The sequence below is a fragment of the Aythya fuligula genome, chromosome 3 (genome assembly GCF_009819795.1).
Source record: "Aythya fuligula isolate bAytFul2 chromosome 3, bAytFul2.pri, whole genome shotgun sequence".
Classification (NCBI taxonomy): Eukaryota; Metazoa; Chordata; class Aves; order Anseriformes; family Anatidae; genus Aythya; species Aythya fuligula.
Window position 1 is genome coordinate 69,056,215 of NC_045561.1, and position 144,179 is coordinate 69,200,393.

At 39.8% G+C, this 144,179-nt stretch overlaps 1 protein-coding gene across 1 annotated transcript; it reads right to left on the bottom strand.

Annotated features, from left to right (window-relative positions):
* Positions 1-10,863: 10,863 nt before the first annotated feature.
* Positions 10,864-110,589, bottom strand: PREP (prolyl endopeptidase). The gene is made up of 15 exons (XM_032184251.1): positions 110,421-110,589; positions 109,311-109,385; positions 102,516-102,649; positions 100,735-100,865; positions 99,180-99,389; positions 97,918-98,039; positions 88,367-88,472; positions 62,841-63,032; positions 52,408-52,605; positions 47,189-47,292; positions 26,657-26,793; positions 20,650-20,744; positions 18,172-18,303; positions 13,616-13,772; positions 10,864-11,325 (listed from the first exon to the last, which is right to left on the bottom strand). The coding sequence occupies exons 1-15, from the start codon at positions 110,463-110,465 to the stop codon at positions 11,031-11,033; spliced, it is 2,133 nt and encodes a 710-aa protein (XP_032040142.1). The 5' UTR covers positions 110,466-110,589; the 3' UTR covers positions 10,864-11,030.
* Positions 110,590-144,179: the final 33,590 nt, after the last annotated feature.

Consider the following 144,179-nt stretch of genomic DNA (forward strand, 5'->3'; position numbering starts at 1 on the left):
TAACAAGAGCTGGCTTCAGAAGCTTAGCTGTCTTGTTCAGAAAACAAAGAGCTCAGGAAACTTCTTGGCAGACCCTGCATAAATGCAAGTGGTGAGATAAGAGTAATGTGCAGGGATTTACATAGCCCTGTGCATGAAAACATCTTTGAGCATTTCACCTGTTCCTGCTTTTCACAACACTGATTTTCTTAATCTTCCCAAGTGCCTGCAAAGCTTCCACGGGCAATGAAGGAACACAAGGACTGAGCATAGAAGTGCAGGTCCTTTGGCTGACAAGTCTGATTGGTGAAGGGACATAACATTCAATGCAAAACTGGGGCTTACTCCTTATAATCTTAAACGTTAAGTGGCTTCAGTTGTGTTCTGTGATGGCCCTTTTATCCAGGAGAGATTACAAGGGCTAAAAAAGGGTTTTCAAAATCAAGCAAAACATTTCCCTCCTTTTCATAACCTCCTCACTTTTCTCACACCGTCTCTCCAACCTCACAATGCCTCGTGGAGACTTGAGAAAGCTCCTGTGTTTTTTCTTTTTCAACAGTAAATCAAAATAATCAAACAGCTCAGGGAATTCCCTGTGGTTACTTCCATGGATCCACGCAATGTGCCCTGCCTCCTGGGCTTTTCCTACAAAATCTGCAGATTTTTTCCCTAAGTTTCAGCTGTTACAAATGATTGTATATTTTTATTAGCATGTAACGTGTCTATTATTATTATTATTATTATTTTTTTAATCCTGCACTCAACCCCAATAACATTTCTGTGGCAGTGAGGGCTGCAGATTATGCACACATTGCATACTCTTTATCAAATTTCTGCCTCTTTAGCTTCTTTTAATGTCTTTTTGTTTCTACAGAAAGCCCAGTGAGGATGAGCAACAGGGAGCCAGCCTCCAGGTTTCCAACTCTGGGCCCTCCCTGTGCAGGGCTGGGGGAGCCGCTCTTTTGGGAAAGCCCATTGGACAAGTCACCATCTCGCCATCCTCCTCCCCAGGGCGCAGACCCTGCTCCTTCATCCCCAGTGACATTTGTATGAAAATTTACCTGATATTTTTGGGTCCAATCTGGATGTTCATTGCCTGAAAGGGAAGACTGGTGCTGGTTGTTGTGTTTTGTGTGAGGACTGCAGATAGTTTTTGGTTTCCAGTACCGAAAACCTGTGGTGGAGGGATAGCAGTGTGCTTTTGTTCTGCAGGGTTTTATTTCATTTAGACCTGTGTGGATTTGATTACTTGAAATGAGAACAGGGAAACATAAAACCAGACAAACATATTCTCTATGACAACACAAAGGATGGAATAATGAAGACTGCGTGGCGTTTATAGGAGAAGACCAAACTGTCTCCGGGGTCTGCGCATCCGAAACAATTACAGTGACAAGGATCTGCTGTGGAGGCGAAACCACTGCTGGAGCTGAAGCCCAGCGAGCTGCACGTTTGCCAGCCGGAGGAGCGAGTCATGCAAAGTGCTTTTGTTGGCAGCCCCAAGGAGTGAGAGGAAGGAGGCGATGCACAAGAGGAGGCTGCAGTCTGTAGGGGCAGCTTGCCCTGGTGCAATGAGGGAGGAGGGTGCAGCACGCCCCAGTGAGAGGAGCTGGTGAGAAAGGGCGCTGCTCAGAGCGGTGCTGCCAAGTGCTTGCTAACCAGGGACAGGCATTGCTCACAGAAACACCTGGGGAGAAGGTCTGCCAGAGCCAGGGCAGCTCAGAAAGTGCTCCTGCAAAAGATGACTGCTGGAATTAGCAGCAGATGGTGATGGTGAGGTGAAAGCAGGGATGAAAACCAGAGGGCTGAAGGGGGACCATAAGGCTGGTACCAAACGTTCCCGATGGGTGAGAGCCAGTCATTCATGGAAAACGAGCACGCTGCCTGGAGTCCCCGTTGTGTCCCAGAAATGAGATATAAGTGAAGCGCAGCTCTTTGGAGGACCACGTATGTGGGCGCCATATGTCACCCAATGGGAACAGCCAGTCTTCGGAAACTGGCTCGAGGGATCTCTGAATTTCTAACGAGTGATCAGGAACAGAGTAGAGAGAAAATTAAGCAAAGCCCCAAGGAAAGGTCTCTGGATGTGTGTGAGATCCTACAGCATGTTTGTTTTTGCCAAAAGCTTTATAGTAACTCCTGCATGCTGAAGCTTGATATAATTCAAGGAGTAGACAAGGCAAGACAGCAAGGAGGGTGGAGAATGAAAAATGAGCAGGCATAGAGTAATTAGGAATGATGAGAGCACCTTGTGGAGTTCAGAGGAGGTAAGGAAAACAAGGTATTCCTGCAATGTATAATACAGTGCAGAGAGAAGGGGATGGGAGAATGAGGAGGAGGACGAGGCTGCTGTCAGATACAGGCTCAGAGTCAACAGGAGGATTTATGAACCTGAAGCTGTGAGGCAGGCACTAGGTATTTAAGCCTGAACCTGTGATTCTGAAAGCCCTGGCAATTTACTGCTTCTCCCCCATGATGACTTCTGGGCAGGCCAGGAAGCTCCAGAGCTCTCCATTGCATGCAAGCCCTGGCCTGAGCTAGGCTGTGTAACTAAAGAGATGGACTGAACACCTGGCTGTGTTTATTCAGTGGCAGAGTCAGGCTCTACTCGCCTTGTCTCCTGCTACCCTTACTGTGCGGGTGACAGAGCACAGCCATGGGTTGCCCAGAGAGGCTGTGGGGTCTTCCCCTTTGGAGATCCTCAAAAGCCCCCTGGACTTGGTTGAAGTGGCATTTCCAACAAAATTCATGCTAGAGAGAAGGATGACATGAGCTCCCAAAAGGCTTGCACAGCCTTCTAGGGCTTGAACATGTGAGTGATTAGCTACTCTAGACATCTGTTGCCATTTGGAATAGTGGAGAAAACCCACAAATGAGATGAGTACATTTGGAAAAAAAAACAGCTTTGAGTGCAGGAGATGTTTATACTTAAAGGGAGAAAAAGGTTGCCCCTGCAATTTGGCAGCACTCAGGCCTTCTGCTGAGGAAGAGCAGGTGGTCCAAGAGACCTCATGCTCCAAACACATTTCCTGAGTTTCTGAAGAAGCTGAGACCACCGTCAAGCATTGGCACTGCTCTGGCACAGGCACAGAGCATGAAACACGCTGCCGGCAGCAGCAGCTCTCCTGCCAGCCCTGGCAGAGGGGCCGTGGTGCTGGCAGCCTTCCTCCCAGGAGTCCTCCTCCCAGGGCTCTGTGTCTGGGGGTCGGTGCGAGCCTCACACAGCGTTTTGCCCACCCAGGGCTTTGCTCACATGGTGCCACCACACTCTTGTGGGGCTGGGCACCTCTGGCCCTGCAAGACCCTCCTCAGTTTTACAGCATCAGCCAAGCAAAAATGATTACCACCCGACTTCTGCCTCAGGGCTGGCGTCAGCTGGAAGAATATCACATTTGGGGACACATGAGAGGAAGATTTTTTTATTTTTCCGCCAAGATGATTTATCACCAGCTGTTTGAATCTGACCAGATGTCTGCAGCGCTGAAAGCTGTCTTGAGGAAGAGGGATTTATTTATTTAAAGGGGTACAGAACGTTTCATGACAGGCCACATCAGGTAAAGATGGGCTCAAGGCAGGAGCTACAAACCACAACCTTCGTCCGCCTGGCTGGATGAGCAGAGCTATGTGTGTAGCAGATCCCCCTCCTTAACTGTCCTCAAGAAGCCTCTGGCCTGAGTGACCCTCGACTTTGCATTGGTTATTCACCTGGAAATGAGAGATCCCTGGAGTTTGCCTTAGCCCATGTTGGCATTTTGTATTTATATCATGGGATAAACAAGAGACACAGTTTTGGGTGCTGGTGCTGGAGCCTAGGACATGGCTGTGATCCCTGCAGCTGTACTCTTGTCTGTCCCTTGTCAACCAGGGAGGAGGCTCTGTACCACTCAGCTCCCTCCTCATCTGCAGCTGGGGACATGGCCCTCGCCAGGGGCCACTGCTGTGCTTGTGAAGGAAGGGAGGGGAAAGCTGTGTTTTGCAAGAGCTCTGCCCTGCTGGACTGTTTGGTAAATGTGCTCTGAAAGTGTCTGCTGAATCACATCACCCAGACACTAAGGCAGAGCAAATACCTCACACCTCAGCCACATGAGGTACAGTTACCTCAGCTGAGTCTACTGAGCCCAGGCAGAGGCTTCACTAAAAGCCTTCAAAGGATTTGAAAGTCAAGTGGAGATGCCTTGGGCTAACCAGCCCTTGGGTGCTGACTCCATGTTGAATGTGAGCCTGTGTGCTCCACTGCCTTTCTGCACCCATGCTGGGCACAACCTGTGGAAGATGGCAGCACACAGGACAGTAGGGGCTCCAGTGGTGATGTGCCTCCCTTCAGACAGCTGAGGCCTCTGCTCGCTGCCACGCAGGAAAGCTGGGCTGCCCTGAGGGAATCAGGGTCCCTGAGGGGAGACCACACCGCCTGGCATAGGTGAGCAGCTGCCAGGTAGGGCAGGCACAGAGCTGAGCTGCTTGTGCCTGGCCATTCACAGCACTTAGAGCTGTAAGGTTTTTTAGATGAGGAAAAAATGGCTTGTCCGGAGCCAGTGAGCTCTTCTGGGGCCTCCCTCCCACAGGAAGGGTGAGGTGTCCTGACCAAAACCTGCCCTCAGTGCTAATGCAGGCCGCCCCATGACAGCCCAGCCCTTGCATCCAGGCCACAGAGCAGGGTTAGGAGGCTGAGCAGTGAAATGATTCAGGCTAGCACATCCCCCCCTCAAGTCACTTGTACTCAGCTCCCAGAATAACAGCCCAATAGAGGACGTTCACGGTTCAGCGACCACAGCTAAGCACCAGTGCGATGGCTGGTGTGGGAGCTTGGGACGAGCTACAGCCAACACGTCCCAAGGCCAGCCTCTGACTGCTGGGAGAACAGCTTTTCCTTCAGCTCCAGAAGTATGAACTCCATAAGGCCGAAAACAAAGATATGCAGTTCTTGTCCCGGTCCCCACTGAGACGTGGCAATTTTAGATTTGGCTGGTGATTGTTCCCTGTGTTTCTGACAGGTCTTGCCGCAGTAACTCTTGCCCCGCGCCAGGGGTATGGCCGCTCTGAGGGGCAGAACAGGGTACAACACCCCTCCGCAGTTAATATTAAGGCTATTCCCTTGAAAAGAACCTGATTAGACAAGTACAGCAGAAATCAGTACAGTTTGTTGTTAAACCCTAGTGCACAGAAAGCATCTTTTCCAGAGTGCCTCTCCAGGTGATGCGTCCCATCACAGTCATTCTTCCTCTGACCCAACTTTGCTGGCCCCACTTGGCAGGACTGGCCGCCTGATTCTCACCAAAGGGAATCAGCATCAAAAACAACAAATGCTGTTCAAAACCTCTAATGAAATGGTCTCAACAGGGTTTCCAATTCATTAGCTGGAAGCAATTTTGCAGCTCTGATACCCCTCCCCCTCAATCTACTTCCTCTGGCAAGCGCGAAGGCTTTGGACGGCTCCACCAGGCAGGAAGAATGGGCAGCTGGCCCACGGCAGCAAACTGTTTAATGACTGGGTTGTTGTTGCAAGTGACTGTCATCTGTGAGAGGAGGATGTTTTCCAGTTTGTCCTTGGCAGCCAACGCTCTGCAAGCTAGTGCTGGAGGGTAACGACATTGCAAATGCAGGGAATTGCAAGAACGCTTATTTTGCTTTTAAGCGTTTTGAGCGATGGATGGTATTGCGAAGATCAGATGTGGATCAGCACTTACTGGAAGTTCAAGAAGGCCTGAGCATCTCTGATGAGGGAAAGTCATCCCTTTACTTTCAAAGTATAGCTGGAGGTTTGTTTATAGTCAACAATAGAGGCTTCCCAAATACCGCAATTTGCAGGCAGTGATCATGAAGTTTTATTACACTTTTTTGCAGTAATGCAAAGTTTTACTAATACCCATGCCTATGTAGTGAAATGCAAGACGAAAGGTAAACAATACATGAGGTGAAGCTTGGGTCCCTACGAGTGATTTTAGGTCTCCACTCTTATGTCGGTTGTAAAGAATTACATTAACTGGTGTGTAACTGATGAATAAATTCATCTGTTATTTACTGTGCTCACAGTTGTTCAATGGCTGCTAGACAGCAAAGCAAACATCAATTTTTTAGCTATTGCTCTTGCCTTCTGATGCTTTTAAGGTCCCACAGAAGAAGAGAATATATTTGATAGCATCACTAAAATGCAATATATCTTAATGTTCATCTGTTCTTCTACCGAGGAAATGTTAGAGGTTAAGTACTCCTTTTCACAGGGAAAGAAAAGCAGTGTGAAAATGATGGTGTTAAGAACTAAATAGAATTACCGCCTACGAGTCCAGGTGCCCTGATGAATTAAGGTATTTTGTACAGCTCAACCTATTGCTGGTGTGTAGCTTCGTGGTATGTGATCTTACATTTCTACTATAACCTTGTTTCCTAAAATCAGGAAATTCCCCTCCCTTTCTGGGGGAACACTGCAAACCAGGATGTTTATTTAGAACCCATAAAGTTAATGTCTGTCTAATCTCCTGAAGCATCAAAAGGATCAAAACAATATGGACACTAGAAGATTAAGACCTTTCTATTGCTTTTCATCTGATTACTTCCTCTATATTTTGACAGCAATGCTAAGATGAGAATTATAGATAATATTTTGGGCCTAATAGTGTACCGCTTATAGACAAATGTCTACTTTATTCTTCCATTTAGCACTATGAGATGCCTACCTAACATGCACGCTATTTAAAATAGCTTGCAACACCATCCCACACGTGTTTGAAGCAGTTCAAGAAGAACGTCTCCTTCCTTCTTGTACATAGATGCCTGATACGCATTGAAAGTAGTAATGCACAAATGGTTATCTTCTGAACAGTCTGCACCAGGCTAGAAACATCACATTTGCAGACATTGATCCATTGACTCTAGCTCTCATGTTGCATTTGCTGTGGAAGCTCAAAATCTTTAGTGGAAATCACCATGAAATGATTGACCCTTGCTCTTCAGACCTTCAGCACTAAACTTACCTTGCTGTGGGTAAGGATGCAGGCACCATGTTTGTTCCTTGACTCTGTTACTCCTGCTGTCAATGTAGAGGGCTGTCTGCAGAGCAGAGATTCTTACTGATACGTTACCACTTAGCTTTGGTTTTAAATGTTAAATTTTCAGTTAGTCTTCCTATGAAAAACAAAGAGAAATGGCCAAATCACAGTTCGTCTCCTAGTCCAGAATTTCAGTTTATTTCTGCAGATGCCAGTAGCTACTCTAGCTTCCACTCAGGGACTCCATCACTGAGATCTCTCTGCCATGAATAAACTGAAGACATGAGATTATTCAGAAACTGAGTGGAATTATTCAGGAATAACGTTATCTGAGAACACACCTTGGCTATCTTCACAGACACAAGTACTGGAAGACCTCCTCTTCCTTCAAGGGTAAAAAAAAAAAAAAAATCAGAGGAATGCTTTTTCTTTTCCTGGCAAGCAATAATAGTAAGGCAGAAATAATTAAAAGAACACATGGAGAAATGAAAAAAGTTGCCAAACCTGGTTGTTCAAACAGCATGGACTATCCAAACCCTGAGAGGTCTGCACAAAGAGGCAATTTCACAAAAGCTGTCTACTAAAGACTTTAAAAGTAGGAGAGCTTGGCAGAAAATTGGGTGGTTGTTAATTAGCCAGGCTTCCAAGTGCCTCCCTTGGCCCTTCCCCCTAAATTCTACTCAGCTTGGAAAAGCCCTTTCACAGGAGAGGCTGTCAGGAACAGTCTATAAGCAGATCTTTAGGCAACCCTGAGGGGCTACCTCAGGCTAAAAATAAATAAACGACCTGACATAACCTTTCAAACAGAGATGTTTGAAAGCTGTTGCTTGCCGTATCGAATCCAAAGTACTGCTGCTCATATTTCTGCCTTCCCACAGACAGACGGCAAAGCAGAGCCAAGTCAAGAAATCCTGGTGAAACAGGAGAAGCTCTGGGTGCCAGGAACAGCTGTCTCCAAAATCTATCTTGAGCGTCCCTTATTCTTGTATATCCATCAGTCAGCTGCCCTTCTTCTGCCCTTAAATGTTGGCAGTTATATGGCTGGGGAGGGTGCAGCACCTATCTAAATTCAGGATTTTTTATTTTTTTTCCAGACACCAAAATTTAAATCAACTCAAATATGAAGGAATTCAATTGTCTTTTTCTGTGAAGAATATGAAGACTAAACTTTTTAAAAACTTCCAACCCTTTTCACATATATTAACACTGATGCAAATGTATTCTCGTGGGGGCAAAGATGACTACAATATCTTTACATTAGCTGTGAAGAATATCAGAAGGGAACGGCATACAAAAAGTTCATTTATTTCCACTTAAAATCAGATTTTGGTTTATGTAATATAAGCCTCTTACAGGACTTTAAAGATTTTTCTAGTTTTGATCTTGGAGCAAAATGTTGGTATCTGTTTTTCTAAGAAACGAGACTTTGAAAATGTATTTAGTTGTGATGAGGTTACCACGCACTGCACCCATCTAGTGAATTTTGCTTCATGCACTGGAAATTAAAGGCACAGAATACGGAGCCCCTCCATGAAATAGCATTTCCACTGCATAGAGAAGCTACCCTTGAAAGCAGATTAACTGAGATTTCGTTATCGTTTTATACACCAGAAATGGTTTGGTTCCAGGTCTATTTAATCCAGATCTTAAAGGCTTAAATCCCACTGTATTACAAGCGTATTACTTGCTCAGAGTTAATTATGGATTGCATTTGGGGCCATAATCCTTTCTGTACTGAAAGAAGCAATGCAGCCAATAGGACACCCCTGCAACATCACTTTCTGGCACCTGAATCCTGTACTTGGCATACCTGATTAAGATCAATTAAAATATTGAAATTAAGACCTTATTAGGGAAACAAAGTGCCTCACTAATAGAGATACCAGCATTCTACAGCGGGTACTCTTGAACATTTATTTTTTGAGTGGTGTCTCCAGCAAGCTAAATCCACTTTCAATACTATTGATTGCTACTCAAAGAGCAATGATTTTTCCACCACCCCCATTACTGGTCATCTGGCGTGATACGGAGCCATTCAGGGAACTAAGCTTCAGCAGAAAGCTTTGGCAGGAAAATGAATGATTTTTATCCTGTGCCAGAAGTTTCGTGTTTGAGCAGCTGAGTAAAACAAAGACCCGAAGAGACGATTGAGGTAGCTGTGCCCAAGGCATTGCAATTCAAGGCACCAATACAATTCACCTCAATGTCCAAGGAATGTGCTTTTCTACACACCCTGTCCTGAAAAGTTCTTGTCTTGGAGAGAAAGTTCTGTCCTCTTAATGGTACTGTAACATTCAATAAGAGGCCAGATGCTGCAGCCCTTGGGCGTTACCACCAGAGATGGCACTGCTCATGTCCTTTGTTCCTGCCACTACAGTGCAGCTGTTAGAAATTCCACAATGATCTTAGAAAATAGTTCCCGTGCCTATGGGAAAAGGGTGGGGAAGAGGGGCTGAGCTGAACCTGAAGCCTCTTTTCACAACCTGGATGGAAAAAAAAATCCCTGACTGTTTGTCTGATTGTTTAATACAGTGCTGTGATCACAATACATCAGTCCACAATATATCTGGCAAAACTGTAATACCCACAAACAGGCCCCAGATGACATACAGGGTTTTGCAGTATGGTATTTCATAGGAGAGCAGACTTCTTTTTTTTTTCCCCCTCCATAAAATCAGATTATGTATTATAAAGGCCTTGGAGGCATGATCCTTCCCGGACTGCAGGGGGAATCAGGAGAATTCTGAGAGCGTGAGAGAAACAGCGTGAACCTGGTGCGAATAAACGGCAGCCTACTCCACTTTTAAATACCACTCCCTCTTCTTCCTGGGCTGAGACATCATTTGCTTAGAGATAAAACTCTTCAGTCCAGAGTTAAAGTACCTGCCTTAGGGTCCAAGCACGAATATGACAACAAGCATGATCCTGGAAGAGTATATTAGTTTATCCAAAACTGGAAAGTGGCAGTATTTTCTGGAGGGGCAACAAGACTAGTAATTGGTAGAATTCCTTTTTGCTCCCCCAGATCAAAACCTAATTTGCTGCAGTGCATCAGAATTTAGACAGCTAGCAGGAAACATCTACTTATATCTACTTAATCGCTCTATAGCCCAAATCAAAGTCAGGAAATGGCAGCTCAAATACTGTGTGTGTCAAACCATTAAGGCGTCTGCCTACGTGCTTTTGTTGTTCTGCAGCCAGGACTAGATTATATACGTATCTTCAGATTTTGGCTCCTTAGAAAATATTCTGTCAGATGCATCTGGAATACTTAAATTTGAACAATCTGAACAAATGAGTGTCTGGTCTACTGTTAAGAAATAGTTAAAGAGCTAACAGCTGACAGGGAACATTGTTAAGTGTGTACGCATACCTGGACTGAGCTTAGAATGAGAATCTAAGAATTCTTCAAGTTTTTCTCTTCTATGAGGAAATAAATGACAGAAGAGAAAATCAGTGACAGTTTGAAGTCTTTTTAGAAAGAAAAAACAATTTAGCAACACTGTTATCACAGACTGTAACACAGTTACAAAGAGCATGAAATATAAGGTTTTTAATAATATTTGGGTAATTAATTACCCAGATTACCATCTCTTCAGTATTTCATGATTATCAAAGAACACTTTCAATTTCCATTCTTAAATAAGTTACTGTGTAAATAAAGTATGCTCAGAGTTCTTGTATGTGGACAGTACTTACATTTAATTACAGTTGACCTGGATATGCTTATTGGTGCAAAATACATTGAAATTGTTTACATGAAATCAGCTCAGCTAGCACTAACTCTGGAATCTAAATGCTCACAATAGCACTGACAGTAGCTCAGCTATTTATTTGAACATGCTACTTAAAACGTACTCTGAAACGCAGTAGAAAAGAAATTCAAAGAAACTCTAAAAAAAAAAAAAAAAAGGGAAGCACAGAAGATCAAAATTCCATAGCAGGTTGGATCAATAAAATATTAAACTGCAGTTCTTAAATGTAAGTACTACACCAAGTAGTAGTCTGGTTGGTCTTAAATGGTGTTAAAGCCCTTTTTTCTAAAGGAGACAGTAATAAACATTTTGCCTATTCAATCCAATCAAGATTTAGGCATCGTGCTATAAAAGCAAACATATCGGACACTTCTTCTATAACTTTAGCAGTGGGCTTTCCTGCTCCATGCCCAGCTTTGGTGTCAACGTGGATGAGAAGTGGATTGGTTTGTTTACGGCTTCGGCCCACAACGTATTGCAGAGTAGCAATGAACTTCAGCGAATGTAGAGGGACCACACGATCATCGTGGTCTGCTGTGAGGAGCAGCGTGGAGGGATACTGGATGCCATCTTCTTCTGGTAGTTTGACATTGTGAAGTGGAGAATACCTGAAAAAAGCACACAAAATATTCAGGTATTTTTTCCTCAAGACCCAACAAGAAGGTCCTCTCCTACTGAAATTGTCACAGCGCTCATAATACTACAGTTCTCAGTTGCAAAGGTCAGAATTACACCCCTGGCAAATGATATGTCATAGATCTCTGGCTCGCAAATGTAAAGCAAGTACATTTCTTTAAATTCAATGAGGCATATGCATACACCGTACAGAAATATCAAAACATCACAAATGGGCAACAGGGAAACTTGAGCAAAAGCTGTAAAGTTCATTGCAGGATCCATCCTACTGGGAAACAAGAAAATCAAGACTTTTCCCCAGCACACGTGTAGTCCAGGTCTGTATGTGAATAGCTTTTTTCCATGCAAATTTGGAGACAGTTTCTGATAGTAAGCCACAAGTGCTGTAGGCTTATTAAATTTGCTTCCTCTAATATTTACACCACTTTTGAACATGCATTAGGGAATACTATGCAGGAAACTGAAAGGAAACTGTAGGTTTTCCTGCTTTCTATGGAAGACTGATTCCTATTTTTTGATCAAGGAATAATCCGACTTACAAAAACTTGTTTTCATTGCAGGAGAATTTACTTTTTTTTAAAAAAAAAAAAAAAACACAAAAAAACTACTGCAGCATAACATTAAAAATATATCTGCATATATCAACACAAGATACTCTCAGATGTTAGAAATGAAATGTAATAGTAAGTCACAAAGTATTCCACCTAACCATTTCACACTTCATTTAGACAAATCTACAGCTAGAAATAGCGTTACATTTCTTAAATCAAGAGTAGGGTAGTAGTTTTCTTTTTTTCCCCTATTTCATCACAGGAAATACAAAGATAATTTTGCTTTACTTTTGAATCAATTTCACATGTGGATAAGTATTCGTACAGTAAACCCAAATTATTTTTAAGAACACATGACAACACTTGAACATCTAACCCAACAGATTCCTAGCTTTATTTTTTAAGTGGAAACGAAGAAATCAGAGAATTTGGAGATGATTTGTTTTAAAAAAAAAAAAAAAAAAAAGCTAAATAATGGTCAGCACATAGCAGTCTATTTGCCTTAAATACTTTGACAGTTGAATGCGAAACAAAGCAGCTGAAGTTTTCCCATCAAGAAATAAGTATTTAATGTATTGTCATGGAAGATGTTTTTAAAATTATGCATTTAAATTTTGTGAGTTAAGTATAATGAATACAAGTAGGTACAGAATGACCTGCTTTCTACGTATGTGTTCCTCCTAATCACAGAATGAATTTAAAAACTTTGCTTCCACTTTACCTCTTCAGAGTATCTGAATTCACACATATTCAGGTGAATTTTATTCTTCAAAATAATGAAGAGTATCTGGATCATTTTAAATCTTGTTTTGAAAGCTACTAATAAGATGAATTATGAGACTTGTTAATTGCTTTGTGCACTATATTTACAAAAAAAGTGTTTGCCACTGAAGCCTTAAATGGAACAGCAGGAGGCCTTGAAACAAACTAATTACAATGGGCCCAACAGACTCTAGCATTTGGATATGCCTTTTTTTTTTTTTTTTCTAAACTAAAAAACGTATCTAAACACTATTGCATTTCAGACAAGCCAAATTGTTTAGTATGTCTGAGGCACTCTCCAGTAATGTCAATCTTCATTACTAAAGGTATACAAATACAATAACAGGAGATGAGGTGCCAGAAAAATATTTTAAAATGATGGCACTCTCGGTCATTATTTGCCATATAAATACGTAAACCATTTCTGTTCGCACACAGTGTCTCTTTGATTTTTTTTTCTTCTAAATAATCTTTCCAGACCTTCTCAGCAAGAGGCTGAGAACTGAATTAATATCCTGTTGTGGTCTACTGCCATTCAATTCCTACAAATAAACCCTATCCACACAGTATAATATAATTCATAATGGTGATAGTCTATCCCCCATCATAAAAATACAATTTATGTAGTGGTTCACTTGAGTAAATTCTGTTGTTACAGCCTACAGTAGTCATTATTCAGAAAGAGTATCTTATAAATCATTAAAGCTGATAGTAGAATATGGTCTTTGAAACTATGGCCAGTTGAATCAACAGGATTTTGAAGACAGTTGTTCAAGCAAAGCTGACTTGTAAGGCAATTCTGAACTCCCTAAAACCAGTGTGGGAAAGGAGGAAATAATTCTGTGCAAGGATGAAATAATTCTTCAAATAGCTATTGATCACGACAACCTGAAACTGTTGATTAGAGTCTGCATTTTCAAAAGCACAGAAATATTTAAAAGACACTTACTTGCACAGCCATTCAAACTGCTCTTTGCAGTCAGAGCAACCATAGTCAGTAGTCCAAGCGTGGCCAATGGTGTACTTGTGGAACTTGAGCATATCCATCACTCCCACTTGGGCAATAACACAACCAAAGAGGTCGGGGCGCTGATTAGCACAGGCAGCTTTGACAGGAAAACAACTCTGTTAGTATTCTTATCTTAAAGACACTGCCAACAAGTTCACATCAGAACAACTTCTGCAGAGCTGTCTTTTATAAATGTGCAGTTTCTTTTCAAAAGAAAATATAAAACATAGAACTGTTAAGTCAAAACAAGAAAAGAAATATAGGTTCCCATACAGTATCTGAAGCCAAAGAACTTGAATACAATATAAAATCAATTACATAGAGAAGCCTGCCAGTGTCTATGCAATCAAATAGTCTTTTAAGCAAAACAGAAAGCAAATATACAAATGGGTAAATACCTCCCAAAGATGGCATTTTCAAAAGCTACTTCCCTCCTCCAAACATACTGTTCTTAGAAAATTGCCTTCCAAAGACAACACGTACTTTTTAAATAAGTGAGCTTTCAGATTACTGAAATTGAAGTTTAGTAAACCATTCACTTTCTAAACTTCTAATAATAGTGTCAATAAAGAAAAGGACATTAAAGAGAAAAAACTCCATTTACTGATGAAAGTTTTCCTCTGTAATTACTATGTAAATCCATGTGAAAAGAGTTCTAATAAAAGCAAACTATTAAAAAGCAGAGGAACAACCTCATTTTAATAAAGCAAATTAGTTTTTTTTTTTTAAATTATTTCCATCTTCCTGCTACTGGAATGGTAATTTCTTTAAGAATAATGCTTGCCTCATATTATAAAAATAACCAGAGTACTTTTCCATCTAGCTTAGCATTCAATTTACAAGAGTGGCAACAGGCAGATGCTGTAGGAAAAGCTGTAAGAAATAAAGCAAATACTGAGAGATTTCCCTGTACATTACCAGCTTTTGCAATTAGTTGGTTAGGTTTACCCTCAGTTAAGAGATTATCTGCAAGCATCAAAACAAATATTCTCCATAAATACAACTTTTTCCTTTCTGAATGTTTATTTATCTAGTGTTGTGATAACCTGTAGCAATGAGTTCTTCAATCCAACTTCTGCTGCTTGATTTAAATCTATTGCCTAAGGATTTTACATATTCCCCTACTTATTTGTAGCATAAGAAATAATATCACTGAGATTTTCACCAAACTACAATGGATCTCAGAATACCTTTCTTAATTCAGAGCTAATCACCGTGCATCCACATCTAGGCACAGTCATTCCCAAATTCTTTATCTTCTCATTTTTGTCCATTGTGAAAATGGATCGACTCCCATTCTTTGCTTTCTGCTAAGCAGGCTATTGCCTGCTTGTATCATGACCTTCCTTCCAGCTCAACAAGAACCTTCTTGCATAGCCTTGTGCAAGGGACCTTGTCAAAAGCTTTTGAAAATCCAATAACTAGAACACTGTTATAAGCACCACGTGCTCCCTGACTCCTTCAAGTAGCTTTAAGATTTGCAAGCTGCAACTTCAGCCTCAAAAATTCTTCCCTAGGCATGTCAACTATTATTTATTGCTTTTAATTAGCTTGCCTGTTACAGAAGTCAGATTTACCGATCTGCAGTTTGTAGACTGCCACTTTAAAAACTGGCATTACACTCATCCCCTTCTGTTCCTCAGATATTCAGACTTAGTAGTCTGCAATTTCACACTGGAGTTCACTTCAGATCTTGTGTGCGCACCATCTGGTCCTGGCAAGACGCTGCTTTTCAGTTGATTGATTTATTCCAAAACCTCTTCTGCTGATGCTTCAGCTTGAGTCAGCTCCTCAGAGTATTCCCCACAAAGACAGACTCTGGTGCAGGGAACTCCCCGTGCTCCCCAGGAGGGAACATCAACATAAATGGAGCATTTAGTTGTGCTGCTCTGCCATTATCTTTCTTTAGTGCTCCTTTTATAGATCATGACCCCGCAGATTCTCTGGCCAGCCTCTTGCTTTGATCTGCACAGAAAGTTTTTATTGCCAATCTTTTTGTTGTTAGCAATTTGCTCATCAATCTCCTGTGCTCCATCAGTCCCTGTCAGTTCACCTCTATCCAATTTTCTTCATTTCCATGTGATTTCTGCTTTATGGAAGATGTTATTCTACTTCTGGTCATCTCTGACATAACCACATGACTCTTCCTGGGTCCTTTCTGAGCCTTTTCCATAAGGCATATATGGTGTCTTAAATAATTGCTGCCTAAGAGGTCTTCATCCTTTTATCTCAATCTACTGATCAAATCCCTCCTTTTAATGTTATTTCCTTTCTTGAACAGAAATGCTGTTATAATAGGGAAAAAAAAAAGCTGAAACACCTATCATAAGAATGAATTTTAGTACCCTTCATTGCAGAGTCTCTTGAAGCACCATGTGTTGCTTGGGACTGGATCAAAACTCCTGCTCCTAGCTCTCTGAATTGTTACTTCAGTAAGAAAACACTTCCGGAGACTCATCGGTTCCCACTGCACCCCTTTAATTAGCCATAATTACATGCATTGATGAACTGTTACCTCGAACCAGAATTTATTCATGAGTTTTACCCCGCTACACATTGAGCTTTAAAATTTGGTACTAAAATAAGATTTCAGAACCTCAGAACTGTTTGTCCAAGCAAACACAAGAGGTCGAACACTGCATTTGCATGAAGGAGGTTTGCAGCTCACAGCTGTGCTGTTCTGCTAAGCTTTGGGATGCCACTCTGCAGGACAAGGAAGTTTTGTTTTGCAGCTGAATGAGGCTGCACTCCTCAGAGGCATCTCTTGTTAGTTAAGCCTAAAAAGGAAACAGTATTTTGGAAGAATGACAGTACTCTTCCTTGTCATTTTTTTCCTCAATAAATGAAAATTAAGAAAATCTAGCACTGTGTCCTTGCACCTAAAATATCTGTTATGTTCTCTAGTGTTGCAGGAACAGCTACTGCAAAATTTAGGTTTGCTTTGATGAAAAAACACTTCCGAGTATTTCCTAAATTCATCTAATTTTACCCAGTCAAGAAAAATCCCCATCTAGCTCTGTAATAGCAAGAAAACTCAGCTAGATTGTAATCTGCCTGCAATTGCAACTGAAGGTTTCTAACGCTAGACTTTTCACAGCAGAGAGGTTTAGAGTCACAGCACCTGTCTCACACTGGCATGCTGTGCACTCTGCAGATGTCACTTGCTTCCCCTAACCAAAACAAGGAGCCCAGCTGACTTGTTCAGGCAAAAACACAGATTTTTTGATGACTAAAGCTGGGTAGGATGAATCCCATCCTGAGTGAAACTAAAGTCCAAGTAAGCTTCCGAAAATACTGTTTTAAACAACATGTTGCATAGCATAACTGAATTTTCAGATATTTGTGCTCACAAATATCTGTTAGAGAGGATACTAGTTTACTCAAAAACAAACAAAAAATCAACAGAGCCAGTATTGAGCAGCAGCAGATAAATAGGAAGGAGTATAAAAAGCAGAGCATGCAAAGGGTGGTCCTAATAAATCTGCTCATTTCCTACAAACCAGATGTTTATGAACTTGAAATATGCTTTTTTTCCTTCTTATGAGTAGCTTATCTTTGTCATACTGTCACATGTATTTCATGTTGTTTAAAGAAATCCAAACAAACCTCAACATTATTCCTTTGCACTTCCTTCTCCTTTCAAGACTGAATAAAAACATTTCTTTTTCTTCTGCCACTTTTAGACACCGGGATATATTCAGAAATAAATTCTGTAGCTCTTCAAATACTAGTTAGACTATGAGATTTTTGTGAAAGCTTTTCTGAGAAGGCTATTAATTTCCTTGAATTTAAGAACACGGTAGTAAATTATATGTGAACAAGATGCCTTTGTAACAATGGTATTACGTTTACATAGTTTGTCAAAAGATCTTGTCTTTTTCAAGTAACCGTACTTGTATTTTGCATTTCATTTTGCATGGTTTTATTTGTGGTCCTGTTTTAAATCTACACAATTAAAGTGCAGTCAACGTTTTTCTGTACAGAGACCATAAATGCAGAACTGTCATGTTTTCATTTTCCCTCTAAGAATTGGAATGCATGACCACAGAAGACTGAATGAGAAATTGATGAAGGACTGCAGAACATGGGATTCTGGTTTATGCAACGTACAAAGTTTCCTGATCCTACGTAACAGATTTTCTGTTTGTTCTGTTATTGATTCATACTAATTAGCCTTAAGAAATAAATTAAAATAACTAAGCTTTTTTTTTTAAAGCATTCTTACTCTCTGATTTTACCATAGGGTTAGCTCTAGCACAGAAGTAATCATAAGCTTGGCTTTTTAACAGTCAGCATTTGTTAGAGACTGCAGAATCCTAATGTTCTTTGGGAATGTCAAATGAAGTGGAACTGAAGTGGAATTTAATGCTTGGTATATGTCATTGCGCTGACATTCTGGCAATCCTTGAAGAAGAGGATCTGATACGTTTTAGTCTGATTACTTTGATAAAGCCCAGGAAAGTACCAAACCCAGGAAATATACAAGCAGTCCTTACCAACTAATAGGCCCCCATTTGAGCCTCCATTAATAGTCAACTTCTTTGGAGATGTGTAGCCTTCTTTGATGAGGTATTTGGCAGCACACTGAAAGTCATCAAAGCAATTTTGTTTGTTGGCCAAGATACCACCTAGCACACAAATAAAACAAATCAGTTGAATCCAATTCCATAAAATCCATTTAATACCATCTATTCAGAAAACATGTGTGCAAAAATACCTGGGAACAGTTCCAGTTTCATGAACATTTTAATAATTGATACAGGTCAGAAAGACAGCAAAAACGAAAGATTCTATCAACACAGAGTATAAAATGGTTCTGTCGATAACTCTAATGCTTTCAGAAACTCTGAATAATACATACCTATACTGTGGAGTGAGTGCCAGGTAACGTTTCAAACCAGAAAAATTAAAGCTAAAAGCTTTGTGTTGCAAAATATAAACAAAATGACCACATACAATCCACCTGAGGTTTGATTTAATGGGACTTTAACAGCATTAAACACAGTGGCAGTTTCTTAAGGGAATAAAACTTCCAATTTGCTCCTATATAATATAAGGACTTCTAATTTCCTGGGCATAGAATATGTGGCTGGCAATTTACCTTTTTTTTCTATTATGCTTTCAAATCAGATGATATATGGCTGTGGTCAAATAAGGACTTCACTCTAAAGTAAGTGGAACGAGCTATCATCTGGAGGTGTCTCTATCTCCATAGTCCATCCAATGATCCCACACACTCGGCTTACCCTGGATGCTTCATTTCTCTGTTGCAAAAAGTCAGGTAAGAAAACTCTAGCCTTTAGTCATAGAGATCTCCTTGTAGGATTGGAACCAGCAATTTATTTTCTTAAAACAAACATCATTCTCACATTAACATGACTGTTGAAGAGAGACATGTTGGGACAATGAAAAATTCTTCAAAAGTGTGGCAACGCGAGAGAAATAAATCTTACTACTCTGCTTGAAGTTCTGATCTGGTGTAAGGTCAGAAGCCTGTCTATACAGTTAAACAGTCTTCTGTAATTGCTTTTAGAGTTAACAAAGAACAGATGCATATCTAATTTCGCAACTGCAATAAAAGACTTGGGTCAAAATTAAGCAGGAAATAGGTGGACTAAAAAAAGCATTATCATATTAAGATAAATTTTATTAAAACCTATTACAAATCAATTGGCAAATTAAAATTAATGAAGGATACTTCACCTTTAGCAATAATATCCTGCATCTGCAAGCTTATATAGCTTCTATTTATAAAACCATTACATCTTTAACTCAATTGTGAGGAAATGACCCAGACAAAAAGATACCACAGATGAAACGAAAAGTGACAGATGCAATGATCTGGGAATACCATTTTGTTTGATACAAAGTTATTATGGATTACTCCCAGTGCAAACTGTTGCATCATAAATATCACTGTTTTGGTCCATTTGCCTGACAACATCTCCAGCAACTTATCCATCAAATTCTTGGGATATTAATAAGGCATCATCGCTGAATAATGACTGCGTATGTTATGCAGCTGAGTGGGACTTCCTTCAGCTTCTTCCTCTAGTGAAGGGATGCAGAAAATTGTCAACAATCAGACAAGTTGACAAAGGCACTAAAAGGATTTAAAACTGTACTGCAAAAACATTGAGTAATACATCAAAGGTACTAAGAAAAAGGGAAAGAGATTGACAGAGTTCTGTAGCGAGTGACCTGGCTTCCCTGCAGCACTGAAGGCAGCTTAAAAAATGCCTGTCTACAAGAAGCTGGACCTCCTAAGAGTACAGAGTGTGTGATATGCCACTGCACTTGTGGAGCTGACTGAAGTTTGTATGAAAACAATCTCATTCTCTAAATAAAAAATGAAACCTGGCCTATTCATAAATTGTGCAAAACCAATCTGGTGATGTCTGTTTTCTAACATGCAAAGCTGGAATAGATGCATTTTGAACTCCAAAGTTCACACCTTCTGTAGGGTTCTGCAAATGGCTAGCTTCTTTCTGGGATACCAAGAAAGACAAAGTAGCCAGCTGGTGCTGCCTTGGGGATCTAGAACATGTCATGTGCATCTACACATAATATAAGAGGTAGGTGAAAGTGAGGCAGATCTCTTGCAAAACAGACAGACATTTTTGGAAGATAGTTTAAGATAAATAGCTGGATTTCCAAATGCTATAAGTTTAGGAAATTAATCTTACTTTAAAAAAATTAAGATTTTTTTCAGAAAATATTGTTTTTGTACAAAAATATTGTAATGTAGGTTGCAAAAATTCACTGAAAATACACTGGAAATACTGTACAGATATATATATATATATATAAGAAAAAGTTTCTTTTATATATATATATATATAAGAAAAAAAAATACTTTTTGATGGAATAATTACAAGCCAAAAGGAGATATGAGTATGGAAGAGGGAAAGAAAGAATGCTGTCATCTTCACAGCTAAGCCTGCAGTTTTGTTTCCAGGCTTGGACTGATTTACCTTTGTGCCAGGTCTCTCCATATTCACCACCGCCCCTGATGTTTGCCACTGCTAGAACACCTCCTAGGTGTCGCACAAAAATAAGTCTTGACACACTGAAAAAGCAAACAAAGGATTATTTTCAGGCTTCCAACTGCTTACGTTCCTAACACTTTTACAAAAATACTTTTAGGAAAGGATCTCTCCCAAGATCAATGATGAAATCATGAGCAAAGTCCTGCCCTGGCAGCAAATCTGAGTAGGCAGGCTTTCTTCAATGGTTTTATATGGAAATGAAACACTCGGCAGCCTCTCAAAAGGAACCCGCACCGTTCCTTTATTTCTGCACTCTGGAGGAGAGCAGCCAGTGGTTCTGCTTCGAAGACAACCCTCCAAGACATGTCACCATTTTTTGATCATCTTTGAAGCCTTCAGTGTGGGGACAAAAACTGTCCAGTACCACCGGACCCCTGTGGCTTTCTACCTGTTCCTCCACGGTGGGCCCTTTGCTTTTTCAGGGTTTAGCCCAAATGAAGAAAGCAAACAATTAAGAGTTATGATCAGCATGTGAACTTTGCTTAAGGGCTGGTATTTTCAGCTTCTGCTTAACACTTTTTCTTTCACCTTTTTAAAATTGTGTTTGCAAATAAAAGTTCTGCTTCTGCCCTTGTTTTGTACCAGGTTCTGCAGTCGAGTTCTGGTTAATCCCCTTCCCTCATTATTTTCTACTTGCATTGTTAAATACATAACAAATAGTAAAAACTGAAATTACAAGTTCTGCCTTCCCTAATATCTTTCAAACCTGTTTATTTTTTAAAACAAATATTTATTTTTTTAATTTTTTTTTTAATGTTAAATTGCAAAAGTACCAAAGTTACTACTATATTTTTACAAGGGATTGAAGTAATTTAGATTATGTTCAACAATTAAGAAGAAAAATAGATCTCTGATCTGTTGAAGCAGTAGCTTAACATAGCAAAAGCTCCAGATGGCAAACCATGCATATGCCAAGGGGAACAGTAATATATTCAAACTTAATCCCAACAAATCATTTTTTTTTTTTCTAGTAGGTTAAAATTTATTATCTTCTTGAAATTTTTGCTCATGCAAGAAACCATTCCTGCAAAAATTAATCCTATTCAACAAGAGCAAGGGTTGGGCCTTCTTATTTTTAAGTCCCCCTAATGCTCATCAGAAATGTCCGGAAAGACAGTAGTCTTACAGCATCTCACACATGGATGTAGTATCAAAATAAGTAAATATTTCAAAGCAATTATCTATGTACCTGCATTGGTCTTGACAGTATATACTAAGGATTAAGAAAAAAAGAAAAGCAAAAGGATGACTGGTAAGAGATTTTTGTATTTCCATAACCCAAAGGAAAAATTTTCATCCTGGGCAGGTTATCTGTGGCCATCAGATGGCTCAGGAGGCATGAATTCTCTCTGCTTCTGTAAAGACCAATTCTTAAATCCATCACTGTGAATCATATTTTTCCTTACATCACTGGGACATGCTGATCAGATGTAAGATTTATATTCTTTAAGCATATTGTGCATAGGTCAGAGAGAATTATTCTGTCAAACTCCAGCATGCCTGATTTTTACAAGTTGATACATTGCTAATGTGGACGTGGAGTAGCCTGACGACAGTAGCCTAATCCATGAGATGATGGCTTCTTAATTTTTGGTATGTTAAACCTTCCAGAATATTCTGCACTGTTTTTCCTTGTTTCTGTCCCAAACAAAATTAATAGAAATTTTGGTCCAACTTACTTATCTTCTAGTAACTGAAATAATAGTAATTGAAGGTAAGCTATGAATTTACTACCCAAATATATTGCCTGAGAATATCTGAAAAACAAAACATGCCAGAACAGAGTCCATCCTTTCCCGTCTTCTGAAAGAAACCGTGCCTATCTGAGGAATCAGCACATTTATCCAACAAAGAGTCTGAGCAACGCAAAACTAAATTCTTGAGTGCATCCCATCCACAGAGACTCCTCTAGCAGAGATGCTAACTTGAAGGTAGTTTGCAGAGGGGCCTCAGTGACTTGTGATCTCTCTACTTAATTTCAGAAGAGCTCCTAATGAAGCCAGTCAGTCTTATTATAGGAACGTAGTCCCCATTTCCCTGAGCAAATGCTCCTTCTATCACACAGATCCTCAGTGGGATGAGTTCCAGGGTTTGGGAACAATTGTTATATTGCCAAAGTAAGGCTTAGTACATCTGTGTTCAATCTCAGCAATACTACTGAGATTTAGGCACTTCTGATATTACTGCCATACCCCCCAACATACATATCTGCTAACATCATTGCAAATAACAATTAATACCCCCTTGGGGATAGTTAGTGGTAAAGTGAGTTGGGAGTCTTAACTTGACCAATACTTTGAGGTGGGTGTGCCTAGAGTTTATAATAAGCTTTCTCAAAGCAGCTTTTAAATTCAAGGAATCAGGTTTTATTAGTATATAATCTGGACTCATTAACTTTTAAGAAAGTGAAAATCCAAAACAATCAGCACAAAATAATTTTGAACCTAACCCTGCTATTGCCTCCTAGGTTATTCCAGGTAGGTTCTTGCTTCCAGATACAATTTCAAGTGAACTTGCTGCTTGAGTCGCAGCAAACTGCCCAGTAGCCCTGGATGTCCAGAAAATGCCTCGTTACATGGCTCCCTGTCCTTCCTAACAGCCTCTATAGCCTTCTTCTCATCAGCCCTGTTTGTCTTCTCCTGGAAGCAGGGTAAAGAAAAAGTGAAGGAAAGATTGACAAGGTCAGTGGAGGGAGGAGAGGGTAGTTCTTTCTCTGGAGAGTTCTTTCCTATGCCTATTACTCTTTTTTAAAAAGCCTAACAAAAAAAATACTTTTTGCAGTACAGAACAACATGAGGAGCTGTGCTTCAAGGAACAGGAATGCTTTCCCAGAATTAATGATGTGCTGTTGGGTATTGCAGCTGATTGCTGCAGATTTCTTCTTTGGAGGAATGCAGGCTGATGCATTGGTGGTAGGGAAAATATCCTGTGTCACTTGACTTTGTTGCTTTCTTGGCTTTTGTGAAGCTGGAGGGAGTGGTAACAGAGGAGTTATCTTGCACTCTGCACTGGTCTATGCTGTGTTGCTTGACCTTTTTGTGGGCTTACGGACTTGCCCTGCACTCTTTCCTTAAAAGCTTGCTCAAATCTGGCCCTGTAGCAGTGAAATAAAATTTCAGTCGGCTTCATGATCAGTTGTATTTCTGGATGTATTAGAAATTGCTACTGCACCTACAGAGGTACACAGAACAACACAGCAAAACATGTTGATTCCTGCAGTGTAATTAGCAGAACCTGTGGCATTATTGGTGGGCTTGCAACACCATTTCCACAGCAGCTCTGCGAAGCCACAGGTGCCGACTCCATCAGTTTTAAATTGCGCTTGCCGTGCAAGCTGTATAATTAATGACAGTGCTCTAGTGTGCACCGTATTAGAAATGCTACCAAATACAGCTCTTCAGTCCAGAGGAACATAAAAGATGCATGCTTGTATTCAAAAATAAAACACTGCGTAACTGACTTAATGACTTTAGCCTCATAGTTATTTCTGGATCCTCTAACTTGTTGATTTGTTTCTCTTACTTTCAGGGGAAAAAAAATGTGTGTGTGTGTGTTAGAGAATAAGTGAAAAGCAGTATCTGCTTCTGAATAGAGCAAAAATGAGTTTTCCAAGCTCAAGAGCTGGCTGATGTTAATGGGTGTGTTTTGTAAAAAGTTACAAGAAGCCTTAAGTTCAAATAAAAATCAGGAATATTTACCCAGAAACAGTGTTTTATTGTTGGTGGTGTCTGACAAGCAAGCTGTTATTCAGTTGCATTTCCATAACTATCTTGGCTCAGCATCAGATGAACTCTGTGGCAGGCCTTGGCCTTGACCATATTGTGGCTTTTTTCTAGCACTTGTGCCTGAGTTCATCTACAAAAAAAGACTGTGGGGCTGTGGTGGGAACAGCTCTTCAGACTGGGAACTACTCCTGAATAGTGCAGTATATAGAAACATGGACATAGTCACGTTACTTGAATCCCCCAAGTAAATGGGGAGCTAGAAAGAAGTCTGACCTTTCCAGCATAGGTTCTCTATTACAATTTCTTTTTCTGATCTTGTCTGCTTAGTTTTGGAACATGCTTCCTCATCAAGTATGCAATTCTGAGTTTATTAAAGGTAAAGATGCATTCCAAGGCTTTGGCTTATTTTTCTTTTAGAAAGAGAAATGTTGAGAAGGGATGTGTTGCTGTTACAGGGGAGAGAATGAGGAGGGAGGTGCAGCACACCTGTGTTTCCTTTACAGTGTTAGTGGAATACTGGATGTTGATCTGGAGGTGACTGATAGTTCACTGTGCGTTTACTTTTAAGGAACTGTTACAGGTTCATATTCTTATTTAATCAATCGTATAATAGGAGCATAGTTTCATGGGGCTCAGGAAGATCTAGATCACTGCTCCCTTCTCTCCCTTCCTCCTCTCTTCTGTCAGCTACAGCCTCCTGCTGCCTGCTCATGTTTGCTGGACTCCTGTAAGTCAATTCTTAACTTGCCATTTGGTGGAAAACCACCCATTCTTTTTGCTAGGAGTGTTTTCTGCCATCCTTGTGAGGGAAACGAGCAAAGGTTCCAGCAAGCATCAGGGCTAACGGGAGACAGAGCAAGGTAGTTTGAGATACTTCCTCCTGCTTTTCCCAGCAACCAGCTCATGTCTGCTCTGCAGTATGTGAAATTGTAACCCAGATCAATAAATACATTATATTTACTTTAGAAAAGAAAACATGGTAGGTTTTATCACAGTTTTCAGCATCTACAATAAACTGTAATAAATCAATGCTCCAGTCTAATCTAAAAAGGAATTTAAAACCTATTCTGGTTATATAATTGTGTCTCACAAGAACTACAGGAAATTAAAAATGTAGTTTTACAAGGCATATAAAAAACTTTCAAACAATCACAGACTACAGGATGTGAGGTCCATTCTTAGACAAGGTATTTGCTATAGAGGACCAGAATTTGTAAATGCTGTTCAGAAATACAGTCACAGTGACCTGGAAGAGCAAGCAGTACACAGGATTTCTTGAAATGTGCTGACTCTAAAGCAAGACTGGTAGCACACAAATTTAATAGGACAGTTTAATAATACATTACTTTTGTGTTAGTGAGATGCTCTTCTGCTGTCTGAAAAACTGCTCTCCATTCAGTCCTTTGCATTTCTGTTTGCCTCTTACCTTGGAACACTTGTTATGTATTAAAGCCCTAAGACAATCAGTGCCACTTTTACTAAATCTATTCAAATTCTCTAACTGAGGAAACAAGAATTTTCTTTAAAGAGATGATCTATTCAATAAAGCTTATGGCTTTTGAGGGCTACAAATCCTGTTTTGCAAACGGCATTTTTGGTTTACAATGCATTGCTTTGCACATGCAGAGCCTGTATCATACAAGCCTCAAGAAAGAACCATCTTCTCTCTTTCCTGATTACAAAGGAACACAGTATGATTTTGCTTCTGACAACTTCATTGAAAGTATAATAGGAAAATACAACTATTTTCATGATTTACATTAAATACATTTTCTTTAATATTTAGTCGTGATTGTATAAATTGATAAAAAGGAAAAATCCTATGTTATTAGTTCAGCAGAAGCTCCATTCTTGTGACAATTAAACAAAAAACTTGTTTAATTCATTATGTCCATATGCTTTTCCGTTAGTGACAAAGCAGGAAGAGGTTAAGCTATAATCGAAAGAGTAGGGTGCCCACTGTAAACCTCTGAAAAGCATGGCACTTCTCTAGTCTGACACAAATTTCTTCTGTGACCCTGAGCAATTCCCTTGAATTCAGAACCAGCAAAGCAGATAAACGCTGCCTGTACAGTCCTTGTGGCCCCATCTTACTTCTCAAGGACCTGAAATCCTTAACTCTATCAGATCCGTAATCCATCCACAGACCTGTCTGACAGTCGTTAACATCAGATACTTTAGAAAAAGGCATAAATTATCCTGCTTACCTGTAGCTTGGTGTAATTGATATGTTGAAGCCTCCGTATCCGTACAAGAAGGCAGGATGAGAACCATCCAATTTAATTCCTTTCTTGTGAATAATAAACATTGGGATCTTAGTACCATCTTTACTAGGGTAGAAAACCTAAAACAAGAGAAGAAGAAATGTGAAATGCTGTTATTGTTCTAACTCTATGTAACTACTGTAAATGAGAAGTAGAGGTTATCCCTTCCATGCTGCACATTGGGTAAAACTTCCTCAGCAATCTGCACAAATTGCTACAGCCTTTTCCTTATACTCAGCCTGGTCAGGTCAAATAGTGGCCATCACCAGCTTGGTTGTTTAATAGCTCTAAAAAACATCAAAATGAGACAATGCAAGGGGTACGGCTGTATCATTTTTACACGTCCTATACCCTGACTGAGCTGGCAAGGAGAATGAACAGAATTAAAATGAGATTTTTAACCTAAAATTTTAATTTCTAAATTTTTTTCATTTTTAAAAATTCAAAATTTCTGACACTAGAGAATAGTGTACAGAGAAGAAACAGCTCATGGTAGGGCAGTGACTCAGTGAGGCCCAACTAAACATTACACTGCTTTGGATAACAAAGAGCTAGAGAATTATTTTATTGCAGTCGATGCAGTGGTCCTTGCTTGTAAAAATATAAATTTAATCACAAGCAGAAGGCAATCCAGCAAACATGGATCAAGCACTGGCCAGTCTTTCCAAGCTGTCTCAACAACCACTTTACCTCATCACGGTGGTAGCACAACCCATGGCAGATACTTCTGTAATATTTGGTGTATTTTCAGGCATTTCCCAGCAGCTAGAACCAGGAGTGCTAGCTCTGCAGAGCCCCCAAAACCACACAGCGAGGCAACACAGCTATCTGCTGGTTTTCAGGAAACCAACTCCCCAAATACCAAGCATCCACACACAGCATATGCTTTCACATATGCCTTTCTACTACTGTCAAAGCACTGTAGTAAGATAAAAGCTCAATTCCACATACAGAAATATCCACTGCAATTGCTTAGCATAATTCCCATGTCTTGTTGTTTTGATGCATGTATCTGCGTGCATGTTCTAATTTAGGATCCAGCACATCTCATTTTGACAATCAACAAAATGTGGGTGTGAATGGAGCTCACTGCTCATCCTCAAGTTCTGGTTGACTTCTTCTCATTGCTTTCATTTTGGTATCAGTATTTGCAGCTTCTAGTTTAAGAACCAGAAGTAACAGAGGATTACATTCTTTCTTCATTGCAAATTTACAACCTCTGTGCTTTTAAAGAAAATAGACCTATCGTATTTTATAAAGCATACATGATCAACGGGATCTATTTTTGTAACTAACAAACCCCAACAGTAATATGATAGTAATATGATCCTGTGCAACACGTTTATTCTGAGCACTGCCTGTAATGTGAAACACGGAAATCCACATGGCTTGGCCAAAAAAAAAAAAGCACATTTGACTTTAATTTGATCGTGGCTAAGGAAATGTGAGAAATTTCAAATGAAACTATTTCTATGTCTGAAGGCTTCACCAAATCATGTAGGATTATTCTAGGTAAAATTCAGTATTTTAGTCCTCATTAGATGGAAACGTTTAGAACAAAAGGCTGAAGGCATTTTCACACAGATTTCCAGCTACTGCCACAAACATATCTTTCCTAAAGTGGTCACCAGAACTCACTACAGGAGAATTCAAGTATTTAGCTGGATGCTACAAACAAACTGAACACTATAACCAAATAAAACAGCTGACGGACAAGAGAACTGCTGAGGCAGAGATGAGGCATCCCGGAAAGACTCCTCTCTGAAATGCTATCCATCAGCTCCAGTCCTTGCTGGCAATTTACACAAAGTGAGCACCTGGCCCTCCTGTGTTTCCAGTAACGCTCACTGTTGCTGGCCAGTCATTGCCTGATGATTAAAGGATACCACTAATTTTCCTGTTTCTCTCTGACCAAGAGACTTTTTTTTTTCCTTTAAACAACTCTGAAAACTGACTTCAGTAGGGCTTTTATCATCAGCAGCTAAGGTTAAATAACATACCATTAAATGAAAACTCAACAAAAAAGATGCATGTCAAGGTGACATTTGCAATTGAAGAGTTTTCATTCCTATCTTTGCTAAAATAATGATTACCTCTCTCGCCAAGATGAACAAATGGGAGGGGGAAAAAATCAATTCAGTGAGACACCGAGATATACGAAGCTATTTAAGCTTCTCCGAATAGACTATTTTCAACAACTGATTCAATCTCACCTTTAAATTAGGTGTTATCTCTGAAGCAAGTCCAATGGTTTATTCATGTACCCAATAAAGGGACGTGCTGCTATCTCAAAGATTAAGGTAAACTGGAAAGGGCAAGCCCTGAAGAATTTCCCATGATGACATTTCATGCCTAATTTTAGAAGATGACAGCTTTTACAAGAGTAAATGCTCATAAAAGGGTACTAGTGTATTCTGCTTTATCACAGTTAGAAGTGATCCACTTGTGCTAGCCACGTTATATTACTCATTGCTCACATATTTTCAAATAAAGATTCTCATTTCACTACAGCTATTAGCACATATAGAAAGCAAAGTGATGTACCTATCTGTCACATGGCAGAGGGGTCTCTGTGCCAGAAAGAATCACTCTCAATTCAGCAACTGGAACCAGAAGCATTAATTTAGAGCCCTTGTTCTTATTAGTATGATCCAGAGAGAAAGCAACGCTGCTTGCACAGCTACATCACTACAGAGTAAGTGAGGATTAAACTACAAACAAAAATCCTTGTCATTCTTCTTTAGTACATACATACATACATACATACATATATATATATATATAAAGATTTAAATAAACAAGCTTTAGCATTTGAAAACAATGTACGCACAATTTCCATCTAACAAAGACACTGGAAGTTTAGCTCTGCAGAGTAAGGTCTACAAGTAAATGCAGTTAACAGCTGTGTGATACGATTTGTAACTTTACTTGCTCGTTAAAGTAAGATAAAAAATGTTCTGAACCTTTACTCCTGTGAAGGTCTTTGCCCTCCTAACTATTGCTTGTTTTAAAATGCAGATTTTGTTATATGATCTTTACTTAGGAAATAGAAAAACCACCACCTAGCATCACAGTCACAGACCTAAATTCAGAAAGATGCTAAGATTATCAATTTCTGCTTCTGTATTGACAAGTGTCCTCTCCTTCACATAGCAGTTTTGCTTCTGAAAAGGTAGCAGGGTTTGAAAGAGACAGTTTGAAAACAAAGTTTTTCCTTTTATTTGTCTATTAAGATAATATAGCTAGCTATTGAGACTTACACACTGAATTAAAAATATTTTGGCAGCCATCCACTATGTGCTTATCCTGTGAGTAAATATGAAATCAGTAGCTTTTTACACTAAAGGAAGTGATATGATCATCACAACAAACAAAATGAATCTGTCCAAATACTCACACTGCATCACACAGCTAAAAGTACTTTAAGCTGCTGAAAATAAATACAAACTTCCACTTTTAAAAATAGAGTCAGCAATTTGCAAATATTCAGTTTCACTTCTCACTTTTAAAAATCTTTTCTCCATTTACAGAATAGAGAGATGGAAGGATGAATGTAATCACAGTTGTTCAAGGAAAAAAGGGCATGTACATCTGAAATCCCTTTGCTTTTATAAAACTGAAAATCATCCTAAGCAAAAAACATGCCCCTCAAACTTGTACAGATTTTAAATTAACCTTATAAAGGTAAGATTCAACACAGGTTTTGAAATATTGCTGTGAAATGCAAAATAATTTAAAAAAAATTATCCAAATAGGTCTAATGTGTATATTTTTAAACTGCAAACAATATCTGAATGTCTAGAAACATTTTAATTTTTTCTGACTCACTCATTAATAGCGAAGAGAATTAAAATCCAATTAAGAAGTGATTAGTTCGGCTATTCAGAAAGAATTATTCCTTGCATATACATGAATTTTACATATGAAAAGAAACTTTGACTTCTGGGATTTGCAAACACCCTTTAAATCACAGTAGGCCAATCATTCTTAGAAAGACACTAGTGATTCTAAAAACGTCTCTCCCAATCTCTCCTTCAAGATTAGTTGCCACATACCACAGATATCAATTCTTTCCATGTCTGTGTGTGCTTGATCCAAACCAGGTAAGATTTGTCACTGCACTGACATTCATTGTGCTAAAAGGCCAAAGAATTTTATAAAAACTAAGGCGGCATACAAATCATGAGTGAACAGTCCTTATTAAAAAAGCGTGCTCAGTAACTTAAATATGGGAATAACAAGATAAGACCTTCAAAATGACTTTTTTCCCATGTTTTCTACTACAGTTTTACTGAGATAATTCCTTTTCTTTTGAAACAAATACAGCACGTAGCAGTCTTGTGAAATTTAGCTGTTTTGTGCTGCTAGATAGGAACGTCTGCCCTTTCAGAGGGCTGCTGTGACTCCACTTGTGGCCACCACGAAGATGCACGCAGTGCTAGGGAATCCCAGGACTACACAGATGGTGGCATCAGGGTGTTTGAACCTGTATTTAGGTACACAGCACCCAAGGCTGAGTGATGCTGTGTAGCAACACCTCCCACTGGCAAACCCTAAGAGCTGCTACTCAGCCTTCAGGGAGGCAAGTCACAAAGACCCTGCATTCACATCAGCAGGTCTGAAAACATCAGCACTGGCAGGCAGGGTAAATCCTTTCCTCGCCTGAGATGTCAGGGCAGGAATCTCAGATTGTCACAGAACCAGTCTGCACCCCAGTCTGGACCCACACTTGAAGTCCAGTGGCCCAATGGACAGCTCTGGCAGCCAGCCAGCAGCAATCTGTACGAGAAGCTATTGCTAGCCACCATTTTGTGTTCTCACATAATCAGGATGAGCTAGAAGACAGGAGAATGAACAGGGAACTACTACCACTACACAGCAAATCCACAGCATCTGAGGCTTCCCTTCTTCAGAGGGGAATCCTCATCAATCTTCTTTAAGTCCCTTAAATTAGCTTTGAAGCAATTCTCTGTGCTGGTTGCAAAACTTGCTTAATACAGAACTGGACAGGGGCCAAAGTAACTCAGTACAGCCAGAATTAATGCAGGTAAAACCCAGGAAGAAGAGCACTCGCTGAAGACATTTGCAAAAGCACTATGAAAATAATCAAGAAACCTTTTAGGAGAAATTGTTTCACTACCCACCCGCTGGGACAAGAAGCAGCCCCATGCTGACAGAGGCGAAGTGCCAGGAGATGGTCTTTTAGAAGAAATGCCTTCTTGCTAAGTTCAGCTGCCTAGCTGCAAATGGCTGCAGGGAGGTAGCTCACAGGGTGGCGGTGGGGAAAGGCAAGAGAAAAATGCAGTCAAAAGTTCAGAAATCCTGCAGGGCAGGCATGGCAGAAAATATTTTTAAATCTCATTTTTCTTGATTAGTTCAGAGACAACATTCCTATTACATAAACACTTAGTGGTGAATTGGTTTCAAGGAATCCCCCCTACTCCACTTCTGCAACCTGACCGACTTGTTGGCTTCTCTTTCAATGTTAATCTTGCTCCTTTCACAGTGATCTCAGAGCTCCCTACAACAGAACAATTAGCATCTGCTATGTACAGCTACTCCTTTTCTTTCTCAATTTGCTGTAAAGAAAAATGAGCGTACAGTGTAGAGACATATTGGGTCGATACACTTTACCTTTTGAGTTAAATATATATGGCAGTCTCATTAAATAGAAAATCTTCCTACAGGCCTACGAAAATTATGGTATCTTTCCTTCATTACCTCTGTACTTAGGTATTCAAGAAATGTATTACTGTGTGAAGTAGTACAGCATGAAGTAAGTAAAAGGATGTCTCAGTGGAAGTAACACATAAATGTGTAAGCAACAGGCTGCAGGCTAGTGCAGTTTCTTTTATTAAATCAAGATTTATTTCATTGAGAAATCTGCTCTGACAGTAGACAATTCACTGTAACACTGTATAGGCATTTGAAAGCAAACATCATTTGTCTGTACCATGCTGGAAATTCAGGTTGTAATGATAAATACTTTTATTCTTCAAGTGTAGAGGCAACTTACCCTAGGGCAAGCAAAGGAGAGAACTTACGTTATGTAGGCTACTCCACAATAACTGTTCTGATTTATGGTTTTACACCTTGATAGAAACACACATCTATTTGGATGTGCTGAGAAAGAGGTACATGCACTCAAACAGTAACCAGCTAATTTAGCTTCTCCTGTTTCTATTTTGTTCAGAACTTGCTTGGTTCTCTCAAACACAGCTCTGCTGTTGATCTCTTGAAGGCTTCAAAAAGATAACCCAAACCTTGTTGTTTCTTCTTCCTAATGCAAAGGCATCTGGAGTATTCAAAGTATTCAAATTTTACCCATAAACTTGTTTACAGATGCTCTAGCACAGAACAAATTCAATCTTGACACTGGTGATGTCAAGTACCCAGCTTGTGTCAAAGCCCCCCAGAGGACCCTCACTTAAACTGGCAAGAAGCTTGATTTATGACTTCCAATAGCTGGACAATTTCAGTGATCTGCTCTTTCTTCCTTAGAAAATAATACCCTGTTTAGAGATGTCACTGGCTACCCAAAAGCAGAGGCACTGTAAATCACCACACACCTACAGAAGCTCTGCATGTGGCTAGTGCAGTACTGAAAAAATAGGTGATACTCTTCATTTCTACTCTTTAGTTTGAACAGGGAACACCTACACTGAACAATGCATGCTACAGAATCCTCAAGAACTTACAGAAAAACAGGTCACTTAAAAGTACAGTGAAACACTTCTATGTGAGGTTTCTCAAAGTATAGCTAAAAATTTAGTATCTGAGATTTAAACTTGAATTTAAAGTTCCCAGTTCATATTCCTACATGCTCAAATCAAACAAAAGGGCAGCAGAATGAAAAAACACCAACACTTGAAAATGGTCAAGGATAAATTAAAGTCCTAGAAAATACCTAGGACTTTAATTTATCCTTATAAATTAATTTATAAAATGTATAAATTATAATTAATGCCTGTTTAGAAGAAAATAATTCTAAGGATCAGATCCTGTTGATTTTAACAGTTGTGTGTTGGTGCCTGCATCCTCACTTGTGGAGATGGCAGGCTTCAGGCTCATCTATTGTTTTCAGATTTACAATACTCATTCTATGATGAAGAAAAAAATCACCCAGTGAGTAGCAGGAAGCAGAAAAGAATGATGAGAATGAGTTTGGGATATTGCTGTAACAACAGCAATAAAAAATAAAAAAAAATACACTAAAATTAGTATAACACAACCATGCAAAAATTTGACTTCATGATGCAACTTCCAGACAGACATCATAACAAGACTTTATGGTACTTCATAACAGGAACACTAAGAAGTCTGTTGATAGATCCCTATAATAACATTGGCACAAGGAGCAGAAATATGAGGAGAAAAGAGGAACACTTTTTTTATTTAAAGCCATAAAACAACTTCCAGCAATCTTTTCTTTCTTGGGCAAAATGTGAACAAAATGGTAAAATTCAACAAACTTGTATCAGTCGTAAAGAATTCGACTATTAGTAATAACACAGAACAGACCAAATGTTTAACCACTGCTGTGGTTAGTTAGTTGACTAACTTCAGTGAGTGCTAATAGTTCAAAAACACCAACAAATGGAAGGAAAGTGTTATGGATATTCCTACTGGTAAAAGATTCTCTGATTTCAGGTACTGTACTATTACATATTTTGAATCTTTTCTGTATGTTGTCTATTTTCAGGCATTATCTGTGATCACTGTGCATTAGTACTTTCAAAAGTAATTGATAAACTGGCTGAGAAAAGCAAGCAGGTATCATTCATCTGTACAGTTTGAAAACTAGTTGTTATGAATAATGATGATGCTTCTTCCCTTGTCCCATAAATTCTGGGACATGTCTCAAGGACAGAGCAGAAATAATTAATCTACGGAAAGATGATACTCTATTGGTACCTCCGGGCAGTGTTGATAAAATCAAATCAACTGCTAAATGAAGAGGCAAACTAGATTACCCTTAATAAAATCGTGCACTGATGAATTCGCACCAGATCATATGCAGACAAATACCCAAAGAAAAAAAACTCGTAACTAGTGACTGAGCTGTTTCTGGTTGGAAAGCAAAGTGCTACCTTCCTTCCCTTTCTTTGGGAAAAGCATTCTTTCAGAATATACCAAGATACTGTCATCTAAAGATTTTTCATGTGTCTGATCTTACACTGAGGATGGGTAAGAGAGAAGTCTCCTGAACAATCCCACGCAATATGAGTGCTCCACATACAGAAGCTGACAACTGCCTCAGATACTTATCAAAGCACTTTAATTTTGTCCCATCTTTTCATTAGCAAATGATAATTTAAGGAAAAAGAAAACCAACCAGCAGACCTCTCCAGATTGAAGAAAAAAACACACAGTATTGATGAAGAAGCTCTTTTAGCTCTGCCTTGCCTACAAGCACAAATTTTTTCTGTGCTTAGTAAAAAAAATGAAGACTATATTGTTGAAAGAGTCTAGGAACACCGACATAATATTAAGAGGCTTGATTGTGCCATTTTGATCTCTGCCAAAGAAAACACTGACAGAAGATAAACCCTGAAGTGGTTCTCCAAAAACTTCTCACTTCTATTTAGTAAGAATTGTTTTCTCAGCACAAACTGAACTGCTCATAACTATTATATGGCCATCTTCCTTAAATTGCATCCCTTACTAAGGTAATCACATACACAGTGGAAGCAAGAGTCATTGCTTCAGTTTACAAATATGCTACTATTTACTTCCCTTTTTCCTTTCAATTGCCAAGTCTGCTTTGAGCAGTAGTCGCAAAGCTTTGTTTACTTTCCAGAGGACTCCCTGGTTATGAACAACTTAGTTACACTGTTTGAAGCACGTCTATTTAAGATCTCTCCAACATTTGAAATTGTTATATTCACCATTCAGCTCTATCCATCTATCTTCTACCATGGTGATGAATTAACAACAATCACCTTAATCCACCATGCAGCTTCGGGCCTATGTTAAGAGCACGAGTAGAACTCTATCAGGCTGTTGTTATACATATATATAAAGTTTATGGGCATTTTTCATTACTTTTACATATTGCTAATTATAATTTTTGACACCTCTATGCAGTTAATACATAGTTAGCATATTAATCTTCCAGACACAACTTATTGCTCTGCCTTGCTTTCAAGCTGTGGTTGGTAAGGGCCCTGCTATGGCCTATGTTCATATAGCTCTTCAGCATGCTGCTAAACATGGTCCATGACTAAACCTCGAAAGTGCTACAATAAAACAAGTTGATAAAGAAGCAATAACCTCCTGGTTTGTTCTCTGTAGGCTGCTGTACTATGTTAAATGTCTTTGCATCAGTTGCGTCATGTCAAGCTTAATATATGACTGCATAAACTAGCTACTAACTTGTGTGTACTTAGAGGCCTGGAGCACTGAAACATAAACCTCCGAGCTCTGCCAGAGCCATTTCTGTTCTGAAAACACCCCAGTTCCTTGGTAGCCTGCAGGGACGTCATTCAGAAAGAGATTCATTCACTATTGAGGTATCTAAACAGAATATGAAACTGCAGGGAAGCTTCACTGCTAACAGAAAGCACCATGACTGCACCAAAGAGGGGACAAGGGAGTGCTTTTTGGATGGAGAAACAAACGTAAGACAAAATTACATGAAAAAATAAAATGCAATCCAGTAAAGCCATAAACGCAATACATTATGCTTTGACAGGTGCGATCACCTATAGGGTGGGGAACAACTGACAAAAAGCAATTCAGAGAAGCGTCTTGGAAATATTAAAACATATGAAACCGAACCTGAACAAACAATGATTTTTGAGAGAAGAGAGAAAACCCTCTACTGGCACACACAGGCAGAAGTCTCACCTGCAATATGAGTATGACATATGAAGCAATCCCTTCTGCTGTATTCAACATTTACAAAGCCTCAGCTATAGTACGGTGGTTCAATTTAAAACGTGGCATGTCACAAGCTGGCCATTTAAAGAGATTCTAGGGAAGGAAGAAGAGTGGTAAGAGTGATAGGAGGCCAGAAGACAATCCACTAGAAAAACTGAACAGACTGCAGTTTTTTCCTAGTCTAAAGAAAAAAATTGAAGGGACACATGGTGACAGTCTCTAAACATACAGAAGTTTGCTGTAACTAAGAAGAAAATTGCCTGTCTCCCATCTCTGTGAGGGACGCAAAGCAATGCATTCCAAGTGTAGTAAGGGAATTTAGGTGAGACCTACTGGTGGACACCTCACTTCCCTGTAACAGAAGCTTTTTTACAATAAATAGTGAGATGCTGGGACAGATTGTCTAGGGAAGCTTAAGTTTTTTATCCAAAAGTAGCTAAAAGCCAGTCTATAATGGTACAGGCAGAAGTGACCTGCCACAGATTCCAGCACACTAGCCTTGGAAGCCACGATGGCTAGCTCCAGTACATGGGTATATGACCATGTCGCTACCACGTGCCACGACACATTCAGGCATCGCAGGTTCTTCTCTTTCCCAGTTTTAATGTCCAATAGTTATTACAGCAGCTCTGCCACAGGCTTTTCTCTTCACAGCTGCAATATCACTTGTCAGGCAGTAACAGACGGCTCTTGCAAGAAAAGCCAGTATCTTACCTCTTGAACTTCAATGGATTCAATGATTTCTTGAGGTAATTGTTACTAACACTTTATATAATTTGAAGAAGCAAACTAGAGAATAGAACTAGAACAGAAGTGGAGAAAACAAGGCAATTGAAAGAGAGTAAGTGTCTACCTTCTGCTTTTCACAGAGCCATGATATAATAGTATCTTCAGGAAAAGTTGGTGAGAATAGAAGTTTAAAAATCCACCAACAGCATTGAAAATTAGTATTAGCTACATTACAGAGAGTCTTTTAAATAATTAAATGAAAATTGTAATGTTGTAAAACATCCCTATTCTTATTTTGCAGTTGCATAGACACCTATAAAAATGGAGTGCTCAATATTTTATTCACAAGTATCATGAGCTTCCCTTACAAGTAAACAACTGCAATTACCATCGTTCAGCAAATCTGCTCCAATTTCAAAATCATCCTGTGGCAGAAACAGATAAATATCTGTCCATACAACTTATTAAATATGAGTCCTCTTCTTTGGAAACCCAATGACTATTCAACAGACCTACGTGACACTACTAGTGCACTTAAAAAAAAATAAATAATAAAAAAATAGTATTTAACTTGCCAGCAGCCCTCTAAAGAGTCTAGCTGCCTCAGTGGCCTAGTAATGGAATTCAGTGTATTTCCCTGCTAGATCAATGGCCTGAATGCTCGCCCACATCAGTGAGGGCTGACAACTGCAATCATTTAATGACCTTCTGCCAGCTAAGTGAATAAAACCAGTAATTGTAGTCCCAGAGAGAACTGTCTTCAATGTAGCACTATCATCACCATTTAACACCCTACTGGGTAGGCTCAAGTAAGGCAAAGTACTGGGTGGGCAGGATGGATAAAAAAAATCCCACATTTGCAGAGGAGCGCTCTCGTTATGAACAATGTTGGCATGTCAACAATGTCCAACTTTTAGCCCCAAGAAAGGGATAGAGAAAGAAAACTGGCAGTTACCGCTACTTTCTTTCAGAGGCGGACTATACATGCAATCCCTAGTGTGGTAAAATTTTCCAGTTTTATGACTACTTGCATCCAAACAAGAACTGAAGAACAACAAACAAGCTTTGGGTGCAGTTTTTTTGTGGAAGTATCCCATGTGTTTGACCCTCCACCACATATGGAACATGACTCTTCAATCTGTACTATATACAACAAATACTACAGTAATCAAAAGATTTATTTTTTTTTTGTCATGATATAATACTGTTGGAGATATTGGGAGTTGTTTTTTGTTGTTGTTTTTAGTTGGTGTTAAAGGTCTCTGAACTGTTGTTTAAGACTAAAAACTTAACAGTTTTCTAACAAGATCTGAAAGGCCAGCTCAGGATCAGCAAAAAAGAGTAGCAGTGAACCACTGCCACTAGAATAGCAGACTGTACCCAAACATATCCCTAGCGCAACACCTCATCAGTGTGTAACCACGGACAAGTCTCATTCTGAACGCTTCTGCTCCTGTAAAATGAAGTTAATAATGCTCACTGCCTTTGAGAAATAACACTGATAGGCTTATACAAAGGGGAGAATAAAAGCTGAGAGAATATACCCACTGAGAATCATTAAAGAGAATTCTTTCTTATCTTGTAAGGAAGTTAATTAAAATAGTAATGTGTTCATGGTTAATTACTGGAGGTGAGATCAATCACAGCAGTGAATATGAAAGCTGGAAAAAAAGCGAAGGGAAAAATCTTCAGTGATTTGTTTACAAAGACGACAAGAAATGAGCATTTTCCCTGCAACAGCATTCTCATTTTAATCTCCTTGTATTGGCAACGAATCTACCTACCTGAGGGCTTAAACAGACATGTTCTTTTAAGGTGCTCAAATAAACAAATGTTTTCTATCTTTTTTTTCTTGATGGCAAAATGTATTTAGCCACTTACTGGGGAGATCTAAACTGTTTTTATTCACCAGTAATGATACAGTAATTTAAGACATGGGAGGCTGTAAAACAATTCCTGAAGTTCCCTTACACTTGTTTAAAGCTCCTGTATTTAAAAAGGGATTATGTACACCAGATTCAATGATTATGGCTGTGTTTTAATCCATGTTATTCCACCTTGTGTTTTAAGAAATTCTGAGAAAGAAATGGAGCACAGCATGCAGCGCAGGATCAAGCATGCCAGCTAACATCTCTACTCATTATAAAAGTTGGAAACAAAACCACTGCAAATTCAATCAGAAGTTCTACTTAATAAGGCACAGGAAGAACATTTTGAAAAGAATTTTAGTTAAGCTACTAAGCAATCACTTCTCTTGTATACTTAAAGCAAACTAACACTTTTATAACGCTTTGAGTATGAAGGTTCTACAGACTAACTTTTTAAAGAAGTTCTTCAATTCCCTGTGCATTCAGCAGAAAAAGAAACAATCTCATATTAAAAAGTTTGGAAATAGTGAATCACAAAGCATATAAGATGATCCAACTGAAGAAGGAGAATGGTATTTTAGTATTATCCCCCCCCCCATGGTCTGGTATAGTGATAAATCTTCCAAAGAGCAGTGAGCAGTTCTGTACTCCTCCATCCCAAACCACATTTCCATTGTTCTGTATTCTGCTGAACAAAAGCTCCCAACATCCTAAACTCTGCAGCAATCCTCTGTGGTATGTAAGAAGGGGACAGAGCGACCTTGGACATTTAGACTTTAAATCAGAATTTGAACTGGATTTACAAAGAAAGCAATGCAGTCTCCTATCCCTTCATCCTCTTACTTGGAATAGGGATCCCTTGTTCCTACTCCTCCTACACCTCCAGACACTTAGGGAATATCATGCTTCACCAGAACTACTGGTGTGAATTATCTGAAGTGCATTGGATGGGGCTGCTTAAATATGCTGGGTGTAAAGCGAACTGCTACTCCTCTACCTAGGTAGGACTTCAAAGCTGAAGAGCATGCAAGGTCCTTATGGGAAATCCTTCACTTGATGCTTTTCTAGACATAATATCCTTCATATTGATAATTTTCACCTTAAATGGAGTGCACTACAGCTGCAAATATAAATAATTTTTAATATGCAATCTCTGGGCTTTAAAGAAATACAGAGCCTAAAAGCTAGAAGACTGTTTTCAGGTAGTGTTTCTTCACTGACCTGGGATTAGGAAAGGTAATGGCAAATTAGAGTGGTGTTTGTAACAATCACATGCCAAGGGTGTAAGAAGCTAAATTCACACAGGCATCCTGCCAATACTGCCACAGTTGTCACTGTGATTTTGTTGATGTCCTCCAGAGTAAGACTGTTGCCTTGGTGCCAACACCACAGCTATTACCAAAACACCGGCAGAGCTCAGAGCTGAAGACTTCAGCCTTCTTCCCGGGAATCCTGATAGAAAGTGAAGCAGCTCAAAGCTCCTTTTCTCCCTGGAAGAGGGCAGGTGTCTGTTACACTGTGGCAAGCATTAAAACCGATATGCTTCTTCACATTCCCTCCTCCACCACAGTATTACTTCATTTCCTTCCCCACTGCAACACAAAACCACAAGGAAATAAAATCCAAACAAGCAACAACAAGCAACTTGTTTCTCCCCAGTATTAACTCCATTCTCCCACCCCATCTCATGAGGAAAAGGCAGGAGGCAAATTCCAAATAATGTTAAAAACAAGAATGTCCAGCTCCTCAAAAATCAATCAGTTCTCAGGAGGGGATGGAAAAGGATGCCAAAACAACTTTTTTTCCCTAAAGCAAAGGGAAGAATTGTCTCTGCATAGATTCAGTGTTAAAAAGTACATGCCCTTCTCTGCTAGGGGAATGCTTTTTCTTAACACAGGTGCCAGAGCTACTGAATTTCTTTCCAAACTCCACTGATCTCTTCATACCTATTAGACAAGTGACAGAAACAATATTAAGACCATCTCTTTATCAACACTGAAAAAAACAGTAATAATGTCAGCTCTTGTATTGCTAAGCAGGTTGAGCTTACTACAGCTTTCATAGGACACTGCTTTCTTCTGCTGCAGTCTCTTCTCTTACTCGTTATTTCAATGAGCGCATTTAATGCTTAGGGAATGACACTAACGGCGAGGGCAAGATCCAGGAATAGCGTGGGCAGGTGCCGAGCACAAGTTTCTCCCACAGCTCTGCCAATCAACCTCAGACCTGACTCATCTTCCCGGTGTTTTATTTTCCTGAAACAGAGATTAACAACTGTGCCAAACTGTACGGTGTAAAGTTCCTCCAGGAATTGGAACGACTGGAGGTTAATTTTCCCTACCAGTGACTCATAACTTGAGATCAGCGCTTCAACAGGTTGAAGATGGGAGTGAAAGGAGGAGCAACAGAACAAACTTTTTACGAAAATCACTTCACCTATAAAAATGATTTTTGCAAAAGAGGAAATGATTCATCCCAGCCGCAAGAAAACAAATGTCCTTTTAAAGACTTGTCCTAACCACCAGCTGCTTTCAAACCAAACTAAGTAGTACTACAAATTTCACAGTTCTTCTGCAAGGCCTAACACAAAGTGCATCTGTCAATAGCAACAACTATTTTTGGTTCATCTCAGACTATTTTAAGGGCAGTACTGGAAGGTATTCAAAGAATGGCAAACGGAGCCAAACAACATTTCAATTGTTGCAGTTTCAACACTGACAATCACACGTATCAGCCTAAAAGTAGGTGAGTCCTGAGCCAGGACAGAGCACTGCTTATCCACGCCTCGGTGTCACAGTGAGGTGTTAATAGGGAGGCGCAGAGTGAAGTGTTAATAGGGAGGCGCAGAAGTGTTTAGTTTGTAAAAATAAAATTAAGGCCTTTTATTTAAAGCAGCAGTTATTTATGCAGTGAACTACTAATGCCAACTGCCATTTGTAAGCTCCTGCAGAAGTGTTTCTCCTCTCCCGTAAAACCCACTCATGGATTTCAGCTGCTTCCTGAAAACGTCTGTCACAGTGACGGATGAAAGCATTTTGGGATGCAAAGACAAATTTTGCAAAGCATCTGGTAGAAAAAAGTTATTAACACTACTCAATATGTCATTTAACAAACACAGTCAGGATACAACTTTGATGTGTGACAAGCATTTCTCACAGCCTGATCCGTAATGAAGGTCACACATGAGTCTTTCAAGGTAAGTTACACTAAGTACTTGCAGTGTGTCCCACAGAGCCAACAACCTGTGGGCACGCTCATACCCTGGCGTAAATGTCAGGTATGGTGGAACAGCTCTTGCTTCGGTGCAAGATGAGTTGGCTAATTTCTTCTTTGGGCTGCCAAAGAGTGATAACATAACCTCAGGTACTACAAAGCAGCTGCTCTGCCATAAATTACGTACTGTAGTAAACTTTACTGCTGGTCCATACTTTCACAGTCTGCAAGGAGTCTGTGAAATGCTTTAAAATTGATCCAAAAAAAATAAAAAAGCACTGTGGCATTTTCCAACTGCCAATAATTCACATTTCATACACACAGAATCACAGAATGATTTGGGTTGCAAGGGACCTTAAAGCCCACATAGTCCTAATCCTCTGCCATGGGCAGGGAGGGACACCTCCCACCAGCCCAGGTTGCCCAAAGCCCCATCCAGCCTGGCCTTGAGCACCTCCAGGGTTGGGGCATCCACAGCTTCTCTGGGCAGCCTGTGACAGGGCCTCACCACTCTCATAGTAAAGAATTTCCTCCCAACACCTGATCTAAGTCTGTCCTCGTTAAGTTTAAAACCATTCCCCCCTGTCCTGTCTCTATCTGCCTGTGTAAAAAGTCAGTCTCTACTTTACAATGATACCTCTACCACTACGACACCTTACCACTTCAGTTCAAGTCTTCTTAACTCAATCATGTTCAAAGACTGCTAAAGAACAACTTGTTAAAATTTCAGATATGCTACACAAACGAAACTAGGGAGATTGCTAAGCTTAATGGATATTTCTTCAGGTATATGAGAATAAAGGAAGAACCTTTGCAGGGGAACTGCCCTTCATTAAGGGCATGGATCTGAACAGGGCCAACATTTTCCTTTACCACTTTAACAATTCAGCTGGAAATTAAAATTCTGAAATACATACCACAGTGTTATTTATTCTTCCGTAATTAACAATCTTTGCCTATCCTCATCATTTTTCTTTTATTCTTAATTTTGAATTTCTTTCACAACTCCCTGAACTGTTGCCTGAGTTTTCAAATGACTATACAAGGCTGAGAGGAATTTGTAAATTGCTTTGATTCAGCTACTACATCTCCTTCCCTCCTCCAACGCCCATTTAGCAGAAAAAACATCAAACTACATGGGACCCCATAAATGGGGATGAGGACTGGGGTCTTGCTGAAGCATGGAAACCACGTGGTTCCAGCCCTGGCCTTGACAAACAGCTTCCTCCATGGCTCATCTGAGAGCTCCCCATGGATCCAAACGATGTGGAAAACTATTTTCCAACGTGTTGCCACCCTGAAATCATTTGTTGATAAAAGGCAAAACAGAAACAGTGGTGATCCAAGAGTGCTCTTTATGAACACAGATCCCAGCGTAACTGCACAGGTCACATTTACCTAGAGCTGACACTGAGAAGGAATAAGGAGAAAACTACTAACAATAATACTGACTTTATCTCCTCACAACTTAGCAGTGAACCTCTGCTAGTGATTCCCACAGTAAAAGTTTCCAAGGGCATAGCACAGAATGCTTCCTCCTTGAAACGAGGTGTATTACTACTCTGCTTTGCCCTAATTTAGCATGTAATTGATTTAAATGTAAAATGAGATTTTATTTTTCCAGATATTTATTTTATTAAATGTGAAAAAATGCATTATTTCTAGTTTATTGCAACCCTAAATCTCTCACTCTCTCTCTCTCTTTTTTTTTAATTATAAGGGTATTTGTGTTCCATTATTATCCTTGAGTTTGATGGCAGTATTATTATGGTACCAAGCTCTTCCCTAAAGAGAATGCTCTTTTCTTTCTCTTTTTCAGCTCACTATGCCCTGAAGTTATTTTGTGGAAGTCTCTGTCATGAATTTGAGTGAAACACACACTGTGAGTACATTTTCAGCAAACCGTCATCTGCAAAACGCTTATTTCTGTCTGCAGATGCATGGACAAACAGATGGGGTTGTTTACAACAGCCTTAGGCACGCACACTACTGTCATTCTGCTTTTACAGAATCTGTCCTGTATACATAGCAGGGGCAAAATTAGAAGTAAGAAATTAAGAAAAATACCAAATCTCCTTTCAAAGATTCCAAGCCACGGTGTCACACTGTTGCTTAACTATACTATTTCTATACATCTGTAAGATATACACTCTATAAGATATATATCTTATAGATGTATTGAGTATATTTTCTATCTATAAGATATCTATATATCTATCTTAACTCTACGATCTATACTAGGTAATTTCCCCTTTTTCTGTACTAGGTATATTTAAATTCTGCTTTCGGGCGTTGGTTCTTACACCTTCGTCCATAGAAATTAAAATCCTCTATTCCACTCTGACTCCGTTGCAAAATCTTACATATAAAGTAACTAAACCACTCTCCAAATTTTCTTCCATAAGTATGCTACACCTCATAATGTAATGACTGTAATGTAATGTAATGACTATTCTAATTCTTTAACAAATTTATATGAGCGCTCTCTAGAAGTATTATTACATAATCTTTTTAGCCACAATATTTGTTATGAGCTCAAAGCACATGTCTACAAAGAGCTCTGCATTTTCCTCGGCCTGTTACATCTCATCCATAGCTTGCTGTTTTCATAGGAGTAATTTCACTTAACTTTATAAGCCTTAAACTTAGCTAAGTCTTAGAGAAACAGGCACCTCCAACAAAGTTTCTGTTACTCAACTGAGGTACCAGTCTGAGCCTTTAGAGACTATTTTGTGAACCTACCATAACACTTCAGTTCAACACAGGTGTGGTTTTAAGTAAGTCTCCCCACCTCTCTTCTCGTGCCTTGGCTCACACAGCAGAGAGGTTTCAGTGCATGCAGACTGGATTCCTTCTGGATGAAACTCAAATAGCAGATACACTGCGTGAGTGCATCAGAAGCGCTTCAATCAGTTCTCAAGACAGGTCTAAAGCTAGCCTTAAGTAAAACTCACAAAAATGGGCACTGAACCCTCAGCACAAGCTGCTTGACTCTACAGATCTGCTCCTGTTATGCCGTGCTGCTTATTATTATAGACGTAGCTTATGGCCTTCCAGGGATTGTAAAGAGACCTCTGGATAACCAACTGACACAATGCATATGATTTCAGATTGTGAAGTGCAATAAATCCCTCTGGTGTCCAGATATCTTACCTTCACTTGGCTATATATACACACTGAGTGACAGATTGTCATAATGGGACCATTTAGTAAAAGTTTACATCATTCTAAATCAGAAACCTGTTGTCCTTGTCATTGCTACCTGCCAATCTTTGTTGATGCCAAATACTTCATCAGCAAAGATTTTATTCTCTAGATTTCTGGGAAATTTACTGAATGGCATTAGACCTTGCTAGGGAAGACCTCACTCATCTCTCCCTGTGGAGAAATGGTTTGTCGACCATCCACATAAATCATTTTGACACTATCTGTGCAAACTTTTAAATCCAGAGGCCTTTTTTTTTTTTTTTTTTTAATCAAGGCAGAAAGTCTTCTAAGAAATTTAATCCTTTGATAGCTTTATAAAGCACCCATACAACCTTCCCCTTCCAAAAGGCAGCAGGCACGTTTGCCATGAAACAATTCCACAGAGGACAACTATATTTGCCTTTTAATTCTTTATTCCTGGAGTCCCAGTGAATCATTACAATGTTAGGAAATAATTAAAACAGAATTATGCAGTTCTACCCTACTACTTACTAAGTGCTGCAGCAACATCCCATGGTCCCAGTCCCCTTTGGTAGCAGGCAGCATACAGATAGAATAAAAAGATCCCTGTCCAAAATCATTTAAACTTCTAATATCAAAAGATGTTAGATCTGTACAGTAATTGCTTCATGGTGTATTACATTAAGAAAATTACTTACATGTAAGTATACGTGTATTTTAAATTACTCTCATCTTTTGCTCCTTGTTCTAGTTGTGCCAGCACTGCAAGCAAAGGGTCTAATCCTGCTTTTACAGAAATCAAAGTGAAGTGTTCCAAGTGTAACTGCACCAATATGTTAAACATAATATACTATGCCGCTTCTTGGAAAGGTGGACAGAGTAGGAAATTCTTATATAACACGAATGAAAGTGATTTTTCTGTTCACATCACTAGATATATTCCTGCTCTTGTCCCAAATCACCATGGTTAAGATATTTCATACTTCTATGGCAGACTTCACATATTTGATGCTAGCTCTGAATGAATCAGTGCATTTCCTTCTTTCCTCCCAATGTCTTCTTCATGTCTTAGAGTTCCCACAGCAGGAATCTGTAGCAAAAGCCATCACTATTTTTATATAAGAATGGTGGGAGGAGAGAGGGTTTTATCTATTATTGCTACTTCCCACTGTGGGCTCTGGCATACTGTGGAAATGCTGGGAAGAAGAATGGCTATTCAGCTTTCTTCTATTTCTTCACTGTCTCTTAAACCTTGCCCTATTACACACTTACTGGAGGCATGGCAAGTTGCCCTGCTGGAAGAAATAAAAAACATATGGAAAAGAAAGAGCCTGATGTTAAAACAAATATCAAAGAATACCATAACACAAGAAAAGATTATAGAACACAGTGCCTTGTACCAATAGACAACTAAGAATTAAGCCTGCTTGGTTGCTTGTGGTATCATCTTCCAATCTCTAACAAAACTTAATGCAATGCCTTCAGTGTGCTATGCTTCCCACACAGACCTGCAATCCAGCAGCTAATAAGGGCACTCTCACCCTCAGCCAAGAACAATTTTGTTAAACTCTCATGTAAGTGATTAAAAGAAGACAGAAAGAGTCACATTTATTACCTGAATTGTCTGGTAAACTGAAGGATCAAATCCTTTCACAGTCACCTCGCGGAAAACTCTTGGCTCCAGTTCCTCTTTGGTCAGATCACAGTGATAAATAATACCTATAACAGAGCGCAGCTTTGTCAGCTTAGTGTATGGGCATCATTAAAAGGATGCTGGTTTAGGCACTGAGATGGAGTAATGAAAGCAAAGATAACTCAGCAGGGTGAAAAACAATAGCTCCTGATACGTTCTTTCAGTTGATATACATTAACATATACATATATGCACTTCATCTAAGAGGGCTGCAAAGGCTTTCCATAAAGACAGAATGAATAATTCTGGCTGCCCATACGAAGTCTGTGTTCAAAGAGGGTTAAACCGAAAAACAAGTTTTAATGAAGTTATATAACCTTTCTTGAAAATGATAAAATTGGAAGAAAGAATTATAAAGTCCACTTTAAATCATCTCCTCCATAGCCAACAGCCTAAGAATAAATACACCAAGAATTTTATTCAAATCTACATTTTTTTCTCTCTATAATACAGTGTTTTTAAATTACAATTGAAACAGAACCCTAGATAATGGAAAGAGCTGGGCATCCCCTTGAAATTGTGGCAGAGTAGCAGGTTACCTATGTGACTGAACAGAATTTGGGTCTACAACAATTTATGCTACATCCTGATCCTGAAGGCTTGAAGGCAACTTCGTTTGCTTGAGCTGCACCTATGATTTCCAAATGATTGTGCACATGAGAAAATTTCTCTCTCTGAGCAGTACAAAACTGCTAGGCTTCAAGGTATTTTTTCAGATTGCAACAGAGGCAGAATCACAGACACTGTAGCAGTCTAGACACTACACAGATGTGTAACTGGCCAAGAATAATTTTGTGTTTAGAGCAAGCCACCTATTCTGTCAATTAATCCTGGTACCACTTGAACATGTGCCATACAGGGTAAGACCTTTAGGAAAGGGGCTCAGGCTACTGTTGTGTTTGCACCCTAGTTCACATACTACAAAATCCTATGATTCATGCATACAGTGCAGACACATACAATATACCCGCAATGTTAATTGTTCTGGTTTTCTGCTTTAAAACCAGATGGTCTCTGCAGAATTTTAAATGTGCATTAAGGAAAAGAACACTAAAAGTTGAAGGCAACAGGCCTTCTCTATAGAAATTCTCACTGTAATAAAATTAACCAAGGTGGACAAGACTTGATTGAAATAATGCTATATTGCGTATCTTTTAGATAATTACTTCTGTTTTCCTGAAAGTATTACAGAGGTTATGGCTATAAAAATTATATTGAAAAATGAAATAGCGAGGACACATCTAATACAAGTTAATTGCCTCATTAAATCATTTTTATGGACTGTGGAAAATCAAAGATACAGATTGGCAAAGAAACACAGACAAAAAGCAATACTTCTAATAACTGATACAGCCTTTTTCCATAATGGTCAATTAATAGGGGAATAAAAAGGAGGACTGCTCTGAACTGCTAGGAATACTTTTCCTTCATTTTCCTTCACAAAGTGACTAGCAAACTTAACTAATGCGGGGTGACAGATACAAATAGGCATTAAAGCAGCATTTCCCTTATGTATAAGGATCCAGCAAGTGATGTGAAAATGGAAAATACACCAGCTGGTCACAGGCAGGGCAGTTTTACTGCTGCCCGGAGTAGGCAGAATAACTAACAATGGGAATTGTTAGGGACAATGGGAATTGCCAGGGAATAGCAAAGAGATTTTGACACCATAAAAATCATGAGGTTTTGAAAGTCCTTTATTCATTATTTCAAATATTTCACTATTATTATAAGCATTAAGCATCAGTATGTTAGATTTGTTTCTCATTAGAAAAAAACATTAACTTTACGCAAGTGTAAATAATACTGCATTCTAGCAGAAACGTAGGAAGATTTAGGTTAACCAAGGACCAGTCCTATACCTTTCATCTGATTGTTCTACTGATAAAGGTTTTAGGCAATTAAAAAAATATATATCTATATCTCTCCGCACGCTTACCTAAAAATTACCTCCCTGGTCTGCTTTCCTCACCCTTTCATTATTCCCATACATTTTACCTCCATTTTTTCCCTTCCTTTTTCTTCAAGATTCTAGGTCCCTCTGCCACATAAAGCAAAGCTACTCCATGGTGAATTTTCTGTACATGGTAAGCACTTGGGGAAAAGGAGAAAAAAAAATTGCCAAACTGATCAGTGAGAGCAGCCATTGCTGGCTGGCTGGCAAGCCAGGAGCTAAACTGGATCTTGGGGCTCTTCCCCTCCACGTGTTTAGCAGCTGCAGAGACTAGTAAGATGAATGGCACAGACTTGTAAGACCAGCAACTTCTGTCCCACAGAGTGGGATGTGAATAAGTGAACTATCTAAACCATCAAGTTGGGATGAAGTTAGGTGTAAAAGCAAGAGTAAGAGTGTCCTCGAGCTCCTCTCCAACTGATTGCAATGATCTGAATGCTGTTCAAAAGTATTTATTTTTCTTTTTAAGGAACGGGAAACATCTTATTTCTGGTTGTGCAAACAATGAGATAATAGGAAAGTCACCACACTTCTTTTCTGCTATGTTTGGTACATAAATTAGATAATTTGACACAATCCTTTCTAGCAAAACCACCAAATCTATGAAAACTAGTGTACAGCCATTTTGTAATGCAGCTGTACTCTAACTACTGACACAGAGCAAAACTATACATCAGATGCTGTAAGAACATTTCTGATCATCTTATCATTCATGATTACTAATAACTCTGGATGAGGCTAAAGATTCTCCTCTCCCCATGTGAATCCTGTCCTTTATTAACTATTGACTGTTTGGAGGACAGAGCAAAAAAGAAAAGAAATATTAAAACCCACCAAACAAAACAAAACCCAGAATCAAATACATTTTTCTTATCATATACTGACTTCATGATTGTAACTTGACAATTGCGTAGGAAGCCCTTTTGTTTTTCAGAATCCAGCAATATCAGTTTTAGCTGGAAAAATTGGACTTGAAAACTTTCCTAGTGTTAGCAGACTTTGGCTTTGTCTCCTCCACTCCAGAGAAATGAGTTTTCATAGCTTATAGCTCTGATGTATACCCACTCCAATGGGTGGGCACCCAGGTATTTCGGCAAAAAAAAGGTATTAATCCAATGCTTTGTCATTAATGCTGGTATTAATTTATGAGAACTAGAAAAGTTTCCCCATTCTTCCTCCACGTCAAGTTGAAGAGAAAAAGGAAAAAATAAAGCTGTTTTTCCTCTTGAAATCTTTTACAAAACAGATTCCATAAAAGATCAAGGCATCTTCTTTTTTCCAGAAAACACACTTCTGAGACAACAATCATAACTGTCCTAGTGTCTTAATTAAAAGTGACATGATACACGCTCTCTGATCTTACGTGAAGTATTTCCTACGTCAAATGAATCATCTGATGCATTACCTCCAAACCTGAAAACTGAAATTAATACTCAAAAGTCATTATAAGACACTCACCTTAGTCTTTTATCAAACCACAGAATTTGTACAACAACATTTAGGTTCTTTTAAAAATTACGAAGGCTGGATTTCAAAATAACTTATCAGTAGTATGGAATTATACAAGCAGCAGCAAGTGAGCATTGCTATGAAGCTTTACTATCTCGTTTACCTGACTGTTACTGTTAAGAATGTATATTAGGTTCAAAGTAAGAGATCATTCAGAAAGCCCAAGCAGATTCCAAAATAACACAGCACATGGGGTTTAGTTTTGTATTTCTTGTTAATGCAGTGACATCATTACATGACTGGGAATCCCAGCATTAAATCCCCATGTTTGCTCTGAAGATGGCCCTTTTAAAGTTCAAAGCATAACACTAGGGATACCGGCCTTTTTTCTTCAAATCATTTATATCTGACTGCAGCAACAGAAGGACTTCTCTGCTGGGAATAAACACCACTTGGTAACGTGGCTTTCCTGAACAGTACACAATCAATACTGCTCTTAGAAGATAAAGTATTTTTTCACTGTTATTGTTAAACACAGTACAAGGAACATTACAAGAAAACTTTATTTTAGTTATCTCTAATGTAAGTTTTAATTTCAATTCCAGCATTGTATGGTAACTACTGGATTCTGAATATGGATGGTGCAAGAGATCTAAAGTTGATTCCATCTTGCAACTGACACTACCACATTTCATGCTTTGCTCTGTACTCAGGTCAAACATTACAATCATGCCAAACCTACAGATTTCTATACTCAGTGAGCAGAATGATATCACTCTGGAAAAATGAAATGTAATGCTAGGGGAACAAACACCACTTCGATGAGGGAAACTCTCAATACAGGTCAATGCTAGCTTAATGAAGACGGCCTTCAGGATATATTCCTATTTGCAATGGACTTTAACTCTCCTCCTTCCCTCTCTGTAATTAGAATACATGTATTAACCTCAACAAAACAATACCTATCTAGCTATATTATATTACGCTATTTTGAAGACTTTAAGCTTTTAATTAGTTTTGCTTTGACCTCTTTACACCCTCATTTTTCTCTTTAAATGATAGAAATCATGTGAGAATCTCTGAAAACATGAGCTACGAAATAGTGAGAAATATGCCTGAAAATTGTTTTTAGAAAGCATCCTTTCCAGTCGGTTGCTCATTTCCATTACTAAGATGCAACCCAAATTGCCATCCTTAAAGCGAGTGGGAGCTTAAACGAGTAGAAGAACAAGTAGAAGAAACAAGGATATAGACAAAATTGGGAAGTTTGTAAGTTTCCTCAGATTCAACTAAAGCTGTTGTTCAATTTAACATATATTTTCTGGAAGAAGAAAGAGGAACCTTTGGTTTGGGACATGAAATAGCTTTAAAAAGGATTCACTGTCTGCACAATTAACTTGCTTTTTCAGGTGAGGAGTGCTTCTGTGGCAGCAGTCACACTAAGCATACACTGCAACACCATTTGTAGACTTCGATTTTACTGTATGAAGCAATGCAAATGCTAGAACTTCATCTCTAGCACAAGTCAGTCTTTTGTAGTTTCTGAATACAGATCTCAAACGTTAGCAGGCACATTGTTATATAGATCATGGACTTCTCCACTGGTACATGCTATGGTTGCCCATTGGGTGAGAGAAAGCAATTTTATCTGCATCTTAGATGTACCTAATACATACTAAATAACAGAAAGCAGATCCCCAGGAAAAGGAACAATACACAAGGGAAAAAAACATCTTACCTGGAGATAAAAAGGAAGTAAACTGATAGAATATTTCACTATCCTTCTTTTGACCACTATATCCCACAATACTGCCAACCTCTAGTGGGAAAGTCTTGAGATGTGCACCAGTAGCTAGATCATGAAGTTGCAGCACATTCTTCACATCATGCAGATAGCACAAAACCAGGAAGTTGGACCTCACGCAGGCAACCCATTCTGCACAGAAAATAAAAAGTCAAAAACAGTCGAAAAGAAAAACAAAGACATAATAAATACAGATAAATTACACAAAAGAAAACAAATCAGGTTAAGAGCTGACTCAAATTCTTTAGCATACCTAAAAAAAAAAAAAAAAGCACCAACCCTTCTGACATTGACCAAATTTAACTCTTAAAGCCTTTAAAGTCACCTGCCTTCTGAACCCAAAAAAATGAATCCAAACATAAAAGCTGACATCCTTTGGACATGCACTAACCATGTAGATTTACATTTATGCAGACACAGATAAAAAGAATTGTTTAACCCAGAGTTTTCTGCATTTTGAGTTTATACATCAGTATTGTTCTTAAATATCACATATTTTAATGAAAAAAAGACCAAACAAAATGGCCATCAAAAATTGTTTTAATTTTCATGTATTTCCATAGGTATTGCTGGCAGAATTCAAATCAGTATGATTTAGACTTACGCTAAATTAATAGCGGAAGAGAGACATGTTATCCTGTATTGCACAGTAAGTATAGAGCCTAGAGGTTACTATTCATCCTGGTTTTACTGTCAGTATTCAGAAGACTATTCTTGTAATCAAGCTTTACTCAGTATATGAAAAAGGCTGTTCTGAGCCCTGTGAAGTTCTCAAACATGCCATTTTCAAAAAGCAAACAAAATAATGACCCTCCCCCAAAAAAACAAACAAACAAACAACTAAATCAGAACAGCAAACCACCACCTGCTTATTCAAGAAATTCATGTTTTTAAACAGCGTTTTTGAGACTATATAGTTGGAGGGACAGGATAGAGTATAGTGACCTCAGCCTGGCATACAGTCCCAGGACCAAATGACACTGCAGAACTTCCTTTCCTTTATGCCTCTCCTGACAGCCCCAAGCCCCTGCAGAGCTGTGGACCTCAGGTGTGCAGCTGTGCAGGAATGAGAGCTGCTGCTGCACCTAACTTTTCACGTGCTGATTTTTCCCCCAAAAGAATTACAGGGAAAAAAAAAAAACCACAACCATAGAAATGCGAACTTTTTCATGGAATGCCTTTTTTTTTTTTTTTTTTTAATTCTACTTTGGAAAATCTACTTTGGAAAATCAAATACAAATAAGGCTAAAAGTCATGAACAAAAAAGGATGGAAGGAGGGACTTTTTGTTTGTTTGTAGTCATTGCCTTCTTCCAACCACATATATGCTACTTTTGCCCTGACAAGTGTGACCAGAGACCCAAATCATAGACAGGGTAGCAGCATTAGACAACTTCTTATCTACTGGAAGCAAAACCAAAAAAGATGGACTCAAACAAGCAAGAAAAATGATGCAGGACTGACTGGACCACACTGCAGTGTCAAAGTATCACTGCAAGGTGGGGACTTCAAAATACCAACACAGGAAGAAAAGACAAAATAAAATGGAAGCAAGAAAAAATTGACTCATTTTCTGTCTTACACTATATTATTCACATTTAACAGTTCTTTCAATTTTTCTCAAAGCCTTATAGAACCCAGTGATTTGAGTTCACAGAGTTGTACTGACCACAGCCTTATTAAAAGCATCTTGGAGCATTCAGGTTTCAGAACAAAGTTCAAAGACATATCCTGTGCCCTTTCCTTCAAGGATAACAAGCTCTTTCTGAATTGTAGGTCGAAACTCATTACTCTGCAAAGCACAGCATCTTCAACAGTCTCTGCTTTTATATACAGTTCAGGTCTGTCACGATCCCCAAGAGTTCGAAGACCTTCAAATCCTAATAGGTCCAGGGAGTCTGCTTTCCTCTCAGCTCGTTCCTAAAGAACCAGCAAAATTTAACTATTCTGACTTTCTAGCCATAAGAATTTGTGAAAAACAATACTCCCAAAAGACTACCAATGAAATTACTTTTTTTTTTTTCCTAGGCTTTCAACTCCCTCACGAGCTTGTAGCCTAAATCTGTAATTTTTTGAGCCAAAGCCCCAGAGTACAACACTAATTGAAATTTCAGCCACGAAGCCATGACCTGAAATAATACGATACAGCACAATGTAAGATAGTCTATAAATTTAATTGCTGTGTAATTTTTGCTCTGGAGTGACTTAAACCTCTTAAATGAGACTGGAGACGAGAATAAACTTCATAACTTTGTTATATCCAATTACAGATTTTGAAATATAGAACCATTCCTGGCTGAACACACAAGGAGAATATGCAGTCATTTCAAATATTTATTACGTTGTCGTTGCACAAATCTGCCAACAGTCACATGTATAACTGGTTTATTAATAAAAAGCTGAATTAAAAAAATAACATTCCTACAGTAACATCGTGCAGTAAGAATCTGCTCTTGTGAAATTTTTAGTACTAACAGGAACGTCTGTGACTAAAATGTCCAGTTTTACACTGGAAATCTCCTGATAAAGTTTCACAAAAAGGATTGAGATACTGTCAGATCTGCCTCAAATGTATATAATATGTAGCTCTGATTCAGCAAAAAAAACCTTCGGGCAGTCTTTATTTTAGAATTAAATTGTGATGAACCTTAATTCCTCACTATTACTTAACAAAGCATTGCAGTTTAGTGGATGTTTTCATTAAGCTGAAGTACATGAGGTATTACTTTTTTCTTAAAAACGATTCACATGCTCAGGGGTAAGGCTGCTGGCTTACACGAAGATTTCTGCTATGGAACTTGCCTAGGAAGCAGCAATATTACCTTCATCACTGCCCCTTTCATTTACAAATTAGATGCTTTCAGCACGGTGAAAATAGCAGATGAGAAGACAATGGGAAATGTTTTTCAAATTGTCTATGAGATTTCGGAACACAGCTTCTTTGGCATGCCCGTGTTAGAACTGGTTTGGTGCCTTGCTAACTACCTCCAAAACTTACAGTAAGGAATGCTGAAATGTGTAAATCAAAACATAAAACAACTGAGGCAAACATAAGAGCAGAAGAAAATAAGGCACCTTAAGAACCAACATTTATATACATAGCAAGCAAAAACAATGCTAAATTATTAACAAGAGCTATTTCTGACTGCAAGCCGAGTCTGTTACTCCCGTGATCAGCACTCAGAACTGAAAACACCCTTGAGTTTGTTTTGCTAGTTAGCCTTCCCAGTTCTGCTCATGCTCTGAGAAAAGCATCCTGCATGCCTCTGCACTTTCTTGAAGCTTTTAAGATTGTGCGCATGCAGCTTCACATGTCTAGAAGTTAAGGCTGACATCATTGCTGTAGGCTCCCTTTACAGACAATGGGCAGAAATAAGCACCTTTAGGATGCAATTCACCCAACTATATTGCCTACCCTGTTCCTGGACACTGTGAATTGCTTACTGAATTTCTCTGTGGACTCACAAGATTTTTTTTTTTTTAATTTCATTTAATTTTTATTTTTACCATCAGAGGCCTCTTCAACACATAGGGTCAGTTTATTTTCAGTTAATACCAATGGACAGAGTAGTTCTCACATGTTTTTTCAAGCTCAGGTACACTTAAATTCATTAGTTGTTCTCCAGCATACTTACAATCCACATCAGGCAAGGGATTTACTTTACTGAGTAACAAACAAGTGGATGGTTGCCTTTTCCAACCTGACCCTTTTGGCTTCAGCATCAGAGACGGATGGACACATTTAGAAACACTGATCAGTGCTAAAAGCAGGTGTAAAGGATTATTGTTGGTACTACCCTAAAAGATGATGATGTCCACGTTGATGACTACTTTATGTTCCACAAAATTCTTCAATTGCTAAATCTGGGCTAGAGAAGTTGTCAATGCTCTGAGCTCAACCATCTATCTTTAATAGAAGTGGTCTAGGTTCAACTTCTCAGAAATCCATACACTGATACCTTCCAAAAGCTTGTTTACTTTGGCAGCTTTCACAGCAACACTGTGAGAGCCAAAATAGTGCCATGTGTATTAAAAACATATGAAATAGTTTTAGGAAAAAAAATGTTGAATCCTTACAGAAATGTTGAGCCCTTTGTGCCACTAACCTTAATTACTTACACCAGTAATATATACCTTATACCTTTCATTTCTGCAGCAGTAGCTCCAGCATGCTAAGTGTCCCTGTGTACAACTGTGTTTTGACAGATGCAAGTTGAAATGTTGATGATGGAGGATATGCCAGGCTAGAACTATGTAGTCATAAGAAGAAACAGTTGAGTTAGTTTCTGTACAATATGCTTATCCATCCACTTAATAAATAAGAACACATTTGAATGGACTGCCAAAGCTTTAGCTGGAAAATAGACCTGCAAGGCCATTTTTGGTTTCTTTGATCATCACAGACAGCAACCATAAGTTTCAGCGCCCTGCAGATCAACAGGTATGCATGTTGATCTCCCATAAAGTGACCCATAACTGCCACTGAAGCTTATCTACGGGCAGACTTGAAAGTAAATCATTAGCAATTTGCAGAATAAAGCATGAATCATTCTGAAACCTGTGAGTAAAAGCTCATGAGCCCTCACAGAATATGCCTTTTCTCTAAGACACCATCCTCTGCCCACCATGTTTAAGTTAAGGACAAGGCTCCAACCAACTTTAACACAACAAGGATTTTATAATCCACCTTCTCTCAGTATGAGACAAACAAGAAGGAGCAGGAAGACACAGCTCTTCTGAAGGTCTTTCGAAAGCTTCTTCAAGTAACTGGCAGACTTCAGTCATCTGTGACTGATTGAGGTTTTTCCATGCTAAACTGAATTAATCAGAGCCACAAAGAGGAGCAGAATAAAACTCTCAGTGGGACACGCATCTGGACTTCATCCTCTCCCCATGTCCCATAGTGACTGAGGGACTGTATCTAGCCTGGCCAGATCTTAGAGGGTAGTTTTAGTTGCTAGGAAACATGGGAGCTAACCCATTTTTTAATTAAAAAAATAAAACACACACAAAAAACACATTTCACAGTAGAATCTTATCAACCTTGTCCTTTGCACTGCAGCAGATTTCTTCCTTTCTGCCATACCTCTGTGCTAGCTGTCCCCACAGTGTACTTCCTCAAGGCCCTAAGACGGAAGTTCATATACGTGCTCCTCAGAATACCCATGCAAACCTTCATTTGCTTTAGTTTGAACACAAAAATCCCCAGTGTGGAATATGGGTATTTTAGGAGACTACACAGGGTAATGGAATGCACAAGTCTCCCAACAGAGATAAACACAAGGGACTGATCACACCTATACACATCTTTGTCATTCAGGATTAGTTAGCAATTTTGTGACTACTTGGTTCAGACTTTCTCTCCTGATTTTGCTACAGCACCAAACGACAGTTATCTCTAAATACATTTGATGATTCTGGGTGCTTACCATCTTCCAGTAAAACCTATATGCAGAAGAATCAAATATAATCTGAAAGACTGCCTGTTGTACACAATGCCGTGCTTTGGATTGCTTTGGATTTGTGATGACAATAGGGGTGATAACAGGGGGATGTTCCAGCTGGTGCAGAGCAGTGCTCGCACAGAGATGAGGCCTCTCCTGCTCCTGGTGCTGCCCGGCCAGCGAGGAGGCTGGTGGTGCCCCAGGAGCTGGGAGGGGACACGGCCAGGACAGCTGGCCCAGGCTGCCCAAAGGGATGTCCCACACCATGTGGTGCTGTGCTCAGCGACAGCAGCTGGGGGAAAGGAGGAGGCAGGGGGGATGTTGGGGTGATGGTGTTTGTCTTCCCAAGGAGCCGTGCTGCAGGGTGAGCCCTGTCCTCCTGGAGATGGCTGAGCCCCTGCCTGCTGGTGGGAAGCAGCAAATGGATTCCTTGTTCTGCTGCATTTGTGTGTGGCTTTTGCTTTGCCTAGTGAGCTGTCTTGGTTTCAGCCCATGAGGTCTGGCACTCTTACCTCTCCAGTTATTTCCCCCATCCCACCCCGGGGTAGTGAGTGAGCGGCTGTGTGGGGCCGAGCAGCCTGCTGGAGTTAAACCACAATAGAAGAAAGCATCTTGCATGGACCATGTTTTAGGTATGCAGATATCTGCAAGGTACAGGAGTACTGCTAGCTCTGCCCATGCTTGTTAAATGGCTGAGATTCCAGGAAATGAATGAGGTCACTTACCTGATCTATGACACATTCCAGAATACTTAGTATTTCTTAGCACTTCCTACTCAGGAGATCTACTATATTTTTAAATTGTCACAGCTACATATATATATGGATATAATTGGATAAAGCTGTGCGTTACTACTACTTTCAAGATGCCCTGCTCCACAGGTACTGGGAACTTTTGAGGAACTGGGAACTTTCTCAAAAAAAAACAAAAAACAAAAAACAAACAACTTTCTAAAGAACACAGGTTTGTCCGATACCTGAGGACCTGGGTCCAAGTGCCCATAATGATCATGATGCAGTCACAGCTTGATAGCTGCCTTTTAACTAATCGAGCACACCCAGTTGCAGCTCTGTGGTCATTTAAATCACTAACTCAACATTAGACATGAACCTCACCTATGGGTCAGTTTTAGACTCCTTGAAAATTAAAACACTTTATAAACAAACTCCAAAGGTGGGGGGAAAATGAGCCAAGACGTCCTCAGGCTCTTCTTTAAATTTCATTTTAAAATAGATATCATTTATTTCTTCCCCTCAACTCTCAGAGTAGAGATCTAAATTTACCTCAACTCTGTGTGAAGTCCCTGCTGAGAGTTGTAAAATGATCAGCCTCATTGTAGGAAAATGCTTCCCCCTCCCTGTATTTCCCAAATTACCTCATTTCTAAACAGTCCTAAAAACAAAACTGTCAAAGTCAATATAAAAATATATATATATTTAGAAGAGTATGTTGATGAAACCAAACAACATTCACATGGTTTCGCAAGCAAGTATATTTATTTATTGGTTAAATCACATTAGCTATAGCATGTTCCCTAAGAATGCATTTTAACACTTTGTGGAATTTATTTTCACCATTAATGGAAACTAGAAGAATTTTATCACTCGTAGTTTCTAATTTATTAATCATAAATAGAATTTATTTCTGTATGTGCATGGTGCTGCTTTTCTGAAACTGAATCCGTTAACACACAGAAACGAAGATCATGCTAGAATAGGAGGCTTTGAGCAGAGTAACTATATATTCCAGTAAAAGTACGAAGATACATTTGTGACCTAGAGGATCACTGACTACAACGTTTAGAATGAAATTCTAATACAGCTAAGGACATTTGGGTAAACAATCGTCCCCACATATGGAAAACTGGACAAGAAGCATTTACCCTTTGAATCGCTGCTGTCCTAGCTTTTGCAGAAGGATCTTCATTACAGTCATCTCTGGATCACACAAAATCAAATTCCCTTGACTGCAAGGCTTTCAAGACAATGAATTATTAACTGCCTTCTGCTATAATTATGTCTTTCCAAACCAAATCTTGGAAAGATTAAAACAAAATGACAGAGACTGGTTTGCTTGTTGACTTTGAGTGTGAACACACATTTTTTGTTGGTGGTGGTTTTTGTGTGTTCTAATTTATTCAGGCGGTAACCTCCTGAAAATGATAAAACTCCCTTACCTTGGAGCAGAGAATACAACATTGATTTGCAACTGTGAGCCACAAAAAAGTAAGCAAACAGATCAAATTTACTGTAGCACTAACTCTGAGATTTACTTATAATGCATCTTCCTATAAAGATGTTTTCATTTGCTCATTTAACACAACTCCTTTATGTGCCACCCCAAAACGCTGAAGAGAAACACGTGCATATGATTGCCTACTCTGGCTCCAAATTCAAATACAGTAGAAGCCTGATGATAACATAATGGACTCCTGAAAGTCACTGGGATGTTTTCATGTGACAGATTATATTTGCCTTCAAGTATGTAAGAACTGAATGACCGTTGTGTTTATAGTCTGAAGGCCAGTGCCCTCAGAAAATCCATTTATCTGAACTTTTGATTCTCTAACTGCAGCACTTGTTATGTTTATACAAGTCAAGACTGCCACGTATAATCCATTACAGGAGCGTTGCATACATTCTGTACATATACATACATATGTGCACAAACACGAACTTTGTCGTTAGAATGAAAACAAAATGGAGTTTGAGCTAAATATCACATTGTAGTTAAGAACAGATATGTTTCTAGGAAGGAACATATAGCTAGTGCCTATATAACCACTGCTCAGTGCTCCTAGGCTGCCCTAGACCACATCTCAGGTAAATCCATAGCCAGTAAACATTTCATGCCAATCACATTTCTTTCCCATTTTATTTGGAAGTGCCATCCCCAAGTCAATTTTTCAACTTTGTCCCTTTTTATAAATCGCTGTATAAACCTAAAAATGGCTTTATGGACTGTCAGCAAATTTGCATGCAATCAGAAACTAGACTTGAAAGTAATTTTTCGCTTTTACTTATTCTTTATGATCTGCCTACGGCTTCAAAGGTACTTCATTTAAAATCCAGATTGTTCCTGATTCAGAGTTCACAATCTTAAGAAGATTTGTTTTTCATTAAGTTCTGTTTGCTACTTTTGTGTTTAGCAAAAAGTTGGCTGCACTCAAAACCCCAGCTGTTTGCAACATCACTACAGTTCTGGATGTAGAATAGAATAACAGAATATCCAGAGTTGGAAGGGACCCACGAGGATCATTGAGTCCAAACCCCTGGCTCTACACAGGACCACCCAAAAACCAGACCAAGTGTAAGAGACTGTTGTTCAAACACTTCTTGAACTCCATCAGGCTCGGTGCCGTGCCCACTGCCCTGGGGAGCCTGTCCCAGTGCCCAACCACCTCTGGGTGCAGACCTTTTCCCTAACCCCCAGCCTAACCCTCCCCTGTCCCAGCTCCATGCCGTCCCCTCGGGTCCTGTCACTGTCCCCAGAGAGCAGAGCTCAGCGCCTGCCCCTCCGCTCCCCTCGTGAGGGAGCTGCAGGCCGCCATGAGGCCTCCCCTCAGCCTGCTCTGCTTGGGGCTAAGCGCACCAAGGCACCTCAGCCACTCCTCATATGTCTTGCTCTTTAGACCCTTCACCATCTTTGTTACCCTCCTCTGGATGCACTCCAATAGTTTTTATATCCTCCTTATATTGTGGCGCCCCAAACTGCACTCAGTACTCGAGGTGAGGCTGCCCCAGAGCAGAGTAGAGTAGGACATGCTCTATAGGTGCCTCATTTTCCCTCACAAATCTCTTATATGAGACAGATGGCACAGGGGCTAGCCAGCCAGCTTTTGATTATCTAAGAACCTACCAAACATTGTGTTATAATAGCTTTAGTCTCCATTTATATCATACTGGAGATGCAGCCTGCCTAGTCTGTGGCAGAAATCAGAGGACACATTGCAGAAAATGAGATTATTTTTAGAGGTCCTGGAAAGATCTTGAGAGGAATTTGAAATAGTAGCCAAATAGATTTGTCTTAGTGAGAAAAGACAGAAGTTACTGCATATACACTTATCAATCATATACACAGAGAATTCTGCTCATTCTAAAAAACAGCTCTTCACTGGAGAAGTAACAGACAATGAATGAGTGGAGCTGTATAAAGAAGGATTAATAAAAAATAAACGCTGAGTCTTTTTGCATAGCTGTAATTATGCTACTCAGATAAATCATAGTTATATCTTGCACTGTCTGGAGAATAGACTACATAAATGTACACAAAGCATTTGTTAAAAAAATAGCTCAAGGGAGATTTTTCTGTATTATCTGAAACTAATTCAAGTACTAAGTTTTAATATAATTTTCCCCCAAATGATGAGATTAAGAAAAACCCTAATGCTGAAACTTCTTTCAGAACATTTATCATAATACATCCTTTATTTTATCAAAATCTTTTATGTTTTGAATGTTTTGAACTCGTTTTTACAGTCAGAAAATTCTTTTTTCAAGTGGTGCCTACTCCTCTTATCCTAGGAACAACAGATAAACCTGTTTCTGACCAGTTCTGTTCAACGTGCTACACTTCTACGCTTGCTGTTTTCCTTCTTTCTGATTACAAAGCACCCCTTGCTGTAATTCTTGGCTGTCTAGTAAACATTTACTACATTGACACAAAGCAGGAAAATACTTTCCCCTCATTTCCTACAAACACAAGGACAGATGAAGTGACTTCACTATGGCCACACAGGATGTTAGAGAGCAAGAAACAGAATTTGGATCTCTCATGTCTCAGGCAAGCCTTAATTGCAAGCAAACATGTCAAATCCTAAACAGAATTTAAACACAATAAAAAAAGTAACAAGGTCTGTACAAGATCATTCAAGAGACTAATGACTGAATTAGTCTGAAGAGTCTTACTTGACATAAACTCTTACCTAGAACATCTCTTTCATGTTCAGGGATGAGAACTTTCCATTTGGATTCCTCTGGGTCACTGAAGTCAATGTTGATTAACCGGTAATTTGGAGAATGACGATTTGTCTTGAAGGTGAAAACTGTTCCTTCATTGGTGACATACTCATACTCAGCCTCGAAGTTATCTATCAGCTTCACCCAATGAAGAATTCCTGCAAGATCAAACACATGGAGCAAATTCTTCACCTACTGAAACAAATATTTTTATTTTATTTTTTAACACCTGAGAGCAAAGTCTTCCCAACAATTGCTGTAGGCTCTTCCTCCAGCAAGAGCACTGACCAGAAGGGGCACAGCTATGAGAAGGGCTGAATATGTACTAAAGCTTATGAAGAATTGGCCAGTTTAATAGGTTGCAGAGGAAAAATGCCAGATCATGGACATGTTAACACATTGGTTTTGAGGAATTTCTAGTTAAACTCATGCATAGTACTGACAGAACCATGGCCGACTTTTCATCAGCTTTCTTATGGGGCTGCTGGAAAGCTCAGATATTCACTGTGCAGACACTTCTACCACACTGTCTGCCCTGAAGCCAACAATGCTGAGTGCATGAGGGTCTTGGCAACAGAGCTCACCAGCCCCCACTTACATGGATTTCTTGGAATTGAGAGTTACGGCTGAGCCAAAGAACTCTGCAATACGCTTTCAAGCTCAATTCTACTAAATAGCTTTTTTTTTTTTTTTTTAAATAGTACTTAACCATAAAAGAAGTTGTTTTCTTTCTGAAAAGTTATTTTTTCTTGAAGCACAAAGTTTTCCATCTTCCCTGAAAGCACCGAATTTTCCACAGAATAGAAATGACGATAATTGAATTGAGTATAATAAACTTAAGAATAAAGCCTTTCCCTGTCAATTCAGAGATGATGTTTCTGGAATGTTATGCTACAAATGCTTGTCACCACCACCAAGAAGGACAACACGCAGTTAGCTAAACTGTTAACTAGGTTTGTCGAGAATGATATTGCATTTCCCCCTATCAACCTTCTAGAGTATCATACCCATTAATATACATGCATACTGCTTAAATATGAATTGCTTCAGCTTATTTGTTCTCTCTTTCGCAGTCTTAGTATTGACAAAACCAAGAGTTAGGAGTGAAAGACTACACTATTTATTCACATTTTACTGTTTTGAAATAGGTTTAGAGGGTCGCAGAAAGAAAAAGAAGCAAGGCTATATCAGGTATTTAATATGCCTGTTATAGCTACAACGCAAGCCATCAGCCAAATGTATTATCATAAGAACTGTGCATTAGCTATGCAAAAAACAAACAAACAACAAAAAAAAAAACAAACAAAAAAACAAGCCAGTCCTTACTGATGAGAGAAACTGAAGCCTTACCATCTGAAAACAGTTGCCCACTCCCTGCCTCACCCCTAAAGCTAAAGGTTGGTTCCTTGCTTTTTAAGTCGAAACAAACAAACTGTGCATAAACCTGTTGTTGAAAGTCCACAATATAATGTTTGCTTCCATAAAACAACATGATTACTTTATAATATTAAAAAATGAGCAAAAAAATAGAATTAGATCATAGCTGAGCTATAACTGCTCTAAGGAATAATTGAGGAAGGAGTGGGATGGCATTTTAAACCCATTAAATGCAATAAGGTCTAGTACATTCATGAAGTTCAGATCTCTTAATTGCTGTTTCAGTTTAAGGAAAATTTCCCTGCCTCTTCATGTAAACTAAGGAATTAGCCAATTAAATTCTCCTTTTTAATACTACTGCAATACAAACTTTCCAGATAATCCTGTCAACGTAGTATTCTGTCTGAGTGAACCAATTTCATGTGAAATTTTGATTTTTCACTGAGGTCCAAAGATTCATTCTTCTCAAGAGATTTCATGCTGAAGAAAAATCCTGCTAAAGAAAGTCCCTCAAGTTCCATAGAAAATATGTGCTTTGATGCCCATGAAACAGAAAATCCAGACTATATCCAAGTCTGATGTACACCTGCAAAACTGTTCAAAGATCTCAAATCAATGCACAAGTGTTTTGGTAAATAAAAAGTTAATTGCAGAGTAACACTATAAAAATATTATTATATTTTAGTATCTGACAGAATGAAACCGTTCTACTAAGGAAGAACAAACCTTCATAAAAAGGAATCCCAAGACCGTTGAAAAAAATCATTTTTTTTATGGTAAATACACAGAGTAGCTGCAGTCCACACAGTCACAACAAAAATTATATCCCATAGAGAAAAAGGACAACACTGTTACATTAGCGATTTACATTGCTGCCTTGCAACTCATTCATCCACTCCCAAGTGAACAGTCAGCACACGGCGAGAGGGTTGATATTCTACAGGGAGACACTAAAATGTTATTACAAAAATCAAGAGCATTCATCTTGTTAAAGTGGATGTTATATAGTCCTTGGAAGACAAATGCTGCAGATGAATTACCTCTAAACCATTGTCTCACTGAAGTGGTTAATTACATCAGTATCTGCTCTGAGTTAAGAGCCAGTAACAGGGCAACTACAAGAAGCTGAAAGGGAAAGTTACATCCATTTCTTTGGCTACTGTACAGATTAGTACTTCTTGTACTTTCTCGGTGAGAGGAAGAAACCCTTTGCATTGAGATGTGTCAGCCATAGAAGTGTATCCTTATGGCTGGCTGCAGCTGATCCAGATGTGGCGTACAACTGAAATGCACATCCTAGGATTGCCTGGGATTGCTCCGTCTTGCTCTCCTTTGAGCGAGGACTAACAGCTTGCTGACCAGCACGGGGAGTTTACTGGGCTGAAAAATGACTTGGGGTGGGGGAACATTTATTAGGTGGCTGAGCTCCTCCTGGCTGCTGATACCCAGATCTCACCAATGCCAGCACGAGGGTGGGGGCAGCTGTAGTCGCATGGTCTGCAGCACGGCACCACACCATTGGGAGCAGCCCGACCATGCAGCTGAGTTCATCTAGCATCTCTTCAGTACCTGAGAGGAGCTGTCCTTCACCCCACTGCTGTTCACTCATCTGCCCTAGTAGGGAGCTGCTTCAAATCATTAAGTGACCAAAACCACCTGTGCTACAAAATAAAGTTTTCTCTTTTGTTGCCTGCACCAGCTCACTGCTAGAGCAGAGGAGCACGAACATTTACAAGGCAGCCAGTATGCATGAGGCAGCAACAAAGAGGCAGAGGATCACAAACATTTTTCATTACCAATGAGTGATAAGATAAGCTTGACTGCAGAATGCTGCCCCTGCCCATTTCGCCCTCCTCCTCCATCAGCATGTCTCCACTTTCACGCTTGGTTCGGCATTTGCCTGAGTGAATAGTAAAGCTCATTAAATTAGTTAACCTAGAAGAAAATTAATTTCTCTGTTCTACAGGAGACAGTTGTTTGTTTGTTTTGTTTTTTTTTCCCCTGACAGATTAGCAAATGCAATCACCCGCTCATAGGGTGAGACAGAAGATGCTGATTGACTTGAATGGAGGGGACAGCAGCAGGTAATGCCCGTGCATGTGAAGACAGATGGGACATCTCTCTTTCAGGGCAGCAACTGCTTAGGCTGGCTCTGTCTCAAACCTCTCTCTGTACTGTCTCTCCAGTACCCAAAGCACCCAGGCGATCAGACAAAATACATTGTTATTGAAGACAGGATGCTACACCAGGAGGTGAGTCTGTTTGAATGAACATAAAGTGTGAAGCATTCCTTGTCAAAGATTTTTTTTTTTTGTTATTGTCAGGAATGATTCTGTGTGAATAAGTCTACAGGTCTGCCTAGACAGGGAGACATGCATTCCTGATTTAAACTCAGTGCAAGCAAATTAAGTGTAACTCTTTTTTTTTTTTTTAATGTATTTTGTTGTAGTGGGTTTACGTGGCAAGGTTTTGGTAGCAGGGGGCTATAGGGGTGGTTTCTGTGAGAAAGATCTAGAAGCTGCCCCATGTTTGGGAAGGGCCCCATTGTTTTCCAGATCTGAGCCAATAAGCGATGTTGTTTGCGCCTCTGTGAGAGCATATTTAAGACAGGGAAAAAAACGCTGTGCCAGACAGCAGCCGGGAGAGTCAAGGGAGTGAGAAAACAGCCTTGCACCAAGGTCAGTGTAGAAGGAGGGGGAGAGGTGCTCCAGGCGCCGGAGCAGAAGTCCCCTGCGGCCTGTGGTGAGGACCATGGTGAAGCAGGATGTCCCCCTGCAGCCCATGGAGTACCACGGTGGAGCAGGGTTCCACGCTGCAGCCCGTGGAGGAGACCACGGTGGAGCAGGTGGCCCTGCACCGATGGAGGCTGCCGCCTGTGGAAGACCCCTGCCGGAGCAGATTCCGGGCCGGACCTGTAGCCCGTGGAGAGGAGACCACGCAGGAGCAGGTGACCTGGCAGGAGCTGCTGCCCGTAGGGGAGCCAGGTTGGAGCAGTTTTCTCCTGAGGGATGGACCCCGTGGTACGGACCCATATCTGGAGCAGTTCTGGAAGAGCTGCTGCCTGTGGGAAGCTCACGCCGGATCAGTTCATCAAGGACTGCATCCCGTGGGTGGGACCCCACAGCACAGGGGACGAGAGCGACCGAGAAGGAGCGGCAGAGAAGAAGTGCTGTAGACTGACCATAACCCCCATTCCCCCGTGCCGCTCGGGGGGAGGAGGTGGAAGAGGGTGGATAGGGGGAAGGTGCTTTTGTTTTTTTTTTTTCCTTTGTTTTCTCACTTCTCTCGCTTGGCAATAAATCTTACTATCTCCTTATGCCGAGTCTGTTTTGCCCGTTACAATAATTATTGCGTGATTTTCTCGTCCTTATCTCAATCCTTGAGCCCTTTTCACATATTTTCTCCCCATTCCTCTTTGAGGAGGGGGAGTGAGAGAGCAGCTGTGGTGGAGCTCGGCTGCCCACTCGAGCGGAACCACGACATTTGTTTACACATGTGACTGATTACATGTGACTATGGAAAGCATCTGCATGCAGCTTTTACCTGGCTTGAATTCAAGATGATTCTGCAGCAACTGGTCAAACACTCAAAGGTGTGGCCAAATTTGTACTGCAGACCTTAGGCAGCACTCATTTCCTTACAGCATATTCACTATCCACAGGTAATAACAGAGCACACTGTTACAGGAGCTGAACAAGCAGGGCTGATAGCTGTTATCCAAAGCACCATCAGAAGGGGATGTTCCAGTGATCAGAGGTAACCAGAAAAGCAGTTTCGCATGCCGTGCAGATATAGGAAAGCGTGCTTGGCCATGGAGGACCCACATTATAACTATTGCTGGAAGAAGAACAAAGATGACTACACCAGAAGAGATGGGAAACAAAGCCTCCCCAGCCACTTGTTGCAGCACAAAGTCACATGTATTGATTTCCAAGGGACCTGAGAAAGTCAATGAAGATATCAATGAACACGCAGCAGTAGACAAAGAAGTGTATGCCTTACTGAGGGGCATAAAGCTGAAGATACAGGGACATGAACTACATAGTTTCTCTAAGACAAGGCAACCTGGTCTAGAGGCAGCTGAAATATCCTTGTTTCAGATTCAAACCCAGAACAAAGAGCCTTTAAGCAAGAGAAAGAGAAGCACATATATAAATTATGAGTTTAAAAAGCCCTCCAAAAGCAACTTGTATCAAAACCTGTAATTAAAAAACAAGTTCTTGATAAAGATTTGCTCTTTTAATTAGCAACCTTCTGAGAACATGCCTTTGAGAAGAGCCATTGAAAAGTGGCATTTGTAGTCCAGGCTCCCTTATCCTTAACACCAAATCCATTGAAGACTCAAGATCTTAATCTACATGAGCATGCAGTGGAGACAGATTTATTATGTATGGAAAAAGCATAAGGCTGAAGCCCTTCCTAGTTCTTTGTATACTGCTGCTATAACCTAATCCTCTTCTCTGCCAGTCCTTCCAGTAAAACACATTGCTGAAGAGCTATAGATGCTTTTGCATACATATTTTACCAGACTGCTATCCATGATGAGTAACTGCATCACAATAGGAACTGAGGGGGGACACAGGATTTATAACCTTTAGTTGATGGTCAGTAAAAGATGTGCCACGTTGCAGAAAGTCATAATCCTACAGAGCTGAGCCCTCTTCAGCAATATTTAGAACGATAACAACCTAGAGTGTACAGGCAGGATTTTTAAACAAAATTTTCAGATCAATGAAAACAAAAGGGAAACAATATCAGTAAGCAGCACGGATTCAATCCTCAGCAAGCCTCTGAACACAGCAAAACGTTCAGTGGTCTGCTAAGGGCTCTCTGTATGATGAAGCAGTTTTGTGGCCGACTGATGAAAACTACAGTGGAAGGAAAAACTAATTTGAACAAACTGTGATTATAACAGCAAGAATGATCACAGAGAGCCTGCTGTCAACCCTCTTTGAAAAAGACAGAGAGCTTGAGAGTCACTGTTCATCAGTTAGCAAATGTTCTCAATAATTCCTTCTGTATTTCATGGTTCATGGAAAGGCCAAACAATCCATTTGCAGCAAATAACCTCCTGACTGTGCTGGCTGCAGACAAGGTTTACTGATCAGCTAATGGTAGTTTTTCATCTGACATTACAAAAATCCCTCTCATTCAGCCCTTTTCACGTACGCTAGCAGTCAAAGTTATCAGGTAAAGATATAAATGCTAATTTCCATTAAATTATAATCCATCCCACATTATGTCAATTACATTTTTTGTAAGATGGATAGTTTTTCTGGAAACAGGGGAGTGCTGAGAATGAATGATTAGGGAACCAGGTGAACCACGAGCTTTGGTTTGGAATGAAGGGATAGGCATTTTATCTGAAAGAGTTATGCCAAATTTCGTTACGACATATGCACTATGTAGGCAAACTTCTACTCAAGGAAAGATCATGATTTTTCAACTCTTAGATTTTATTCTTAGTTGAAATAATCAAACAACTTTTGAAAGGAGTTGGTGAAAGGTGAAATGCATTCCAAACAACTGGTAAATGCTATCAAAATTATTTCAGTTTAGAAATTAGACCTGTAGCTAAGTTGGAGGCTCTGTTTTAAAGGCTGAAGATAACCGTTTGTTGTTGTTGTTGTAAAACCCAAGCCACCATACCGATGTCAATCTCCTGCTTCCTGCTTCTTATGTCAGCAGCTGGGATCAACTATGCATCTTCACTGGATTTGTACTTTCCAACTGCTGGAGACTTCTGTTCAGAAACACTCTGAAATGATAAGTTAGCTCCCTAGCTCTATTGTGGTTCTGAGACATCAGGCTTTGCTCTACCAGTAACTTTCTTACAGAAAGAAAACAATTAAAATAACCACAACCCATCAACTATAAAACCTAAGAGGATGGCAGATTATGCTTGTGTGTACCCAGAGTACTGTGTTGTTTTGGGCCCCTTGCTACAAGAAGGACATGGAGGTGCTCGAGTGGGTGCAGAGAAGGGCGACGAAGCTGGTGAGGGGTCTGGAGAACAAGTCTTATGAGGAGTGGCTGAGGGAGCTGGGCTTGTTCAGCCTGGAGAAAAGGAGGCTCAGGGGCGACCTTATCGCTCTCTACAGGTACCTTAAGGGAGGCTGTAGCGAGGTGGGGGTTGGCCTGTTCTCCCACGTGCCTGGTGACAGGACAAGGGGGAATGGGCTAAAGTTGCACTAGGGGTGTTTTAGGTTGGATGTTAGGAAGAACTTCTTTACTGAGAGGGTTGTGAGGCACTGGAACAGGCTGCCCAGGGAAGTGGTGGAGTCACCATCCCTGGAGGTCTTTAAAAGACGTTTAGATATTGAACTTAGTGATATGGCTTAGTGGAGGACTTGTTAGTGGTAGGTCAGTTGTTGGACTCAATCTTGAGGTCTCTTCCAACCTAAACAATTCTGTAATTCTGTGATTCTGTAACTAGCTATTCCTATTTACCAAGTACAAAGAATAAAATGTATCTAATGGAGAATATCTAATGATTAACTAATTCAGTAATGTACCACACAGGTTTTTAAGAAAAACACCGTATTGTTTCTGATGTTTTCAATGTAAAAAACACCCTTGTTATCTCAATTTCTGAACTTGTTACTGTCGGTGCCAAAGAAAGGTGAATTTCTTTTAAAAATAATACAACAAGTTTCATCCCTATTATAAAATTTCAAGCCATTTGTCACCAGAGAAGACATCTGTGAAGACAAAAACCACACGATGCTTAGGATGATAGTTTATATAGCCACTATCCTTTTCCGGTGTTCAACATATGAACAAAAACCAAACCAAACCAACAAAAAAATGGTGCTAGTGAATATGTTGCATGGAAAAGTAATCACGTTGAATAGCAGATGAAGTTTATCTTTTAATTTTCACTATAGCCACTCATACCAGCCAACAGCTTAACTGCACAAAGCCAGCATGGTTTAGGATACAGTCACCATATAAGAAGTATCTGAGTTTTCATGCAGAAGCACATTTTCATTGCAGAATACCAGCAAATCAGATCCATCAGGTTTTTAAGACAGTTTTCAGACCCTGAAAATACACATATTTAGAGGCATCTAAATTTCAAGTACCCTCTGTGAGAGGAGATTTTGAAAACCAGCCATTTACTCCAGTATTTGTCACAGTATTAATATACATAAATTATGTTCAACCTATGATAGATAATCTCATGGTGCATACTACGGTTCAAACTGGAAATGACTGCGTCATGGTGGTATGACCACAACACATCCTGGAAAATGAATGACAGCATGCAGCCCTTCACTCGGACATCAAAATGTAATTGCATTTTGAATCATGCTTGTTTTTAAGCTCCCACTCAGAGCTAGGCAGCTACAGAAAGGACCTTAGGATCGGTGGTGTTTTTATTTTTTTTTTTCCCCCTCTTTCTTCTTCACTGCCACAAGCCTTTAATTGTGTCATTCCAGTCTCCAAAGGTAAGAGAGAGTCCAAGAAACTTGGACTCTCGGACTATTAACATCTCAATCTCTTGGGACTAGACTTCACTTAGGAACATGTGAGGGAGAGGAGGTGTTAAGGGTTCCTGAAAGCAATGCAACTTTGTTGTGTTTGTACTGAGAGGGCTCTCAGTACCACTCATGCGGTGGATGATGGCTACCCACTCATCAAAATATAATGCATTATTCCTCTGAGTCAAAAAGTTCAGACATGTCGAGATATATCAAATACTAGCCCAGATGAAAGAAATCAAGCACTTTTATGAGCAGAGATTTCTCCATCAGTTTCAAGGCTTCTACTTTACTTCCATTTGGATGATTACTCAAAGGACAGGAGAGAATATATATGCTTTGTTTTGAGAGTTATAGCTTACATCCTCGTGCAGCAAAACAGAACAACAGAAAAACAGGAACCAAAGGTGACCTCTTTCATACCTTGCCTTCTCTAATGCACGAATTATACATAGTCTAAAAAATAACCTTACTGTGAGAGCTACTTATAAACGTTGTGCCCAGTCAGGCTGAAGCCTCACAGCCCCATGTTGTTTGAGTAAAGCTAAGAAAGCAATCTGCCTCTGGACTAAACTTTAGCCTCACCCCTTCCTCCTCTTTTCTTCTTGACCAAACCACACAGCGAGCCTTGCTGAGAGCCAATTGGCACATGATTAATGTCTCAGTCCTACCTCACCAGAAGTGTAAGTCTGGTATTCAGAAACCTGTTTTGTGGATGAGAACTCCAACTATTGGACAGGTTGATGGGCCTGGACCTCTTTCATTCCCAAGCAGGACACCTCTTTGGTAAGATGCTTGCCTCCAACTCTGTCTGATGTTACCTGGGAAAATATTGATGACTAAAGCACTGAACTATTAACTCGAGCTCAATCATTGCAGTAAGTGAATTTATCAACGACAGTTCTGAATCTGCTATATTTGTCGCCTTAGTAAGTGACCCAGCTTTTCAACTTTGCCAAACTGTCTCAGTGAAAGCCCTTGGCAGGGCTCTGAAAAAGGCAGAAGCTGACTCTAATAAGAGGCTGTATACATAACCCTTTGGACATAAACCAGTGAGCAAGTCTGGGACCAGGACTGGATCCAGCCACACTTAGGCTGCCCTCTGAGAAGGGGTTTGGAAAGCAGGAGGACCCTTTCTGAACCTTGTGACTCAACAGGAGGGCCTCCCTCAGCCACATACCCTTAACACGACATGAGGCATCCACATATTTTCCAAGACTCAATTGTTTCTTTCCCCTCTGTTTGCTAGGGAACTAGGATGTAGTGGCCTAGTTTCAATATTGATTTTAGAATATACGTTTTTTCTTAAGTTACTTGAATCACAAAAAAGTCTTTCAAAAAAGAGTATGCTCCCCACCACCATGTTCAGCTTTCTGGCTGATGACTACTGTCTCCTTCCTCACTGTTCCTTCTCTTGTTCATTATCATTATAAAAGTTTTGATCCACTTTTTCAGGCTACACAGCAATCACATACTGACTCATCCTTTTGATGTTACTGTATAGTACTATTCATTCTTATTTTTTTATTTTAAAGATGATCTTATAAACTGCAAGGCTGAACTAAAACACAAAAGGTCACATAAATGCATTTTCAACAGGAAGTTGGGAAACATCACCTCTGTTTTTCTACCTGCCCTCAAAGCACATAAACACTTCCTTCAGTGTGCCTAGGAAAAATAGAACACCCTTCCAAAATAATCCTTATAGCTGATAACCCTGCTTTTAAAATTTCTTCTTGCAACCTGTCCCTACCAGCCGAGTACAGAGCAATTCCATCTGATGACTAAGCAACTAGCAAACTCAACTTCAACTTTTGCTCGATTTTTCTTGCCTCTTCCAAGCCAGTAGTTTTCAAGTATTTCAGACTAGCTTCTCTTCCCGTTCCCATGTCCTCCTCCTACCTCTCCCTGTTCCCACCAGACAAACTACCAGGCTCCAAGCAGCCCCAAGTCTCCAGTTCCCATTACCCAAGCACAAGACCTCTCGTCACCATGTCCTTCCTTTCTCACTCTGTTCTCTTCCTTTAGCTCCCCCCAGGAAAAGGAAGATCCATCCAGAGCTCTTGAGGCAGTGACTCGTAAATCAGCTCTGTGGTGCTATAACCAGAGGATCCCATTTCTTTACTAGGCTTCCTAACTGCCACAATACAAAATAAAGAAAAAGGTCAGTATTAAGAACTTGAAAAGACCAATTGGCCACGTCACATTGGTTTAAGTTTTTAACCAAGGATGATTAAAGAGCTTTCATTTGCTTCTCTTTGCACGCCTACAGATGTGCTAAATCCCCTTCTACCTTCACCAAGCCACACGTTCAAAAGAATAAATAATCAAGGCTGACAACTTAATCAAAAAACATTTTCTAGAAGGGAAAAAAGTTATTACCTGACACAGAAACAATAAGAGACATGTCAGGAGAAAAAAATTGTTACTTTCTTTTTTTGTAAGGTGTACAACAAGGTTTGCTAATATATAAGTGCTTGATTGCTATGTATTCAGCTGTTTGGCTAAAATGATGTAGGCATACTGAGAACAGCAATTAAGCAAGGTGACGAATGAGAAAAGTTTTTTTGTTTGACTGGTTCAATATGCAGACTCCAGAATGTTGCCAGCATTGCAGAAGACAAGTTTGATAAAACAGCTATTAAAAATTGTGCCTTACAGTGCTCAGCTACTGGGCAACTGTTGTTTTTAAAATAAATATTCACCATTAAATCATTTTAAAAAGTGTTATAGAAGTCTGTGCTTGAGAAACCTATGTTCAGTTTGGCAAGACAAGTAAAGAAATGGGGAGTCTTGAATGAGGGATAACCTCTGGGACATGAGCCCACAGTGCTACCCTTCCTGATAAAAGGTGCAGCTGCTATACCTCTGCTACTGAAATCTCGTAAAACAAAATCAAACCTCATGAGTCTGTTCAGTGGCTGACAAACGGGAGTGAAAAACCAGCAAGAATTCTGACACTTTAGTTTTCCCTGATCTTTCTAAACCCAATCCCATAAGCACCCAAAGAGGCATACCTCCTTCAAGTTGAGTACAACAATAAAGTTTCTCCACAAGCTTAAATAACAGCCCAGCTGTCTTCTTCCACTGGTGTCTAAGACTTCTCATAGTATTGTGAATTAAGAGCACAAGTGTCTAGTCTTGAAGAACGAAGCATTTGCAGAACACATTAGAATTAAATAATATAAAGCTTTTTTTTTTTTTTTAAGGCGCATTTGATTAAATTGGTTGCAAATATCAAACTGCGGTTAACAAGCCTGGCCATTCCTAACATGAAGAGTTCTGTGGTAAAAACGAAGCCATGAACAGGGTTAACTTGGTGGGATTTGTGAGGTACATGTGGTAAAGGCGGGGGAGGGAAAACAATATTCCCCCAAATCTCTTGTCTCTGCAGCCTAAATCACAACTCTCATTAAAAAGTAGCACTGCATTTGTCAGAAGTTACTTACACAGTGATTTTCTATTCTAAAAAGGAGCATTCGTGGCACAAATAGATCACAGTGGCCCAGTTAAAACCCTAGCAAACAAACTGAATATTTGAAGAGCAAGATGACTCAGTCTGTATACAGTATGAGGGATTGTGAAGGAGGGAAGGGAAGCGTGAAGAACATTTTACTGAACCTGAGATGCAGAAAAGATGCTTCCTTTAGTGTTAGTAAAAGGAAACAGAAGCACTGTTTTACAGGTTATCTTGGATAACCTGTCAATGGAAAGCACATTGACAAGGATTATTATAGAAGATTGCACTGCAAATTCAATTAACCCATGGCTGTTGACAAAGTGTCATGAGTACTCCCATGCAGAAAAGGGCTAGATGACACTTAAATTTTCAAATGCAGAAATAAGCAAATGAAATCTATTGTGTTTCTTAAATGTTTAGAAGTAGCCCATTCTTGTTTGTTAGATGTGATCTCTACTCAGAGTCAAGAGCATTTCCTAACCAACACAAAGCAAGTTGACTTCCATGGGTCCACATCCACTGAAATAAAGAATCAGTGAATACGCAAGACAACTACACTCACAGCAGCAAAACTAATACAATGTCATGCTTGCACAGTCTTTAATGATATCATTATCTCCTCGCTTGTAAATTAAATGGAGTACCTACAAAGAGAAGCCACAACTCATACTGTGCTGGAAGTTAATGAAAGGCATTAACTCAAGATTACTACAGCAATAATGAAGTGTAAAATATTGGGCAAACCATGTTTCATAAAAGGATGACTTGTGAGACAGTTAAGCCAGAGGTTCCCTCTACATCAGTGTGGTTTAGTTGGACTTGCTGACATCTAGGATGCTGCACTGAAACATACAGCAGATGATTTCCACAAGTAACATATTTTCCCCATAGTATTTAAAATAGCAATTTTCAGATTTTGACTTGATGAAAATGCATATAGCATTTAAGTTAAGAGGCTAAGTTGAAGACAAAGTATGGCTTGAATACAGAATCTCTTCTCAAAAAGCATCTGCAGTCACAGCAAAGACAATAGTATGTGTTCACCATACTATGCCCATACTGCAAGGACTACATTTTTGTTGAGGTACATGGTTGTAAGCTTTTTGGAAATCCAACGTAGCTGTACAAGTTCACATCACCTACATTCAAAAGTCTTGTTGTTCCCTTCAAAGAACATCAACTGGTTTATAAGATGTTTAGATGTAGAGCTTGGTGATATGGTTTAGTGGAGGACTGGTTAGTGTTAGGTCAGAGGTTGGACTGGGTGATCTTGGAGGTCTCTTCCAACCTAGATGATTCTGTGATAAGATTTTCCTTCACAGAACCCAGGTAGACTTATTCTTATTCGGGTGCCTCCTAATTCTATTCCTATACTTCCTACTAGTTTATCTTGTACAGACATCAGACTTCCTAGAAGTCCTTTACAGATTTTGCATTCCTTTCCTACCTTTCACTTGCTACCCTGCACGCTACCTCAATAGTTGGGATATTTTACCTCGAGTTCTTCTAGAACTCATGGGTGAGTTCCTGTAGATTTATTTATCTGTTCTGGTAAGTGGATTGCTCTTTTGTCAATTTCTTTTCCAAAACCTCTTCTGTAATCCACCAGCAAACTCAGACCATGCTCACTTGAATTTTAGATAGATCTTCTGATAAGTTCCCCGAAAAAAGTAATTCCAGCATTGCATTAGCCCCATTTCCATCAGTAGTGCCCCCGCACAGTGATCAAAGAAACACTTAAGACATACGTTGTTTAATTCTTATCTACAAGCAATTCATGAACTAGCTTTGGATGTTGTAAAGACTAGCTTGTTTTACCATATGCTAAGTGAATCTCGCTTGGTATTCCCAAGAAGGTAGCTATCCTGCTACATAAACATTAGTCCTGCCAAGCCATGGTGGGTAATTTACCTGAGATTAAAAAAACAAGACTGTTCTACAGAAAAAGTATGATCCAAAAGAATTCATTGCTCAGTAGTTTGAGCAAGATCCTCTCTCTAGACTTAAAAGATGCATGTATTTTATATATATATATATATATATATATATATTTTTACAGGAAGGATATAACATGCATCCGTGTTAATGGTATTTGAGAACTATTTAAGACTAGCAAAGAGACAGGACAAAGTTCACAAATCAAAAGTCCCGTTCTGAAATTTGGTAACTAACTGCAAGTGTATTTGGTTCTTACATAATATGACTGTTTATCGCCACCACGCTGTATTTTGGAATGCATTTAACAGAGAATTCTTCTGGCCTGAAGAAACAGCATAAACACAAACAATGCTATGCCCACTGAAAGAAAAACAGATGGATTCCATTTTACAGGATTACACTGCTAACAAACAAAGTCAGCTCCTTCAAGGTACAAATGATAGGTAAGAGAAATTTTGTTCCTAGCAAAATACTTATCTGGCAAGAACACCTGTACAGAGTTCTATTTTAAAACCAGGACTGCACACTGAAAAGGTATATTCTAACTTCTAAACCAAAACTAACACAGAAGTTAGTAAGATGCTTAAACTACACAGTCACACCAGCCATTTTGAACCTCTATTAACCATTAAAAACTTATTTCATAATAAGGAAGAGGGGTAGTAAAGAACACATCCATTCAATACAGGACAAAACGTGGAATTATACTTTACGTTCCATATTTGTAATTCTTCTTCATGAGCAAGATTACCTAAGATGATGCCCACTCTTGTAAGTGAAAGCATCGCATTCTATAGGAAAAAGATGGAAATTATTCTAACTAAAGACAGCTAAAGATGAGTGAGCTATGTCAGGCAACTTGAGACAACAAAGCACTTAAACTGTGTCACTGCCCACCAGATTCCCTTAGGAAAAGAGGTGAGTGGAGTAAAGAAAAGCTTAAAGGAGCTGAAAAATAATAAAACAAAATCACTGTCAGGAATAAGAGACAAAAGAACAGCTAGAATACTGTTCTTCTGCTTTGGAAAGTAAGCCATTGTTCCTACTACTAATAGATTGTTAACAAAAAAGGGGTGACCTTTTTATTCAATTGTTCCATTCCTGCTGATTCTCGCGGGACGATCGTGATCTTCCATTTCAGTCTCTAATATGGAAAAGCTGATGATTCACTTATTTGTATTGTCTAGATACCCAATGAAAAACAGGATGAGCATGTAATTGACCATAAAAGAGTTTGTAATTTAAGGAAGCAAAAAAGGTTTTAGAGCTTTACTTTTCAATTGGATATGCTTATCGTGTGGTATTCATCTTTTCAAAACAAATTAATTCAATTTGCAGTTAAAAATGAAATCCTTTTCTTGTTATAAAAACACGCTATATGTAAACAAAGGTAAAAAGGGAAGGACTACACATTCCTTCCATCTACTGGGGAAAGAAATACCTGAACTCCTGTAAGCCTGCTATGGGTTATATTGCGTTGCACAGTTAAGTAATTCCCACAGTAGCTGACTCATTCTTGAATTCACAATCATCTTGAGTTCTCTCAGGCAGATTTCTGGAAAGTGTTTCTCATTTCCACATATGAAACAAACTGTTTCATCATTTTGCATTTCTATTTCTTTTTCTCTTCCCAAGATATATTTTTTTTACCCACTTCTTCAATCTCTCCTGCAAATGTAAGCCACATAATTCAACTGGATACTGTATTGTTGAAAGGACAATGATTTATTATTTTTTCTTTTTGTCTTTCAGACTAAAAATAAAACTTTACTCTGAGCTTTCTTAATAGATAGCTCATGCGTTTTTTCTTAATAGCACATTTCTAACATGATAAGTCAGAAACACAAATACCAAGAATGAAACACCTTAACTATCCAACAGTAATTTTAGGATCCCTTCATAAATAGTGTATTTACTGCTGCAACATAGCTTTCTAAACTTTAAACTTATATTTTAAAGTTCTGAACTATGTGAAAGTAGTTGATACCAGACTTGAAATATTCGAAGAGTGTAACTCCTGTATCTGTGCACTGAGTTAAGACTAGGACAGCTAAAACCAACAGAGACAGATTACTAGTGGAAGACACTATCTAAACATGACAGAGATGACCAAGTTTCATACACGTGTATGAAGTCTGCCATCTACCAACCTCCAAGTAGTGCTGTCATACTGCATGATCCCCCCCCTCTTTTCTGAAGGCCTTTTTAAAATCAGAAAAAGAAATAGCAATTGCTTTAAACTTTAAGTTGCACAGTGCAATATCACAGGGATCCAAGCCACAAACCTGTTCATGGCAACACAAATGTCTTTCACTAAATAGAAGAGCATCATACTAAACACCACAACGTTGACAGCCCTTCTCTTACAGCATAGCAACATGTGACATGCCTACAAAATATCTGGGATGAATAAATGGCCTTAGTTTATTAACATGATCCCTCTGTAGTTAAGAGAAGCCCTACATTTGTTTTGCCCTGTCTAGGCACGAGTAGTAAGATCTGCCTCCGTTTATCTTTCCGCCTTGCTGCTACAGCCATTACGCTGCTGTGGAGAGACATGATCAGCACAATCAGCACATGAGCTTCTATAATGGAAGTGTAGCTTTAGTCATTAGGTATACTCACAGAATCACAGAATCATCTAGGTTGGAAGAGACCTCCAAGATCACCTAGTCCAACCTCTGACCTAAAACTAACAAGTCATGTACTTCCTATTTTGACCTGCTGCTCAAAACAATATTTAAATTCTGATGCATCTGAAAGGAATTAAACAGGATGAAGGACACTCCTATAACTTATGAGAATTCTGGCCCTATGAGACATTAAAGTACATGCCCAAACACTGTAGGGAACAGGGATGTCAAGGGCCTCTAACAGAACAAGGAAGGAGAAGAAAAAAAGATAACCGAAGCAATGAATTCCTACAGAACCATTTATACTACCAGAAACCTAGTCACAATCATTCAGTTTTGAGGTACAATCCATGTATTAGATCCTTTCTTTTAAATTATCAGCAGTTCTTTCCTCATTACAAAACCAGAGTACTATCTCTGGCATATATGACAGAAGCTTTCTTTAGTCAATTAGCCTTCCACAATCCAATACCTAGTTTAATTGATTTCACCTTAGCATGGTGTTTAAAAAAAAAAAAAGTGTTATCTTAGCTTCCAGTTGCAAAGTCAGACTATTGGTACATGTCTTTCCACAGCAAGCTTCTACAGGATGTAAAGGTATTTTGATTGAAGTAACCAAAGCCCCTCCTATTTCTAATTTGATGCTACTTCATCTCTTCTGTAAGGTCTCTAAATTGGAGTTACACTGTCAAAGCACTTTGTCCTTACAACATGTAGGAGGCACTTATATCATGTGTTATCTGGTACATCTGGGACTGTCCTGATTTTGGCTGGGATAGAGTTAATACCTGTAATATCCTGACATTTTCTTTCATTTTTCAATATCCCTTGTTCCCTCTTTGCCTGTCTGTACAATTTCTGAAATAACTAATGCTCATTTAAATAGTCCTGCAACTAGTTCTCTGAGATCTTTGTGAACAGCTGCATCTTAATTGCCTCATTTTCTCTCTCACTTCTGCCGTGTACTTTTTTCAAATACCACAGGAGGAATTTTTGCCTTTTAATTTCTGAGAGTGGTCTTTAGTTTTGTGGTCTGGCCCATTTCTTTCCCTCCCTTTAATTTTATGAGCATGGAAGATAACAGCCTCACTGCCATGGGTACCCTTTGCATTCAGCACAGAAGCCTAGGTTCATCCAGAGGCTACCTGTAATTATCCTGATGACTTGGATTTCACAGGGACTCTTTCTCCCTAATAGCTACAGGGAAAAGGCAGGAATGCAGGAGCCTCAGCAAATGGCCTACACAGGTCAACTTAGTCCACCATTCCCTCCTTGAAGACTTCTAGGGTCTAGAAGTGACTCTCCCATTACCTCTTATGCAGAACTCAGCAGTAACTGCATTTTTGCAGTACAGCATAATGTAACAAAGTTCATTACCCATCCTAGCCAAATGGGATCTCACTGCAGTGAATAATGCAACTAGCTGTAGGATTAGCTTAATGAACACTTGAAATCAGAAGAGACTTAGAACAACTTAGGCCCGTTATTACATACACAACCTACATCTCAGTTATTAGCCAGTTCAAGAAAAAGGACACACAAATTTAAAACCAACCACTACCTCATATCTGTTCACCATATATGTCCTTAAAATAACATACCACATTGTCTAACCTTCCTTCACAACGGTATTCTGGTACATTTTTCCAGTTATAACAGTTAAACTTTATTTTGACTCTGAGAATAGTTGTAAAACACTATGAATTGATTTCTGACTTAGTTGTCATCTCTAGGAACAGTCAGAAAACAACTTAAGGAGTTCCCTAGAAACACAGCTGCTTCTTACTGCTTCTTCCAGTTCTGAAACTGTACCATCTCAGGCCACAATGATAGTAGTGATGAGGTAGCCCTGATGAAGATGACAATAATTCAAGTAAACAAATAGACTGGAAGGGGTGTCATTCTGTATCTACTTTCTACTTGAGGACTTGTATTAAAATACCAAGTGGCATCCTCCAGGTAAGTATGCAAGTTCTGTAGAAAACAAATCTATACAAGAAGTGCATCAAGCCCATGCAGTATTTTAGTCATGAGATCAATCATCCCCTCAAGGACAGGAGCCACTGCAATTTTCCAACATCTTTTCATTCCTTTCCTCTCATTATTTCGCGATAGTGAAAGAAATTTTTAATCTAAGTCACATATTCTGAAACTTGGTGTACAGACTTGCAGGAAGTCATTTGCTGACATTTTAACTCAATTTGTATTAAGATTCAGCATAAGCAAGATGCCATCTTACTATTCATCAGAGAATTCACAGAGAAGAGCACTGTTATTAATGTCACAACTGAAGGACAAACTTCATTGATTTTTGTGTCTCAGGTAATCCATAGGGGATAAAACCTGAACTTAAAGTGTCTCAAGTCAACTAAGGCAAAAAAAATATCTTCTGAAGCTTTCTCCATACTTCAGGCACCCGTAATGGTACTCATCTGAGTGAATCTTCATGGTATAACAAGATCTAGTTCATGTTGCAGCCTCTCATGTAACAGGCTCTTGCTTCTCCCTGGATACTTGACCTTCCATGCAGTATCGTGAAGGCTGCAGCCTATTTGGACCTATAAGCATTACATGTAGATTGAACGTAGGAGCAAATGGTTCACAATGTAAAGTGGGATTAAGTACCTCTTATTTCCATAAAAAAAAACAAAAAAAAAAAACAAGTTAAGGAATAGAAAACATCCATCCATACAAATCCATTAGAAAAACTAAGGATACAGCAGCTATTATATCTCACTCTGTGCTACTATACTGTTATCCACCTGACTAAGCAGGGCAAAAAGTATCCTTGCAACTGGCTGGCCAACCTAATAAGGAGAGCTTTAAACTAAAAATGACAGGGGAAAGTAGAGAAGTTGTGGTTGGGTAGGCAAGCCAAGGGCCTGGGTGACAGGAAAGGAAGGGACACAGCAGTCAACACAGCAGAACTGAAGTGGAATCACTCCAAGTGTAAGCACATGAAGGAGAAAGTGCCTGCTGAACAGCCTCATTGGGAGGTTCTCAAACCTGCACGGGGAATCAGCTTGGTTGGGTGCCTCTCTGAAATGCCTTCTCATTAACACACACAACATGGGGAACGAACATGAGGAATCAGAAGTCTCTGTGCCGTTACAGGGCTATGAAGCTCACTGGGATCATGGAGTCGTGGTGGGTTTGGGATGTATCAGGAGCCTGTCAAAAGCAATGGGTCAAGATGAGCAGACAAACCAACATGGGGGCGACAGTAGTGGGTATCTACTGCAGACCTTCCTGATCAGGAAGAATAAGAAGAGGTGGTCTTCAGATAACTGGGAGAAGCCTTATCTTTACTTTTTCTTATGGGGAACTTTAACCTGTTCTAGCTGACCCTATTAGAACAGGCAGAATCAGGATCAGCCTAAACAATTCTGTATGCGACAAATTAGCGCTTGGACAAGTATAACAGACATGCGTATAGAGAAAGAAGAAGATGGAGATCATCTCTTAAGGAAACAGAGGTTTCTGTAAGTCAGCTTTCTTGTAGAAGTGATCTATTACAGTCATTACCATCATTTACCATCCCTGTTTTGTGACAATTGCTCCTTAAAGGCATGTAACTTTCATTCAGGCAGACTGCAACTGTATTGCTTCCTTTCCTCGCTTCTGTCATCCGATGCTGCCATCTCCTCAGCTCTAGAATAGCTCAGCTGGAAACATGCCACCTAGATAAAAGTCTATGCTCAATGCCAGGTGATTCACAACTCCAGCTGCAGAAGAAATCAACACAAAACAGGCTGCTGTGTCAAATCAACCAGGTATACACATGAGTATGCGAGAGAGCTGGGGCATGGGCTTGAGGCACTGCTCCATGACTTCTGTGCTGTTTAACTGTTAGCATGACCCCTTGTCACATTTTTGGTCTGTGCCAATTAGCAGACAATATGTAGTCACAGTATGGGGGACAGTGTTTGCCAAAAACATTCTCTGTAGACAACTTGGACACAGTCACAATGCCTGGGAGTGAAGGGAGCTCTGGCACATGGGGAAGGCTGGCCTGTGCCTCTTGGCTTCAGTGTAATGGCACAAGTTAGTTTAGTGTAGGAGCATAAGCATAACTCAAGTTACACACCCACCCCATCCCATCCCAAAGATAGAGCAGTGGGAAGCCTCAACACATGCTTCAATCAGCCAGAAGACCTGAAGGGCTCAGGACTTCCAACATGAGGGTAGTACTGAGAAGAACACAAAACCTATGGATGCATCACTGCTTCCCCTATTGGTTGTAAATTCTGCTCAAGGTCTCTGTTTCAGCAAAAAGGGCAGTAGAGGGTATGTTGACAGGGACCATCATGAAGGGGTGCCAAAATATCTCAGACTTGTCTTCTCCTTTTCAGGAAATACAATAAAAAAAGGTACTGATTATACACTGATAGATGGGAACTGCCTTTTAGCTGCCTTCAGTTCATTCTTGAACCTGTGAGGACAGTAATAATTAATTATACTGCTTCATTGTAAAATTTTATCTAGATAATCAGTTAATTGCATTTAGAAGTGTTATTAGGATAATTAGAGCCCAGCTGCCTTGGAAACTGGATTTTTGTCAGTTTTGGAGACTGCTACTGATTAAGAGGTGCACTATGAAAATGCAGCATGATTTTTTTGAAGAGGCCAAATATATTTTATGTTCTCTCACTTCTCCCTAAGGTGAGGTTTTTCAGCCTTTATTTTCATCCCCTATAAAACAAAAGTGAAAAGACTTTGTCACTGGAGAAAGTTAAATTATAAATACAAGCTTTCAGAAGACTATAGTCTGGAAAAGTAGATCATTTGAATATACCTTTGGAAGACACTAATTACTGCTTTTTTCACTGTGTTAATGAATGACACTACTGGATAAAGTATGAAATAAAGAATACTAATAAGTTCTATCACTATACATACTACACAACTAATAACCATCCAGGCTCAAGAGAAGGAAAAAAAAATCTAATTTCATTCAGGGAATGGTGTTGATGACGTGTTATTGCTAAGAGAAATTTCTTTGTGCAGCCTCCACTGAATAGAGCAACTTGGTTCTTTTGGGGGTAAGACTGGATTGTTTTCAAGAAATTACCTTTTTCAATTTATCATACTTCTACTGACTTATTCAAGGCTACAGCAGATCCTGATGCTGTGAAATCTCTGGAGTATTTGTTCAGTACCACTGAAGCAAGTTTTAATCTTGATGACTGAGGTGTAAGACAACCCAAGTTAAAACAACAAAAACAATACTACTCCTGTTACCCTTAGACATTAACTGTCTAGAAATCAAGATAGCCACTGGTAGAGTAACAGATGAATGCTAAAATGTGACATTAAATATGACAACTGAAAAGCTGTGAAACATGCCCCACCATATAAACATAAGCAGGAAAGAAGTTAACCATTTGTGGTTTCAATAACATCAGCAAAGGAGACTAACAGGTGTTACTACTATCACCAGAAAAACATTCAGTAATTAAAAGATCTGATGCATATTAGATAATAAACTACCAATTTTTCAATAAGAACACACCAAACCTAGGTCTGATGCAACTTTTAGGTTGTACGTTATCTTGTCCTCACATCCTTCCTACTGAAAAAGACATTACACAGAATATTCTAATACAGACTGCCACAGGTATAAAAGAAGAGAAGGCTGTAAAAGGAACATGCATGCACACACACTCTTTTAATACAACCTGCCATTTTCAACCCTCTCTCTAAGAATCTACCCTACAGATATGGGAGCTTTCTCTTCTCCCTCTAGATTTTGGCTATTTTAATTCTTAACAAGAAAGACACTTTCTTAGCTCCCATCATCCAAGACATTCTTTCTAACTTTCCAGAAGCAGAAAGTGTTAATAACAGTATTTATGCTGGGGTTTCAGAACTCATCATCTTTCCTTTCGAATCACCAAAAATGTTCCTACAAATAAACAATTGCATTATTTAGAAAACAAAACTATCACATTTTTCTTGAAACAAAGTATGGATTTTATCTCCCAGTAAAAAGATAAGTTTCCATGTCTTGGGAATAAACTACTGGTCTTGAACCACAATTAATCTAATTTCACAGACACCTTGGCAATTTTCCAACAACCTGACATTTTTGACATTCAGTACTGAGGTCGCAACACTGAACTTCGTGACTTCTTCACAACCATTTGTGAGCAAGTGGGCCAAACAAGTGACCTTTTTCATTGCAACCATCATCTCAGAGAAACAGTAACAGAACTACAATTAACTCCACGAGGCCCTCAGTACATCAGAAGGAAAAGAAATTCAATCTTCAGTGGTCATATTTCTTGACTCTGAAAACACCTTTTTAAAGAAAACTCTTTAAACAACTAAGAAATTTGATTACCTCCTGTCAAAAGAAAAGATTGCACTGCTAGCAATCAAAAGCAAGAAAGGTGTGCCTAAGTTAGTTAACTTGACATTTGAAAATAGGTTTTTCAGGTAATAAATCACAGATCAGAATCAGCTCTGTATATTTTTGTGCAATTCTAAGTGACAGAAAATTCTTTAACTCATCACTTTACACACGAGCATTTCAAATTATGCAGTGGTACGTTGACCTTGGGAAAAAGCATTTTAAAAAGAAATTTGTGATTATATAATTGAAATGGTATTTATAACCAATATTGGCTACAGAGTAGCTTTAAAAACAACCTGTTGAAATCTGTCGTTCTATAACTAGGGTTTTGTTACAGGCTTCATAGGAATTCGAATCTCATCCATTACCTTCTGATTAGCAGCTGCTTTTATTTCCTTACCAAAAAAACCCCCACAACTAACTTGTTACCTTCTAAAAAGACTTCACTGCCTCTGATGTTCAACACCCTCTGAATAAGTCTAAAGAAGTATAATACTTGAAAAACTTAAAGCATAAAGAAAAAAGAGAATGACAGCATCCTTGGACAACCTGGATTAAAAGAGCAAGGAAGGAAGAGAAATGTCTGAGAAACTGTATTTTTTTCCTCAATTTCAAGTACCACCTAGGGCACTGGAAATACACTAACTGTCCTGGTTTTCTTTCCACATCGCACAGATTAAACTGTCAATGAGAAAGGAAAATCATAAGTAGTATCTTAGATGTAACCAAAAGTATGAATTCTTCTCATTATAAATAAATTCTATTCTTAAAAATAGAAGGATAATGTAATATTTTTTAAAGTACAGATATTTTTAAAGTAAGACGTGATTCCCCTAGTTTTGTCTTCAAGGTTATCCGGTGTATCTATAAATGAGAGGGTGAATAGAGGAGGAGAGCTACACTATGCATTCTAGCTGGAAAATGTCATCTTGAATGACAATACAATTTATCATTTACAAAACCCCCTCGCTATACTAAACAGTTTTACCTACTCAGTTATGATGTTCCATGGAAATGTAACATGTAATGATGTTCCATGGGAAGCATCTGCGATAAGTTACATTAGGTCTGCTACATTTTCTACATTCAAGTGGACATTAAACAACTACTTAAGTTGCCTGAGACAAATTTAGAAGTAATTAAGAAATATTTTAAAAGGGCAGAGTTACATGCCTACAAATAAAAAAAACAATCTCCCTGGAAAAGAATTTAAAAGTATATTATCTTCACTAACACTTAACTCACCAAAATTCAAACCATTGTATTAAGTCTTATTGATCAACTATTGATCTAATTGAGAGACAACCATGCAACCCTGCAGTATAATAAAGGCACTGACAGGGAGAAAAAAAATACACCCCCTACTGCAGAGCTGCTATCAGTTCTAATCACTCTCATACGCCTTGAATATTCTGTTTATGGCTAAGAGAACAAGTTTCTTAAGATCCAATATTTAACAAGGAGGTACTGCATTATTTATTGTCCCTGAAGTTTTTGAAAATAGAAGCAGCAAAGAATCAAAAAGAACTAAGTTGTTTTCTTCTGTGTAAAGCATATATTAAGGAAGAGATTTCAACAATGCAATAATCTGACAGTACAAAAAACACCAATCGTCAGAAAAATGCCAACCATCAACCACAGCACCTTACTTTTTACCCATAGTACTGAAGCTAATACAACAAATCTACACAAGCCAAATGGAACTCAACTATCCAAGCAAGTAAACGACAGTTCATAAATGTGTGTTTGAATCCTTAGTAGATGTTTCTACTGTAAGAATAACAGTGCTACAAAGCAAAGTTTTTAGTAATAAAACATTATAGTATTTTGTTCATGTCCTGGTACTATGCAAACAAAAAAAAAAGCATAGAAATCTTTTTTTTGTGGGGTTTATGTTTTTGTTTTGTTTTCATAGGGCTGAGCAGTTCTTTAAGAGAAACAAGCATTTTTGAACCATGAAAAAAATTGAACAAAATACTACTGGTGTAGAAAAATCTAAAAAAAAGTCTAAGACTGCCTATATTATTTCAATTTTCCCTTGTGACCTTTTAACATACTACAAAACTAAGAATGGATTTATCCATCTACCGTTACATAACAAAGAAAAGCAAGTTCTAAAACTTATCTTCTCATACTCTTAGAAAAAAGAGATTAAGCAATACCTATTTCAATATATATGTTCAAACATAAATATTTAAAACTGTCTTAAAATACAGAAAAAGCTGCAAAGCAAGAAAATACGTACCTGATATACCCTGAGATTCTTTCTGTAGGTCGCAGTACCACAGTCTGTTCACTGGATCACACCCTTCCCGAATGGACAGCAGGACATATCGACCATCATCTGATACCTAGAAATTACAGAAAATCAAAGCCAATTCATCCTCTGGAAAAAAAGATCTAATTTGAAAAATTAGTCCCTAAAACCCTACCAAAAAATGAGTTGATGCTACATTTAGTTGAATTAAGAGATGTATATGGAATATGAGAACTCACCAAGAACCCTCATTCACCACTTGTATCAACAAATAACATCAGTATAATCTGCCGACATTTCAGGAGATCAAAACCAAACAGCTTTATCTGTTTATTCTCAGATTTAATTAAAAAAAAATATTAAAAGTATTTGAACAAAAGGAGTCTGTGTGTGAAACAAACATCCTTGCTACACCAACTTATTTTTACTAGAAAAAGCTGCACACTTCCCTACGTAATACTGTTATTCATAGTGCCATGCACAACACAGTGATTTAACCAGGTGGTAGAGGATAGCTTTGGATTTTTTGGTTTGCCTCATTACAATGAGTTTCCAATGTACCTGCTAGAAGTCCCTTGCTGCTTTGGAAGTGCAAGGAGGTCAGCAGCTTTGTCTCCCAGTGACTATCTGAATGACAGTCACTTTATTCACAGCAATGTGATTCACAACAATTTCACAATTCAATTTCACCCTCAATTTTTCAAGTGACAATTAATTAGGTATGGTTTATGTCACAAAGCAGTACACAATGTCCTAGAAGTCATCCAAGATGCTAGTTTTAAGCATATATGCACTTCCCGTGGCAAGTTAAACAACGCTTACAGAATTTTCATTTTTGTCATTTTCATTAAGTTTACATGCTGCTGTTAAGTTAATATCATAAACTACAAACACATCATGAATTTTCAGATGAAGCTTCTGGTTTTTGTCTTTTGAGAAACACATACACTTGATAAAATTTCCAGAATGGAATCTGCTGCTACATAAACTCATCAACAAAGCCTTCTTCCTACTCAAGCTTTGCAAACATACCCTGCTTCCTTGCAAAGCTTTTGAAAGTGCAAGTTCATGAATGGAAGGCAGGAAGTAACAGGAAGTCATCAATTTAACGTTTCCCTCTCCTTGCGGAGCTGTTCTGGGCATGTTCCAAAATTACCAGGTTTAGATGTGTTATTAACAGCTGATGTAGGATGCTGGTTCCTGTCCATGTTCTTACATAACAGCGTGCAATGGAAAAATCAAATCTTTAGTCACAAAGTATGAGTCCAAATTCTGGAAGCTTTCCATTTGGCCCTAAGCATCTTCAAAAATTTTTTTACTCATAGATTGCAATAACCTTAGACTTCCTTGGGTTAATATTCCTAACTTTAGCTGTGCACTTTATTTTTTTATTTTTTATTTTATTTTATGTGCTCTTCAAACACATCCATGGTTTTGAAGGACACAGAGGAACTTAAAATACAGCATCAAATCTCAGAATAAGGAAGCTGACTAAAAAACAAAACAAAACAACAAAACCCAACAAATGAGTGTTTCCAAGTTATCTTTTTGACAAGCATTCTTATCAACAATGAATTACACCACTAAAGATGTCCATACATCTGAAAGTTTACGAGATGAACAGAACTGAACACCTAGGATTCCTCCTGGGACAAGAAAAACAGCTATGACAGGTTCAAGAGGCAGTCTGAAAAATTCAGACGATTTGCCTCCTCCTTCCAAGATGGATTATATCCAGAAATGAAAACCAAGATCAGGTGACCTCTTTTGAGAGAAGCATCTTTAGTGTTTTTACACAAAAATTAAACAGTTTTAATTAAACTAGTCACTGCTTAATATGCTGCTTAAACAACTGTTCATGCTTGCAAAAGCACCATTTTTCTTTATTTTCCTCACTAAGTCATAAAACATGCTAAGAAATAGCAAGTGTCATACACAAATATAAATTTCAGTTTAGCTCAACAGTATGATGAACAAAAGTCTTTCAGTCACAGCCAGAACCCACACAAATCTGTTCTTTGATGCTGTGAGTTAACAGTTAACAGAAGACTGCTCACTTTACCCAGGAAAGAAAACTTATTTGCAAGTTTCAGATGTTGTTGTAGTGAGGGCAATTCAGAACCTCTGACGACGGCAAATTTGAGCACATCTAATGAGTTTTTCCTTCCACATTCCCAGATGGACAAGTGAAGAGTTGATAGCAGTTTATGTTTAATTTGAAGCAGGAATTCCCAAAGCATATTGCTGGTGGGATGCCAATTAGGTCTGTCCCTATCACTGAGGCTGTTCTTACATCAGTGAGCTCTGTAATCCAAAGGAATGTGACAGAAACAGGACAAGGCACTGTTGACTGCAGCATGCTCAAGTGTTCAGTATTACAGCACAAATTTAGACACTGGCATTCCAAAGTTACAGCTTGATGAGCAAATCTGGGCAGCAGTACCAGCTTATGCAGTCTCCACCTCTAGCTCCTCTTTCTGCTGTTGTTGCTTGTATCCATACAAGTTCATTCCCCTAGTCATACCATTGCAGGCATTTACCATTTGGGTAGCAAACCAGACCGGGGAACTGATCCAGCTGTAAAATTATCATGTACAAAACCAGTCCTCACTGCCCCTTGCAAGGAAAGAAAAACTGAGGGGGAAGGAAAAAAGGAAAATCCAGAAGAAAAAAAAGGAAAAAAAGAATAAAAGGGAAAGCCCCTCTGCCCAAGTAGTATCTCAGTCAGTTCACTGTGCAGCTGCTCAAATGGCTGAGCTAACAGCACACCGAGCAACTGGAAACATGAGTAATAGGGGCAGAGATTGCTTTGAAGGCAGCTCAGATGGTAGTACTGATGAATGTGTAATCACGGCCTGAATGCCCCTGACTTCTTTATACCATAAACAGACAAGAGTCTTGCTTTCAAAGTGACAGAAGGAAACAGGATTTCCCAACTATCGTTTGGTTATCCTTGCACAAATACATCTTCGTGAGGTCAACTGCAATCCTTGCTCCTGGCCCACAAACTTACGAACTGAAATCCCATACCAGCATTTCACTCAAACCTTAGCATGCACTCATGGCTCAGCATAAGGGCAACAGCTGTAATGTCAGAACTGACAGCCTGAAGCAGAAGTAAGTTCTTCTGTTTTCCCACATCCAAGCTGAAAGAGAAACATATCTCAAGAATTTCTATGAGGAGAGATTCACAACATTCAGTTCATATTTCTGTAATATACTTTTCACTGTAAAACCCCATATTTCAGTAATATACTTTCTACCATTTCAGGCAACACCTGATAAAAGGTAAGGAGGTTATAAAGCAAGTAAACATCTTAAGGTGACACTGGCAAAGTAGGCCAGAAGTAGTTCTTGTAGCCTTCCAACTGGAGCTGAGCTAGTGAGCCTGCTCAATGCTTAGAAGAAAGTGCTCAGCTTAACAATGACTTTACTGGCATAACACAGCAAGAAGCCCTAACTCAGCACTGCTAAAGGAAGGATTATTTCAAAGAGCAGCTGCTGGTGTATAGCTTGCAGTTTTGCTGTTGCTGTTCAGTCAAATGACAGTATGGAATGGATTAGATCTGCTATTTCTGGCATATTTTTCTAACTACCTTTACTTCTTTGTGTCTATACGGTGTATCACTACGATAGAGTTGCTCACAAGTAATGCTCTATTTAAACTCTCAGCGACCACACCCTCTAGATCAAACCTCCTCTACATTTTATTTTATAGGGGGATGTTTTTTTATCTTTACTAGCAACGTTGTTTCAGTGTTACCTGTTCTCTCCATTTCCATTTATAGTAAGCACTGCTTAGAAAAATATTGAGAGGAAGCAGTTTACCTGTGGCCTGGATAAGTTAACGGATGTAAGTTTCTTTATTTAAAGCCTAAGTAGTGCATACATGTAAAAAGTTTTCCAACTACTTACATTTTTATTTCTTTTACAAAATGTAGTTAATACAAGTCATGTAAGGAACTCAAAGAGTCGTATCTTCTGCATTTAAAATAGCAGTAACAGTCTACGAGGATCCACAGCAAAAGCGAAGTTAACTATTCAGGGTGGATATCAGGAAACAGTTCTGCACCCAGAGGGTGGTCAGGCACTGGGACAGGATCCCCATGGCAGTGGTCACAGAACCGAGCCTGCTGGAGGAGTTCAAGAAGTGTTTGGACAATGCTTGGGCACATGGTCAGATATTATTTTTTTTGGGGGTGGTCATTTGGGGACCCAGGAGCTGGACTCGATGATCTTTGTGGGTCCCTTCCAATTTGGATATTCTGTGATTCTATTTTGTCTAACGGCAACACATTTCAGACCAGCAAGTCATACATAATTAAACAAACAAACAAGAACAAGCAGAAGGCTGTAAGGTTTTCAGACTTCCTGGCTTTATGCATTGCTGCTCAACTAAAAAGTCAATAGGAGAGACATTAAAGTGCTTTGCTTCCAAGTAAAGTGGCTTGACAGCAACCCCAGTGAATATTAATGCTAGTTCTTTGAGTACTATCTGGGTAGTCACCACTGCAAGATTTAGGATAGGAAAGAGCCTTCTATTTTTAGTTCACAAATACAATCCCTCCAAATGCATATTATTATATCAAGGCCATTTTAAGCTAATCAATTAGTTTTTACCACTTTTGCCCTTTTTATTATCAAGGTGGAAAATTGGGATGGGGTAAAGAATAAAATAAATCAATCACAGGTTGAGATAGAGACAGATAATCTCAGAGAAAGAAGGGAAAATAATAATAATAAATAATAATAAAAGAATATAGAAGACAAATGATGCACGATGGAATTGCTCACCACCTGCTGATCGATGCCCAGCCCATCCCCGATCAGTGGCTGACACCCCCAGCTGCTGTCGCTGAGCACAGTGCCACATGGTGTGGGACATCCCTTTGGGCAGCCTGGGCCAGCCGTCCTGGCCGTGTCCCCTCCCAGCTCCTGGGGCACCCCCAGCCTCCTCGCTGGCCGGGCAGCACCAGGAGCAGGAGAGGCCTTGGCTCTGTGCAAGCACTGCTCTGCACCAGCTGGAACATCCCCACGTTATCAGCATTACTCTCATCCTAAATCCAAAACATGGCACCGCAGCAGTTACTACAACTGCTTGTTTTGTTTTCTATTTGTATCACACTGGTTTAATCAACTACATTTCAGAAGAAATGATAGCAGGTGATCACAGCAATGGTTGATTACAGGATCAGGTCTCACACAATCCCACTTTTTACATCCAGGAGGAGGCTGGATATACTCTAGGCAGCACATAGCCTTATTATATGTAAACATATCAGTGTGCTCTCCCACCATCCATTCCCTAGCCTAGAAAAACTGCTTTGGGCATTAACTCAATTTCCCTATTCCTTCAATTTCCTACACGAGACAGCCTTGTTCCAAAGGGCACATGGGTATTTACAGGCATTCTCCTTAAATCTAGCACAGAGTAAGATTAGTAGCCTTCTGAGGTAACAGACTAACACTGAAACTCTTTTTTTCTGTGGTCATTAACTTGCTTTTGAGTGCAATGAAAGCGCCATAGCATCAGGAACTTGGCGCTGTAAGAGATTACCGTCCCTGTTTGCAGCCAGAAAGTTTGCCTGGCTGTTTCACTTGAGCAAACTGACAATGTTTTGAGCCTTCCCTGTTTATTTCTGTTCATTCTTCCCCTGTGGATGCTGCACTTTCACATTCTTGCAGTGAAAACGTGCCCTCGCCAGCACACACCTGGCAGAGGTTGTTCCTCTGCACTCTGAATTTCATTTGCAAGTTCACCTCCCTGGCTGGGAACCACTGATGTAAACTGACAGCTCTGAACCTCAAAAAAATATATATATATTTTCGTCAGGTTATGGATTGCACACAGTGTGTGTCAGACAACAAACCGTACTTGTTTACTTCTGGCAGAATTAGGACAGGAGGGTTCCCCAGCCCTCTCCTTTCCCTCCTGTTTACATTCCTGCCTCTACAGCAGTGACTTTTAACACCACCAACTGTGAAATGCTCTTATATAATTTACTGTTTAACTTTGAGAATAACAGTCTGGCTGTGAAAGACAGCTATGATACATGAGTCTGGAGAAGAAACAAGAACACGCCGCGGAGATAGAAGCCTGGGAAGCTCCTCTACTTTCAGAGAGTACCGATGACATTGCAAAGGTTTTAAAAATCATACCAGACTGCCATCTACTGGGATGTTACTCGAGCTCTCTCTCTGCTTCTTCCCAACTCCTCTACCATCCTAGAATCTGTACCAGAAAAGTTAAGTGTTTTCTCAACTAACGAAAAGATTTGGTAGCATCTTCTTCAAAACTGACCTAGATACCGAGTATGACTAGCAATACAGAGGTTTTTCTCGAAAGCAATCCATTCAGGTGAGGAGATGGAAATGTATCTGTCTTTCTATCTCAACACCGGTTTCAGCACCAGACTAAGCATGCTTAGTGCTGGTGTTGAATGAGTAACAAGTTAAAAAGCTGAAGGTATTTTCTTACCTGTTGCCTTGTAAATACAATAAGCTGACAAAGTTTTACTCAACCCTCTTCTGTCCTAATCAGTCACCTAGCTTCTTCTCTCCACTAAAGCTAAAACCGCTCCAACTCCCTACAATGTACCCAAGATTACTTATTTTTTTCAAGTATGATGGCAACATTAGAGCTTTTGCAGTCTCTGAAAGATCTCCTTGTCAGGTACTTTTCGCGGGCAAGTAAGGTATTATTCTCCATCTACCCTATGGTTTCAACACCTGCAATTTCTGCTCAAAACTTAAGTACAAAACTTCAAGTTCCATCCCTGATATAAAGAAAGGTTGAGTGAGTTGATACTTAAACCACCCATGCCATAATCCAACCATCTTCCCTGGAGCTTGTGTACAACAGAAGAGAATCCAACTGTCTCTGCCTATTTGGCCAGCAAGGCCCTCTAATAAACAAATGTTTTTATTTTAATCTGACAGGAATGCAAGTAAGCAGACTTTCATAAAATGCTGAGCTGTGCAAAGCTGTATTCTAAAATCTCTGGCAGCATATTAGTACCGGGTAAGAATATTTATATGTAGGGTAGTGCCAATAAGCTGTATCGTTTGATTTTTACTAAGGCTACTTTAATTTTTCCCTATTATTTTGTGGTCTTCCACTTTCTCAAGGACACGCTTTAAAAAAACTGACCAGAAAACTTGTTTGGATGGTCTGAAAAGGAGATTTTTGACCTATTCCACAAAGATGAAACCACATTTTGCAGTCATACTGGTATCCTCTAATTGCAGAATATTTGTTTCCTCCTGACCATTAAAAACCATCTTTCATTAATATCACGAAAACAGAGCCACATTCAACAGCTAGAGCTCACAGCACAACCCTAGAAAATCAGCTGTTTTATACAGTAACATCACTCAGATAACCTCATGGTTATTTACTGAGGCAGATCTCTGCTTTGCCACACCTTAAAATAGCATTTCTTCTTAAATATCAGTATCTCCAGAAGATTACGCCTCCTACGGATTAGGAGAAGTTTTAAGCAGCCACATTCATTTATTAAACAAGAATGCACAATAGCGATGTGTGTTCTCTATTCACTACTTTTCCCTTTATCCCAATATTCAGGGGGACGTTTCAATCCCAGTGATTTCAGAACTAGCACCTGCAATAGATTCTATTACTCTCGTGTTCTATAGCAAGAACTACTACTACCAGTACACTCTTCCTATCCCTTATATTAAATGCTCAAAAGTGTGTGGGGTATATTTTCATTTATCACAAATATTACCCAAGCATTTGGCATCAGAGAAAAAGACACTTTTTATGTTGAAGTTCGCCCCAAGGTTTTTGCTCACAACAGAAGAGCCAGAAGATGCAGGATGGCTACTTCTCTATACCCTGGCCTGGAAAACTTTTTGCTACCCCCTGTAAGAACTGTGCTACAAGTTCTCTTCCAGACCCAGTACACCTACAAAGCAGGATATGCTAATGAATCAAGACTGCAATACCACTCCCCCAAGGAAAAGGAATTTGCATCACAACAACATGTGTAGTTTCGCTCACAGACACTGCAAAACAATAATAATCACTTGATGTATCACTTGTGTGAATCAGTGGATACATCACTACAAGACATCTGTCACCAACAGAAAGAAACCCATTTATTTATGGAACTAGGGAAAAATAAGGATAATGATTTCTAAATTCCATGCTATTGCTAGTTTAACTCAACAGAACTAACTTTTGAATGGTAAAAAAAGTTTCAAAGCCCTATTTGCAAGTTTATACTGATTTTCAGGTCAGATGGCAAAGGTATGCTTCATGAACAGATAACATTATATAAAAAGGTTCTGTTTATCTGTAGGTTCCATGACTAAATTTGATTTGTATAGACAAAGTTCAGTGTGGTCACTTGGTGAAAAACCTGTCACACGCACGTTCACTGTCTCGTTTTGAATCTCAGAGCTCAAATTCTTTGAGAGACGCTTTGCTTGCTGGCAGCCCACTGAAAAGAATCCCCAACATTTTCATGTGTTGATATATTGAATGGTGAGGATAAATTGATGATCAAATCTTTAAAAGGAGGTACTCTTAGGGAAAAGCAGTTCCTGGAACTGAATATCCCAGTCAGGGTAAGTGCCTTCCATATTCAGTTAAAAGCGTTAGACTAAACAAGACCTTTCGTAGAAGCAAAACCTACAGATTTAGCATGGTAGCCAGAAAAGTACAAAGAATTGCAACAGGATGTTATCCACTGGTAAAATGTAAGTTCCCCAATTAATAGAACAATCTCTATGTTCCAACAGCACTTCAACGGTGTTTAAGTGAGCATGTAATTCTAATACGAACAATAAAACACACCAATGACAAAACTTATGGTCTTTTGAAGCATTCAAGTAAGGAATAAAAGAGCGTGGTTACCTACAACTATGGTTAACTGGGACTTCGAACAATGTATACTTCGCACAACAAAATAAAACTTAAGAAGTCATTTCCAGCAGTCACTCTTTCCATCTCTGCTAACACTGTCCACACCATATTTGTGTTGATAAAGTTTGTTGAAGGGGAAAAATAAAACTCTCCAACTGTGCACACAGTATTAACAGAAATTTTAACCTATATGCCTCTATTCTTCAAATAAGTAGAACAGACATTTGCTTGCAGGAAAGACACCATGAAAACAAAAGCAAAATAAATATGCGGCAGGGAATATCCAGACATGATGCTTATTGGACTGCACTTTCTATGCAAGAAATGAAGGCTGGGGCTTGACACTGACACTGAGCAAACAGAACAGTGACAGATTGTCCATCAAATGATCCTTGTGTATCCTGGAATTTACATCAGACTGAATGTCCTCAAAGAATTAAAAAAAGAGTACATGACAGTGTCGTTAAAGACTTGAGGACTGGTTTAAAGCAGACCAGTCTTACTTTCAGTAATTCTTAGTTCAATGCTCAGCTCTGCAACGCTAATAAAAAGATTTCTTTAACAAACTGTTTTCCACTCTACAGCTGCTACCAGCCGTTAGAACCTGAAAAGCCAGACTTGATGATAAGCTTCACAGTGTTTACCATACCTCAGCTCCACCCATCCATTTTGGCTCATCGGGAAATTCAGCACATAGGATATCTTCTGACTGGTTAGTTCCCAATACATGATAATGCAGCTTTTGGTGCAGATTAGTGGAGGTCTCAGTGCCTAGTGAAATATAGATATTTAAACTAATTAGTTGTCAAAGAAATCCAACAACACCCACATAAAACCCTCAGGACCTTCAATAACCCTCTATGTTTTTAAAAAAAAAAAAAGAGAACCATTCAGGAAAAAGAACTAGGAGCAATTCAAGTCTACAAACCACTCTCCTGCAAACAAGCAACGTTATACACAATAAAATAAGACATCAAACCACATGGCAGACCTGTTCAGTTACCCTTTTCGTTTACTTCAGATACTTTCTTCAAATGTCAGGATTCATCATTTCAAGCTTCACTTTCTAGAAATACTAAACATGCAAAGAAAAACAACAGCCTCTGCCACATCATTCAACGATGTGTTTGCTCCCATCTCATCTTGGACAATCAAGGGGAGAACTACTACTAATCCTAGAAACTTTCTTACTTCCATCTGCTGAAAATAAAAAGCATTCTGAAGAGCTGCAGGAAATGCTATTTGTCTCTTCCTTTTAATATTGTTCTTGCAGCATTTTCCAATGCAACGCTTCAGCTTCTGAACTACAAACATGCCTAAAAGTAAAGAAAACACATAGTATGTACCTAACTTGCAAGTTTGGCAAAGTTATAGGCTGCAAATATAAATATAAACAAAATTTAGGTGGTCTCTCTAGGGTTTAATAAAGAGCATAGCTCCAGAAGAAACTTTTCAGTAGTACTGCCTTACAGTAACAGCTGCTAAATTCCTTTCTTGTGCTACTCCTAGAGTTTTGCTAGCTTAAACTGGGCAGTGAAACGCATATGAATTAGCCTGACTGAGTAATAAACACCTTATGTCCCAGTTTGCTCTTCACCAAGTCAACTTCCCAAGTCAGTTCACCTATGACCATAAAAATGCGTAAGGGGCAGCCAACAACACCCTGTATGAAAGCAAAGAAAAAACACTGCAGAGAAAAAGAAAAGGACCAGTAAACTTTCAGAAGAGAGACAGGGCCAGGCAGAGTGTCCCTATGAAAGGAAGGGACACTAATTAAATATAGGTTTTGGTCACACAGGACAATCTGATATTTAATTGTATAAAGTAGTATATCTAATTATTTGTTCCACCAGTTTACTGAAAAGGTCATTGTGTTTCCTCATAGCGTATAATCAGTGCAGTCATACTTACCATCACTTTTCCCATCTTGTTTTGGATAGCAGTTATAGAACATTCCTTTTCCATCATGGGTCCATGCCATGCAACTGAATTTAACTCTCTCCAGCGTATCTGGAAGCTCCTCAGGACCTTCCACCTTCATGAACTTGATAGTAACCCAGTCAGAACCACTGGAACTCAGGCCATATGCGAAGTATTCGCCGTCTTCACTGAACGCATAACCTAGGAAATTGGAACCAAATAAGATGTGGTAAGAACCAGTAAAACAAATCAGTATTTTCAATACAGTGTTTATTTTGCCACACAGCTTTTTACTACTTGCTACATGATAGTCAAATCCCAACAAAAGGGAAGTGAAACTGTGAAAGCAGGTAAAAGAACTGTGTTTACTCAACAACAAGAGGAGATTTACTTTCTAAAAGACAGTAGAAGCAGCTACATTATTATTTGGGATGTGCAGCACTTTTCCTGTCTCTGTGGACTTCTCATATAATTCATAGACCCATATTTAAGCATGCACACTCATGAAATCGGTTCAGTAACATCACTTATGTCCAACATCTAATAGACAATTTGAGTAATATCTCTTCTGCTTCCCTAAGGCTGGGGTAAGGGATGGAGACTGAAAACGCACATAGGTATAGACCATAACATGAGATTCTAAGACAATAAGAGCACCAAACAAGTCAACATGAATTGAAATGCAAACAGTAAAACCTGATATAAGGCAGCTACCATTTCAATATTGGAATCACTTAAAACTAAACCCTGCAAAAACCACGAAAACTGAAGTAACTGGAAAAATTCCCCACCAGTGAGCTAATGGGTTCATTGCTGGTATTCTCAGCTAAGATCTAAGATATACGTAGTTCCATCTGAACTGTGAAGAATAAATTATTCTGAAAAAAATCAGAAAAGTTTCCATCATAGTTAACAAGGATTGAATTCACTTTTGCGAATCAACTCAAGTGAAGAGACCGAATTATTGCAGGCCTATCAACATCTGAAAGTTACAACTAGAAAAAGTTTCTTGCATAGTTTTTATTAATTGATCTTGTACAGACTTCAAAGACTTTGTAGAAGCAAAGCTCTTGAACTTAGAAAAACCAATGGCAAGTGGGAAAATGGACAGATAACAGGAGTTAATACCCTACTGAACACAGGTTATTTTGTTCCCAAAGAAGTTAACGCTGTGCTCCTTCAAAGCATCTTGCATCAACCTGCTGGCTTTAAAATGTTAAGAGAATTAGTTGATATGAATGCATCAACTTTTCTTTCTTAGCTATGGACAGCATCAAGATCAGTTTATATTTCACTGAAATACATTCCAGAGTTGTGAGCAAAAAAAACCACCTGTTCATTTTTGCAGTATTTTGTGAATAAAATGTAGATTTAGAAGTGTTCTTCTGAAAGGCTATACAAATCCACATATGGCTACTGTGCCTGCTTTCATGCAAACACACCACTGTAGCCATACTTCTACACATGAAGAGCCGCAAACCATTTCCAACTTGTGCTGGAAAGACAAAACCTGGTTTTGTTCAGCAGGAACTGCTGTTTCACCAACCTCGTAAAGCCACAGTGCCATCATCAGAAAGCTTATTTGGATCAAGAAAAACTTTGGCATCAGCATCCAAGGAGTCTTGTACATATAGAACTCGCTGATTCTGTAGTCCAGTATTGTAAAAGTGAAAATACCTAAAAGAACAGAAGAGGGTAAAATCAGTATGAAGAACTCAGATTTTCAATTAGGCTAGCAAGACAAATTTGTGTGAGATTGTCAAGAAATAAAAGGCAGATAAAAATATATAGAATAACAAGCTTTGTAGTAGAGCAAGAACCACGTCTTTCCTTTGGCCATCAGGGAGTCAGTCATCCTTAGTAGGTGCCTTGCTCTCTCCTTGGCACAGAGGAAGCCCAGACACCAATTTCCGTGAAGATCAGAGGAATCTCAACTCAACAAGATATAGAGATTATACAAAGGAGACTGTAGGATGCACCTATAATATCTTTGAGCAATAAAAACTGCATTTACCACAGTGCATTTCAAACAAAGCAAAACATTCTACAAATTCCAAGTAACTGTCTGCTAAAAAGCTCTGGCAGCCTTAGCGTTTCTATTACAAGTGTTGGCAAAGGTTCCCATCTCCTATGATCTATGCTTTGTCATTCACGTAGCTGCTTTCAAGCTGCACTGGGCGGTAGACAAATGTTCAAATGAAACAGAACTGAAATTGTTTCATCTGTATTTCCCAAGATCCATAACAGGGCGTGCATTTTGAAACAGTTGTAGGAATGGAGTTACATAATTCTCTTCAGTGAGAGATACTGTTCACAGTAGAAGACACTAGAGAAGAAAAATTAATAACTGTATTTTATGTAATTCATAGGTACTAGTTTCCTTCAAGAACTCTAAACAAACCTGCAACTTAGACCAAGTAGCAGCTTTACCCGGGGGAGCAGGGAAAGCTATGGGGTAATGTTCAAGCCTGAATATAAGTTTACCCATTCCCTAAGGATGTCTAGTACTTGGACACAGGAAGCTCGTAAACCCCAAAGGGGGAACTACACTTGCAAAGGCCTGGCTAACAATCTGCACATTGAAAATGTTCAAATACTAAACGTACATTCAGTGAGCAAGAAAACAGAAATATTCAAAGCAACAAAAGTATGTCATCTTCCATTTGACCATGCATTTTCTAGCCAATTTTATCTCTGCTATGCTAAGCAATAAGCTGAGAAGCAAAGGTCAAACAATACGACTGAGACAGGAGACCAGTCCTCCTTTTTGCAGATCCTACAGAACATCTCTTCAGACACTGTCCTTTAGTGACTATTCTTCAGCAGAAAATTGGTACATATTCAATTTAAGATTTTAGCAGCCATTTTGAAAAAAGGAATTCCTAGTGCTTTTCACTGGCTGTGACTAAATAAAAGTCTGACCAGCTGCTCAAAGTAGGACCAACATATTTTAGAAAATATTTAGAACAATGTACACCTGACAGACTTGTGCTTTTTCTAGGATTAAGTGCCTCTCCCTGACAGGCCTGGAAAGGAATTCCTCAGAGTTTTACTTTTACTTGTTCTTCTACAATGTAGTTTTGATAAACTCACTATTTCTCTTATAAAAAGATGACAAAACCACAGGACAGTAATATGACTGGGAATTAGAGACAATCAAGCATTTTATGCTCTGCATCATGCAACATATTAATACTGGCTTGACACATACTTTTCCTAGGACCCAGCAATAAAGGAATAAAGGCAAGCACGATTTCCAGTTTATCTTGTAGTTGCTTTTGACTTGCTCCATATTCTTCATCATCTACAAAGACATTCCTCACTTACCTCTTTCCTTTCTTGAAGTGGCAACTGTACTTAGGATAATCATAGAGTTCAGTCATTCGTTCTTTGAATAGTCCTCTGACGGGACATTGCTCAAGAAAGGGTACTGTAAGCTTGTTCTGAGCCTCCACAAATGCCTGTAAGAAAAGAATCCCCCCAGAATACATGAGTTCAAGCACAAATTTACACTTCCCACAAGAAACACTGTTTTTGATGCAATGCATCGCCAACATCTTTCCCCCATATAGGGTGTGTAGAGTCACACCTGAACAGCCTCACATACTTGGCTGTATTATTAAATGCTGCAATGTTCTAACTAGATTGATTTTATATCTTGAATAACCTCTCCATCACACATTAGGGTAAGCAGTGGTCAGGACAAAGACAAGCTAGATTCCTGCCACTCCCCTTTAAAAAAAAAAAACAAAACAACAAACAAACAAAACCACCAAAGCTCATTTTCTTTTATTTATTTATTTATTAAAAAAACAACTCTCCCTGTATTTATCTAAATGGTATGGATAAAGCTAAGTTACAGAAAACACCTAGGAAAATTCATTTCTTACTTCATCACAAATATACAATACTCCAATACTGTAGAGCAGATCAATTAGAAAATTGGTAACGAATCCTTTTGCCCGTATCTATGACTATCATTCCTGGAACCATGAAGAGCTGGAAAATTATATAAAATGTCATGTGCACCATCTGGTCGCCCTATTAACAAAACACTTAGCATTAGTCCCAGCCCGTATTTCTTGGAAGGGCCGAAGTACTGTCCTTCATGAGTACAGATGAGGCATTTTTTCCCACCCCATCTTAGTTACAAAAGACAAGAATATGTAACGTCCAAGGAAGTAACTTCAAGGGGTCTGGTTTCCTTAAAACACTACCTCAAAGATGCAAACATGTAACTACAGTGGCCAAAACCACTACCACTACAGCTGCTTGTTAGAGGCTACCACTCCCATGAGGAAGATGGAAAAACTGGTGCTATGCTGGCGTTTCACCATCCCTTCTTACAGCACAGTACATTAACATAAAGTTAATACCTAAGCATCTCAAGGTGACAGGGCGTGAACCACAGCTGTTAAGAAGCAGACACACAGGCTTTTCTGTTAAGATGGAGTGGAAAGGACAGCACACGAGCTCTAAATCACAGCCGGGCTTTGTGATGCTGGCATTTTGCAGCACCACACAGAAGCCATCCTCTGTCATTGCAATGTAGCAAGGACTCCAGGCTGAAATCCCAGACCCCATCTCTTGCCTACAAGGGTTTCTTCCCCTGTTCCTTTGAGTGAGGTCATTGTTTTTACCTGTCCTGATTCTGTCATGCAGCAAGCAGATCAGTGCACGGTAGTGCCTGAGCTGCATTTCACAGCAGGGTATGATCTACAGGAGCAGGTGGGCTACAAACCATGTTCTACAATCTGCATTTCACAACTCTTCAGAAACGCCACCTGCTCCACAGAGCACCCGACACACATGTACCAACTGTGGTCAATGTTTACCCATTTATCAGTTCTTCAGGTAAAAAAGCGAAAAGAATAGAACATAAAATTCTTTCAGTGGCATTTTACAGACATTTCACACAGTGAAAAGTGACTCCATGAAGCAAGGAGAATGACAGACTCCCTCTCTCATTCACCTTGCTGCCACAGCATTACATGGCCAAGAGCTGCACTGCATGCCAAGCTTTGTTTTCGGAGACTTGTCAGGCTACAAGGTAAGGGAGAAAGTGCATTAATTATGGCCACTCTCCACTTGAGAGGTATTTGTTCATGTCCAACAAAGCATACAGAAAGTGATAAGCTTTAAATACAAGTGCAGAATTAGTAATGCTCCAAGAACACTTGGCAAGGTGCTGAAATGCACTGGTTTAAGAACATGAGGGCTGCTTACATGCAAGTCACTGCTCAAGTATGACAAAAAAATGACCACCACAGCACTGAAAAGGGAAAGGTACAGATGGCTAACAGCGATGACTTCTGGACCTTTACTCAAGTTAGACTCCATGCATCAGTGAGGACAAAGTCAGGAAATTATCTCCTGAGACAGAAGAAGGAAAGAGGTAAATACATTGCTAAGGAAAAGCTGATTTTTTACGTCTGATTTCCCTTTGAGGATGGTACTGGCATAGGCAGCTTTAGCATCCAGCACAGCAGCACAGCACATCCCAGTGGTAAGTGAAAACATTGCTCTGCTCAGAACAGGCTGCAGCCTCCACCTTGTACCACTCTGTTCCCCACCTCCACCAAATGAGGAAAGAACTTTATCAAATCTACCCAAGAATTACATATATCTGAATCCGTTTTCTCTAAATGGAAGCACATGGATTTCAACAAGCACAGACACGAAAAACCAGACAACACATACCACACTACCTACTCTTAAGTGCTGTGACATTCTCAGAGCAAACCTGTCTTATTAAAAAGATGTATAAAACTATCCACTGTACTAGACAGACAAAAGAACTTTACAGTTGTATTTAGTGGACAGAAATTGGCATGGATCGTTGTTTCCTAGATCAATAACGCGACCAAAACAGCAGAATTGCCGCAAGGGCATAATGGGAACACATTGTGACTCACTTTTACCTACGGCCACCCTTTCACCACATTTGCTTTCATCACTGGTATTCAAGGAGAGAAACTTTTCCTTGAAGTGTTCATTGCACAAGAACATGCTTGCAAATCAACTGTTGCACTCAACTGAATTACTAGTAATCTTGCTTTTACAGCAGTTTCACACATTCTTCCCAACTTCCACTGATAATGCACAAAAGAGTTCCAGTCTAAAAAAGGGAATATCATTGCTATCTAAAAAATGAGGTAGGAATTACGGGTTTTTGAAAGAGATCTTGTGCAATTTGGTATATGTTCTCAGATATTTGATCACGTGGTTGCACTCATATTTAAAAGTCACTATATATTTGAAGTATCAACTCAGTATCAAACATGCTGAGTTAAACAGATGCCACCCATGGTATAGGACTAACAACAGCTGTCCATACACCTTCCTGAACCTCCACAGAAAAGACTTTACCTGTTGAAATCCATGTCTGACAAACTATCATCAGCCTTGACCCAGCACCGAATTTACTAGTAGAAGAACAGAATAAGGGTCAATGTAAGGTGTATGCTTACACATGCCCCAGAAAATAACGTAACTTTGAAAGGACAATTTCTAAAGCGTGGCAGTAGGAGCAGAGACATTCTATTTAAGGCTGAAGCATTTGGTTATCACTTGAGCTGGTAAATTGTTATTTTTAAAAACTTCATATTTAATTTTTACCTGAACAACAAGTGACTTTTTTTTAACCATGCTTTGTTACAAAGCATCAGCTTTCCGCATGCTATTCTCTCAGCAAGATGATGATTTCTGCCTAAGAAGAAAATTGCCAAAGGTGCTCACAGTATACTTTCCAAGGAGAATTCTTAGGATATAAATTGTATTTAAAACATTACCAGTCTTTGTCATTAACCTGTAAATATTTACAGTTTAATAGTTACCTCCATATGTATCTTCTCAGTGCAGTTCTGAATACAAGAGGGCACATACATTGTATCAAACATTACAAAACTAGGACAAGAGGGAATGGCCTCAAGTTGCCCCAGGGGAGAGTTTCAGGTTGGAAATCAGGAGACATTTCTTCTCAGCATTGAAACAGGTTATCCAGGGAGGTGGCGGAGTCACTGTTCCTTGTAGGTGTTTAAGGAAAGGTTGGAGGTGGTGCTTAGGGATCTGGTTTAGTGGGTGACACTGGTGGTAGGAGGACGGTTGGACCAGATGATCTTGGAGACCTTTTCCAACCTTAATGATTCTATGAAAATAAAACTAAGCAGATTTCTGGTGGCTTGCTCCTTAGCATTTACTTTTAGTATTACTTTAGGATTTACTAAAGCAAAATTCAAAGTGCAATTGCACAACTACTAAAAAAAAAAAAACAGTAAATAAAAGCCTGTTCACTTATAATTACAAATCCATTTATTTTTAGTTTTGAGAGTTTCAATTCTAGTCTCAGCCCAAACACCCATCTGTTCATAATACCACAGGTCAACTGTCTGCTACACAATCCCTTTTTTTTTTTTTCCATCCCTTGTCCACACCTCATGTGTGAAACAAGCTACACCTTCCTGTCTACACAGCTGTTTTAGGAAGGTATGATATTGTAGATGACTAACTCAGAGAAGCAAAAGACTTTCCTAGACCAAAATAGAGCTTATATCCCACAAAGTGTAAAACAAGCCAAGAAGTCCAACCAAGCCAAACCCAAGACACTAACGAAGTGTGGTTTTGCAGTTGTGGCCTGTGTCATCACCATAAGTGTTTTACCAGAGCAGCAGAACACTGCAGTTGAGCCAGAGAAGTTTCCTCAGTTTGTCTTAAAGATCAATGAACAGTACAGCAGGAACCCACTGTCCATCCTCTTTTCTCCAAAGTAAGATAGGAATTTCCTCCTCTGAGCGGTGCTTCTGTTTCTATTTACTTATCTGCAGAAGGGATTTTTAGTTGCTTATAACTGCGCATAACTACATCCACCACGTGCACACAAGAAAAATAGTACTACAGCAAGCACACAGATCATGGACATGGAAGTGTGCATTTCTTGAACAACAGCTTCTCAAGAGACTGACGATGTGACTTGATTATTGGCTTAATCACCTCCAGAACTGCTCACCTGACAAGAAATAGTCCTGGTTACCCACCTGCTGATTTCAAAAAATTCTTTTATAGAATAATTTCTTCTAAGTGATGTTTCACTGACACCTGTCAACACAGAAAAAAGTGAGCCTACCCTTTTATTTTCTATGACCACACCAATGCCTGACGTGACTATTTCCACAATGTCTAGAATTCAAAAGTAGAATTATAAACATATTTGTCCAACTATTCAACAGCACACACTAAACACTATTTTTGTGTGAGGAAATACTCCTAGCCACTTAACTGAAGTTCACCCTTTGCTTTTAGCATAAACCAGAATTCACCCTGTTGTACATACACAAATCAAGCGTATTGTAAACAGGAACTGAGTAGGAGCTTTTTCACTGCAGATAAACATGAATGCCTCAGGAATTCTTCTAGTTCTGTATTTAATATGTAGCAAATTAAAAGGTAGCCTATTGGAGGGGAGTGTACACCAGACATTTGACTTTTTCTTCAAACAGATGGAAGTGTGGGATACTAAGGAGCACATAAAGGAAGAGGGGGACTTGGAAGAGGAGTAGGGAAGGACACAGGTCTCCAGATCAGTGACTTGAAGGCTTGGAAAGTCTACAGAGTATGCTCCAAATTCTCTCTGAAGCCTGCTTCTATACCAGTGTCTGGTTATTATTTGATCTGGTGGGTACAGAACAGCTACGCTTCATGAGTCCTGTAGAATAATTTCAAGGACATGGAGATAAAACTATTGAGAAGGGCTAGCAATGAAGAGTGGTTGTCAGCAACTTCTGCTGCACAGCATGAGAAAGCGAGCGATAAAGTAGATGAAAGGCTTAGCACTTCAAGACTTTTTTCTGACCTCTTCTGTGAAAGAAGTAGGAAAGCGAAATTCCCTGTTGCTCACTAACTCCTGGAACATAGGAAAAAGATGACCTACTCAAACACAAACAGGAACTCCCTCCCATTTGCATCACTCTCTTTTTTTTTTTTAAATAAAGATGTTGCAATTCCCCATTCTTTATTTTGTCTGCTATAAGCTACAACCTCTGGAGGAGATTCAGGCTCCTTTAACTTTTCTTCCCCAATCTGTTCACAATATGTGGGAAAAACATTGAACATTGGGACTCAAGAAGTCATGTATTGTCATTTTCTCAATCCTACCTCTCTTCCACAGGATTCTGAGACCAACTGAATGGGTATTTATATGGTTGCTATAAGAGAAAGACAGAACCATAACCCCCGACAAACACATCCCTCGGAATTTGACATAAAACTATTCTATGTGTACCATTTCTTAAGGATAACAGAATCAAAAGATCAAATACTACCAATCTAATTTCCCTTGTTAATGTCCACTGCTGAGTTTTTCACTAAAATACAAAACCTTTTTAATTCAGGTGAATATTTATAAATACTGACAGCCTCCTATTTCCTACTTCTAAATCTGTGTACATTTCATTTTACTCTTAACTGTTAAAGTAAATTACATTTAGCCATCCTCTAGCTCATCAAAATACTATCATGTAAGCATACATATGAGAGAACCTAGGAGGAATCTCACGAATGGAAAGATACCTTACAGGATTTTTCTAAATGAAGAACCTGCCCTCTATCTTCTTTCTCACACAGTCAAGCACACCAGACAGAACGCAGATCTGCAGCTCTGGAACTACAGCTGTCACAAAGTTATCAGCTATTCTAAGGGGGAATCACACACTTGTCACTGTACCAAGAAAAGTTTTCTTTCTACCCATTCTTACCTGTTTATGGCAATTTTAGATGTCCTTAGGACAGAGGTAAAGTGCTCTAAAATCAGAACATTTCTCTTCAATATGCCAATATAACCTTGAACATTTGAATTGCCTAAGAAAAACTGGTGCAAGTCAAATAGGGCCTTTGTTTTCCAAACCGCGTGACCCACCTAGGTTACACCAAGCGTCTCAGTCTTTCCCCCACCATAACACAAAGGTGCAAAATAACAGCACTACACTGTTGGCACCTTTAAGTATCAGGTGCACCACATTACACCTACATTCACAATAGGAAGTTTTAAAAAACTACAGAATACCCACATACTTAGCCTGTAAGAAAGATGTAAGTTGAAATAGACATTCCTCAAAAAAGAAAGGTTACCTTTGTCTGCTCGCTATCAGGATCTTCAAGCCAACAGTATGGGTCGCTGATTTTATGCCCATGGTAATCCAACACCTGCATTTATAAGAAACAATGCTTAATAAAAAGAGATATGCGTACAAGCAAACTATATTAATCAGGGAATAAGCTGCATCAAAATTAAGTGTATTTGTAAATTCACACAAGTACATAGGGCTAAGAAGCGAAAGATGAGGAAAGCAGCACCTTGCTGTCAGGTGAGTTACTAATTTTATCATTTTTGGTGGAAGAAATGAGGTAGCAGACTTATCATCAGTAAAAAAAACACAGGGCACCAGGGAGATGCAGAACACAAACATTAATTCCTTCCACAAGCTAGATGAGAAGAATGACTTAAAAACCAACCAAACAAACACAACCCCTCTTCCAAATCCAGATGCTCAAGTGCAGTCACAAAACCTGATTATGGGATACACCCAAAATGTAATTTCTGGTTATGCCTCTGGTTTTTCGGTGATTAACTGCCTCCTCCTGCTAATGTTCCTCACAAACACCCAAGCAAAGCACACACAGCAATACGAAAGTAAAACCACATGTTTTACCACGCAGGTTAGGTCTTTTACCTGCATGCCTTCTGCAGCATACAAAAAATAAACCCAAACAAGATACCTGCTGTTGGGGGTTGCACAGTTCTGCCTTTCACTTCAGCGCTAAAAGAAACACTGAAGCGTTTTCCACTGCTGGCTCATCCCGGCACACGTTTTGGTTCAAAAGCGAGCTTAGTTCTGTAAATGGTGCCTGGACCGCTGCCTGAGGCACGGCACTTTGTGGAAGGAGACGACTGGCAGGGTTTTAACCCAGACAGCAGGGCAACCCCCGTGTGCACCCAGCCATGGCCGCGACACGCGGGGAGAGGTTTATTTCACCCCGCAGCCCCGCTCCCCTCCGGGGCAGGCCCGGCTTGCCAGGGACACCCTGGGCTCGGCCCTGCCGGCCCGACACGAGCAGCAGGAGGCTGAAAAGCAGCCGGGAGCCCCCCGGCCCTTCCCTTGCCCCCGGCCCAGCGGCCGCGCCCCACGCCCGGGGCGGCTCCCCGCGGCCCAGCGAGGCGCCGGGAGGCCGCGTACTCACGGCGGTCTCGTCGCGGTACACCTCGGGGTACTGAAAAGCCTGCATGGCGGCGGGCGGCTGGCGGCGGCGGGGAGAGGAGGAGGAGGACGAGGACGAGGAGGAGAAGAAGAAGCCGAGGCGCGGAGGCGGCCGCAGCGCTGAGGCGGAGGCCGGGGAGGCAGCGGCCGGCAGCAGGCGTGCAGCGCGGCCCAGGCGGAGCGCGGCCGCCATAGGACCCGCCCCGCGCCGCCGCCATGGGGCCGGGGCCCGCCCCGCAGGGGGAGGCCGGCGGCGGCCACGGGAGCCCGGCGCCCTCTGCTGGGAGCCGCCGCCCCTGGCGCAGCCTCTGCCCCTCTGAGGGGGCTCTTTCCCCTTTGGCACCTCACCGTTCACCCTTGCTTAGGTTAAAAAATGAAATAAAATTGCGTTTTCATGCTTGGGTTTTGGGTCTGCTTTCCTTCCGCCTTGATGCTGTTTGGGGGGAGAGGCTTGGGCTCTGCTCTCTCTCACACTGCCTGGAAGCTGCCGGAGATGTGGTTTCACTCCAAAAACAATGTCCTAGCTGGCCACAGAGGCCCTGTGAGACCCATGGCTCCCGCACACCACCCTGGCCAACTGGTGTCTGTCCCAGTCCCTGTGGTGTCCCAGCTCTGGTCCCGCACAGAGGCTGGCCAGGGTGGAAGTTCACCCAGTGAAAGTTTTGGATCAATGACTTTGGAGCTCCTCAGCCAGGTGGTTATTTTACAATAGGGCTTCTCATATTGTACAGCTTATAAACCCCTTTCCTTTGAAGTAAGCGACCCACTGGACTCTCATGTCATAAAAATAGTGGAAACATGCAGCAGATGGGCTGTTGGTTCTTTGACCAGCAGCATGGCTAAGCTGCTTTCCTTCCAAACTGATGTTGATTCGAAGTTTCCTCTCATAGCCCTCACAAAATCACTCTGCTGCTGTGGGGAGGGTTTAACTGAACTTCCCCAAGGTAAACTCATGTTTACGTGTGTCGCGTGATGTGAAGCTGGAGACAATTATGTTTACACACAGTGGTGTCTAAAGGCTAGAGCAGACCAAGGAGTGTTCACAGTCCCCAGTAAAGACACAGTTTGGAATGACAATGATATAAAATATCCCAGATGTGGAATCAAACTGTCATACTTACCATCTCAGAAACGTGTCTTTATTGGTTTCCCTTAATGAAAGGAGTTACCATCTGTAATTGGGCATACTTTGGGGGAGGATTGTGTACGTACGATGAAACAAGGCAATGCAATAATGATCACTGTTACTAAGTGACATAACTATCTTCCTCAGCTTCATTTACATCCTAAACAACACCCATATGGCCTCTTGTCTCTCCTCTTTTGGTCATTTTTCCTTCTTACCTTGTTGCTCTATTAATCTTCTTGTGTAAGGCTGTAGCATAACTGCCAACTACACCTTTTCTTCCAGCACTTAAAACATTAACCAATGTGGTTAATGGCAATGCCTTGATGGTCCCAATGCTGCCAAAAGCTTGCTAGTTTTCTCAGTGACTTGCTCGGATAAATACTGAAAAGGAAAGGCTGAGCTACCCAGGCAGAACATATATGCACATTAATTGTTATTGTATAGAGAATTAGCTCAATACTTCTGTAAAGCTTGCCCGTGTACTACACAAATACACTGCCATGTGTGCTGTGTATCAGAATCACAGAACAGTTTAGGTTGGAAGGGACCTCCAGAGGCTATCTGCCCCTGCTCAAGCAGGGACACCGACAGCTGCTTGCCCAGATGTTTTTGAAGATCTCCAAAGAGGGAGACTTCACAACCTCTTTGGGCAACCCGTGCCTGTGCTTGGTCAGCCACACAGTAAAGAAGTGCTGGCGTTCAGATGGAATCTCTTGTGTTTCAGTTCATGCACTTTGCCTCTGGTCCTGGCACTCAGCTGGAGTGCCAGGAAACTGGAAAGAGCTTGTGTGAGAAACAAAGTTGTGGTTTTGCAGTAGAGAATTACTTTTCTGTATTCCAAGGTAGTTGTGTAGTCATAATAAGGAGAAATACTAAGTAGATAAGTGGACAGCAGAATGCCTCACTGTTCCGAAATAAGGTAGAAGCTTGAGAAAAACAGGATGAGCAGTGTGAGAACAGCAAAACAAAGATCACAAGTTCTCAAAACAAGAAAGGAGAAATTAAAGGGTTGAGGAAAAAAAAAAAAATTGTACATATATGGTATAGAGGAGTGTTGAGTAGCTTGTGAACCTGTAATACTCAGCCAATGAGGAAACACGGGAGGTGATCAGGCGTTGGGTAATAGGGAATAAAAGGTTATGATTTGTTTACTAAAATGTGCTCCTGATTGATGGGACGCCCGCCATTGCAATCACGAATAAAATAGCTTCACAGAAGATCCTGTCTGAAGAAAATTATTTGAGATTTTTCTCACAGCTTGACTCTGTCCTTTTTGCACCCTCCCTTCAGGCATTTGTATACATTGATACACATTGATGAGATCTCCCTGAGCCTTTTCTTCTCTGGGCTGGACAGTCCCAGATCTCTCAGGCTTTCCCCATAGGAGAGGTATTCCTGTCCTTTGATCATGTTTGTGACCCTCTTCAACTCTCTTTGGTATGTCCAGGTCTCTTTCATACTGGAGGGCCCAGAACTGGGTACAGTGCTTCAGGTGCAGCCTCACCAATGCAGAGTAGAGCAGAAGGACCACCACTCCTGACCTGCTGGCAATACTTTGCCTAACGCAGCTGAGAATACCATTAGCCTTCTTATCAGCAAGGACACGCTGCTGACTCTTGTTCAGCTTGGTGTCCACCAGGAACTGCAGAGCTGCTTTCCAGCTAGGTGGTCCCCAGCATGTCCTGGTGCCTGGGGTTGTTCCTCCCCACATGCAGGACTTTGCACTTCTCCTTGCTGAACTCCATGAGGTTCCTGTCAGCCCATTTCTCCAGCCTGCCAAGGTTACTCTGGGTGGCTACGTGTCCCTCTGGTGAGTCAGCCATTCTCCACAGTTTTGTGTCACCCACAAATTTACTGAGGGTGCACTCTACCCCGTCATCCAGATCATTAATGAAGATGTTAAACAGGACTCGACCCAGTACTGACCCCTGGCGTACTCTGCTTGTTACTGGCCTCCAGCTAGACTGCACCATTGACCACTGCCCTCCAGGCCCAGCAGTTCAGCTGAGCGAGTTCTGAGTAGTCTCAAAACATTTGTTTAGCTGAAAATTTTGAGTTGTCTCAACTGCACATTCACTGCATACATAGCAAAGGCCTTGCATCTGATTCAGATTTTCTGATTTCAGTTTTCTTGCAGAAAATGTCTTCTTTTTCAGCCTTAAAATGTTGTCCAGAATGAATGTATTTCACATTTGTCCAGAATTTCTGGATGTTTAGCAGCTTGGTCAAACTTGCAGGTAGCTCTGACTGAGCAGCCATACATCCGAGCAGCCCAGACATTTCCACAAGGTATCTGTAGATCAGCATCACGCAGTAATAGTAGCCCAGCAGACATGTACTAAAGTTTTGGACAGATGTACCTTGGGCACATGAAGAAATCTGACCTGCCAGGAGAGGGCAGGCTGACTGCATGCCACTGTGCAGCTGACCCAGAGGAGTGCCCATATTTTTCAGACTTGAGCAACCCTCTCCAACCAGTGCACAGTAATTACTGCATGGGCTGGCGAGCATCCAGTAATCACAGTAATTATCCATTATAATACCTTCCAATTCATCCTGGATACAGAGAAGGCGGGAATGTACAAAGAAACCCAAGTACATGGTTGTCCGAGATAAGATCGTTGGGCCTGTATTTTACAAGCAGTAATTTTCTTTCAAAGGTGAGCACCAGGGACAGGCAGAGAGTGAATTTTTTCTTTAATGTAAATTTCTCTTTTGTTTCATGGGGCGTGGGGGGTGGGGGAAGAGATTGCATGTGAACAATAGCTAAAGGAGAAAATCTACACTGTCTGAACTTTTCTTATCAGAAAAGCAGTTATTACAGGTTACACAGTGTCTAAAACACTGCCCCAGACATGTTTTTCTTACCAGTGATCTTGTACTCCCTGTACAAATGAAAGGGAGTGCAGTGTGCACTCTGTTAACAGAGGTACTTATTACAAAAGATGTAGCAATCTTCTCCCTTTTTCTGTATGTTTGTTTAACACAAAGTTAAAAGGGATTAATGTTAGGATTGTATCATAACTCTGAAGCCTAGTTTAATTGTTTAGTGTTGCAGCAGCAGGTAAAAATTTTAGTAAAATTTTACCTTTTCTTGGGCCTAAAAAAACCAGTAGAGTTCAGATATGATATTTGCTGAGTTTTGAGGATACGCTGCTGAGTAAGCAAAAATTCTCTTCCTGTTCTTTAAAAAAAAAAAAAAAAGTTTGAAAATCTCTCGGTATTCTTTATCATCTTATCACACTCCCATGTTAGCATGAATTTGATCATTTGAGAAACACATTCTCGTGTCTGCTGATATTAATTACACTTCTGCTGATCATCCAGTCATTAGTAAATTTCTTTCACCTTAGTCAGCATATCCACAATGACTCACTGCAAGTTGTGTATTGACTCAGTAGGAAGTGACCTCATTATCCTTGTCGGGGAAGATCTTAAAAAAAAAAAAAGAAAAAGCATCAAATTTTCTTTTCACCTTTCCTTTTCATTCTTTTCCCCAACCTCACCCTACCACTATGACTTGACAATGACTTGAAATTTTTCTGCTATAGCAAAAAGGCAGGCTTGTACCTTTGCTCTCGTTTTCTTAGTCTTTAAGATGTCATTTACTTAATTGTAACGCACCAGTTCTGCTGTTCAGACATTTATCAACAGGTGTCAGCAGAACCTCAGTCTTTCATTAACAGGAACGTGCTGAGGTGTACAAATAATTCAAGTTTCAGAGGAATGTGATTCTAAAAGTGTCTGCCCTGCTGGTTTTCTATTTTGAAAGCACTGATTCAAAAGACTAACTCCTGCTGATTTCCAGTGAATCTGATTTCTAAATACTATTCCCCTACAGTACATTTTACATGTGAAAATTCGGAAATTCAGTATCGTTTATGGATATCTGGAGTTTTTTTTTTTGTTTTGTTTTGTTTTGTTTTGTTTTGTTTTGATGATTTATAAAGTACCTTACATAACACAGAATATGTTTTTACTATTTAAGTTACATGAACTACTATGTGATGTAGGACTGGTCAACATTTGAAAGCACTGTCAAGCAAAGCACTACTTCATTGACGTTTACTGCTCTGCACATTAAGGGACAGGATGGGTGCATTAAAGTCAGTGGCATGCTACAGAATCTTACTCTACTCACCCTGGTGTTCTGGGCTGGTATGCTTACACTCTGGTGCTATGAAGTCAGCTAAGTAATGTAGGGATATCCACACAGGGAGTTAGCATGGAATAGCAGTTACAGAATAGTTATTTCAAAGTACCTTGGGCAAATCTATCATGAGTATAGTGTGATAAACCACATCTAAACTGGCTCATGAGTATCAACATAAATATCATCTTAGAATAACTACCTTCAATTAAAATATATTTTCTTAAACTGCAGGAATCTTTTCAGCCAGGTAAGAGTTAAACTGTTTTAGGCTTACCTTTTCCTTCCACAGTGACCTTCCTTGTGAAGTGAAGAATGGACAAAATTCTAATCCTAAAAGAGGTCAATGACCAAAGATTTCTTAATTGGCCCTTTGTTTTTGTTCCCCAATTGTTATCTGATTACAATTGGCCATTAAAAGAAGGATTTACCAAACACCAGAGACAACATAGGAAAATCTGGGCTCTTGTATCCCTGAGTAGGTACTGAATATTCAACTTTTACTGAATTTGGTGTAACTGGGTCTTTTTATAATTATCAGGGAGTCCTCCAGGGTTTGAAAGGCTAGGTAACTATCTACTTATCCACCAGACTATGGTTTATTCCTGACACTTAGATTATATATACTTCCTTCAGCATTTCTGGAAGTGCATCCTAATCTTTTACAATTCAGCTGGGACTCCAAAGTTCATGTGTTTTGCTGTTCTTCTGAAGAAGGCTTTTTCAGAAAAGTTAGAAGGGTTTGAACTTTTGTTGCTACACACCATTTAAAAGGCAAGAAAGGGTGTGACATAAAGCTCCACACAGTCAACAGAAGTTTTTCTACCTACTTTTTTCACCCCACATATTTCACCAATCAACCCTTCCTCCCTCCCACCATACACGATTCTTCAAAATGAACTCTACCTTTATAAGCATAATTTTCTGTCTAATAAAATTATATTAATCCTTTTGTGTGGGAAGATTGCAAATCCATATTAATAAAAGGTGCTTATTTTTATGTGGGACTTTTTTGTTGTTGTTGTTCTTTCTTTTTTTTTTTTTTTTGGTGTTTTATGCTGTGAAAAAGATATAAGCTAATTTTGTGTCTTAAAACCAACTCAGATAACTTCCATATTGTAAAGAATGACAGTATAAATAATTGTTACATGGCAGTATCTGGGAAAAAAAAAAAAAAAAAGGGGGGGGGGGGATATGAATTGGAAGGAGGCTTTTTATTTCTTCCAGTTCTGAAAATATGAGAAAGTATCATTTTCTTGCTCTGGATGAAACATTCTCCCCACTGAAGTCAAAGGAAGTTTTGTCATTAATTTCAAGAGGATAGGAATGTCACCCCTAATCTTGGCAGCAAGCAAAACAGAAGGCAGCTTCCTGTTAACAGCTTATGACTTGTTGACAGAATTTGAAATACACTAAACATAGAAAAACTGATATATTTTTCTTGGAAGGGAAAAGAGTTTTAGCTCCTTCTAAAAGACTCCACATTTAGAAATATCTTCTTCAGCAGTCATCATCTATCCATGCTTAATCCATTTTGAATACATGTGTTCAAATACCTTAGAAAAAGAGCTTTCCGTTGTGCCTCAGAAAACATTTGGTTTGGGTTATAATGCTATAGAAACTATAGATCCCTGAAGAAAAAATAAAACTTGGAGCACCAGAAACATGATTCCAAACAAGACTTGTTCATGCCTTTGAGAAGAACCTCTCAATACGTGGGAAAAAGAAGGAAATAAGACTGTCTGTAATTTAGTGACCACTGAATTGGAAATGGAAACGATATTGGACAATGTACTAGGTTATCACTCACTGTAGTGCTCTGGCCACCCCATATAACAATTGAGTTAAAATACTGTAACTACAATTCAATAATGGAGACAAAAATTAAAAGAAAGATGTAATTTTAGTTCCAGAAGTGCCTTCTAAGAAAGGCACTACATTTCAGTAGACACTAAATACTTATATTTGTTAAAGATCCAATTTTATTTTTATTCTTTTTACATTTAGAGGTGATTTTAGTATCACCTCTTTTAAGAGAGTCTGAATTAAACCTAGTTCTGTATCCAAAGAACACATTCCTAACATTTGTATAGCTGCATGTGAAATCTCTGTATTTCTAGTATTGCAGTGTCTATGCGATTCAGGCACGGACCAGGGTTTCACCATGCACTGTGATTTTTTTTTTAATTTTATTTGATTTTTTTTTTTTACAGATTGCTCCTCCCAGACTGGAAGGACAATGTAGAAAAAGTAATGGTGTAAAAGCTGTGATGACTGCTGGCACATCTCTGGGTTGTCAGAGATGACAGTAGGGCTGGAATCTGCACAGAGGAAAATTATGTTGTGCTTGGTAATGGGGAAGATGGTGTGACAAAGCAAGGAGAGAGGAAATCTGTTTAGAATTGTGAGTAAAGAGGAAAGAGTGGGAAAGCACTCTGTCAAAACTAGGGAGGACCGTCTTGTGGGAATAGACATGTAAAAGGATGAAACATGGACAGATAATTTTAGCTGTGTGAAGGTATGAGGGAGGTCATAGCTTTGAAGTCTTACGTATCAAGATTTACACGGAGCCTTGATATGAGAAGCTGAGGCAGATAAAGATCTAGTCTAAGGGTGCTGACAAATTCAAGGACTAAGCAGCAGACGGAACAGTGATGTTAGCCACAGCGACTGCAGAAAGCAGCAGCAAAGAAAGCTTAGAAGAAAGATTAAGAGCTCTGGTGAGCCATACTAAGCTTGAGCCGATGGCTAGACATTCGGAGAGAAGCAGGCTGAGATCTGGGCTTGGACAGAAGGGAGCATAAGAGTGGATTTGAGTCATCAGCATGGGCGGTCGGTCTTGTGTTTACAGATGAGCTTACCCAGAGAGGAGGTGCCCTCAGCAGAGGGAGGACACATCATTCACCTATTTTAGTGTAAGATTTATAGATAATAAATGCTTTTAATACCTATGTGATTTTAAATCCTACCACCAAAACTTTTTAATACACAGATTCTAATCTAGTGCAGAGCTGGTACAGAAACCCTTTGTTGTTTACTGAGAAAATAGTCACTTTGGGAGATGAATTTTAAGTTTCTCAGGTTAAAACAATATTACTGAAAACAAATGCCTTGAATAGATTTTATTTCCTACTCATGGAGAAGTGTGCAGTGATTTCAAAGGAACAGGACTTCCAAAGACTCAATAGATATTCAAATAAGTATAACTTTTTTTTCTTTTCACTTGGAAATTTTCATGATTTTTCAAGCTTTCATATCTTTTTAATTTTTATGTTTATAGGGTTTGGAATTCAGACAGGAAGTGAGGGGAAGGAGAAACTGAGACCAGGTTTGTGAAAATAAATTCCTTCTCTGAACATTTTTATTAGATGTTCTTCTTGTGCCTTCACTTTAGGTGGAGGAGGCATCCTCTTCACTGACTGGAACAGGTTCCCAAGTACAGCCAGAAAACATGGAGCAAATCAGGGAAATTGCAGAAATATGTGTGACACATTTTGATGGAAGAAAATTGCACAAAAAAAATCCTCACAAACATCTAATTCATATAATTCATCAAATTCTGGCAGGAGTCCTATTCTTAATCCTGCACATGCCTGAGGCATCAAAAGACACAGGACAAGGTGAATGTATAACCTTTGGTTATAGGGCAGACCTACTATTCCAAAGCTCTGCTGAAATTACCCAGAAGGACCTTTTATGCATCTTGGGGGGAGAGGGGGAAATTAAAAAATTAGCTTATGTATGAAATAACAGTGACATGTCCTGCTTCCCATTGCACTTTCATAGGTAGTGGTACCCTGAAGTACCACTACAGTCATTGTAGAACAGTTGACTGCTGCAGCTCATTTGATTCCTTACAAAAATTATTTAATTGCCTATGGTTAAGTGTTTGAGATGAAATAAAAGTACTTGGGGAAGAAACTTAAAGGAGAGTAATGCAAGAACTAAGAACTGGGAGACCACATTTTCTACTGCAAGAAGGGTCTTGCTTGCCTAGTAGAATTTCTTTGATCTCTAATTATGTTAGATATTAGTGTTGTAGTAGGCTTTTTTCGATCCCATTAGATGTAACATCATTGATGTTCGTGCTGTAAATAGCCTCTCTCTGAATTCACTAATTAAATCTTTTAGTATTATTCATTTCCTCCTACCAAAATGTACTTCAGTAATCAAAAAAAAAGATGTTGATGTGATGGCAATGTGACTATTTTGCTTAGATATCTACTTAAATAACTGAATTTTATTACAACCTCACAAAAAATCATCCTCATCATTTAATTAGGTATGTATGTGAAAAGCCAGGAGGTATTTGGAGCTCAGCTGTGTTTGTTAGCTTTATTTATGCCCTTACTCTTGCGGACGTCAGGGTATTTGCAAAGGTATAAAGGGTAATAATGGTTACCACACCAAGTAAAACTTGCAAAATATCTCCATTTGCCTCATGATAAGCGTGTTATCTGAATCTTGTAAGCACTAAAGAGATCGAAGAAAGAAATGTACCTTTCTCTTGTGTAATGCTACCTGGATTTTCTTTTTGTCTTGCAGGAGACTGACACATTGCTGTAAGCTGGCCCTCACTGCTCCAGAGTGATACCACCACCGTGCCCAGTATCATACAGACCCAGCCGCAGGCACATTTCTACACAGCTCATAGGATTTCTCTTTTACCAGAACTAACTGAAGGTTGCTCCCTTTGTAAAGGCTTTGCTCATGCTGGCAGGTGACGATCTGAAGTGGCAGGTTTGGCTAAAGGCACGTGGAGGCACCAGGTAATTAGTGGGAATAACAGACTTGCTCCAAGGCTCAGCCTTTGGAAAAAGCATAGTAAATTTAGTAACCGTGCCCCTACACCTACTTAAGAAACCGATCTGGCCTTCCAGCTCCAGGATAATAAATGTAACAGCCTCATTTCCTGGAGGGTGCTGAAAATAAACGAAGCCAGCCCCTTCATTCCAAGGGGTGGAAAAGTTGGCAATCCATCTTCTCCATGGGAAAACAAACATAAGCAGTGCCTTAGTCCCAAACACTGGACAGCCCCCCCACTTCTTGCAGAAGAGCATAGAGCTGAAACCACACTTGACTGAGTTAAAATAACCTTTTTCTCTTCCCTGGAGGCTGCCTGATGCGCAAGTGAGATGCTGGGCCAGCCACCAGGCAGTTTCCCACTGAGCCATCCACATCCCCCAGCCCACTGTGGTGAGGGATATTGAACCCCCCTTATTTACTCCTGCTAACTTCTCCTTTTTGGCAGGATTTGCTTGCCAGTTGGGAGAGGGACCCAGTGATGGCAGGGAGTGCTACACTTGTGTCTGATGCTTCCTAGGTCACCTGAAAAGGGAATTCTCTGTGTCTTCCCTGATGACATCCAACCACTCCAGGCCCCCTCATAATCCATCCCTGCACAGGCAGGATCAGCAGGATCAGGTTTGGAAGGCCAGTGATGAAGTGGTGAGGAGAACCTTCATCCCCCAGCACCCTGGGGCTCTGCCTTAGCACCCAGGAAGCCAGCCCACGGCTCTCCCAGCTGTGCTGGTTCAACTACTGGGCTAATGTCTATGGGCAGCTCTCCTGCGGTGTCTCGTGGCTGTGTCACTCCACCAGGCCCTCGCCTTTTGCTCATGTACATCTGAAGGACATCCCCACCATACATGAACAGAAACAATTGGCTGTGTTTTTCCACACTTGCATCAAATCTACTTTGGGTGAGAAAAGCCATTCTGTAATACTTGTGTTGGTTCCTGAGTCACTGTTTTTTTGCAAATCTCAAGATCCTTCACCAGAGACTCAGAGAGGAGCCCACCCATTCTAGGGCAACAGGCAATTCTGGAATGGCACTGTAGGAAGGCATTCAGCAGGTCTGAGGTCCAGCCTGCAGCTCCAGTACAAAGCAGGTGATGAGCTTCTAGCAGGAGTGAACCGTTTCCAGCCCTAAACCCTTCTGCCAAGATTCAGGTCAACTCTGCATCTTGCAATATTTTGCTGCTAATCTTGCAGAATCCCATACTCACAGAAGTGCATGCACTGACAGCCCATGTACCAGCACATACCACACCACCCAGTATGGTAAAAAATGCCCAGTTCGTGGTCTCAGGCTCCCTCCTCCCTTTTCCCTGCCCTTGCATACCTGCACACTCAGCGCTTCCCTCATACACAGCATGAAGATCTTCCTCTGGGTTTGCTTTGCTTGCTTATCATAGTCTCAAGAGTTAGTACTATGCAAAGTTAAAATCTGTTGAGCACAAGGGCATTTGACCCTGACCACAACCTGCTGTTCCTTTAACAAACAATTAAGACATTCCATGTGTGACTGAATTTGAAAGCAAACCCAAGAATTAATCTGCTTGTTTTAAATAGGGATATAAATAAGAACCAGCCCAGCCATTGCCCAAGAGATAAGCCAAAACTTCGAGGTTCAATAAAAGTTCAGTCACTTCCGTAGCTTCTTAGGCAGGTTTTGTTGGGTCTTTATTTAGGGAAAAGGTCTTTATTTAGGGTTCATTAGGGAACACAACGTCCCCCTGAAGCTTGAAGTATGTGCTCCCATTTCTATTTGAGTAACAGTTTCCTCTGGGTATGGATCATACGAAAGGAAAATAGTGTAGCCAAATCCATTCCTACCTAGCACAAATAGTATTTCTCTGAGACTTCTACTTTTAGTGTGCAGTAGCAGCAGACAACATAGTTATAAAGGTGTCTGCATAATTCTGCACTACATGTATCTATCCCATGGTTTGTGGGAAGAGAATGCAGTACAACAACCTCTGTATTTAAATCATGTTTGGCTTGCAAGATACAGCATGGTTTTTTAAAAAGATATTAACAAAAAGGCCATCAAGTTTTAAAACTAGTGGTACCTTGTTTGATCAAATTTGTTGCAATCACAAGGATCTTATACAAAATGGTATATTGGATTCTTGAATGACCTAAGTAAAATACATCTTCTAGATACTCATAAATTTCCATGCTACAGTTTTGGATCATATAATATACAAAAAAGTATAATAGTTTTGATTCTTTATATAAGTAAAAATGCTCTAATAAAAAAAAATGCATTTCTCAGCAGAATTACTGAAGTAGCTTTCTAGCATGAAAAGTTTCTGCATGGCAGAAAAATAGATGGAAGTAGAGTTTTTGTTCAACTTAATACTGTGAAGTTAACAAAATCAGTGATAAAGTTATGAGATCATGGAAAGTGACTATACCCACACATTTTTTGAGGTGATATGGAGTGCGGAGAGTTCATTTTTCAGGCTTTGTAGATTGAAGATTACATATTAACCACTAACCTAACTGATAACTCCATGGACAGAGTCCATTTTTCTGTGTAATATGGCCCCGCTTGTCCCGTGCATAATGTTTTATGAGTGCTCTAAAATTTATGCTCACGGTGGTTTCTAGCAAATTATTTTGCATGTAGGTTATAGTAAGTAAATAGGGCCTTTCCTAGAGGATTCAGCAAAATACCTGTGGAATTTCATGTAGATAAAATGAATCCTTACATGAAAAATGTATTGAATTGAATTTTTACTTTTGAAAACTAAAGTGAGCAAGTATTCCTAGTAGTTTTGAAAAGGAATTTGAAAGAGCATGGCTTTCTGCCCAAGAATTGCCCACTGCAGCCTACCATTGCAGGTAAAGCTTAAATACTACAAGGTATTTAAGTGCCTAAGAAGTGTCATGATCTCAGAGGGTCTAGATGCATGTGTATCTTTGAAGTCTTATGTGCCCTCTACATAAAATCAATAGCAGAAGCAAGGCCACAAGGGGATTTCATGATGCTTTGGGCACTTCTCATTTTTAAGAGGTATTTTTTCAGGGTAGTGGGGAAACTGTTAATTTCTCTGTAGATGCTAATTTATTATTTATTTATTTTCTAGTGAAAGGTATGCATGCTGTTGGAGAAATTCTTATAGTAGTAAGATTTTTTTGAAAAGGAAGAAGTTTTCATGCAATGTTTTAAAGAGAAGTTTTATGGCAGTATCAGGTATGTCCAAAGAAAATCAGAAGAACCATTTGTTCTGCAAAACACACAAAAAATATCAGCAAATAATGGTATAAATTTCTTTCAAGTTGAAAGCTTCCTGTTTTTAAAGCTTTTTTAAACTTTTTTTTTTTTTTTGAAGTCTTTCTCTACAAGTGAACTTAGGTCGTGTAGCCATTAAAATAGGCTATTACTCAAATACAACACTGCAGGATCAATACTGAGTCCTATTGCTCTGAAAATTCTTTTGGATAGTTTTCTTGCAACCTTCTGCAAACCAGCTATGCACATGCTATTCATTATCAAGAGCTTAATTTTAGTTTTTCATTTGAAACATTAATGAAACATGTTTCCAACTTCATCATTTTTTATGTCTCTTTGTTCACATACTACAAAAGTGTTCCAGGCACCATGAAGTGGAGATTTTTCTATTATTGGTGAAAAAGATTATTTATTTTTTTAAAGCAAAATGATTCAAAGGTAATTTTCCTTTAGAGCAATCTTAAAATGCATTTCTTTTCTGCAAGATATAAGAGACATGTTACCTTTTCACTCAACAAAGGCAACGGCCACCTTTTTGAAAGGCTTCAAAAAAGAAACCGTTTTGAATAATTTCAGAGAAATCACATCTTTTTGTTTTCCTGAGTACTTGCTTGAAAAGGCAGTTCTTGTTTGATTTTTGCCTGTTTTGAGGAGGTTCCTAAAGATCAGAAAGTTTAGAGGTCAAAGAGATGATCTGACCTTTAGCAAGTGAACCCCTAATTATTCCAAATGACCTCGGCACCGGGGATCTGGGATCTTCATTCTTTTCTGAAGCACCATGGTCCCACTGAGCTCTGTTGAGAGATCCCTCCCCTCAATCAGCTCCTTGCCTGCCCAGCAATTCTATACTTTACATTCTTTCTCTACAGATAGCTCAAAATCTGTCAGATGAAATCTAGACTTGATATTTGTTATCATGTTACGTGTTATTATGATGCGGCGCACATTATATGATTTTAAAATAGCATCAGAAATGCCATTTCTGAGAAGTGGGACTGTTTGAAGCCCTCAGACACTGGGGATGTCTTTTCAAAACCTTCTGGAGCTTGAGCCAAAGCCAGTTAGAAGTAAAAAAAATCTTCATCTCTACACCCTCATTTCTTTGGCTCTTGGACAAAATCATTCTGGTTCAAATTCTGAGAGATACCAATTATGATAAGAGGTGTACCGAGTCTAAAAACGAGTCAGACCTGAGGATTTTATTCAGTAAAAGTATTAACTGATCAAGAGGGATTTCTGGCCTGGAGCTCTGCCTGAGCTAAACACAATGCTGTTCTATTTCTGTATTGCTGCACCTCTCAATGAAATAACTTATCCTTTTTGTAATGAAACAGACAGTTTCTGTCTTTCACCCATTTTTACTACAGGTTCCTGTCTTCCAATTTCAGTTTGTATGGTTGCACTGTCTGCTGTGTGCTGGTGTCCCCACAGAACCCTTTGTTTCCTACCTTTGAAAACATTCAAAACAAACAAGACCCTTTCTCTTCCCATAGATGGCACATGTAATATTAATGGTTATCTACCTGCGATAAGCAAAGCAGTATCATTTTACACGACTTGAAAGGGCCATCCATATCGTCAGGCACAATTAACTTGTCTTACTCTCACAAAACAGGCTGGGGGAGGAAACTAAGAGCCATGCTTCTTCAAATACCTTAGAAAACAGTTCCGGGACAAGGGGATGACCAAAAAATACAGAATACTTGCAAAGAACAAACACGGCATCCTTTTTTTAATTATTATTATTATTTTTTATTTTTTATTTTTTATTAGGACACAAGAAGTTTTGCTGCACTTTCTTGATGTGGTACCTTCTGCGATGCATGTGGGAGTATTCAGTGGAAATGATCACTTTTGTACAAGTTTGAATGATGCTCCTTGCAAGACTTACCTTGCTACTTATCCCACTTTTAAAGGAAGAAAACTCTGTGAATTTTTTTCTGGAAAACAGAATGCATTTCAGTGAAAGTTGCTTTGACGATCTATCCACATTACAGTAAAGTCTGTGCTGAAATTTTGCAGAACTTGCACTGTTTTTCTGTGTTGTTTTTGTTTTGCCAGCATACCTAGACCAGAATAGCAAAGAAAGAGTGAGTAGCATCTCTAATTCACTAAAGGAAGCTTCCACACCCTATATGCTAGCTCTTCTTCAGCTCTCAAAACTAGTACTTTTAAGAAGGACCCTGCTTTGAGCAGAAAACATCCAGGAAACATGTATAGAGAATGGTGTTTGAAACGCTTTGGCAGGTTAGTGTAGCCCTTCTGAGTCCCAGGTGATGTTTCGGGCAGTACTCGGTACTTGAGGATGCCGTCATTCAGACAAAATGATGTTGACCACTGGGGTTGTGGAGAATTGCATGGCACTTGTCACAATAACACTGCTATTAAATGTGTGACGTGACCAAATACCAAATCAAAGTATTACTCTAGCCACACATATCATTCCTGCAATTAAGTGAAATATATTTCACTTCCTGTCTTAAATAACCAGGTAGTGTTGCTGCTGACAAGGTGCTGAGTTTCAGCAGACGAATCACTGAATGTCAGTAATATATCATGGTACCCCTTAGAGTATTTATCTAAAATGTTTTAGGATACTTTGGAAGGAAACATCCTGGCTAATGTATATATATTTTTACTATTAATAACACAAGTGCCATTTTCTTTTTATGACTAATCTAAAAATAGAGGGACAGATATCCAGAAGAGAGTTAATCTTTTTATTTCTGCAAATTTTTAAACAGAGAAATGACTGAGAAATATTTACTTTTCCCTATTCTTGCAAAGAGAATAATATTAAGTCTGTAGGAGTATTTTCTTCAGTAGAAAAATAAAAATGTTTTGAAAAGGAAGAGAAAGGCTTCCTACATAATTTCTGTTTCTTTAAAAATTATTTCCTGATGAAGGAATCACTCTTATGTGTATTTTCCCCTCAAAAAGAGGAAAGTTGGAAGTGCTTCAGAGTTCCCTTTGGATTTCTTTCACAGGGATTAAAGATAAACCGCATGTTTTGGTGGAGAAATCAAAATCTCCTTTCCTCCCCAAATCCTGCGATGTCAAACTTTTCCCAGCTGTGTGCTGAATGAAGGCAGCCTGCCTGAGCAACGGGGAGGTTCATGGGGGTTAAAAATAAGAAATTGTGGAAAGCGAGCAGACGGATGAGTGGCTGCGGTGCAGTTCAGGATGTCTCAGGGTACTGCTGGGGACGGACCAGCTCTGTCAGGGCTGCCGCCGAGGGCTGCTGTAACATGAAGCTCCCCAAAGGTCAGCGGCCATGCTCTGCAGCCTGCTCTCTGCCTATCTGTGCCATCTCTTGAAATAACAGGGGCTTCCAGGGCTCCTTCAGCTTCTTCCCTGCCTGGCCCCTGCATCCCCTCCCTCCCCTGTTCCCCGGTCCCTCTCTGGCATACGTCCTTCAGCACCACTCTCTTTTCGTTCTTGAGCTTTTCCTGTTGTCATCACAAAGACCTCTATGTCCTTTATTGTGGCGTGTCCTCTCCTCGCCTGGCTCAAAGGCTATTGCTGGCTCCAGAGATAAAACCCTTCTTTAAGAAAAGGATGGAGATTTAATTTAGAAAAACAAAACAAACAAACAAACAAAGGGTTAAAAAAAGAGAAACACTGGTGTCCTGTCTGGGGGGCAAGTTACCTAGTCAGGTAGCACACTTGAACTTTAATTAACTACTTTCTCATTACCATACCCAAACTTTGTGAATTTCCTGAGCAATCTATTTATGACCTGTTCCCTTGAAACTTGGAAGCAGTTCATTTAAGAGAAGCTTCCATATTGCTCTGCCAAGAGCATTACCAAAATAGACCTGCAGCATTGTTATTTTTGAGGATTCGTGACCCTTCATTTGTTTGTTTGTTTTAGAGGGACTTTTTGTTTGAAGCCATTTTGTCTTGGTGACAATGAAAGTTGAAAGGGGTGTTTTAAGTAATAAAAAGTAACTGTTTATGTTTGCAGTGCACATTATTTCAGAAGGACCTGCACAGCTGATAGAACAAGAGCTCACACGTTACTGCTCTAACATACTGCTTAAGGTACTAGAAAACATGCACCATATGGAGAGTCTCCACTAACCTGGAACTGACGTTTAGGGTAGAAAAGCAATTTGCTCCATGCTTTTAGCACATAAAGTTCTGTTCAAATTCCCTTCCAAAACCAGGGCACTGTACCCAGCCCTGTCTGCCCAGGGCTGATTGTTGGGTTCCTTGTTTTGGCTGTGCATGCAGCAGGGGAAGGTGCTGTTTACACCCTCACACCTCCATCCAGAAGAGGTTGAGGTGTCCTGCTCACCTCTTCCCTTCTGTGCTTCTCTAAATCATTTTCCTGCAATGCAATGCAAACAGAGGGAAAAACCTGCAGCATCCAAAACATGCCTACACAAAGAATAGTTCACATGAAAGAAAGTAAGTAAAACAGGTAAAATTATTAATGTAACAGAAATGTGATGAGTGGTGCACAAAATTCTGCAGATTTTGTCATTAACTGTTCCTCAGTTCCTGCTGAAAATATTTAATTAGGTTGTTGAGGGAAATTTAGTTGCGATTATTTTAAATAAAGAAGACAGTAGAGACTATTCAAAAGGAAAGTATTTGTAGTAACGTAGCTGGAAAATGTTTGCAGGACTGACATAGATTGCTTTTAAAAACTGTCATGCACTTTACCACAATGCTGTTTACAGATCCAAAAAGACACGTTGGCTTGTACAGACATGAATCACAATAAACTCTCAAAAATCTATGCCAGAGCTATGTTACACTTCAGGAGTATCCTTATATCTAGTCTACAGAAGATACCAAACCTTATTCAAATATCTCCCTCAACTCTGAGCATCTGCAGCCTACTTCAGGACAGAGCATTTAGGGAAGAGTCTGAACATATTTTATGCCTTTGTGAAAAATATCACACCTATGCAAATTGCCTTCTCAAACAGCATGGTACCTATCAATCAGCAGCTCATTTGCACAGCTTGTTCTTTAATTTACTTTTGAAGTAAAGCACCCAAGACAAATCTAGCTCAAGACTTACAGTCTTTCCTGACTTGTGAAGAAAAGTTCCACTGCGGGACCTCTGAACTGACATTGCCGATATCTCTCTCAGAGAATGAGTATCCCTTGCCCTTATCAAATGCATAGTTTGCTTCTTAGCACTGAAGACATCTGACCATACCATAGATGGATACTCTTAGATAAACCCCCCAGTTGTAAATATGGAGGAGTTATATGCCATTTACAGGCTCATCTACTTGAAACTAATATTTAGATCCAGAAAATATATATATATATTCTTTAATATTAAGGATTATTTCCTAGTTCCAATCAGTAGGTGTGCTTATAAGGATATGCCTGCATTTCCAGACCCCGTGTTTAGTATTTTAAAATGATGGCCATGACTTTGTTGTCTCCACTGAGAGAACCGGTAGGGTTTTAGATCAATGAATGAAACCACTATCTCCCTGGAGAAAGTCCTAGTCTTTACATCTCTTCCATCTTTCTTTTACTACACTATTGCTGCCAGAATAACCCTTTTATTGGACAGATCAAATTATGAGCAAAGTTTCACAGATCTGAAATAAAGCCATGACAGAAATTGTGTGAGTAGGTAGTGGAAAGTAATCTGATGGATGGTCCTGTGGCCAAAGTGAATAGTTTTCTTGTCTTTAATTCAACCTGCGATATAGAAATATTGTTGAAGTCCTGTTCATCATAAATGACAATATAGCTGCTTTTCTGTCATCTGTAGCTAGTGAAGAATTTCCATCTCATCCTAGTACACGATGATGTGTCTTTGTTTATTTATGTCCTTTAGCTAGGCTACAGCAACGTGATGTTCACAGGCTTTCAGCACAGAAGAAACTGCAAAGGGTGCAGGACACTACTGTACATAGATTACCTGAAGGTATTGAAATATGTTTCTTTTCCAGCTTCTGCAAACCATTATGCACATAACTCAAGAGCTCCTCATGCTCCTCGGCAAAAACTTTCCTCTGCTGTAGTAAAGCTGTGTGTAATAAGGATAACAATCTTTGCAGAAGACAAATAGTCAGACTCAAGAATGAACTCCTGGGGAGTTTGAGGGTTACCATAAATTCCATCAACCTCATTTCCAAGGACCTAGCACATGGGGGCCCATTTCTTGGACCTGGCCTACTAATCACTTGCATTTAGAACAGGAATTAGGAAACATTTTCCAACCTTTGAGACAGCGGGTTCTGAATTGGACTTTCTACTGAATTATGGGGGAAAGAATAAAAAAGTATTTTAAAGATAACTTTATGGATGGGATTATATGAAAAGATAAAACAAACCCAGAATACAGATTAATGTTTAAGACATCAGTATTTGGCTGCTTCATTTTTGGACCTCTTGATCATTACTGAAAGTAGATGTGATCTCTTTTGTTGATGAGTTATGTCACATTAATGTAAGGTTTCATATTTCTGCTGGCCACCTGCAGAGACCAAAGGTTTTTTCTGTCTTCCTTGATTTAAACTTGGCTCCTAGTTCACTTTGTTCTCAAAATCATTTCTTCTTGCTTCCCCCTGCAGCAATAAACACTGACCACAGTAAGACCAAGGATATCTTGCAGGATGTGCTGAGGCTCCAACTTAAGTACATAAAGTAATCAACAGATTTGAGATCAGGTACACTTTTCCCTCACACCATGTTGCTAAGGCCAATGGGTGGTTTGGAGACAGTGTGGACTTCTTTACAACAGGAAAAATAAAACATTTTCCATGATCATGTGAGCAAGACAAATAGCAAATATACAGAGGACAATGTCATTGATCTTGGTTTCACTTGCTCCCTTCTTGTGGCACTACACAGTTCCACAAGAATCTTCACAAATCTTTTTTCTGTGGCATGCCAGAAGTATATGGCTTGTGGTACATGGAGACATGTGGAATACATGTGCTCGGCATCCTTTTAGGCCTGTTCTCAGTATCCCATTCTGTGGGATAGTCTTAGATTCCTCCATAGTAATGTGTATATTGAAAAAAAAAAAAAAGGAAGGCAAAAAAGAAAAAAAAAAAAAAAGGCCAGAACTTTGTACTAAACCCCAAACATTTTCACTGCATGCCTCTCCTCTGGGGGAATGGATGAGAAAACAAACAGCATATGATAGACACTAACCGTGCAGCTTAATACATTCATAGCAATTACTTACCAACTTCTGATGATCAAGCTGTAAGACTGCAAAGCACATTTTGGAATTGCGTAAGACAAATTAATAGGGACAAATAGAGATTTCACTGTGTAACACCATAAATATTGTTAAAATGCTAAGCGTAAATTTCCTTTGATTGTATAGATAGGGGAACTCAAAGTTAAATAGCATTGCTACTATTCAGTGTGCATACCTAAGTTTTGTTATTTATTGAACATTTACACTATGAACAAACGTACTTAAAGACACTTGGTGTAAAGTGTTACTGTCTGCTAAAGATCTCTTCACGTAATGTTTGTAGAGCCCTGAGTGGTTTGCAAGGCAATTAAACACTGATGGAACAGAGATAAACACTTCCTACTGAGAAATGTCACATCAGTCTTTCTGCTTCATTTCATTGTGTCATTTAATGCACTGAAGGGCGTTCGAGTGACATGGCACCAACTTTAATATCATAGCAAAGGCCGTGGAACATGCTGAGCCATGTGCAGATGGGTAAACAGTACTGTAATCTCAGAAGCTTGCACTGAGAGCAGGCAGAAGCTGTCATGTATTTACTTTTAGGGCAAACTAACATGCAACCAGAGTCTTGATAAATGGATTTTCTCTCATGCATTACTCTCCAAGCAGCAGCATGCAGGCATGTGCAAGTTAACACCCAGTAGCTCTCCCTTCCTTGAAAATTAAAACGTCTGGCAGCCAGCGTTGTCAGGATCCTTTTAGGATTAGGTTTCTTCTTGCTTTCTACAAATGGGAATGTTAGCAAACTCTGTCACTCTGCTCTACATAACGCATCACTCGCATTACTCAGGGTCACAGACAAAGCACTGGACTTTGAGGAGCGCCTACAGAACTGCAGAGCAGTTCATGCTTACAGCTTTTCAAATGGCTGAAATTTCCACCTACTATCACTTCTCTTTTTGAAGAGCTCAAGAGGCCTCTTTTTCTTAAGAGCCATGTTGTTACAATGAAGGTAAAAGCACGCCTGGTGAGCAGAGAAACCATATGTCCCAATTTTAATATGAGGCCTCACAAACTTGGTTTCAAAATACTTGAAAGCTTCCAGATTTTTATTTCATTGTTTGGATGCTCCACTATTGTTGCTAGTGCTTTGTTTGACAACAGCAAAATCTATGTTCAGAGTTGACTCAGAATTCATTAGTATATTGTGTGTGATGTTTCATTCATGTATAAATACTTGGACAAAGTATACAGTAGTATTAAGAAGTATTTTTGTGAGATAAACACTGAACAAAGACAAGAAGAAAACTGAATGCATTTGGGAACTATTAGACTTAGTCTTGCACTTCAAGTAAATGCTGGTGTCCTATGATTCATACTTTATGATAAATTAATGCAGCACCCTGAAATAGAAATAAATAAGTCTCCAGTTCTCAGAAATGTGCATACATTACTGTTGAATCAGAGCTTGGCAACGATACCACTGGCACACATGAAGAAGTGTCCTTTTGTCTTCTAAGGGGATATTTTTGGAACTGTGTTTTGAAAATAGTTTTTGAAAATAGTTTTTGAAAAAGTTTTGAGCTTGTATCTGCAGCAAACCAAAGAGTGCTAGCTAGCATATATAGGCATGAATGAATCTTGCTGCATTTCCTAACTGAAGCTGTGACACAATTTTTTCTCTGTTCCCATTGCCAGCTAGTGCCAGGCATCCTTCCCACTGCAACTGAACTGTGCTTCTGGCAGGAGCTGCATTAGGTGGGAGAGACTTGGGTCCCTCTACTGCATCCATGCCTTTGCTCACAGAGAACACCTTAAGTTGATCTAGCCTGTTTTTATGCATTCATAGCCCTTTATCATGTTACTTTTTAAATATAAAAATAGAAATTGTGTCCAGCTCTGGGCTCCCCAGCACAAGTGAGACATGGAGCTACTGGAGCGAGTCCAGGGGAGGGTTACTGAGGCGATTAGAGGACTGGAGCACCTGTCGTATGAGGACAAGCTGAGAGAGCTGGGCCTCTTTAACCTGGAAAAGAGAAGACTGAGGGAAGACATCATCAATGTGTAGAAATATCTGAGGGGAGAGTGTCGAGAGGATGGAGCCAGTCTCTTTTCAGTTCAGCTCAGTGAGAGGATGAGAGGCAATGGGCACAAACTGAAGCACAGGGGGTTCCAGCTGAATATGAGAGGACACTTCTTTACTGTGAGGGTGACAGAGCACTGGCACAGGTCACTCAGAGAGGTTGGGGAGTCTTCTTCTTTGGAGATATTCAAACCCTGCCTGGATGCCATCCTGCGCAATGTGCTCTGGGTGATCCTGCTTGGCAGGGTGGTTGGACTAGGTGATCTTCAGAGGTCCCTTCCAACCTCGCCCAGTCTGTGACTCTGTGAAATTAAACTGGAATTAGGAAAATGCTATTGAAAAGAACTGAAGACTTCAGCTTGCTTTCTGGTTTCAGGAAAGAAACAAAACATGAAGAGATAAAAAGAGAAATATGTATAGAAAACCAAAGGCAAGGTTTTGTATGTATGTCTTGTCACTCTACTGTATACAAGGGAAAGTCATTAAGGTTACGAGTCATGACAGTTCTTCTTGATGATAAAATTGCTTTGTCAACAAAAGGGCTGAGTATATAAATATATCATATATCATCTCTCTCTTTCTGTCTGTACATTATATGCTTGCTGCTTTAAGTATAATAACCCCCAAAATACACAGCTTATTCCAAGCTTTTTATGTAAAGCTAACTGAAAACAGATTTTACTTGGAAAAAGAAAACAAAACCCATGACAGTGTTTGCAACCGAAATGCCTCAGCGTTGGAGTCAGTTTTGTGAATGCAGAAGGAAGGCTCTCAGTGAGCTGCCACTACCTGGGGCTCCCTGCTGCAGGTCCCTCTGGCAGAGGGGAATATGCCATCTCCCCTGCTGCATGTCCTCCTCAAGAGAGTGCAACATCAGGTGCTTTCTTATTTACTCTCCTTCTGGACCTTTGGCTTGCCCTGTTGTAGCTCACCCTGACTCATCTCCAGCAGGAAGGGTGGAGGTTTATCTCTCCCAGAAGAATCAGTCTCCTGGTGGTTACAGGGCTCTTCTGGCATGTGGGAATTGTGGAGGCCAGCCCTCTGAGGCTGAGGAGACAAGCCAGGTTTCCTGCTTCCTGGATGAGGGGGCTACGGCATCATGCCCAGGGTGAGCATAGGTACTTTCTTCTTCATCCAGGTTTAAGGAAACACAGGGCACAACATTGCTAGCATGAGTACAGAAAAGCATTTGAGGCTCTGAAGCCCACTTTCACAAGGCCGCCAAATCCAAGCAAGAGAAAAGTACTCCTGAAGCCTCTTTCTTCAGCACTTCCTTAGGTTGATTCAGAAGTCCTGTAATGCTGAGTGCTTGGTGCTGTGAATTCCTTCTTGTGTGCTCACCTCTCTCCATTCAGCCACCTAGGGGTGTAGGTCCCTCACCCAGCATCGTGAAGTCCCACTCCACAGCCAGGAGGAGCTCTGTGGTGCAGGTTATCACAAGACCAAAATTCCTTTGGGGACCTTGGTCACAACACTGGTCTTCTTATGTAACAGGTGCTTAGCATTGGTGTGAGCCTGTTCACCTTGCTCTGTAGTGGACAACACATGCCTTCAAGTGCTGAAGGTCACTGGGATGTCACTGGGGGGGGAATCGGGGTATGGATTAGTCCAGGTATGGATGAGTCCAGGTGTGGACATGTATGGCAACAGCACGCTAGAGAGACACTATCAGATCTTCAGTAACCAGGACACCTTCCAAAGTCTACAGGGGTCAAAGACAGAAACTGATGCCATTTCAAATGAAGGAAAAGCTCTGTTGGCCTCTTGGAAAAAAAAATGAGCTTTTCTTCCAGCACAGGGCAGCTATTAGAAAGCAATATTAAGTTAATACACTGTTAAAACTAACACCAGATAGTAGACTGCTAAAATAGACTAAGGTAAGCTTGTTGGGAAATAAGATGAAATTCTTTTGAAATGGTTTGGAGTGGAGATGCTACACTCTTTCCAAACAGGAAGATAAGGACACATATTAAGGAAAATTATTGGAGAGCTTAGATCCAAATATTAAGTAATATAATCTCCTAAGAATTTTACCAAAAGCCTGGAATTTTTGTCTTGGGGAAAACCAGACCTGTGAAATAAAACCAAAGACATCTGTGATAAAATGCTTCAACAATCCGGTTCTTGGGCAGCATCTCACTCTGCAGCTTGTAAGCCCAGACTCGCTGTCCCACAGAGCACGCAATGTGAGTGAGCAACATACAGGATGAGCTGCCCTTTCATATCTTAAATCCCGGCCAGACTAACCTTCTAAATTGCCACTTTGGCGGTATCACAGCTTAAAATATATCTTTCACAGTTCCGTATGTGCATTAGCCTGAGAGTTACTCTTGAGGCTACGGAAGGCAGGAAGTTAGGTGCTGTTATTTTTTTCCATGTGTTTGTAAAGCTTTATAGACTAAACTAGCAGGGTCAACAATAGGCAAAATTAAAGCAGTTCTAAAAATGAACTAGACAAGAGGAAACAATTACAGGGCTGCTATTTGGAGGAAACAAGCACTGGGTGGTTCAGTTGCTAACACAATGAAGGAGACAGCCCACGATGGTGCTTCTAAACCCTTCCTGGTCTGGTATTCCCAAACTGTCCAGTGTTGTTTACTTGCCTGGAACGATGCCACAGATACATCCTGATAGGTTAGGTATGATGCTTGGTGATTTCTATGAGAAATAGGAAGTGGGCAGAGAGGGCAGCACTAAGTGACGTCTGCTCAATTGAGGAGCAGAGCAGCAAGTACTTTTGTGTCCCTCGGCTGTCTGAGGCAATGCCTTTGGTCAAAAAATAGCTCCAGGAGGTGTCATGGGCTGGAGGAAGCATCGCCAGATAGACCTTCTCAGGTCTACCTTGAAGATGTCAAAGTATTTGGTGCTGTCATACCCCCAAATCATTAACAGGATAGCAATTAATGAAAAAAAAGGAGATGCAACCTTAAGCCAACTGCACTGATCAGGACCTCAGAGGGCCTGTCCTGGGTTTTGTGCTGACACAGACCCACAAAGTACCCTTGGATGTCTCAGCTTCCCGCCTGTGCTAGCATTGCTTCCTTTCTCCTCGTCCTTTGAATGATACAGCTAAACTACAAAGGTTTTGCAGCAGGGACTGTGTCACACTGGGTGTCTGTGCTGAATGGCAACTGAATGGCAACGCCAGGTTTCAGGCTACCATAACAATAATGAAAAGCTCTGCTAAGTCCATCTGCCTCACTGCTAGCTCCTGAATTTGTCTATCGAATTATATACCTGTACAATAACTGTTGCTTTGTTTTCAGTGATAGACATTAGCCAGGCTCTCAGATGTCTGCTTAAAGGTTAGTGATAAAAAACAAACAAACAAACAAACAAAAACAAAACAAAACAAAACCAAGCTGCTCTTCCTTTGTTGAAGAAACAGCAATGTCAGAAATGGAAAGCACAACAGATATATTATGCCAATACCCATTAACCAAGCAAAACAAAGAAAAGGGAGAGTTTCTCTGAAGTGTCATTTTTGTCTGCCTTCCCAAAAGTTTCTGGTAAGTGAACTCACTTTATCAACTGTTATTCAAAACACTAAGCAAATAATAAAAAAGTCCTTTCAGACCTCTGCTCTGGAGAAGTTGTGGAAGGCATCCCGTGCAGATCCTCCTGTCTATCAGGTTTTATCTTGTGAGGTGAGAGTGGTGGGTTGTTTTGGATCCAGAAAACAATGCAGACCACAAGCATGTCATCAACAACTTACCACATTCTTTTTTTTTCTTTTCTTTTCTTTTTTTTTTTATTTTCTGTGAACATTTTAATTGCAGCTGCAAGAGACTGAAAAATCCTGCCTGATAAGCATGCTTTTCTGCTTTAAAAATACAATCGAAAGCAAGCCTACACAAAAGCTCATTAAATTAAATGCCAGGAATTATCTCTGAAGGTAAGTGAATATAGAAGGCAGGTGGAGATAACGAAAGTAGGATATTATCCCATTAACATTTGTTCTGTTCCTGCACCCACTTTGCTGTCAGTTCTCATTAGCATCCCACCAGAAAGCCTCAGACTATCTGGTAAGAGAGCACAAAAGGAGTAACCTGCCCCACCTGTGAGGCGAGGGAAGGTGGTGACGGCTTGATGTCAGTCAGGGTGGTGACATGCCGAGGAAAAGTGCAAGCTGCAGGTGAGGCTACAGAGCAGTGAGGTGCCTGATCCTCCCTTCCCAGCAGAGCCAAATGCTGTCAGTGATGCAAGAGCGGTGCTCTCTGCGCACCAAAAAAGCGTACGCTCTTTCAATGTTTCGTTACCTCACACCACCCGCTCAGCTGCTGATGGCACTCCTTCTGCTGAAAAGTGATCGAGTGCGATGCACGTGTCCCGCAGCACACACAACACCTCCAGGCCCTTCTTTCATAGCCAAGAACAAGGTGTACTCTTGAAAGGCAGGCTGGCGAGGAGGGTGGTGCAGAGCTGCGCTGTACCTGGGGCATCCACAGCGCAGGAGAGCCTCCCACCATGCCTGGGCAGTGGGAGCAGGATAGGGGTGACAAGGGTGAAGAACCTGGGTCCTGGTGGAGGGGGAAGGAGAGCCACTGAGAGCTAGGATCATTCAGCAGCATCCCTTATGATGCCTCCCAGACAGACAATACTTGTACACAACAACAGGGTTTGCAGGAGATTCGCCACAGCTCCATTCCAATGCTCTCCTTAATTTTCCTTTCCCTCTTTTCTGCTTCCCTTCTTTTCCTTGCCACCAGAACTTCTGCTGTAATTCATGTCCCTTCCTTGCATTGCTGTGTAACTAATCTCCTAATTAAATCCCAGCCCCAAAACCAAACTCCAACTCAATAAATCACGACTCTCCCCGCTTTTATGTTTTTGTTTTCCTTACCCCATCTCTAGTTTGTTTACACACACTAAAAAAAGATCTGTTGAGGTGTGGAAAACCCATTATTCCATCTTCTTTCCCTTCTTTTCTTCCCCTCTCTTACCCCCAAACTTCCCCTAAGGCCGTGAGTTTTATAAACATAAATACAATTGCGTTTGGCTTTCAAGCACAATCAATCCCATAGAGCAAGGTGCCCTACAGAGGATAACGATAGGCCACGCTTCATTTGTTTTTAACTGTTTTCTTCCCTCCACTCCTGTTTTCATTGTCTCTCTGTTTTTGTTTGTCTCCTCTGCCCCATTTTTCATCCAGGACCTCTCTCTGCCTCACCCCACCCTTGCAGCCTCACCTCAGTGGAATGCAAACCAAATAACCATTCAAGGCTGATGAACTTTAAAACGCATGACATTCAAGTGGGTTGGAAATTAGACAAAACAATTTCACCCATCCCTTGTTTAGGGCCCTGACAAACAGCCTGCTGCGGCTCTCAGGTTAGTGTGCACGAGGATGTGCTGCTGCATGTCTCCCTTTCATAAGGGAAATGCAGGAATGTGGCTGTGTATCAAAAAGCCTGTTGGAACACGGGTTGTTAGAAGGACACCCTGGATCCCCCACAAGCATCTCACATAGGGCGCTTTTCAGCTCACCTCCTTTGATAGCGAGCTCATGGAAATAGCAGGCTGAGTCTTGTTGGTTGCTGAAGCAGAATAATTGTTTAGGGTAGTGAACAGACTAGTCAGCAAATCCGCTTGGCCCAAGCTGAAGATCTGTCCCAAACAACCAAACAGTGTTTTGTTTGCTTGAGCAAGAACACGAGATTGAAAGGAGTGCCCCATTTTCACTTTCGTGCTTTTTATAAACCATTTCTCAAGAATGTCTAAGAAAGGCACTGACTTCATTTTCTTCACAAATCACTTCCAGGATGGGTCAGAAAGATATTTTATTTACTTCGCAAATCATTTAAGCAGTGTGACTAAGAGCACAGCCTGGGTGCCCAGCCCTGAGATGCAAGCAGGGGGCCGTTCTCCTGTGCCACCAGAGCAGCAGAGCAGTAGGCAGCAGCAAATGGCCTTTGATGCAGGGCTGGGGGCCAGTGCCAGTGCCTTGATGCTGCTCACAAAAGCAACAAAAATCGGTACCCTATTTATTGTGTTCTCAGCCCACTCACTCACCCTTTTCACAGACAAAAACAAGCTTGCTATTATCACAATAACAAAGTAGGAATTGAATTTCTTTTCTGGAAAACCATGATTATCAATTCTTGTTTTGGCTCTTACAGGACTGAACTATTCTTTTTACAGGAAGGGACTGAGATTATTTCTTGAAAATGAGCTAACAAAGTGAAAATGAAGTATTTTAAAATACAAGAGAAAGAAAGTGCCTGAATCCAGATTCCATCTGATCTCTAGAGGCATAAATCTAATTTTCCATGCAATTAGTTTCAAATCATGATAAGTGACAGATGTTTCATTTATTTGGCTGAATTGTGACAACATAATTCTCTCCTCTCACCCCCTCTTTTTTTTTTTTTTCTTTTTTTTTTTTTTCTTTTTTCTTTTCCTATAGCCTTCAAAGACTAATCCAAAAACTACTAAAGCCAATGGAAAGACTCCCACTGTCTTCATATGGGTTTTGGATCAGGACCTAATTAGCCTTGGGCAAACCAATAAACTCAAATACTTAAACTGTTGTATGTTGAGTCTCAAACCATACTTTGTTTTCATTCTAAGTTTACTAGGAAAGCTATGAATAGCTTACCTCTCTTAATTTAGGAAAAAAATAACTAAATTAGGTTGTATAAAAAGCACCCAACAAGTTAAAAACCTACTCTGGTAACATTATACCTATATCCTGTTAAGAAAGAATGGGAAAAGCGTCCATCTTTCCATAGACACCATGAGCATTTCAAGCATAGCAAAGAGCATACCCAGCAATCTTCCTCCAGCTGTCTTTGTATTCACTAATGATAGTCTGCTGTATGTCTACTTATACTGTAGCTGCTGGTGTATGTATTGTATGTATATATAAAGATCGTCTGCATACACAAAGATGCATATTAAATATAGCTATAAGTAACTATAATTTTTATTGACGTAAATAAACTACACTAGCTGAAGGATATTTTTGCAGATATAATTATATCTACATTAGAGTTCTTCTGGCATGACTACGTGCTTCAGGTGAATTTTTCACACTTCATAGCAAAGCTGGCAAGACTTTTAAGAGTTATTAAGTCGTAGGCTGGATAACATTTTAGTTGGCAAGGTGTAAGCATCTTAACTTGCTCTGCGCTGATGTGATACACTAGAATTTACCTAATGAGCACATTGGAGAAAGCACTTGATTCAGGTGCTTAAATCAGAGTCCTGAATCCAGAACAGATCCAGTGCCAATCACAATGTTTATAAAGACTAAACAATGCAGAAAGGGTACAAAAACAAGTGCAGACAGCTGCCTTTTCACTCTGTTTATAATGAGAGTAGGCTGTATCTACCTAGCCTACTCCCTTCCAGGAGTCAGGTAGCCACATTATTATTGCCACATACTCCTCCAGCAATATGGTTTATTAGTGTGGGCTTGCTGCCATGATAGCACAGCTCCATGACTTTCAGAACGGACCTGGCTTATGTCTGGCTTGCTCAGAATGGAGCCGCGGAGGAATCTTGTTTTGTTGTTATACTGGGTGGGACTTATGGCCCCAAATTAGATATTTACCATGTAGGTGTCCTATGTCTGAGTTATTTGTCAAGGCTCTTTTTAGAAGCAGTGAAGAGAAACAGCCATCATCTGGGGGTTCAACTTATCTCATTTGGAGGTACGTGTCTAAATTAGGCCAGAGGAGTTATGTGCGCAGGTGTATAAATTTAGCTGAGGTGATTTCCAACTACCTTTGCAAACGACTGCAGCTTGGGCTTGATAACACACAGAAGATGCACTGGTTTAAGAAAAAGTGAGATGCTATAGCATGCTAATGAAATGAATGCCACATAGAGTCATGGCCAAGGTATGAAGCAGAGATGTGAGCCTATGAATAGGAAAGCCTAATAATTTCAAGGACACTACTGCAAAATCCTGCTTTGGAGACAGATGAAATCAGCTATGTTGTCTAGTAAAGTGATTGCTATATACCACTACTGTGCTTATTTATTGGGAGCTGCTGGAAGAATGACCAGAAAGGTAATGCAATGCCTCCCCAGATAAGACTATCTCAGAAACAACTTGATAAAGAATGAATCATAGAATCATAAAATGGTTTGGGTTAGAAGGGACCTTTAAAGATCACCCAGTTCCAACCCTCTGCCATTGGCAGGGACACCTTCCACTAGATCAGGTTGCCCAAAGCCCCACCCAATGTGGCCTTCAACACTTCCAGGGATGGGGCATCCACAGCTTCTCTGGGCAACCTGTGCCAGTGCCTCACCACCCTCTGAATGAAGAATTTCTTCCTTATTTTCGATCTAAGTTTATCCTCTTTCAGTTTAAAACCATTACCCCTTGTCCTGTCACTACATACCTTTTTACTTTGTAAAATGTCTCTCTCCATCTTTCTTATAAACCTCCTTTAAGTATTGAAAGGCTGCTGTAAGGTCTCCCTGGAATCTTCTCTTCTCTGGACTAAACAACCCCAGCTCTCTCAGCCTTTTTTCATAGGAGAGGTGCTCCATGAGGGAGGTTAAGTGGGCTAAGTGGTCTCTGAAAGATACTTGGAAGATGGAGAGTAAGATGGATTTTGAATTTAGGGAAGGGACTTTTAGCATCCAATAAGTCTCATTATATCAGATAATTTGCATGAAAATGGCCAGCCCAGCCTTAGGTTAGAAAACCAGTGCAAGCTATCAGCAGCCATCCAGCATGAGACCTAAATATTTGAAATGAATAAGCTGATTGTTGTGCGCCAGACATTTCTTTTTGAGTTTGAAAGAAAAACATCAGAAAAACCTGTTCACACAGCATAGTTCCATATGTTCAATCCAGTAATTAGCCCAACTCTTCTGTGAAACACCCTGTAAGTAAACATATTTGATCTGCAGCAATTTTCATCAATGATTCAGAGAAGTTAGCCCAGTGCATTTTTAAGGAGTAAATCTGCTGAAAGAGGTATTTATTTTATTTTATTTTGAAGAAATACTTTTAAGAGATCTCAGCTGCACTGTAATGAACAAAGAGTTTGGTTTAGAAACTTCCACTAGCAGTCATATAGCTTCTGCTATGTATTTTATTTTCAGATAAATGTTCATGTCATAAAGACACATCCTATCTCCCTTTACATGGAAAGCAGAGCTTTTGCGTTTAATCCTTCATGCTTGCTGATGACCAGATAATTATAATATTCATGACATTTCAATGATTCTTTTCTCTGACAGTGTTATAGTCTGCTTAACAAATCTCTCTCATTACAAATGTACAGAGGTCAAAGAGGCATATCCACATACATTTGAATAAGCTGTATTTTTCTACACTCTCTCTAGTCTTCCTTGACTTCCTCATTTACCATCACCAGAGTACGTGCACACAGAAGTAACTGAATCCAAATTAACAGCCTTCTTCCATCTGTGACTTATTTCATTCATAGGCTGAAGGACAAAACTCTCTCAAGATCAGCCTTTCAGTGAAAACTACAGATTATTTTCCTTCTGAAGAGGGATAACATTATTTAAAACCCCAGGCTCTTCAGGCTGGAAATACATACCAAGAAGTACACGAAGTATGAGATACAACATCTAGTCCTTGACTGAAGCCACCTGTGAGAAAGGATTTTCTCTTCTGTACAGGAGATACTTTTCCCCTTCGTTGATTCTTCCTCTTAAGGCCACTTTATATATGTACCTAGACACACCTAACTTTTCATATCATAGTTTAAGTCTTGCAGTTGTTGAACAACTTTTGAAGAGAGTAGTGAGTAAATGTCAAAGGGATCACTAAAAAATAATCAAGTGGTACAATTTAGTGTCATTTACGATGCTGTAACTGTCCATACTGCTCTTCAGACTGTCATAACCTCCCAATTCTTAAGCTATACAGGCAATTTCTAGCTGTCAGACGTGTTCACTGCGCTTTGAAAGAACAGGTAGCAACTTAGTCCTGGGGCTAAGCTAGCAAACCATTGACCCAACTAATAAAGAAGCTAGTGTTTACATTATATTTTATTTTTTTAACAAGAGTGGTTGGCAGCAAATTTCACCAATGACTCGCCAAAATCCTTCAGAAGAGTTCACATTTACACTGGTACTTGTTTCTTGCCAGGTATAGTATGTCCTAACAGATGAAATCAAAGTTTCTTTGAGTACATGAACTCTCTAAGGTGAGACACAGGTCAGGGGATGATTAAAGGCTGCATGTCTGTCCCCGGGATGCCAACATGTGGGTGTAACGTACCCATGTTGTTCTTGGGGCAGCTCAGAATCAATGTGCCCTGCCTTTCCCAGAGGATCTGGCTGCCTATGACATGGGTCTTTTCAGCAAGGAGCATGCACTGGCTCGCTTGCCTGAGTGTGGTTATTTGACAGTGCTGCAAGGCACTCCGGGATCAGCTCTGGAGACACACGTTGAGCCTGCTTGGCCTCTTGTGCTGCAACTGCCCTCACTGCAACGAGGGCATGTGGACACAGACTAGGCCAGGCAGCATGTACCAGCTTCCTCCTCTCTCCAAGCTTGGGTTTGCTGAAGGCTCTCACTGAAACCACTGGCTTTATCAAAACATTTTCGTGAGTTTGGGCACTGATGTGGACTTAGACCCTTGTTCAAAAGAACTAAAATCAGAGTAGGTCAACATAACGCATTATCAGCCAAGTATGCCAAGATTTTTCTGTCCAGAGTTCTGGAAACCATTTGGTTTTGATCAAAGGCCAGACTGGGCTCAGTTTGGCAAAGAGGTCTGGTAGATACACAGTAGATTTCCTGACCTCAGTGCACCCACATGAAAATGAAACAGGCATTGCTGTGCTTGGATTTTCTGTTTTCAGAATCTAATCTCAGTGGGCAATTTGTCATTGGAGAACAGGATAAGTGCTTGCCCAGAAAAAGTATTTCATGAGGTGAGTCAGTTGTCAGCCTCTGCTCTCTGCCCTAGTAGGCAAGTCCTTACTCAAATGCTTGTCAACAAAGCAATTACAGAATTATATCAGCTGGTCATCCAGGCAGAAGTTCTATAATGGTGTGAAGAAAGGAAGGATATGCCTAAGCATTTTACCGATACACTTATCCCTACCATGAGGATTTAAATTCCAGCTCTCCAACAGATACGTGCCCAAGTTCACTTCATACAATGTTTATGTTCAACAACTGTATTCATAAATTAAACTTACAGCACATTTCTTATTAGAATTTAAAACAATGAATTAAATAATTTCCCCCCCCCCCACAGAAATTTATTGGTACTAGT

Excerpts from the sequence above, each read along its gene's own strand:
- PREP (XM_032184251.1), bottom strand. The coding sequence starts at position 110,465 with ATGCAGGCTTTTCAGTACCCCGAGGTGTACCGCGACGAGACCGCC. Across the intron at positions 109,386-110,420 it reads TGTACCGCGACGAGACCGCC|GTGTTGGATTACCATGGGCA; the intron begins GTGAGTACGCGG and ends TTATAAATGCAG. Across the intron at positions 47,293-52,407 it reads TACTTCCTTTTTATCTCCAG|GTATTATTTATCACTGTGAT; the intron begins GTAAGATGTTTT and ends GCTCTGTTATAG.